This window comes from Erpetoichthys calabaricus, chromosome 2, assembly GCF_900747795.2.
Source record: "Erpetoichthys calabaricus chromosome 2, fErpCal1.3, whole genome shotgun sequence".
Lineage (NCBI taxonomy): Eukaryota > Metazoa > Chordata > Cladistia > Polypteriformes > Polypteridae > Erpetoichthys > Erpetoichthys calabaricus.
In genome coordinates, this window is record NC_041395.2 from 301,571,242 (window position 1) to 301,715,420 (window position 144,179).

Genomic DNA, 144,179 nt, shown 5'->3' on the forward strand with positions numbered 1-144,179 from the left:
ACTTTCTATTCAGTTTGCAATTCAGCATCTGATATCACTGAATTGTAGGCAGTAACAATGGCCGAAAGCCTAATGCTTCAGCTGAGGTAATTCTAGGGGCACTAGGGTCAAGGGGTCCTCTATTCTCCCCCATGCCCTGACACGGTAAAATGTATTACTTTATTTAGCACAAAGTCAAAATTAATAAGATCTACAGGAAGAACTTAATAAACAAATGTTTTGTTTTCATTTTGTGAAAAAAAATACAAAACAGCACAAAAAAATTCAACATTTTGTATAGAAAATAGAAAAGAAAAACAATAGAATAAAGTAAATTTAAAATCAAAATAAGTGAAAAGTAAATAAAAGGCAACGTAAATGTATATGTTAATAAAAAATAAATACAAATTACACAATGAAATATTTAAAAAAATAAATTAAAAAGAACACACAATATTAACACAATATTAACACTAGAATCCCTGAAACCTACGAAAAAAGTTGTTTATGCCCAGCCACCTTAAATTCTTTCGCACCTCTCTATTAGCATCTTTTGTTTTGTAAATGTGTCAATCAGCACTGGTAGCAAACAGCTTGCTATCCCATCCTCCCACCGACGCAGCTGAAGTTCTCCCAGCTCAAGTCTGTTTATCTGGGAGTGAGGTACCTGAAGCTGTATAGGGTAAATAATATATCATTGTTTGGAACACATACATTTCATTGGTGTTCCGTGTCTACAAAGATCTGTGTAAATGTAGGATGACAGGAAATCCAAGGCATGAAACATTGAACACAACTAAAACAGCAACTTTTTTCATGTTATAGTACAGTAATAATGACATGAAATGTATAATGTGTGAAGACTGAAGTCCAAATATCAAATAAACACTTTCAAAAAAGGTGTAACAAAACAAGTGTGCTTTTATTTAAGAATATTTGTGTAATATATGTGTAAAACCTGAAGTCCAACTATCAGTCAACAGAGTCAATACGTCTTCTTGGCTGGCGCAGAGGTAAGAACTGCTGCCTCATAATGAAGAGGTTAGCTGTTGTGAAGAAATAAGCACACAGAAGCTCAGGTTAAGGGTTGGGAATCCTCCCCGTATACTAGGTGTAGAGTCCAGTACAAAACTCAGGTCAAAAGTAAAGTAAAACATCTGACAACATAAAGTTCCTTCTTGACTCTTTTATATGAAACAAAAGGGAAGTGCAATTAGCGGGGAGGAAATGCAGTGGATAGTGGAGCTGATGTCAAATGCAGTGGCTGGAGATCACATCAGGAGCAGAGTTGAGGAACTGGAGACATCGGGAAAGTGCAGAAGTGTGGTGACTTCACGGAGCCAGCCGAGGACTCTTTTGTATGAATGGGATGTGATGACCGGTAGGACCGTTTTATTCTGTTGTTTTTCTGTGGAATGAAGGAAAGAAAATCATTAGTGCATCATCTCAGCCCCCTGTCCTTGGTCCTTTCACGCACGATCGAGCCTTTTGACTGTCCCCTAAGCGTGCGTGTGTGACACTGTTTAAACCTGGGTTCTTCCCGTTTTGAGTAGTGATCTGCTGTTATTATTGCTATTACATAATAAATACATACATTTGATTTGAATCTGTAACACCTGGTGTACATTTTTTGCTAACTATAAAAGATATCGCTGAAGAGATATAAGCAGACACACAAACTCTGGTGAATCATGTCTTCTTGGTATCTTGCTGTCAAATTAATTTTTTGTTATTCAGTTTTATTCTTGAATAAAAGCACACTTGTTTCATTATACCCTTGCAAAAGTGTTTATTTTATATTCCAGTAACCACTTGAATGCCATTAAATCTGTCTCTGCCTCTCACAGATATATCCATGTATGAAAACGCCATTATTTGAAAATGCTATGTCTTTTGAACATGAGTTGTCATTTGGACATGTTTTTTTTCCGATCTTGCCTGTACTCTGCATTATGGTGCATGGTACTGAAAATGCAGACAAACTTCTTCTTTTTGGGTGCATACACCATCAGCATGGTACTGCCAGATCTAAACACTAGCGTGGTGAATTTCTCGCATACTAAAGTGACTTTAGCTGTAGGTGGAAGTCCCATTTTACTTATGGTGCCAAGAAGAGTTGTGTTGCGGTGCAGCAGTCTATTAGCCAGCGAAAGCAACGGGAAGAAGTTGTCTGTTGCTATGATTCTGCCTTTGTCCAGAAACGACTCCATTAACTTTATGACCACAGTCTTGGAAAGTCTCCCGTTAGACGACTGTGATTTTTTCTTAAATAAGGAGTGGCATTGCACATGTACTTTGTCTCCAAATCTGCCGCAATCCAAAACGTTATGCCAAATTTGTCAGGCTTGGTTGAGATGTAATGCTGGAGAGGACAACGGACCTTGATTGGAAACAATGTTGTATTTTTGAATGGGCGTTTAAGTCAGGGTCTGATTTTATGATTGATTTTTTGGGTTTCAAGACCCGACTTATACATGAGTATATATGGTAATTGAATAAACACTACAGATTCACTGTTACTTATCACTGTCCTGCTTCTTCTTTTCTTCCTGTTCTTGTTTTATTTTCCACTTTTTGTTTCTAGACATAAAATTCCTCTTCATGATTTAAGAAAGTGGTGCTGATTATATTTAACTTTACTAAAAAAGTAACATTCTTTTCAAATAATCTCACAACGGAGTTTGAGGACTGTGTCCTTGTAGTGTATTGATGCTATGTTTCAAAGAGGGGTTCCCATAGATTTGCCGTTGCATTGAGCACTTATGTAAGCGGACATGTTCAGGGGCCTCAGTCAATTGCCTGCATTGCCTGTCTACACCTCTGTGGTCCAATCAGCATTATACCCTTGCTGCTTATTCCATCATTTCTTCTTGAGTCCATTTATTGTCCATAGTGACACAAATCAAGAGGTAACTTTGTAAAGTATGCAAGGCCTTATTTTAGCTGATGAGATTAAATAATTTTTGGAGCTTCTGGCACTGCAATGCATAATAATGTCCCTAAAAAAAGGTCAATCAGGCTACACTGAGCTAAAAGGCAGAGTTAATAGGTTTTCTTGGATGGTGACAGTTCTTTCATCGTCTTAGCTCAGTTTTAAGGTGGAAATGGACTTTTTAACAATTCATCTAATTTGAAATGAATGTTTGAGTTCATCAAAGTGTGTCACATAGGGGACAGCTGGATAAGAGCGCACATAGTTTAAATCCCTGCTCTGAATCTGAGAGACTGGTAATGTCTTTTAACAGTCAGTGTTTAAACTTGCTGAAGACCCTCTCACAAAAGATGGCCCAATGACCTAGTGAGGTCCTGGTTCTGTGAGATGAATGCATACACTCCTTCATTTATTGTGGTTCTAGCCTCAGTGCTTTTTGAGTTCCATATCACTGGTAACAGAATCCATATTACTAACCGAGAATAAACCAGATATGGACGCAGGGACACGGCGATGGGACCATGAGACGTGCTGCGCAGGCGCGCGTCTCATAAACCGCAAGCGAAGTCGTATCCACTGCGAACGAAGGAGTCACGGCCCAAGAATGAAAGAGCTCAACTAACGTGAATGAGAAATGAAGCAACAACGCGCCCATAGCTACCACTAACGACACAACCACACAAAAAAGAGGATTCTGCGCTGCACCCCAGAGTCAAACGTGAGAGGCTATGGAGGCCCCACAGGTCCACAAAGACAGTACGAAAGGCGCAGGCGTCACCGCCATATTGTGAGTGGCACTACTGTGGAGTGAAGGCGCAGGCGTCACCGCCATATTGTGAGTGGCACTACTGCGGAGTGAAGTTAGGAATAATGTGCTGCTTGGGATTGCACAAACCGCTGAACGCTTTACACCAAATTCAAACACAATACAGCTCAATGATACAAACACAAGCCCACCTGGATAAGATCAATGAACGCAGGTGCCTACAACGAGCGTCTGAAACTTCAGAAGCAAAGCAGGCACGGGTTCAAAACGAAAGACCACAACTGACGGAGATAAATAATCTCTTTCAAATCTATTTCGGGTTACCCAGGACCAGGGGTTGGCGAGCGAAGCGAGCTGGGGGCAGAGCCCCCTAGTAACAAAACAACATGCATTGAGAACCCTTAACTCCTCAAATGGCCTTAGCACATTCCTTCCTGTCTGTTTCCTGCTACACTCCTGTGAAACCCAGGGAATGAATCATGCATAAAACCAACAGTTAATGTCCTCTTCTGGGTACACGGTTAATATAAGGATTATGATTTGCTTTCTTCTTTTACAAGTAATATTTTAATAAAACATGTAATAAGAAAAACAAATATCAGTAACACTTCCACTTAGAGGTAGATAACATCCTGTTAACCAGAAACAATTCTGTTTTAATTCTGCTCAGAGAATACCACATAAGAAACAGTATAAATTAAAAATGCAAAGACAAAAAAAAACTATAAGGGCTACAGTGGAAAACTGAGTAGGTAGACATTTCAAGGACATTGGTCATGCCTAAAGAGGACTGATCACAGATCACAAGGCCTGAACATGACAGGGGAGACAGCCGAGTACTATAACATCGCATTGGCCTAGTAGGTACATCAAGGAAGCACAAGACAAACATAAATTCAGGCAATAGACAAGCAAAGGAGTCTCGTCCTCTTTCCATTGATCTAGTGACCATGTTGGATTAAAGAACAAACAGCTGACGAAGATAAAGTGCCACCTGGTTATCTGGGCAAAATAGATACCTAAACTCCTTGCAAGAGCAGCTGCTATCTATCCAGGGTGTATTTGATATAATTTGCCACACTCATTACTTTGCTTCTGTTTTGGACTCATTTAGGAACCTTGAGCTGAAAAATGTTAATACAAAGTATAATGCATGGATGAAGGTGTAGTCTTTTGTTCTGCTTGTTTTGGTTTGCGACAAAGGGCTATAGTGGGGATTTGGGACACTCTGTTCAGGACTATGTAATAAAGAGTCAGAAAGTGAGAATAGGGACAGCCTAGGATCCTTCCTCAATAAAGCAGCATTGTTCATACCTGGCCACTCTTTTTGCCTGCATCTTGCCCTGTTCCTTTCTGTCAGTGTCTGTTGCTGGGTGACATTAATCATTCTGCAGTCATGTGATGGGAAGGGCACTGGCAATAAAAGGAGGAGCCTAACTACAGGACTTTGCTATAGCATTGTGCTTCCCGCCCTTGCAAAGGCCTCCATTCTAATGCTATCTCTTATGGTACAGCCTGGGTTGCTGCCCTCACTTCTTGATGTTTAAATATTATTTTTCATACTCTGTTATAAATTCTGTTTTTGGCTTTGTTCTGTATGTATTTTATTTATTTAATATGATGTTGTTTATTAGTTTTTATTTTCAATGTTATAATATTTTTTTATGTCTTTCTCATTGTCTGCCCAGCTTAATGTATGTGAAACCTAAAGAGGCGGAGCCACCTATTTTGGCAGATGGGTTCCTAGCCCTGCAATATTTAATCCAATGCTGAAGAGCATTAGGTTTGTGGTGTAGCAAAGACTCCATGAGAGTAATTTTTATTTGGACGTTCTGGCCTTGACCCCTGCATCATCTTTTGGTTAGCAGTTTATTGGAAATGTTTGTCTTTAGGTTTTCCATTAAACAAACCTATTTTTATTTCCTTTTTCCTCCTGGAATTGTTTTTGCAATATTTTTTGAATCTCTTCAATAATATCCAAATCTTAAAGGAGCTTTGTTTTTAGGGTCAGAGGTTCTTTAATGGTTTTCCTTTTATAAATATTTTGGTGTTTTAATATTTGCAGTCTTTGCCCCAGTTTGCCTGTTTAGCTTGGGGTTTGGCTGCCAATGGAGAGCCCCAGATAAAATTCTTGCCTGGCTGGTCATTTGGAAGCCAGCATTCTGCTTTTTTTGTGCTTTGTGGTGTAAGGATTCACTACATTCCCAAGCTTTTCCTTTTTTCTTTTTTGACCTTTGTTTGCCTCTCTTTATTATGATATTTTAGCTTTTTTGTATAGGCTGTCTGCAAATTTGTTCAACCCCTGCCATTCTTCTTGGTTATTGTTGAATTAGAGGCTTAATAAACTAGTATTTATTGTACATTTCATCATGCCTGTCATTCTTTGATCTGTATGCCACTTAGGGTGGCTACAGCTCGTCATGCTTCACAGAATGATATTCCGTGGTGTAGCCAGACAGCTGAGCTTTTAATTCCAGGGGTCCAGTGCTGTACTGCAGGTACTGTTGTTTCTAGAAGCATGTCCAGCCAGCGGTTAACTCTCACATGGAGTCTTTGCTGCACTACTCATTTTAAAAAACCAAATCTGACCCAAACCTGCAACAATAAAACCACACCAGAATCATGGCCAAAAATAAACATTGACTACTTCCACAAGCCTCCTGATTTAAGAGCTGTTAAAATACCAGCATTCCTCCCAGTGGAGAAACATTCACTTTCAAAACAACCTGCACTTGTTTATTAGTAAGAAGGAGTACAAAAGACATTTGTAAATTTGTATTTATGTAAGTTAAAAATAGTATAACATTTCCATATGTAACATGTTTAAAAGGTGTGCAGCAGCAGATGTTGTGAGGTTAGCAGTACAAATGCTGCTATAAAAATCTAACTTTCCTCTCTATCTGTATTAGGATGGAAATGGAGGTGGCTTGCCAAGTTCTATGAATCTTATAAGTCAAAAACATATATATTATGCTGCTCATTAATATTTCACCTCAGAAGTGCCTAAAAACCTTTATATGAATTATTCATATATACATACTGTATTAAGTACAACACCATAAACTGCCACATTGATCTTAAAATGCAGATATGTGACACTTTACTCCCTTATGACATATTGCATCTCCAGTACTCACGACATGGCATCAGTGGCGTAGCTGGAGTTCGCGCCACTTGGGGCGGGGAACGTATCTGAATATGTTAACCTATTTAAATAGAAAATTAAAATGACGTATGGAGAAAAATTAAGATACATTTTTCATATAATTATTTATATATAGAGAAACAGTAATATTTTTTCACATATAATTATTTATAAGCATCAGCTAGACAAGAAAAAGTATAGACGCACTGATAAGCCGTGTTCTGATTATTAGTTTAATATAATTACGCTGTGAAAACCAGAACCGGTGTAGTGTACAAGCGATAGGTGGGGATGAGCAAGAACACATTCAGATTGTTAAGAAACGAAATTATACATTGTGAATTAGTTGTTTATCTTCCTAGAAATTATTATTGGTGTAATGTTTCTGTTTATTTTTGTTATTGCCTCATAAATATCAACTGCCGTATCTGATGCTGTCACAGAATGACTGTCTGAAAATGATTTTTGAAGCATTTGTGGATGAAAATCAGAGAATTTGACTTTTTTCATTCATGAGTGATATTTTTCCGAACCCTGCTGCTTACACGTGAAGGGTTCTGAGCCTTTTGGCCAATAATGCCGCCCCCAAAAATGTGCCGCCTGCCCCTAGCTACGCCACTGCATGGCATCTTGAACTCATTCTCTATACTCTCTTCAACATCAACTAAACATTATTGACTATATCATGAGACACAGACACCCCGGTGCACTATTTAAACTTGAAATTGAATTTCTTGCCTATGCTTGTTGTATGCTCTTCCAATCACTTTGATTTAATAATAATAATAATTCTTTGCATTTATATAGCACTTTTCTAACTACTCAAAGCACTCAGCAATTGCAGGTTAAGGGCCTTGTTCAAGGGCCCAACAGAGCAGAGTCCCCTTTTGGCATTTACGGGATTCGAACCGGCAACAATCCAATTGCCAGTGCAGTTCCCTAGCCTTATTTAGACCGTGTAAGAGAACAGACAGGCCCACGATAAAGAGTTGGTGACCCTATATAACTGAAGTGAAAATAAGCACAAAAGAAACACAATAATTGCGGAAATGTCTTTTCTGACACAAGATCCCAATTGAACTGTCAATATGGCAGACCTTCCAGTCTTAAGTCTTTCTGGCAGGCCCAGGGGGATGAACACCAGAAATGACATCGGAGGTGTTACAGCAGTCTGTCTTCTGTCTGTAGAAGGAGGAAGAGAAAAGGCATTTGGACACAGCACCAACCCCTGGATTGGCAGAGAATTACAATCACCAGAGCCCTTAAGCTGTCCCCTTGGCGCAGAGAAGTGCATGACAACAGTTTTCCCAATTTCAAACTGTCATCTCACAAAAGCGATTTATTAAAAATGATCAACCTCAGTTTTCTGACTGTCTTTCTGATTTTCTCTGTGTTTTGTCTCTTTATAAACAGTTTTTTAAGAAAAACACTGCACATCCTCTCTCTGACACACCAACACTGAGGCCTTTCAGCCAATGAATTATTCAGCAAAAATATGTCAAGAAGCGTGATTGAGGCTCCTTTATATCAATTGCAACACACCTTTATAATGCCTCACTGGGACTGTAAATGCCCTTTTTGTCAGACATTTTTTTTTAGTTTTTCTTTATTTTTTGTCTTTCTGGTATGTATCTAAGAAGGTTTTTTTGCTGTCGAATATCATAATAATATTTACTTATTTATGGAGCTTATGAGAAAAGCCAAATTTCCCCTTGGGAACAAATACAATGCTATCTATTGTGGACACTAGGGGACACTGTTGCCACTAAAACCAAACAGACAGACACGTAGGACACTAGGTTAAAGCACTAGAAGTTGTTTTTATTCTTCTGCCTTCCTTAAACAATACCTCCCGGCACCACAGCCACAATAAACAGGCAAGTAATAATCACCAAGCACAATATTCTCTCTCTTTATCTCCTCCACACCTCCTGGCAAGCTTCATCCACCTCCACCCGACTCTGGCTTCTTGGTTCATGTTCCGCAGTCCTTTATATAGTTCTTGACCCAGAAGTGCTTCTACTCTTCCATCAATCTGACCTGCTAGCACTTCCAGGTCAGACAGAGAATTCAAGTTTTTGATTAGCCCGGGAGTACTTTGGAGTTTCCATTCCGGGCTAGGTGAGGACTTTGTCTCCCACCATCTTCCCACAGCATCCCCTGGTGGCACCCACGATACCTAGCAGGACTGTGTTGCCGAACTCCATGTCCCATAGTGTCCTGTGGGAATCCGGGGCACCACTGCAGTCCAGGGAAGCTGCCTATCTATCTATCTATCTATCTATCTATCTATCTATCTATCTATCTATCTATCTATCTATCTATCTATCTATCTATCTATCTATCTATCTATCTATCTATGGCTACTTTTCCTCCTTGCATTCACATATGCTCTTATGTCATAATCTACAGAGCGTTAATTATGAACAAATCCTTTCCTCTCTCTGTGGTAGTCATCTCTTTTTAAATATCTTCCAGGATACAAAAATTAGTTATTTTTTTTTTGTTTTCATTTGTTGTCTAATGTTATCTGCAGAAGATGTACTACATTACCTTTCTTGGATACATGCTTCTTTCTACAGTAATTTGTGAGGTGGAAGACCGGACAGTGTTAATGGTTGTAGATATTCTTTGGGATATTGTAAGTTGTTGTTTTCATCTTCCGGCTTGATCACCACCAACTGTTTTTGCATAGTATATTGATACGCATTTAACCGTTTTGCCGTGTTACCGATCAATATTTTTGGCCTTTGACTTCCTCGTTTCCCTGTGCTAGGATTGTCTGTGTACTCATTTTTTCTGTGGATAACCCTTTGTGATGAAATTCTTCAATAAGATTTGGACATAATACGTCTTCTTTAATTGGGAACTTAAAGTGAGGAAAACTTTAAAATTTATAACAGCTGAGAGTGCAGGGAGTGTCTGTCAAAAGCGATGAGAGTACTATGGTCTTGTTTGAAAATGGTTGATAGGGGGCATGACTTGAAAGAATCTCATGGCAATATTCTCATCTCACGGGACTTACCGGTATATTTTATATTTTTATAATTTGCAACTAAGGAACTTGACTATCTGGGAAAGTTCCACCAGTGTTTTGCTGATGCAAATGTTAGCATCACTTTATATTTACTGCTCTTGGGTTTAGTACTAGGGTGTTGTATCACGTTAGCCATTATGGATATAGTGAGAAGTCAAGCAAAATGACACCTTTTATTGGCTAACTAAAAAGATTACAATATGCAAGCTTTCGAGGCAACTCAGGAAGAAGGTGTCATTTTGCTTGATGTCTCACTGCTCTTGGGTTTGAAACAAATGAATAGACATTTTAAGTAAAAGCATGAACTGAACGTCTCTGTCCAGTTATTGATTAGTAGCATTGCTGAGAGGCAACAATTGTTCATTCCTCGTCTAACTTTAGAGGACACTATTTTGATGCCCTTAGTTGGTGGTAAACAGCATTAAAGTGAAGGAATGAAAGTAAAAACAGTCCCAGTTACTAAGTAGCCTGCCATCAGCTGTCCCCAGGGTTGAATATGCAGGGTACAATACAGACAGTGAGACAGGTGAAAGGTCACAGGTAGTTGTTGTATAGTTGCGTTTGTTTGACATTTCTTCTTATCCCCTATTAAGAAAAGAACCTAAGACATTAGTTGATCTCCTCCATGTTAGATGCACATCACATATGATCTGATAACATTACACAATATGTTAAAACATCACGTAACATATTTTTATAATGATGCTGAAAGTGCACGGCAAAATATTGTAGTGTGGTCCTTGCCCTCTTAGCTTTACTGGCACCTTTGGAAGCTTCTATTATTGATTAAAGGAAGGAAAGGGAGGAAAACAACCATTTGTTAAAACAAAATTCTTTCTCTGAATTATTTTATTGCCTTTACTTGGACCTAAACACCCATATTTTTAAAATGTGGACAAAATACAAAACCGCAAAAAGTAATATGTTCTAAAATTCTCCCAAAGAACCCATTTTGTGCTGGCAAACAACAGGCACTTATGAGCACCTGACCTAATAGAGTTCATAATGCTTTACACAAATATGCAAATCTGAAAGAGTCACTCAATAGACAAAAATAATAGCAGAGACTTCCACGGAAAATACCAAAATCTGTTAAAAACAAGTCATCTGGCAATATAGCTGGTGGCAAGAAAAACTACTGGGGCAGAAATATTTTGTTGAAAAGGAACCATTATCTCTACCAAAGTTTCACTTTCATTCTGAATAAACAGTAAAGTAACAACGGATACTCACAACTATTATTACTATAAAATCAGTGAGATTGTTTATTTAATGAATTGCTTTCTTATTAGGCTTTTAATAACCCGTACTCAAACAAAACATGATATGGTTGTACCTTTGACTTTTTTGTCCTTAACACATTCATCATGTTGGAAAAACCCAAGGTGTGGTGGAAGTAGGACTGATACGTAATATGTGCACAACCATCAGTTAGTGGCCTCTGGAAGCCAAAAGTTCATTAGCTCTTTTCTGTCAGCAAGCAAGACTAACTCCCACTTGCAGCTTTCTGGAGATGCCCAGCAAAGTACTTTAGAAGAATCACTGTTCATTTTCTTATTCTTCTCCAGTCCAGCCTACTCTACTCACTGGAATGTCCCTTCTCTTATCCTACTCCTTCTTCTCTGTGTATTCAGTCTGTGAGAGACTTGTGTGCCGTTTGGCACAGCTCCTTTTTGGCTGCTCCATTACCCATAGCTCTGCGCCCATGCATGTTTCCTCACAGGTCAGAGTCGCTACAACAACTACAACCCAGCATGGAAGAACAACATAGGTACACTTTCAGGGAACAGACATCACTGGTAAGTCTTAATTATGGTTTTATGACTGAGCGGAGCACATCTGACACACCAAGCCATGTGCTTTCACACGACATACTTCCCTCCCTAATGCCATGAGGGACACTTTTTCTTTTAAATAGCTCTCCAACCCATTGAAGTTCTCCACACAGTCTATCTTCTGCCTCAGTGTCACGGCCACGAAGCACACTGCTTCTTTGCTCTTTCCTGTTACTCATGCGTGCTGCTCCTCCACGTACTCTTGCATGGCACTTCTACATGCCAAGTTATTCTGCTTTCTCAGCTGTAAAACCCCTCACAGGTCTTAATCTGTATTCTCTTTTTTTGCCCACCATACTCCACCCCTCACAGAAGTTTCTCCCCGTTCCAGAACTTTTATCAACCACCAAAACCGCCTCTTCTTCTCTTTCCACTCTTCCACCCAGAACCTCCTCCTCTTTGTCCTCCCTGAACTCACCGACTTGTTTCATTAGCATGCCACACTGTTTCTTCACAAGGCGCAACGTTCAGTGGCATGACCCTCATAATCCTCAGCCCAATCATTAAACTATTTATAAGTGTTAATGCAAGAAAAAACATGTATGGAGTATCCACAACTTTTGTGAACTGAAGCTCAATTTACTTCCTAAACAAACCATATAGACTCAATGTGCAAATACAATCAACAGTAAGCACTGATATATAAATGGTGAAAAATTACTGCAAAAGATTGTTCCTGAACTATTAAAGTTGCTGCTTGTGTTCCTTCTTGCAATTTTGAAATGTGAAACAGAGTTGGTGTGAACTGGACCAAAGAGCACTTACACTGCTCTGAATTCAGTTAAATAAGTAAAAGTATTAAAAAATCCTTTTGTCCAAAATTCCCAGGTCAAGGCCATTCATTTGAGGGGGTGATGCCCTCAATGTCCCCTTTTGATTCCCTGAGTTGGCAGCTCACTTGATCACTGTCCTCCAGAATCAAGCTTCTCTTCATCTCTGCCTTTTACAGAATAAAGATTGACTAGGTCATATGGTCGGCTGCGTCACAAATCAATGACTCCTGTCACTTGGGTCAAAGGTCATAATATAAGGATTACAAAAAGTTGCTACCTCAATGTTACAGCACCATTGCCAATAAAAACAAAAAGGAACAGCACATGAACTCCTGCTTTGCTAGAGATTTGAGTTCCTGCTTTGCACTGAATGCTGCCAGTTTAGACTTTGACCCCCATAAACAGATTATTAGGGTTCAAAGATGAATGGATCAACATCTGTTTTGATTATATAAAGACAAGAAGAAACAGGCCCCATGCAGGACCACTCATATATTGTAATCAGTTCAGAGCTCCTCTTCATCTCGGCATGAAACCACCAAAGCCCCCACTAATACGAACAAGACTCCCTTTTGCTAGTTCCTGAAATCTGACAGGACTATCATCAATTCATTCAAATATGGCCCCCCCCTTGCAGACTTTGCCTGCCATCACCCCCATTTTTCTTGAGCTGGCCCAGAAGAGATACTTTTATTCTGTAATCCTGTTCTTAAAACACTTTGTAAAGACCTTTGAGATGGTGCTTATTTCGTAAGATACTGTACAGCTTACCGAGTGATTGACTGACTGAGGTGACTTCTTGTGTGAAAAATGTTTCCCCTTTTAATTTCATGGAGTCACAATTGCGTTGTCTTTCATAAAAGCCCTGAATCCATCACAGCTCTATTACCACGTACATGAAACGAATGACAAGGTACAGTCAAGGTGACGCACGCTATCTTTGCAGTATTTCAGTACCTGAAGGTAGACAGTAATTAATTCATGTTTTTCTAGTCATAAATGACAGCATGTGGGAGTTCTTGATTCTTCATGAGAGGCCACCAAGAGATAGAAATATGCGAAATAAAACACATGACAGTGATAAAAGTCTTCAGGATGATCCTGGGCTCGAAACTTCACAAGTGACAGATTATAGCAAACTAGGAGAGCTCACCAAAGAATGTCTAATTCAAGCATTGATCTTTGTAACATTGAGTCTTATTAAATTATTACATTAATTATTGAGTTTTTCAAAGTGTAAAAAAAAAATCATCATAATCTTACTGCACATAATTTTGATTTTTGCCACAAGTCATATTTTGCTTCTGTTATGATAGTGAACACTTTTGGCATCATTGGGAAAAAAAATATTTTTAATCATGACATATTTCTGGTACTTTACCTGCATGAAATGCCTGGTAACAATTTATTTTAAGTGCCTTTAATCAAGAGGTTTTAGCAGGTTGTGCCACTGAACCTTAGCTGTTACAATAAGATAGTAAAACACCTTGTGTTGTAACTCCCAAGAGACCCTAGCAATGATTACTAAAAAAATAAGCTCATATACTAAGCAAATCGTTATGATGAAGTCGCATCTATGAGACATGTGTAATTTATTTTTTTACTTCATATATTTTTTCTGATGGTCTTATAATTCTTTTCTGGTCTTCTAAAACATAGAGATTACAGTTTTTACTCAGTTTACATTTTCAAATTGTTTTTATTGTATTTCATTTGTTTTTTCATGTTGTTTATTTCATTCCCAAAAATCACTGCCACAGGTGGGTCGTGTGATCGTCATAGCTCATGACCTCACTATCCCTTCCAGTATAAATATAATGGCAATTGGCATGTCCATTATCCCATGATGGATCAGCCTTTTCTAAAAAGAACTCTCAGTGGAAGTCAGAGCTGCTAAACCAATCTCTAATAGTTACATGCCAGTCTTCTTCAGTTTTGGCCCACTTTTTGTCAAAGGCTATTTGTTCTTTGGCTGCGTAGAGGAACTCAGATAGGGACTAGAAACAAAAACAAACCCAAGAAATAATTTTTCTCTTCAGCCAAAGCAAAACCCCATTTTGAAGTGCAAGCCAATGATTCTTTATATCAAGAAACCAAAAACAAAACACGCTCTCTATTATCATAATGTTTGTGTGTATATCAGGTATTTGGTAATTCACTTTTTTAGACATTTCTATGGTGATATCACGCTCAACACATCACCAGTTACCTGCCTTGTAACATGATGGCAACCACCACACAGCAAAATGGCCCCCTACAAGAATCAATATGGCAATAAGGAAAGACACAAGTAATTTTAACTACGGGGAAATTAATTCAAAAAAGGAAACTAACAACAGAAATACATTCATCAGCCCAGCAATTCATAATATCCAACTTAGAACCTGTTGTATTCCTTCCAATTCCAGCAAATAACGACTGCTGAGATGGAAAACAAACTCAACACGCTTTCACTCAACTGGGATCTCAGATGCAGCACAATACATTTCCTTGATCCCACAAGGCAATGAACAAAAACATTTCTTAATGTAAATTGGTACTAACATTAACAGAAAGACAAAATACAGAACAGAACCTTGTTCCAATAACAAGGAAGACATTTAAGACGAGCTACAATCACAGCATTTGTCTTTCTGAGATGTTTGATGGTTTACTCTTTGTGGTTTTGGCCCTTGCATTCCTCTGCCTATTCTTTTACCGTGTCTATCGGCTATCGCCTCCTATTCAATTTTTTTTGTTAGTGCTCACAACAATCCTTAGGCATATTCAACGTGCTCTTAACAAAGGCTAAAACTGAGAAACCTTACTCTACTGAAAAAGGCACTAAATGCATCTTTAAGTTTTATTTTGTTAGAAATCAGATCCAAAATAAATAAACTTAAACACATCAAATAAAAATTACATCAGGATTAACCAATAAACTCAATTAAGTGAAAAAGAATAAAAGAACTCCAAAGAATTAAACAAAGAAACAATGAAACGATATAATAAGCAAAGAAAAGACAAGTGAAACAGAACTAAATAGTTAAATAATTTAGTTTAACAAATAAGAGTAGAGACCAAAACCAAAAAGGCAACTAAGAAAGACTAAGAGGCAAACAAAGGTCCAAGAAGACCAAAACATTATTAATGATCAGTCTTTATGAGACATTCTAATAATGATAATGCTTCAAAAAAGGGCCAAGAAGACAGCAGCCTAAGAAAACTAATGACCCAACAGGTTGCTGAGTCACGTTAGGATATTAAAAAATAACTACAGGTCTGAGATCTGCACTGTCAAAAAAGGCCAATGCCTATGAGCGTAAATGGAGGAAGACTAAACTAACTATTGACTATGAGATATTAAAAGTTAAAATAACAGAATACAATAACACAGTCCGTCTTGAGAGGCGCTGCTATTTCTCTAAGATTATAAATAACAATGCTAGTAATCCCAGAGTCTTATTTTCGACAATTGATCATCTGTTAAACCCAGGTAACTCAAAGGAATGCCTCCTAAGTACTTCCAGTAAAACCTGTGAGGCTATCGCTGTATTTTTCAATAAAAAAATTAATGATATTAGAAATAACATAGTATATCTCCCCAACACTAAGGATCCCCCAAAACCCCAGTACTCCATAATAAATAAATTAGAGTCTTTCACTAGGATAGATTTACCTGATTTACATAAAATAATTTCTCAAATGAAACCCTCCACCTGTGCCCTTGACCCAATACCAACAAATTTTTTCAAAGAAGTATCGGGCGTGCTTAGTGATAATGTTCTTGACATAGTAAATTCGTCATTAGATACGGGGGTCTTCCCAGACTGTCTTAAGACTGCGGTAGTTAAACCCCTACTTAAGAAAAATAATCTCGACCCCTCTGCTCTTGAAAATTATAGACCCATCTCTAACCTGCCTTTCTTAAGTAAAATTCTAGAGAAGGCAGTCATTATGCAGTTAAATGAGCACCTCAATAAACATGCTATTCTTGATAAATTTCAGTCAGGTTTTAGAACAAATCACAGCACAGAAACTGCACTCGTTAAAGTAGTAAATGACTTGCGGGTAAATGCAGACAGAGGCCATTTATCTGTTCTCATCCTCTTAGATTTGAGTGCCGCATTTGACACCATTGATCATAATATTCTTAAGAATCGCCTTAGTCAATGGGTGGGCCTCTCTGGCAGTGTCTTAAACTGGTTTGAATCCTACCTGGCAGGGAGAAAATTCTTTGTTAGTTGTGGTAATTATAACTCAAAGACACATGATATTCTATATGGTGTTCCACGAGGCTCTATCCTGGGTCCGCTGCTCTTCTCAATCTACATGCTTCCATTAGGTCAGATTATCTCGGGACATAACGTGAGCTATCACAGCTATGCTGATGACACACAGCTGTATTTATCAATAGCACCTGATGACCCCAAATCTCTTGATTCGCTAACACAATGTCTAACCTGTATCTCAGAATGGATGAATAGTAACTTTCTCAAATTAAATAAAGAAAAAACCGAAATCTTAGTGATTGGCAATAATGGATACAATGAGGCTATTAGAAATAAACTGGATGCATTAGGATTAAAAGTCAAATCGGAGGTAAAAAGCTTAGGGGTAACCGTTGATTGTAATCTGAATTTTAAATCGCATATTAATAAGATCACTAGGACAGCATTTTTTCACTTAAGGAACATAGCAAAAGTTAGACCTCTTATATCATCGAAAGATGCAGAGAAATTAGTTCATGCGTTTGTCTTTAGTCGGCTAGATTACTGTAATGCACTCCTCTCAGGACTACCCAAAAAAGACATCAATCGTTTGCAGTTAGTGCAGAATGCAGCTGCTAGAATCCTTACCAGGAAAAGAAAATCCGAACACATTTCTCCAGTTTTGATGTCACTACACTGGTTACCTGTGTCATTCAGAATTGACTTTAAAATTCTGCTTATGGTTTATAAAGCTTTAAATAATCTTGCCCCGTCTTATATATCGGAATGTCTGACACCTTATATTCCAAATCGCAACCTCAGATCCTCAACTGAGTGTCTCCTTAGAATTCCAAGAGCAAAACTTAAAAGAAGTGGTGAGGCGGCCTTCTGCTGTTATGCACCTAAAATCTGGAATAGCCTGCCAGTAGGAATTCGCCAGGCTAATACAGTGGAGCACTTTAAAAAACTACTGAAAACACATTATTTTAACATGGCCTTCTCATAACTTCACTGTAATTTAATCCTGACACTCTGTATATCCAATTCAGTATAATAACTATTCATTCAAAATTTGTACTAACCCCTACTCTCTCTTCTGTTTCCTTTTCCGGTGTCCTATTGGTGGTGGCTTGTGCCACCACCATCTACCCAAAGCACCATGATGTTCCAACAATGATGGATGGATTAAAAGCCAGAAGTCTGTATAACCATCAGCATCAAGTGACTCCGTGAGAACCCTAACTACAAAGAGGACTATTTCATTTATGTTAGGTAGAATGCCCAAAGGGGACTGGGCGGTCTCGTGGCCTGGAACCCCTACAGATTTTATTTTTTTCTCCAGCCTTCTGGAGTTTTTTTTTGTTTTTTCTGTCCACCCTGGCCATCGGACCTTACTCCTTTTTATGTTAACTAAGGTTGTCTTATTTTAATTTCTTATTTGTCTTTTATTCTTCTTTTCTTCATTATGTAAAGCACTTTGAGCTACTTTTTGTATGAAAATGTGCTATATAAATAAATGTTGTTGTTGTTGTTGTTGTATGAATCTCAAATGGGAGAGGAGAACTATATAGGTTTGCTTAGAATGTTAACTGTTATATGTCTGCCAGATTTGTGCTCCATTATTCCTGTTTTTGTTTCTTTTTTTAGTTTAAGCATTTTATATGCTTATTGTAATTATTTATTTTCTATTCATAGTGACCCATTATGTATTATGTTTCTGTATGTTATGTACTGTTTTCCTGTGTCCCTTGTGGGTGGCACCCCAAGAGGCGGGGCCACCCTGACATCACAACCCCTGAGCTCGCCCTCTGGCTATTTAGGTCAGAACAGAAAGAGAGCTAAGACCTGGTGCATTGAAGTCTGTTGAAGTTACAGTGGAGTATTGTTCTCTTAATGGATTTACTGGCATTAATATATTTTCCTGCTTTGTTTTTGGTTTATGATACGTGGATCTCATATTGGGACTTGTTAGCTGAGGATTGCCTTTTAGGCAAGTCTTTTTTGTTCAGTTTTTGATTTTTGTTATTTTTTTTTTCCTTTGGCTAAATCAATACCTTCTTTATAAAGATCCTTTCTGTAGCTTGTCTCCCCAAGCAAAGGTTTTTATAGTTTCTCTTTCTCTATGAACTCACTGGGTTATTTTTGGGACATTTGTGTTTAACTTTGAAGCTTTAGTCCTGTTTAGGCTGAAGTAGGCCTGTAGGGTTATGAGTCAAGTCTATTGGGGTGAGGCCTAATCCAGGAAGGCATAGGAAGCTAGTCCTGGTTTGTGATGACTTCTGGAAACCTTCAAGAAACCAATAATCCCACAAAAACTTTGAAAATCTTCAAAGGGGAAAATAATAACATAAACAGGACCCTATATGGGCATCAAGCAGCCATCCCCTTGGGCTCATCATACAAAGAATAAGGAAAAATAACGGAATTAATATAAGAATAGAGAAAAAAGAAATATGCAAAATGATTAATAAACAAGAAAATACTATGCAGGATTTTTTTGTGGTGCTGGATCAGAATATTTAAGTTTTTTTTCAAATAAAGAGGTTTTGTGAGGGTGATTGTGCTGACCTCTGTTGTGGATGGACTTGTGATTTGGCAGCTCTCGGGCACTATCCGTTTTCTGTCTTACTTACTCACTATTAATTCCCCTTACGTAATACTGCATGATTTGTTAAATACTACACACTTACTCCACAATTTAAAGATATCATCTTCTTCTAAGAAAGTGCAGCATGAATCCTTCAGCTGTGCAAAGAAGTTTCCATGCTAGAAGTCTAGAGTATCGATTAAAGTTGGAGTAGGAGTAATGGATGGTCTCTTTGAAAATGTAACATCCTTTGTTATTCAACAGAGTTTTAAGACTCAGCTCTATGTCACAGTGACCTGGTGGCGTTAACAGATGAAGAGACCAAACTCTCACATGACTTCAATTAGCTAAGGAAGTCCTTGGACCAGCAAGATGAGAAGATTTGCTCTTTAGAGGGATGTGTTGCAAAATTAAACACAAGACTAATTGAAGTGGAAGACAGAAACCATTGCGATAATGTACATATAATCAGGATCAACAACAATGTGGAGAGCAGCAGTACATGCAAATTTTGTAAAAGCTGTGGTCAACAGTATTCTCCTTGTTACATGGGTTCAATGAATCCATTGAAAAATGTCACAGGCTTTACATGCCCTGTCAAAACTTTTCGCCTAAGCCTGCTAATAGTTCAAATCCTAAGATTTTAATTAAAGTTGTTATAAAACAGACAAGCAAGGTGATTATACGAACAGTAAAGGGAGCAAACGTAGAGAGAGATTGTTAGCAAATGAAAGTAATAGAGAATGTCTTTTTAAAAAGTTCTATTTCATGTGTATTAATAAATCAAAAGCCTTTTGTGAGTTATTCGCATTGAATTCTTTACTGAAGCTTTCAGAGTGAACAAAGAATACTACAACAATGACTGTCAGAATGTTTTAAATCAGGCAAAGAAATATCCTAATCTTTTTTATGGTGGTTAGCATTATTTGTTCCCAGACTCTAGCCCAACTCCTGCAGCTGCCAGGAAGGTGATGCAACCCACCATAGGTGTTGCAGGCTTACATCCTTTCTTTCTATATGCCACTTGTCTTAAGCCGTCTAACACTTTTGGAAGCTTCATTTTTGATGACCTGAAAAAGGCCAGTGAAACCATTGTCAGCTTTCACCTCATTGGTACTTTTCCAATTATGAACTCCATCATGGCTGCCCACATTTCAGGGGCTTTCTACTCTAATACGTTTAATTTTGAAGACATTGGAATGCTCCTGTGCTTTGAACTTTTATATTCCACTTAAATTCCAACTGTTCCGAGGTCAATTTGAACATCCTGCTTTCTCTTTCTTGTTCCTGTTATCCTTTGTGTGCAGAGCTACAGTCTCTGGGTTTGTGCCAGTATCTGGTGCACCCTTGGTATTACAGTGGTGCTCTGGTTTGTGAGCATAATTCGTTCTGGAAACGTTCTTGTAATCAAAAGTGAATATCCCCTTCAGAAATAATGGATGATTCGTTCCACAACCCAAAAGTGATTAATACAAAATATAAAGTAAAAATACATAAAACAAATTAACCTGCACTTTACCTTTGTAAAGAATCGTAGCTGGTGTGAGGAAGATGAGAGAGAGGAGAGGAGGAGGAGAGTTATTGTGTAGGACAACTATCACTATAACTAACAGAATCACTGCTATCTGTTGGCTTACTGGAATCTTTTTCTTTTTTTCTGACTCTAACAAGGAGCCTCTCCAATGACAGTTGCTTTTGCCTCCTTTTGAGGATTTCACAGATTCATCACTCGCACACAAAATAAAAAAATGCTTTACACACACACACGTGGTGACAATGCTATAGTAAACAGTACACACTCGTACGGATGTTAACTATACGAGTGAGGTACGCCGACTGAGACTGAGCATGAGAGACAATTACCCATAATCCTGCAGCGAGAGGGAGAGAAGAACCATGGACTCAGTTGTGATCATATGACGCTCGGCAGACAAAGTGTATATGTACTACTCGTATTGCAAGACCTCGTTTATTAAAAAATTTTCCTTGTCTTGCAAAACACTTGCGGACCAAGTTACTCGCAATCCAAGGTTTTACTGTACCCATTTTTCTTTTAATCCCATTGTTTAGTGCAGTATTCTTTTTATGATTATTATTATTATTGCTAGCAAAATACCCGCGTTTCGCAATAGAGAAGTAGTGTGTTAAAGAAGTTATGAAAAAGAAAAGGAAACATGTATATAGGCAGGGAGCCAACCACGTGGTATGTGCACAGACAGCGGCCGTGCGGAAAAAGGAAGGGGGACCGGGGGCGGACCTTGTGCGTCTCTGCCGTGAAATAAATCATCTGTTAATCGAAATAAGGAATTAAACCGCCAAAAGGAGAGGTCAGTTCCAAAAGTTCCTTACAGCATAATGGTGAGAACCGCCAAAAAGAAGATGTTATTTTCGAAAGTTTGTTACGGGGCACGGCGCAAAATGAAACATACTTAACGTTTGTAAGTAAAGTGTAAAGGATGAGCATGGGAAATTTGGGCTTCCTATATTGGAAGTTGCAGAAATAGTGAGGAGGGGTTTCCCCTATTTATATACAGTATACAGTTTAGGGGGTACACCCATTTCCCCCCTTCGGTGTTGCAATAGGACATAGAAAGAATAGATAGATAGATAGATAGATAGATAGATAGATAGATAGATAGATAGATAGATAGATAGATAGATAGATAGATAGATAGATACTTTATTAATCCCAAGGGGAACTTCACATTCACATTCACATACCTAACTTTTGTAAGTACACTGCAAGGAATGAGCACACGACATTTCAGCTTCCCACCTATATGGAAAGTGGGAGAATTAGTGATGAGTCAGCCTTTTATATGTATAGATTATTGGATATTTTCTAGAGAAAACCCACATAGAAACAGAGAGAACATTTAAACTCCAGAGAGAGAATTTGAATGCAGGTCTCTGGAATTGTGAGACAGTGACCTTAATCACTCTGTCACCTCTCGGTAAATTTCCCATAGAGAAACATTTTGAGAAAAGTGATTACAGATGATGGACGTGAGCTTCTCCATTTGCTTCCTGTGTTTTACTTTGTATTTGTATGCTTGACATTTACAGTCATGGCCATTTATGTACATTATAAGTAATTTGCTTCCAATTTTAGAAACTCAATTGGCAGTCTATTCTGGGAAATATTTTGTCCGGTGTTGTAATATCAGACTAGCAAATTAACCCGAATGCTATCTATTTATGCAGGTCATTAATGCATTATTATTTAAAGCACCAAAATACTTAGAAAAGAACCTGAAATAAGAATCAAGATTAGCCTTTTGAAGCCCCTGCAGCAGCTTTAGCTGTCAAAATTTGATTTTTTCCTGCCTTCTAGGTAAATACAGCACATTTAGGCAGAGGTGTCCGATTATACCTCTGTGCATCAGTGTAAATGGGATGTTTTGCAACTGATTTGTCTGTTTTTTTCCCCCCTCAGGTAAAATGATGAAGGGTCCTCATTTTTGGGTGTTATCATTGAGCCAGAATTAGTGCAAGGATTGAGGGATATTGTGACTTCCGTCCTCCCAGTGCTGACAGCAGCCAGCTTATTTAGAACAACTTTGAAGGGGTGCAAGAAAAGCAGTCATTCTGTGAATGTATAAGAAACACCAATTAATTCCCCTTGGCCACTTTTGTGGCTCTGGGCTGCCTGCAGTCCCTCTTCATTCCCCTTAATAACTTTGGGACTTACCTGATTAAAGGATCCATTAGATCCTGTGGCTAATGGAGTGGCTTCAAACATTGGAAGACAGAGAACCTCCTACACTAAGAAAAGCACAACTCCCGGATGAGGGGCCTTGTAGCTACTGAACTTGACTCTCCATTTTGTTCCATCCTCTCACCTTTCCATCAAACTCCCAAGCAGACACATTTACCCTTTAAGATGGTCTAAATCGTGCATGTCCATATTCAATTCCTCTTTATTTTGCCTAGAAAACATGGAGGGGCATGGGATCTTAAAATCTTTACTTTTATTTTTTTATCCTTCAATTCTGCCTTCATATTAGACGACTCAGCTCAAACTCTACTGTAGAATCGCCAGGATGGGGTGGGCAGCCAGTTTTGTCTTTTATAACTGACCATGGATCCCCCAAAGGTTTATTTTCTCCAGGGATGCTGTTGATTGGAGTTTTTGGTTTCCTTTCCTATGCTGTTCAACAATTAATGGACAGATAATGCTGGGCTCTACTTAAGTTAACTAGTTTTCCTGTCTGTTTAAACACATATCTGTTTTAATCTGTATTCATTATTATTTAGTAATGTCATTTGACGTGTGAACTTGATATAGCATTGTGAGCCTGCACTCAGTGAAGAGTGCTATACTATAATAAACTGAAATGAACTGGAATTATCTACTGCACCACTGCCCATCTCCCTTCCCTTACCCATGACTGAGAACTGCACTTTCATGCCTTGAATGAGGATTTTTCTTTTTACATTTAATAAAGTTAATTAGGTGCCAGAACAGTAGAAGTGGTGACAACAGCAGTTTTCACCCTCAGACTCTAGGTTTAGGTCCACCTACTTGTTAATACATATGGCATACTTTTCCCAATATCCTGTTAGATGGCTGCAACTCAATACTTAGAGCATTTACACTTGCTAATTATGTCTAGTTGGTAGTGGAACCAAATAGTAAGTAAAATGGACAAGTAGCGTGATTTAAGGGACTACAAGCTTAAGCTTTATAATGCACTGGTGAGGCCTCATCTGGAGTCCTGTGTGCAGTTTTGGTCTCCATGCTACAAGAAGGACATAGCAGCGTTAGAAAAAGTCCAGAGAAGAACAACTTGGCTGATTCCTGGGCTACAGGGGATAAATTATGAAGAAAGATTAAAAGAGCTGAGCCTTTACAATTTAAGCAAAAGAATGATTGACATGATTGAAGTGTTTAAAATTATGATGGGAATTAGTACAGTGGATTAAGACTGTTATTTAAAAATGGATCCATCAAGAGCACAGAGACAGTTGTAAACTTGTTAGAGGTAAATTTCGCACAAATGTTAGGAATTGTTTCTTTACACAGAGAACTGCAGACACATGGAATAAGTTGCCAAGTAGTGTGGTAGACAGTAGTAATTTAGGGACTTTCCAAACAAGACTTGATTTTAGAAGTAAGTAGATAGGATTGGTGAGCTTGTTGGGCTGAATGACCTGTTCTCATCCAGATTGTTCTAATGTTCTAAGGTGAGACTCCTTTTATGGCCAGTCTACCCATTTTTTCAAAAGGATACTGCACTATGTCACAAAGCAGGCATCATCTCAAGGCAGTTCCACTAAAATAACAGCAACTTTTAAACTGTGTGACAAGTGTAGAGGGTGTAGCAGCCACTCAACCGACACAGACAGATTATTATATTATATTTTTTAATTTTTTCTCCACCTCGTAGGAAATGGAAATCCATTTCCAACAGGCACATCACAATCCCACTAAGCACAATCACAGCACAATACTCTTTTTCTCTATTATTTTCTTTTCTTTCTCTTTTCGTTCTCTTCCATTCCTCCTCAGCAAGCTTCGTCTCCCTCCTCCTGACTCTGGCTCACTGAGTTCTGTCTGCTGGCTCCTTTTATATCCATCCATCCATCCATTTTCCAATCCGAACACAGGGTCACGGGGGTCTGCTGGAGCCAATCCCAGCCAACACAGGGCACAAGTCAGGAAACAATCCTGGGCAGGGTGCCAACCCACCGCAGGCTCCTTTTATATGTTACCCAGAAATGCTCAAGGTTCTTGATGACCAACTTCCAGCACTTCCACCACTTCTGGGTGTGATGAAAAGATCGCCCATACAGGATCTGGAGCAGCTTCAGTGCCCCATGGCAGCGAACCCAGATCCCAACAGGGCTGTAGACAAGTCCATTTCCCATGAAGCCCTGCAGGAGACCGAGGCACCGCTGCAACCCATGGGGGCTGCCATCTAGCGTCCTGGGGGAGGTAATGTTCTGCCCATGCTTGCTCTCCTGGTCCTCTCGGAGAAAGGACCCCAGCCGTCTGTGACAACTGCAATAACCAGCACAGTTTCTTGATATCAAGCTAACAGATCACGTTTTAAATGAGATGGACTGGAGTTTTGCAGCATCAATGTGGGACCAGAAAATTTGCACAAATTGTGTAATTGACCAAAAATTCCTAAAAAATATTTGTAGAACCTTTCTGAATCCATAACATGGTGCAGTAAGAATTATGTTTCTGGACTTTTCTAGTGCCTTCAACACCATCCAACCTCTGCTCCTTAGGGACAAGCTGACAGAGATGGGAGTAGATTCATACCTGGTGGCATGGATCGTGGACAATCTTAAAGACAGACCTCAGTATATGCGTCTCAGGAACTGCAGGTCTGACATTGTGGTCAGCAGCACAGGAGCACCGCAGGGGACTGTACTTTCTCCGGTCCTGTTCAGCCTATATACATTGGACTTCCAATACAATTCAGTGTCCTGCCACATGCAAAAGTTCGCTGACGACACTTCTATCGTGGGCTGCATCAGGAGTGGGCAGGAGGAGGAGTATAGGAACCTAATCAAGGACTTTGTTAAATGATGCGACTCAAACGACTTACAACTGAACACCAGCAAAACCAAGGAGCTGGTGGTGGATTTTAGGAGGCCCAGGCCCCTCATGGACCCCATAATCATCAAAGGTGACTGTGTGCAGAGGATGCAGACCTATAAATACCTGGGAGTGCAACTGGATGATAAACTGGACTGGACTGCCAATACTGATGCTCTGTGCAATAGAGGACAGAGCCGACTATACTTCCTTAGAAGGCTGCTGTCCTTCAACATCTGCAATAAGATGCTGCAGATGTTCTATCAGATGGTTGTGGCGCGCGCCCTCTTCTACACAGTGGTGTGCTGGGGAGGCAGCATAAAGAAGAGGGACACCTCACGCCAGAACAAACTGGTGAGGAAGGCAGGCTCTATTGTAGGCATGGAGCTGGACAGTTTGACATCCATGGCAGAGCGACGGGCACTGAGCAGGCTCCTGTCAATCATGGAGAATCCACTGCATCCACTAAACAGTGTCATCTCCAGACAGAGGAGCAGCTTCAGCGACAGACTGCTGTCAATGTCCTGCTCCACTGACAGACTGAGGAGATCGTTCCTCCCCCACACTATGTGACTCTTCAGTTCCACTCGGGGGAGGGGGTAAATGTTAACATTATACAAAGTTGTTGTCTGTCTGTATACCTGCATTTTTATCACTCTTTAATTTATTGTTTTTTATCAGTATGCTGCTGCTGCTGGAGTATGTGAACTTCCCCTTGGGATTAATAACGTATCTATCTATCTATCTATCTATCTATCTATCTATCTATCTATCTATCTATCTATCTATCTATCTATCTATCTATCTATCTATCTATCTATCTATCTATCTATCTATCTATCTATCTATCTATCTATCTTGAAGACATCAGGCTGTTCTAAGGGCAAGGGGAGTATGGCTGAATGGGAAAGGCTATCAGTAATAGGAATACCATATGAATGACACAAGTCACAGGAAATTACCTGGGAAAAGAGAGTGCCATTCAGGCAGATGGTGTGGAAAACCATATGCCAGTGCTGGAAGCACACAGGCAAGGGAGCGGTGGACTATTTTAGGAGTGGTGTGCCAGAAGCTGACTAGATGTATGTACCAGTGCAAAGATGTAATCTTCCGCAAGGACTTTAGAGGGATTGATGTTCCAACACTTGCTGCACTCTCTATTTAGAGTTAGAGAGAGAACAATGAAGGCTGGCATGATATACAAAGAATGGCAGCGAAGCATTCCTTGTTGTAAAAAGAGAACCCAAATTATCATCTTAAAGAAACCATAGAGCTCTGTTTGAGAAAAAGAGAACATCTAGGCTACTACAGGACACACATTCCTTGGTGGAAACAGACAGAAATGTACAAAAATGGTCTGATGTAGACCTACCAGGTAAATCTGTCTATTTAAGGGCTAGTAAAGGCCCAGGGGTGCAGGGATACCAGACTCTACTAAAGAGTACTCTAGAGTGGTGTCTAAGTAGTCAAAGAAAGGCCACCCTGACCAAAGAAGTTTAAATCCACTTTCAACCAGATGCAAAATTGAGCTTAAAGTCGGTAAGTGAGATGGATTAAGGGGTCATTGATGAAAAGAAGAGGCCAGGGTTACGGAAAAGTAAGGAAAATGCGAAGGTTATTTCAAATCACTGGAAACATGAACAAGTGTAGGGTCCACCTCACTGAGTAGACTAGGGCTTAGAAAGCTGTGTAGAGAAGTGGAGTGGGGCATGTGGCGGGTACCAGTTGAAACTTTAAAATGAGTTTTTCAGCAAGAACATGGGGACCAAGATAGAAGCTGGTTAACGGTAAGTTTTGTGCAAAGTTTTTCTTCATACAGAGAACAACAGATACATTGAGTAAGTTATCAAGAAGTACGGGAGACAATGACAATGTCCGAACCTTGACTCAACAATATTTTAAAAAATAAATAAATAAGCACATGAGTATTGATAAGCTACTATATGTCAGCCGGAATGGCCTATTCTTGTCAAAACCTTTATTTATTAGTTTGCTTAAACTGAAAAGACTTAACTCCTTCAAGCTTTACTTTAACGGGAAGGTGCAAATAATATTCAGCTTTGCACATGGTTAGGAGACTCGATCTGGTATTAGGAACAGCAGAGTTAAATTGTGAAACCTTCACTGTGTATTTGACGATTTGTGGTGCAAGGTTGTCTTTTTATCCACATGTAAACCAATGGGGCAAAACACCAAAAAGGAGTTGGGGTGCCAAAAAGATAACTCCATTTAATGGTCACTGGGTATTGGAAGGAAATTAAACAAAGAAAGTGCTTGTATATTGCTATAATAGCAGTCTCAGTTACCCAGCTGTGCTGTTTTCAGTTGTTGGTCATAGAGTTTGACTCCATATAGTGGAGTCTGGTAGGCTATGAATGCTAGAGACTGGAAGCTGAGATGCTGGAGTGGTTTTGTAAGACCTCTTCAGAGCCATTTTGTCTTTGGCTGCTGGGAAAACCAACACGCAACTTTGGCGTTACCCTGAAAGGCTCATGACATTCTCTTTGGCGTGACATGTGATTCTGAGATGTTTCTGGGGTTGGAGTTAACAGCATTTTTATTTTTCTTGGCCTGATTTTAAAGAGACATGGTCTGTTACCTGTGCCGCCATACCACACTAACATTTGAACACCACTGCAGGGATGATGCCTTCCTCAGGATAAGAAATAGGAACACTTTGCTAAAATGGCTACCTGGTGACACTCCCATCTCCTCCTTTAGAACCTTGGAGTTCTTAATTGGCTAACTGTAGTGTATATCTACTGTATATTAAAATAGTCTGCTATCAAAACCAAAAACTTTGTTAAGTAGGCCTATGGGAAGTTAAGTTGTGAATTCTACTCACCATTTTAACAAATTACTACTGTGATGCCAGATAACTATGTGGCACATATTCTTTTTAGGACCTTGCCTGGGGAGCTCAATCACCTTGCCCTGGCTCTGCCTCCACCACGTGTTGCACATTATATATTACACAGCCAGGGCATGAAGCAATTTTTATGTTATGACAAGAACATTGAAGAGAGCACAATGAATCTCCAGCCGTCAGCATCTCAAGATAAATCAGCGCCTTTGCAATGACCTTTGGCAAAGGGATGTGTGACTTTACACAGCAACAAAACCTCTACTTCTTAGTGAGTAGTGTTTCTAATTGTACATGACGCAATGGAGGCAGGTTTTAAAAATTAGGCTCGGATTAAAGGGGCTGGAATGATGAAGGAATTCACCCATCTTTCTACTCTTTACAGCTTTTGAAACAGCAAATGTGACAACAACTGGCAGAAAAGAGGAAATCTCTTGATATGGGACACCTGAGTGTTTTATGACGTGCTGCACAAACACTTCAACTGGCATAACCATTGACACTGGGATGATAAAGCATCACTGGCCAGTCTGACTCGAATGGGTAAAAAGAAAAGTGGAGTCTACAAGAGAAATACACACAGGGACAAATTGGCCACAAAATGAACCCCAGCTTGGATAAAATTTGAAAAATCTGGTGTTGTGTGGTTTTGTCACCAACACTGTCCAGTAAACATTTCAATTGACAGTATGTGTGGCTGCTGAATAGCCTTATGATCGGATGATGTAAACTGTCTCCAAATCTAGTAGTGCAAGTGCTTATCATCTTGTTCCATTTGCAAGAACAAAGAAGGGGCAATATTGACTAGATAGCTGAGGCCATTAATAATACTCTTTGTTTTTGTAAGGCAGCATGAAAAAACCTGAAACTGTTCCAGTGTGGTGGTGAGGTGTCACTCGCTGCACTCAGATCCCAATCCAGATGGGTGTGGCAATGCGCTATCAGCACATACTCTCAACCTGGACAGAAGGAAGCTGTGAGCCATTAATCTACTGTGCCGTCTCCACCGCCCTCTCAGCTGAGCAGGTGCCATACCAGGATATCGTACATTCAGTGGCGATGAGCTTCACTGTGCACCTGCAGAAGTTGATTCGCATATTTGCCAACATCCAGACTTTTATGAAACACTGGAGCAAGTAAAGGCATTGGTGAGGGTTTCTGATAGTAGACAAGATGTATCATCCCCTCTTCAGATCATCAGTCATGGTGACTTCCAGAAATCTGAAACCTTCTGACTCCACATCATCTCCTTTGATGCGGATGGAAGTGTGGTCTGCCTCCTATTTCTTGAAGTCCTTCAGCAGTTCTTTGGGCTTGCTGACAGAATGGGTGAGATTGTTGTCCTTCCACCAGTGTGTCAGAAGGAAAACATTTTCTCTACAAGCTGTCTCATCATGGTTGGATTAAATTTAATAGGTCTCAGCACCTGTCTCTGAAAGAATTTCATAGCGATGGAAGGTACTATGAAGGTGCTGTTACATTAGATGAGTTCACCAGACATTTCCTGTTGTAGAGGCAGAGGCAGTCATGTCACACTTCTGTGGTTGCTATCTGTATAGTCTAACATACCTAGTCTATGACTTGCCCTAGGTGGGCTCTGTGTGTGCAAGAGTTGAGGACCAATGAACTGTCAGTCAGAAGTACAATGCCTATAATGCACCTACAAGAAATAAGGAAATGTGCATATTTTTGACTTTGCAAACAGAAGAAAGGCTTATCTGTCTGATGTCTTGTGTTTTACATACCACCACAGAATGAGAAGTAAAGGGGCTTAGATGCAGCTGAGCTCATAGTACACCAGTACACCATTCTTACAGCACCGGTTCTGTCAAGCAGCACGTTGTTGGCTGTCAGATGAAGGAATGAGCTTGTGATGTTTTGAAAATGTGAAAATGTGCCGTAATGTCATCATGAAATCATCTGTTATGATTTATAGCAATTTGACATACTCAGGTGACAAGATTAGTTGTCAAGTTTACCATCCCCTCCTACTAGGATTTGTCTTATGAGACGCTGGCTTTAGTCTGTACTCATTGAGACTGTCCATGTTTGTTTTCTTTAACGCTTGAATAAATGTTATCTTTTTGAAACATGCACTGTTATGCCAGCCAGTCACAATAAAACATGAAACAGTTCAAAAGCCCATGCTGCCCACACATGCAACTGCCTACCTTCTTTCCAAAATCAAGTGCCCCAATTTTCCCAATGGCATGATTCTTAAAAAATTGACTGGCAGGTATGGGTTTGCCTCAGAAACAAAATAAAAATAATTCTTTTTCACAAAGGCTGAGAAGTAAACTTTAAAACAAAAGATAAGCTCTTCAGAATAAATAACAAGGGGTTAGTTGTAACCGTAGTCAGAAGTGAGATCCAAAAGGTCCTTCACCAAAACATTTTATGCAATAACATGAGCCAAGACACTTAGATGTAAAGTGGGTCAATGTCAAGAGAAGAATACTGAACACTAAACTTCCTAGAAGCAATAGTTTATTGGTTGAATTGGAATATTGGACCAAGCAGCTCATGCCACCGCACTGCAATTTATCAACTGTCACACACGAACGATTAGGGGGCAGCTAAAGGACCCAGCGAGCTGTGCAAAACCACAAGACAGGGGACTAAGACAATGTGATAATGCCTCTCTTTTTATTTTAACAGCTGAGACAAACAACAAAAACCACTACACCTTGAATTCATCTCAAAAACCTCGTCCAGACATCCGAGCCACTTCTGTGTTGTGAATTCACCTCCGGTCCCGTCCAGATGATATCACCACCATCCCAAGATCCTCCACATCATCCTCCCAGCATTCCTACTTCCGTTCCCACCTCATAAATACGTCCATGTTACCACCATTCTCTGTCAATTGTAATTTGCAAGCCTGACCATTATTCAGTATACGCTCTACTTTTGCTGTGATTTACAGTATACGGGGACAGAATCCCCAACCCTTAATCTGTTTGTCTGTGTTTTCCTTCACACAACTTATATCAGGAAAGCAGACCCCAGCGGCTAGGTGTAGTGACTGTCAACGTGGTGATGTGATGCAGTTAAAATATAAGTGAAAAAAAGTTTTTAAACTTCCCGAAACAAAGAAACAAAATTTTAACTTGTGTAAGAAAATAAAGTTCCAAATTTCAACCATAAAATATAAAATGTTCATCCACTTGTAAAAATCATTCAAAGCACAAAACAAAATTAACTGGCAAAACAGACCTTAAAATTAGGATTATGGGGACACACTCTGCAGTGTGGAAAAATCAAAATATTATAAGTAATAAATAAAGAAAGAAAAGAAGGAATGGGAGAGAAGTCATAGAACACAGAAAATGGAAGAAAAGCACAGAATTAATGGAAGTGAGTGAAATGCACAGACACATTCTGATCCTGGTCTTATATTGAGGCTGTTGTGCTGAAGTTTTTATTTTTGTTGCAGTTTTCGTCAGGAACTTTAAGGTCATCAGAAATAGCTGTATACTGTAAAATAAATGTCCTACACGTCAGTCACTGGTGTTTTCTCTATTATAGCCATGTTCAAGCAAATATCAGGATGTCACATTGAGTGAGGGCAGATGTTTGAGTCACAACACTGAGAGTGAAAGATTTTTAGAGCAACAAAAAATCCCTCCCATGACTGTAAGTGGGTCGTTTCTGGAGGATACTCTATAGCAGAACAGCCTAGCAGACCGGCACTGCTCATTAACACGATGTACACAGCAGTTGTGACTCATACGCAGGGAGAGATTTGCCATGAGGCAGGATTTGTCAGCAGTTTGTCAGAAAAATTATATGTTTGAAAAATTAAACTTCCGAGTTTAAAAATAAGTAACTTAGAAACATCCGTCATTAAACAGAATGAAATAAATGTAAGCTACAGAATATTTAATTCTGGGAGTTAAGGTGGCACAGTGGTTATCAATGTTCCATTGTAGCTTCAGGAATCATTGTTGTTATTTAGTAACATTTGAGTGAAATTTACATTGATCCAGCTTACATCTATGATCTAATAGCTGCCATCATCATTACCTATTCTTTTCATAACTTTTAAACCTTTTGTCACCTGACCCCTGATAAGTCTAATGCCCCTCTCTAGTACCATGTTCACCTAACAAGATCTAAAATGAATATGATATTTTAGATGAGTCCTTTTAGATGAGAACCTCACATGAATTGCTCATCAAATACAGTGAGCACTATATAACAAAACATTGTGTTACTTTTTTAATAGCATCTCTATACTGTTTGGTTGTTTAGAGAGATTATCCACTTGCACTCCAAAGTCCTCTTATGACATAAAGACCATAGGAATGGAGAGAGGCAAACGAAGTCGTAGAAAGTGGATAGTTAGAAGTGTAAGTGCAGGCATCAGGCCTCACAAGGCCTAAGAGAGATGTTGATCATGACCAACAGTAATCCCTATGACAATAATGTCATTCCTCCACAGGATGATAAGTGATTTCCTGGAGGTAAATACTTCAACAATAATAAATAATTCTTCAACGTAAGAGTTTGCAACAGTGTTTTGGGGGCCATAGCAGTCCCTCAGTCCAACTGGTGGTAGCATGGAAGCACATTACATTATATATGGGATTCACTTCACTTTTTTCACTTCTTGCTATGCTGCAGCCTTATTCTGTTTTTCCCTATATCAAACAACATTCAATACTCCAGAATGATAATGAAAAACAGGATTTTAGAAAAAAAAAAAAAATATTTAAAAATAAAAGAATGTAAATATCATATGGACACAATTATTCAGACCATGTGAAGCTCTCCTCTCCCTCTGAGCTTAGTTGCTCTCCCGAATTTTGTCTTAACATTTCTTTTCATTTAGCATGTATTTTTGATCAAATATTGTTTTATTGGATAATTGTCTTTCTCTTTCTTTTCTCTGTCTTTCAGGCTTTGAAGCCACGACCAACATGGTGGATCATGAACTTCAGCATGTCAAAGAAGAACTCCGGGTCCTAGATAAACAGATTTGGCAGATCCTCACACACCAGTTCGTGCTTCAGAAACAAAAAGCCAGACTACGAGGACTACAAGAAGACTCCCTCGGAAGCACTCCAGAAATTTTGGCATCATCGACTCTGCGACACTCCGCCAGTACACTGTGACGAGTCAGCTTCACCCCTGCTCCACTGATGTCCACCAACCGCTTTGGATCTCTTCACTCCCCTGACTTGCCTACACCTCATAAAGAACTTTTAATTATTTGAGATTCGATTGTTTGCAATTTAAACTTTCCATCATCTGACCACAAAACTTTTGTATCCTGCTGCCCCGGAGCCTATATCTCGAATATCGAAAAGAAAGCACCACCGATCTTTGAGAAGCACAAGCACAGACAATTTTGAAGTTTTGTTCTTCATGTGGGTGTAAATGACATTCAGCAACACTGAAGAAGGACTTCTAATCACTTGTTCATGACATCATGGAGAGGACCCTGGCTGTGGGGATCATTATCTCAGGACCACTTCCGATAATGAGAAGATCAGATGAAGCGTTCAGCACACTTTACTCCCTGAACAACTGGCTGAAGACTTTCTGTGACAAGAACCATTTTGGCTTATTAGATTACCGGGATCTCTTCTGGGAGGGACCGCGGTTCTTCAGGTGGGATGGCATACATCTAAATAGACTCGGAGCACAGGTCCTTTCTGTAAACACCACTAGAGTAATTCAATGCTCTTGACTATCGAATAATTTGTTTAATGATAGACATGAATATGTACAGTATTAGAATATAATGAATGTATAGGGGCTTTATCTAAAGAAATACATTGCATTAAACATATTTTAATGAAATGTAAATCTGCTAGAAAGTACAGGCAGCCTGGTGTATATACAAACAATTTAATATGTATCTCTAGTCAACCCAAAGTTTCTGTAAAGCCATGCACTAACACAACCTTTAATATGGCTTAATTAATATTAGGGCTTTAACTAGCAAAACACTTTATGTAAATAACTTTATCACGGATAGGAAAATTCTAATTCTATGTGAAACCTGGTTAAATGTAAATGGTGCTTGTGCCCCTTTAGAAGCTGCTCCTCCTGGTTATAATTTCTTTCATTCTGTTCGCTAAGGGAAGCCAGCTAAATTGTAATGTTATCAGTCTTCATAATTTCACATCTTTTGAGTATTTTGCCTGAGCTGTTCAAGGTGTTTCACAATCTCTACTACTTACTGTTTATCATCTGCCAAAATATAACGTGTCCTTTATAGATTAATTTTCAAATCTATTATCTATAATAATAATGGCTTATGATAGGTTTGAAATACTGGGCAATTTTAATCTTCATAGAGATGAACTAGGTGATGCCAAGGCAAAAGTATTTATGAACCTTCTGATCGTTTGATCTTAGTCAGCATATCACCCAGCCAACACTTAAAGGGGACCACACTCTAGATTTAGTCATATGAAAGGGGCTTAATATTAATTATCGTTATAGCTGGTTACTATATTTAATTTTACAGTAGCACTATCTATGACTAGAACTAAAGAGGAGAATGTTGTTAAGTGGCTTTATTTTGACACCACAGCTGCTGCCAGATTTTCTAATATAATTAACAGCCTGAATTCTTACTGGCTTTTCCAATGTAGGCAGCAATGTAAATGATACTGTAGAGCATTTTAATGGTAGCACCCGAAAAACATGTTAAGAAGTTATTTACAGTTGTAGTACCGTGGAAAACTGAGACAGTCCATAAACCTAAAAGGCAGTGCCGTAAGGCAGAACGTCAATGGAGAAAGACTAAACTAACGGTCCATTGTGAAATCCTACAGGCTCATGTAACTAATCTAGAGAGAGCGTCTTACTCTTCTAACATTATTAATAACAGAGCAGGAAATCCAAAAGTCTTATTTTCAACCGTTGGTTGCTTTATAAATCCAGCTCCGTTAGCACTGGAAGCATGAGAAGCAAAAAGTGAAGATTTTGCAAGTATATTTTAGAGGAAAGATAGATAATATTAGACTATACTAACTTTAAAGAAAAATATTGCTGAGCTTAAACAAACTCAGAATTGTGACTTAGCTCCTTCACTAAAATTAGTTTATCTGAGCTTCATATAATAATTACTCATTTAATACAGTCCACTTGGGTATTAGACCCCATTCCTACAGGCTTCATTAAAGAATTTTCTGATTTCCCAGATTCATTCAGAACTACTGTAGTTAAACCTCTGCTCAAGAAAAATAACCTTGATTGTTCTACCTTAGACAATTACAGGCCACTCCCCAATTTGCCTTTTCTCAGTAAAATTCTAGAAAAAGTAGTTTTTCAGCAGTTAAGTGATTATTTGAATTAAATTTTCTTCAAGGTAAGAATCAGTCAGGTTTCAGATCATATCAGAATACGGAAACGGTTCTAGTTAAATTAGTAAATGATTTGCAAGTGAATGCAGATGCCCATAAAATATCTGTATTTGTTTTGCTAGACATGAGTGCAGCATTCAATGCTATCGATCATGATATTCTCATAAACTCCTTTAGCCAGTGGGTAGGGCTTTCAGGTACTGCCTCAGGCTTGTTTAAATGTCATATAACCAGAAGGAAATTCTGTGTCAGTTATGGAAGTTGTGCATCAAAGATACATGATATTCTACAGTATATGGTATACCTGAGGGATCAATTTTGAGACCATTATTATTTTCACACTACATGCTTCCGATAGGCGAAACTATTTCAAAATACAACGAAAATTACCATAGGTATACTGATGACACGCAACTCTATTTATCCATTGTGCCTGATGACCAAGAGACTCTAAAACCTTTAATCCAGTGCCTTTCTAGTATAACAGAATGGATGAATATGAATTTCCTGAAACTAAACAAGGAAAAAACAGAATTGTTAGTTATTGACAGCAATAAACAAAGTGAGATTCTTAGAAACAAAATGAATCATCTGACCCTGCAAATCAAAGCAGAGGTTAAGACTTTAGGTGTTAATATTGACTCTGACCTTAACTTCAGATGTTGAAAAATGAATACATGTGTTTGTATTTAGCCAACTGGCTTACTGCAATGCCCTCCTATCAGGACTACCCAAGACAGAGCCCAAAATAGAAAGAAAATATGAGTATGTATCCCCAATATTAATATTTTTATATTTCCTGCCAGTGTCCTTTAGAATTGATTTTAAAATACTTCTACTTGTATATAAGGCTCTTAACAATTTTTCCCCTCCCTACATTTCAGAATGCCTGTTCCTTTATATACCAAATTGTAGTCTTAGATCTGCAAAAACTGGTTTGTTCGTTATTCCAAGAATTAAGCCTAAAAGAACTGGTGAAACTTCGTTCTGTTCTTATGCACTTAAAATTTGGAATAATCTACCAACCGAAATACACCAGGCTGAATCTGTGGAACATTTCAAAAATCTCAGTTTTTAAATGTGGCTTTTCAGTACTTAAAACATAACATAGCATGGCAGGATAATAAGTTTAGCTCTCTGTTGTATAAATAAGTACCTAGCATTAATCCTTTGTTTGTTTGTTATATTTTGTCTCCTGTCCTGTGTGGTGGCCACACCTGCTCAAAGCACTCTATTCTGTAGTCACCTTTGGGTACTGGAGGAAACAAAGAGGACTTGGAAACCTTTATAGATGACTGTAACAACCGTGCCCATTGGAGGATGGGTGACCAGCTGGCCTAGAACCTGATTACCGTCAGTCTTAATTATTTGAGTGCTCACTTTTGTCTTCTGATCGTGGCCCTCCAGAGGTTTATTTTACTCTGATGGCCCCAGTTTTTTTTTCCCCTTCTCCGTGTCAGCTGGTCAGCTAATCACATTCAGGAATCAAGAGCTCCATCTACATCCTCAATCGACCAAAACTGCTATGAACTGTTTTATTTGCTTTTGTATCTGTTCACTAAATTTAATAACATCTGTCTCCACTTAAAGTGTTGCTATGTACACATGCCTAAGTCAAATATAGATATGTACTGTATACTTTTATATATATGCAAATTAGTTCTGGTTGTTCTCTTGCCATCTTTATGTATAAAGCTTTTAATTAAAGTACAATAAGAACCTGTGTCTGATAAGATTGAAGGTTTGTTTTGCTGTTTAGTATTTAAATTTAGTTTAACAATACCCATGTTGATTTTCTGTTTAGTATACATACATTTATTAGAAATTATTGTAATATTAGTCAATAATAATATCCACATAACTGTGGCATTTCTTTATTGTTTTTGTTGAATACTCTTTGGAAGGCACTCTGATTTACATGTAAATATATGATAAAGTGCTATATAAATAAAGTTATTATTATTATTATTTGCTATGATACTTGAAGGCGGCACGGTGGCGCAGTGGATAGCGCTGCTGCCTCACAGTTGGGAGACCTGGGGACCTGGGTTCGCTTCCCGGGTCCTCCCTGCGTGGAGTTTGCATGTTCTCCCCGTGTCTGCGTGGGTTTCCTCCGGGCGCTCCGGTTTCCTCCCACAGTCCAAAGACATGCAGGTTAGGTGGATTGGTGATTCTAAATTGGCCCTGGTGTGTGGGTGTGTTTGTGTGTGTCCTGCGGTGGGTTGGCACCCTGCCCGGGATTGGTTCCCTGCCTTGTGCCCTGTGTTGGCTGGGATTGGCTCCAGCAGGCCCCCGTGACCCTGTGTTCGGATTCAGCGGGTTGGGAAATGGATGGATGATACTTGAAATTTAGCTCAGGTGCATCCCATTCTATTGATCATCACTGGGATGTTTCTACACCTGGTTTGGAGTCCACCAGTGGTCAATTCAATTGATCGACCATGATTAGAAAAGGCACACACCTGTCTATGGAAGGCGCCATATATATGTAAAATTCAAAGTTGACTGACCGACAGACTCATTCACTCATCAGCAAAAATACTATTTGCCATTTAATTAAAATTTGGCAGGATGATACAGTGTATCTAGGCCAGTAGGTATCCACTAAAAAAGGATATTTTGATATAGCAATAATTAGGGGTAAACTTCCATCCCTAGAAAAGCTAAATACAGGTAGTTGTCAACTTACAATCTATGCATCTTAGAACAATTTGACTTATGACCGTTACCATATCTCATGGGCAAACGACACTTTTCACCATGCCAACTTCACATGCCGTGACTCATTCATCTCTATCTCAGTTTATTACCTGCAGTGGTTTCAGCTATGTTCAGTTACATTTTTCTTACACTTACAGGAAAACAGGCAATTGATCTCGACACAAAAATTAAGGTGATCAAGCAGTATGAGGGAGGAAAGAAAGCGAATGTGATCACTTTGTAACTGGTGTTCACCGCATTCTCTCTGGGTTGGAATCCGGTTAACCTCCGAAGCTTCTCTGTTGTGACTCACAATGTTCTGCTTTGTGCAAACCGCCACAAAGGGGAAATGAAACCACACTGAACTCCTTTATTGATTGATTTTCCTCATCTTGATGACTTCCAGTTTGAGTGAACGCTGGCGGGACTGGTCGCCGCTGCTCGCTGGTAACTAGACTATGTGATTTTGTGGGTATTTTTTTTTTTTTTTTGCCATTTTGTTGACATCTCTGCGTGGCTGTATATGCTGTGTATGCATTTAGCTTCAGCCTAACCTCCGTTTCGTTTGAAACTTACCGGCTTATTCTCTGGACGTCTGAGCTGCCTCTGGCCTCCTCACCTACAATGTGGACTGGTAGGATAATCGCCTGGTTAATGCTTGTTTGGAGTCTTCTGTCGCTCGTTATCCAACCTGCAACTGGCCTCCTCCAGTATCCAGCTGCTGAGCTTCTTCGACTGCATCTTCTCCAGTCTGTGCCTCTGCTGTCGGTGCTGTATTTCGACCCGGACGTCATACTTCTCCCTCGTCGGAGATACATCCACCGTGGGTCTCGCTGGAGATTCCGAACGGACGTCTCGAAAGGAATTAACTCTTTTTGGTCTGATTTTCGGCACCGTCCACACAACACAGATAGGAACGCTGACCATAGCGTGTTGGCCAGTTTAGCTCGGTCGACTAACACCACTGTCAAATGCGACAGCAACATTGTCAGCTTTGGTCTACTGAACATCCGCTCACTCACGAGCAAGGGATATCTCATTCAGGATCTCCTCATTGACCGTAAGTTTGACTTTCTCTGTTTAACTGAGACTTGGCAGCAACCTCAAGACTTTTCACAACTTAATGAATGCACCCCCCCGGGGTTTGTTTACACTTGTCAATCCCGTGCCTCTGGCCGTGGAGGAGGTGTCGCGATTATTTATCGCGAGAAGTGGAAAGTCCTGCCGTTGTCTGCTCCTGCTGTTAGCTCTTTTGAATCGACTGTGTGTCAATTGTCTGGCCCAGTTCCTACCATCATTGCAACTGTCTACCGTCCTCCTAAGTCAAACAATTTTTTGAACGATCTTGTTACCTTCCTTACTCATTTATCTGTAATTACCCCAAATATAATTCTGCTGGGGGATTTTAATGTACATCTGGACAATATCAATATCCCTCTCACTAGAGACTTTTTATCTTGCCTGGAGAGTTTTGGATACCAGCAGCACACTGATGTTCCTACTCATTGTAAAGGACATATCTTGGACCTGATCTGCTGCTCTGGTGTTGTTCCTTTTGATCTCACAGCAGATGAACTCACTATAACCGACCATTTTCTTCTTTCATTTAATGCCAAACTTACCTTTTCTGTTCCTAAGCTTCCACGTCTCATAGCCTTTCGCAACATTAAGAATATTAACTTGAATTTGCTGTTTTCTAGAATCGATTCCCAAATGGACTTTTATAATTTATCCACTCCCATAGAACTGATCTCATATTATAGCACCTTGTCTTAATGGTATTCTTAATTTTCTGGCTCCGCTAAAAACCCATTCTGTTTCTTTTTCTTTTTCTGCCCCTTGGTTTACGCCTGAACTTCGGCTTCTGAAAGCTAAGGGCAGGCAACTTGAAAGGTTGTTTAAAAAATCCAGACTCTTTGTCCACAAAGAGATGTATAAAAATCATCTTCTCTATTATAAGGATTGTATAGCTCAAACCAAGTCTAATTATTACACTCAGTTAATTACTCGTAATACAGGTAACACCAAGACTTTGTTTTCTTTACTTAATAATGTTACACAACCTCCAGACTCTTTACCATCTCACCTTTACTCAACTGCTTTCTGTAATTCTCTTATGTCTTTTTTCAACGAGAAAATCCAAAAGATACATCAGCACCTTGGTCCAGATCTGCCTCCCCTCTCTAGTTCCTCTCATTTCTGCCATCATTCACTCTTCTCTCACTACTGGTATTATTCCCTCATCTTTTAAAACTGCTGCTATAACCCCAATACTAAAAAAACCTGGTGCTGATCCTACTAATTTCAATAATTTTCGCCCCATTTCTAACTTGCCCTTTATCTCCAAAATTCTTGAAAAAATAGTAGCTATCCAACTTCACACCCATTTATCTCACAATAATCTATATGAAAAGTTCCAGTCTGGTTTTCGCCCCCTTCATAGTACAGAAACGGCACTTGTTAAAATTACTAATGACCTCCTTATGGCTGCTGATTCTGGTCTAATCACTATTCTCATCCTCCTTGATCTGAGTGCGGCCTTTGATACTATTTGTCATACCACTCTCCTTAATAGATTATCTCTGATTGGCATTACCCACACTCCACTTGATTGGTTTAGATCCTACCTCTTAGGCCGCACTCAGTTCATACAACTTAAAACCTTCACATCCCAACCCACCGCTGTTACTTCTGGTGTGCCCCAGGGCTCTGTCCTGGGGCCTCTTCTTTTTATTATTTACCTTCTTCCCCTTGGCAATATTTTTCGCAAATATAACATTAATTTTCACTGTTATGCTGATGACACCCAGCTCTACCTTGCTGGTAATCCCACCTCCTCTTTTCCACCACCCTCGCTTATTGACTGCATTGCTGAAATAAAATCCTGGTTTTCTTCAAATTTTCTTAAATTAAACAGTGACAAAACTGAGGTTCTCCTCATTGGTTCTAAATCATCATTATCCAAAACCAATAATCTTTCTCTTATTATTGATAACTCTGTTGTTTCCCCATCATCTCAGGTCAAGAGTCTGGGTGTCATCCTCGACAGTACTCTATCCTTCCAATCTCACATTAATAACATCACCCGGTCTGCTTACTTCCACCTCTGTAATATTAATCGCATTCGCCCCTCCCTCACTCCTCACACCACTGCCATTCTTGTTCATAGTCTTGTCACTTCTCGGCTGGACTACTGCAATTCACTCCTCTTTGGTCTCCCGAATAAATCTCTTCATAAGCTTCAGTTAGTCCAGAATTCTGCAGCACGTATCATCACTCAAATCCCATCTATTCACCATATTACTCCGGTCTTGCAGCAGCTTCATTGGCTCCCGATTAAGTTTCATATTGATTTTAAGATTCTACTATTAACATTTAAGGCCATCCATAACCTCGCCCCTCCATATCTGTCTGACGTTCTTCATGTTGCCATTCCATCCCGTAACCTTAGATCCTCTTCCTCCACCCATCTGACTGTCCCTCCCACTCGTCTAACCACCATGGGGAGCAGAGCTTTCAGCCGTTCTGCTCCCAAGCTCTGGAATTCATTGCCTGCGGATCTCCGAAATATCAAATCTTATTCATCCTTCAAATGTAAACTTAAAACGCATCTGTTTAAAATGGCTTTTTCTTTTTCCTCCTGATTATAATGGTTTTGTTTGGTTTTAATTTCTAGATTTTCTGATGTTTTAAGTTTTTATAATTGTGTCTTTTATTTAATTATTTATTTATTTATTTATTTATTGTTGTTCGGTGTCCTTGAGTTCCCTGAAAGGCGCCTTGTATAAATAAAATGTATTATTATTATTATTATTTATTTGTTAATGTTTATTATTAACAGGCTGAAATGTTAAAGCAGAAACCATTAATGCTCAAATTCTGCTAGTAAAATTTCTCCTCTCACAGTTAATACAATGAACACTGGGAGAGGATCACATTGATGACATGACATAACACAGGCAAAGAAAGGATTAGTGAAGCTGTTAAAGGTTCGGCACCCATGCGAGCAACAGTAATAGCAAAATAAAATAATAAAATTGAAAAATAATTTACACAGAAAACAAAAAAGATAGAAAATCTATACAATCTGCTACGAATGCTGATTAAAAAGGGATATAAAATAAACAATAGGACTTAAGGGATTACTGTTCAGTACAGTACAGTACCATACACATGGTCAGTTTTGAATACATATACTGGTCAGTCTTACATCCAGATCTACTTACTACCAGTCCATTGAAACTGAACATGGTCTTAAGTCAACAACTACCTGTACTCCAATACATAAAAAAGACTTTGAGTGATTTGATTAAAATTTGATTTGGGGGCATTGAAAAAATAAAATTAGCTGATCCTTGTTTTTTTTTTAGTTTGTCAATATTTGTCAGGAATAATGCTGTAGCAAATGGGGTATTTTTAGGAATCACATCCTTTTTGGTTCAGTGTTAAGAAGTGATTGTACAGAGAAAAAGGGTTGCAGCTCATGCAAATGACTACCATCTAGAGGAAAGAGACGGGGTAGTGAACATCATGGGAAACTGTAGCTGTTCATTTCTGTGCAATTCATAAAACTTTCAATTCATCACATAGGGTGAGTAAATGTGTAACCTGTAAAAGTCTTTGCTGTTTAAAATAAGTTAAAGTAAACCACAATTCAATGTTACAACATTGAAAGTGTTTTGATCCCTCGGTGGTTTCTGTAGTTGAGAGGGGATGTGTCTCTTCTCTTCTTATGGGGTTCTTGAAGAGAGACTTGTGCAAGGAAAAGGGTGTTTGTCCTTGGACTAAATCTAAATAAAGTCAAAATACTCTTCACATCAACCTTCTCTGCTTTTTAATTTTATTAACGAGCAGCCTTCAAGCAAAAATGGAAGCTTGGTTATACTGGTGGTAGAGGCTAAAGGTAGATTAAAATAGAGAGACAGAACTTTTTCTATATTTCTTGCTATCTGTTCTTGTGTGAAATTTTGTACATAAGTTGATAAATATTTTGTAAGCTTCAACTCAAGAAATGGTCTTGGGGGCAGGTGTGAAAAAGCAGTGTGTGCACCCATTCATCTGCTGTTTGGGGCTGGTTTTGAATTAGAGGCCATTCTGTACCACGATGCCCTATTAATGAAAGGATTTGGAGAAAGAATCTATAAATTTGGTCACTTTACACCCCCCCCCTTTATCTCTCACACACATCATGGCCATAAAGACAACACACTGAGGAGCACAGCTCAGCAGCCATCTTGAGACAGGCATGCGGTCTTTCCTGAAGAAAGCTGACTAGAAGTGATGACTTAACTGGAGACATTTAAATAACTACAAGTCTGTCTGCCACCTGAAACTACATTTATCAGGTGGCATTGTTGGCAATATTCACATGTATTTTTGCTTATTGTCATTATTTTATGAATTTTGTCAATAATACGTTATTTAAAGTTGTACCTTAACTCCTGCATGTCCTTTTACTCTGTGTAATTGCCTGAGGTTAAAGAGGTAGAAGTGAAGGTGGGGAGAAGTTGTAAAGTACAATACCTTAGATTTAGAAACAGTGGTGAGTCTATGAGATTTCAGGCATTCTGATAAAGTCTACATAATACAAAATACAAAAGAGAGAAAGTAGAGTAATATAGAATTCTACCAAGATAAAACACATCCATCCATCCATCCATCCATTGTCTCCCGCTTATCCGAGGTCGGGTCGCGGGGGCAGCAGCTTGAGCAGAGATGCCCAGACTTCCCTCTCCCCAGCCACTTCTTCTAGCTCTTCCGGGAGAATCCCAAGGCGTTCCCAGGCCAGTCGAGAGACATAGTCCCTCCAGCATGTCCTGGGTCTTCCCCGGGGCCTCCTCCCGGTTGGACATGCTTGGAACACCTCACCAGGGAGGCGTCCAGGAGGCATCCTGATCAGATGCCCGAGCCACCTCATCTGACTCCTCTCGATGCGGAGGAGCAGCGGCTCTACTCTGAGCCCCTCCCGGGTGACTGAGCTTCTCACCCTATCTTTAAGGGAAAGCCCAGACACCCTGCGGAGGAAACTCATTTCAGCCGCTTGTATTCGCAATCTCGTTCTTTCGGTCACTACCCATAGCTCATGACCATAGGTGAGGGTAGGAACATAGATCGACTGGTAAATTGAGAGCTTCGCCTTGCGGCTCAGCTCCTTTTTCACCACGACAGACCGATGCAACGCCCGCATTACTGCGGATGCCGCACCGATCCGCCTGTCGATCTCACGCTCCATTCTTCCCTCACTCGTGAACAAGACCCCGAGATACTTGAACTCCTCCACTTGGGGCAGGATCTCGCTACCAACCCTGAGAGGGCACTCCACCCTTTTCCGGTTGAGGACCATGGTCTCAGATTTGGAGGTGCTGATTCTCATCCCAGCCGCTTCACACTCGGCTGCGAACCGATCCAGAGAGAGCTGAAGATCACGGCCTGATGAAGCAAACAGGACAACATCATCTGCAAAAAGCAGTGACCCAATCCTGAGCCCACCAAACCGGACCCCCTCAACACCCTGGCTGCGCCTAGAAATTCTGTCCATAAAAGTTATGAACAGAATTGGTGACAAAGGGCAGCCCTGGCGGAGTCCAACTCTCACTGGAAACGGGTTCGACTTACTGCCGGCAATGCGGACCAAGCTCTGGCACTGATCGTACAGGGACTGAACAGCCCTTATCAGGGGGGCCGGTACCCCATACTCTCGGAGTACCCCCCACAGGATTCCCCGAGGGACACGGTCGAATGCCTTTTCTAAGTCCACAAAACACATGTAGACTGGTTGGGCAAACTCCCATGCACCCTCCAGGACCCTGCTAAGGGTATAGAGCTGGTCCACTGTTCCGCGACCAGGATGAAAACCACACTGTTCCTCCTGAATCCGAGGCTCGACTATCCGACGGACCCTCCTCTCCAGGACCCCTGAATAGACTTTTCCAGGGAGGCTGAGGAGTGTGATCCCTCTGTAGTTGGAACACACCCTCCGATCCCCCTTCTTAAAGAGGGGGACCACCACCCCGGTCTGCCAATCCAAAGGCACTGTCCCTGATGTCCATGCGATGTTGCAGAGGCGTGTCAGCCAAGACAGTCCTACAACATCCAGAGCCTTGAGGAACTCCGGGCGTATCTCATCCTCGATGGCGAGCGCCTGGTGGCCGGGCCTGCACCCATGGGGCTCGGCCGGGCACAGCCCGAAGAGGCAACGTGGGTCCCCCTTCCCATGGGCTCACCACCTATGGGAGGGGCCAAGGAGGTCGGGTGCAGTGTGAGTTGGGTGGTGGCCGAAGGCGGGGACCTTGGTGGTCCGATCCTCGGCTACAGAAACTGGCTCTTGGGACGTGGAATGTCACCTCTCTGAAGGGGAAGGAGCCTGAGCTAGTGCGCGAAGTTGAGAGGTTCCGGCTAGATATAGTCGGGCTCACCTCGACGCACAGCTTGGACTCTGGAACCAATCTCCTTGAGAGGGGCTGGACTCTCTACCACTCTGGAGTTGCCCCCGGTGAGAGGCGCCGAGCAGGTGTGGGTATACTTATTGCCCCCCAACTTGGAGCCTGTACATTGGGGTTTACCCCGGTGGACGAGAGGGTAGCCTCCCTTCGCCTTCGGGTGGGGGGACGGGTCCTAACTGTTGTTTGTGCGTATGCACCGAACAGCAGTTCGGTGTACCCACCCTTTTTGGAGTCCCTGGAGGGGGTGCTAGAGGGCATACCTTCTGGGGACTCCCTCGTTCTGCTGGGAGACTTCAATGCTCACGTGGGCAATGACAGTGAGACCTGGAAGGGCGTGATTGGGAGGAATGGCCCCCCTGATCTGAACCCGAGCGGTGTTTTGTTATTGGACTTCTGTGCTCGTCACGGATTGTCCATAACGAACACCATGTTCAAGCATAGGGGTGTTCATATGTGCACTTGGCACCAGGACACCCTAGGCCTCAGTTCGATGATCGACTTTGTGGTCGTGTCGTCGGACTTGCGGCCACATGTCTTGGACACTCGGGTGAAGAGAGGGGCGGAGCTGTCAACTGATCACCACCTGGTGGTGAGTTGGCTTCGATGGTGGGGGAGGATGCCGGTCAGGCGTGGTAGGCCCAAACGTGTTGTGAGGGTCTGCTGGGAACGTCTGGCAGAGCCCCCTGTCAGAAGTAGCTTCAACTCCCACCTCCGGCAGAACTTCGACCACATCCCGAGGGAGGTGGGGGACATTGAGTCCGAATGGGCCATGTTCCGTGCCTCTATTGTTGAGGCAGCTGACCGGAGCTGTGGCCGTAAGGTGGTCGGTGCCTGTCGTGGCGGCAATCCCCGAACCCGCTGGTGGACACCGGCGGTGAAGGATGCCGTCAAGCTGAAGAAGGAGTCCTACAGGACCCTTTTGTCCTGTGGGACCCCGGAGGCAGCTGATAGGTACCGGCAGGCCAAGCGGAATGCGGCTTTGGTGGTTGCTGAGGCAAAAACTCGGGCGTGGGAGGAGTTTGGGGAGGCCATGGAGAATGACTTTCGGACGGCTTCGAGGAGATTCTGGTCCACCATCCGGCGTCTCAGGAAGGGGAAGCAGTGCAGTGTCAACACTGTATAAGGTGGGGATGGTGCGCTGCTGACCTCGACTCGGGACGTTGTGGGTCGGTGGGGGGAATACTTCGAAGACCTCCTCAATCCCATTAACATGCCTTCCAATGAGGAAGCAGAGCCTGGGGACTCAGAGGTGGGCTCCCCCATCTCTGGGACTGAGGTCACCGAGGTGGTCAAAAAAAAAAAAAGATAAAACACTATCTATCTAAATATTATAAATATGTGTTATAACAGCAAACCACCTTTTTGGTTCAATTTTCATTGTGACCATGACTATACACACAGTAAGATGAGGACTGAGGTACTTTCTCCATTTTCGGTTTTCTGTGTTGGGCAAGGCAGGTCTGTTACAAAGTGACGATAATGCAATAAAATAAAAAAGTAAGAATACTAAAGTAGTGTATTCTGCATCACCCCAATGTTAACATACAACTGGCAATAAACTCGACAACAAATTTTTGAGTGATCAAAGTAAAAACCCAAAATTGCAGAAATAATCACACCAGACTTGTAAGCCTCTGAAAAATATAAAATGGAGTCTTTAGAATAAGAATGATGGCAAAACTAAAATTAAAAAGTACAAAAACCCAGAGGCAATATCAACAAATACTCTGTGACAACTGTGTTACTGAACATACAGTAAAGTACTGTACTACAGAGAGGGGTGAAGTCAGTACAGAATATTGATGACTTCTGTCCAGCACACATATAACAATCACTGCTATAGGAAGACAAATAATATGATTAAAGGCCTCAGCCATCATGTATTTTTCATCATTTAAGTTGTTCTTTTCACTTCTTTCTTTTCCATTCTGATAAATGGTACAACACCATTAGCACTCACATCTCTAGTTTCAGGGATAGTTTTTATCTATGGATCACAAGGTTACTGCTTGAGTATACTCGATGTGTTTTCATTTGTATTCATTGACTGCTGTTTGTATTACACTACTGTCACTTGTTTGGGGGGACATCCAAGGAGGAGTCTTGTTATGTTCACATGAGAATGAACTTGAATGTGTACTAGGCTGACACTCTCTGTGAAGCTCTAAATGAACCCATGGTGCAATATACAGATAAGAGATAAGAGGTTATACACACATATAATAGGCACACAAACACATGGGGGTCACAAATTGTGAAAAACAAGATAATCCATAACTAAATCCAAACTTTACAAGTGAAATTAGGCACGCACTGACACATATTAATGAAAAGACACACATAGGTACAAAGTAAACATTTTGGTGTTGAGAAGCCTGTGGCAAGAAGCTGTTGCCCTGTCTTGTGTAACTGACTAAAATACTCTGATGCCTTTGACCAGTCAGGAGTGTGGACAAAATGTCTACGATAGGGATGAGAGGCATCCTCAACAATTTTGGAGGCCTTCTGGATACAGCATTTCTGAAAGATGTCTTCGAAGGAGTTTAAAGAGGATCCAGGGATTTTTTTTCAGTTGTGAGCATTATCTGTAGCAGGATGTTGAAAGGTGATACATTTCAACATCCATACCAGAGAATGATAAAGTTCTTCAGGACACTCTCTTTGATACTCCTATGGAACGTGCTTAGGAAGTGAGGAGAATTGTTCCCCTCAGCTGTCGTAGGAACTGGAGCCGCTGCTGTGCCTTCTTAGGTTAAAAAATGGTGTTCGTAAACCAGGTGAGGTCATCCTACAGGTGCACACTGGAGAATTTAGTTCTCATGACCAGCTCGATTACCACCAGAGCTCTGTCGATATGTAATGGGGAGTGAACAGCAAGGACCTTCCTAAAATCAGCAATCATCTCTTTTGTCTTTCTATATCGAGTAGCAGCTGGTGTTGTCCTTGCATCACTTCACTAGCTCTTCCACTTCTAGTGTGTATGCTGATTTATCTCAGTTTTACTGTTGTGTCATCAGCAAACCTGATGTTGCTGTTTGAGCTGCAATTTGCAGTAGATTAGATTAGATACACTTTATTAATCCCAGGGGGGAAATCAGATGCATACAGCAGCAGAACAATAAAACACAAGGATATAGAACCACAGAACCAATAATACAGACAATCAATCAATCTATTGATAATAAATAAATAAATAAATAAAGATAGATAGATAGATAGATAGATAGATAGATAGATAGATAGATAGATAGATAGATAGATAGATAGATAGATAGATGTAACAAGCACAGCTGGTGGAAGCATTGAGTTGCCTGATAGCAGTGGACAGAAAAGACCCCCAGTGGTGCTTCTTGGCACACCATGGTCGAATGTACTTGTGGCTAAAAGTGCTCCTAGAGTGGATGGAGGGAATTCTTTTATGATGGCATCCAATTTTACCACCATTCTTCTTTCCACAAATACAGTTTGTCCAGGATTCATCCTGTGATGGAGCAGACCTTGAAAAGATTGTTCAGGCATTCTGCTTTTTTTGTGCTCAGGTTGCTTCCCCAGAAGACTGCAATGTAGAGCAACATACTGGCTACTATGGACTGACGAACATTTCCAACAGCCTGCACATCAAAAGACCTGAGTCTCCTTAGGAAGTACAGTTTGCTCTGGCCGTTCTTGTACAGCACCACTGTGTTGTCAGACCATCTCAGAGTGCTGTGTATGTGAACCCCTAGATATTTGTATCTCTGCATCACTATCATGTCCATGTCCTCACCCCAATCCACCAAACCTGTATGTTTTTGGATTATGTGAGGAATGCAGAGCACTCTGAGGAAACCAATGAGGTAATGGGGTAAAAATTAATTCATTTTTAATGGGAAGAACATGCAAACTCCACGCAGGGAGCACCCAGGATGTGAAACCCAATAGGCTCCAATGTTTAAAAACAAACTCCTGCCCCTGATAAGTGGGATAAGAAAATGGATGTATGGATAAATAGCTTTTTGAGATTCTTTCCTTTGAAACTTCGTCTGTGCTTAAAGCAACAAAACAGTGACTGGTGACTGTTATAGTAGGTTTTGTTATTAAGTTTAATGTCACTGTTCTCTGTGCCCACTGCTATGGACTCATTCATACAGGCAGACCAAGTATGGTACACAGGGGCTCAGCATCTTCATTTAGAATTGCAGTGCCAAGCACAGGACTAGAGAGCCAAAGACAACTGGAGAATTGAATAGTCAGCCTAAAGACAGACTAGTATATTTCTGTCTTTTGTCAGCACACTATCCTTGTTGGGAGAATGAGAACTGTATGTAGGCATTGTGCTATTCCTGTATTTTTGAAGGTGGTGTTTGAGTCCTTTCCTGTCCTTGTTTGGATCCAGAGAAGAACCTGCACATGGAGCAACCAGAATATAAGGATGGACCTACGGCCAACACTTTGAAGCTGCCGGGCGGAACATTATGTCTTCCATCCGGTGAAAATCCTTTCAGCGTGGTAAACGAAAGATGGCAGACTGCGTTGATCAAGACACCCACATGCTTGAGAGTCTGTCATAAAGCTTCCCGTTTGTGATATCCGCGTGAAACCGTCACTAAAGAGCTAAATTATCCCTACTTCTCATGTAATCTTGTAACCGTCATATTGCATGTTGGGGGGATAATACCCTTTTAATTTATAATAATTTAAATTCAGGTTAATTAAAACGCCGCAATTGAAAAGACCACATTTCCAGAGAGCTAAGGAAACAGTGACTGATCTCAGAAGCTACTTTTTCTTGTGGATGTTGAGTTGCAGGTTGTTGTCCCTGCACCACAAGACCATGTCCTCTATAACTTTCCTGTACTCTGATTCATCTCCATTATTAATGCCACCTATGATGGATGAGTCATCTAAAAATTTCTGTAGATGGCAAGTGCTGATATTGTGCTGGAAATCTGTTTTGTAACGGGTAAACAGGAGGTGAGACAGGACACTTCCCTGAAGTGCTCCAGTATTACACACCACCATTTCTGGCACAGTCCCTCAGCCTCACAAACTGTTGTCTGTTGGTCAGGTAGTCCATGATTCAGCAGATTGTAGGGGCATTAAAATTCAAAGCCTTGAGTTTTTTCTCCAGTCAATGAGGCAGAATGGTGTTAAAGGTGCTGGAAAAATCAAAGAACATTATCCTGACTGTGGTGACGGCTTTAGCCAAGTGGGAGAAGGCTCTGCGGGACATGCTAATGAGAGCAGATAGTGACCAGTACAGTAATAAGTCATCAGGGCTGGCAACACTAGGTTGAGCACACCGCCTTTGGGGGGATGATGGCGCTTGATGTGGTGTTGCTGGAGATGTTATTGCCAAAGCAGACTGCTTGAGGTCTCTCAGTCAGAAAGTCCAGTGATTTAACTTTAGTGAGATGTATTACAGCCTAGCAGTCTCAGCCTCTTTATCAGCTTCTGAGGGATGATAGTGTTAAATGCTGAAATGAAATCAATAAACAGCATACAAGGGTTATACATTGTTTTCCCATAAAAGACATAATTATTGCATTGATTCTAATAATTCTGATAATATCCACTATAGTTAACCAGGAGGTGGAAAAATGGATGACAAACTTAATCAGAGCAATTGGCCGGTAGGAGCCAGGGCCGTCTCAACATATGGCCACAATCGTCACTGGCTGGGGACCTCAGGTGTATAGGGACCCACAATGTTTCAGATGCCTGTGTATGTTTCTGTTTTGCTATAAAACAAGGGCCCCAGAGCACTACTTTCCCTAAGATGCTGTTAAGACGGCCCTGGGCAGGACCTAGTCCGAAATCCTAAAAAAAATAACAATTTAGAGATGCCAAAAAGGGAAATGTGGCTGACTGGAAGCAACTACATTAACCCATTCTTAGATTAAAAAAAAAAAATCTGCTAAAGACGAAGCCCATTTAAATGTCATTTCAATGTATAAAAAGTAGAAAAGCACAATAACAAAAGTTTTGTTTTACTTTTGCAAATGTATTTTCTCTTAAATATTAATGTCTATAACACAAAGCATAAATTTAGAAATTAGCCTGCAGCATCAACAAATTAATAATGTGCTCCTGACAAGTAGAGAATACATTTATGGGCAAATTCAGGAAAACTGGTCAGACAGCGGCAGTCAAACAGATGCTGGTCGATACATGAGATCAGACATTGGCAAATTAATTGAAGGGCAAAATAAAACTCAGCATCACAGAAGTAGTGCTGGCTGAAGACAAAATGTAATACTCTTTGATTGATTTTTTTCTGTTAGATTGCAGATGAACTGAATTGTTTTCATTGGGTGCAAGGCAGGAACAATCCCTGGACAGCATGCTACTCCATTATGGGGCGAACACATACACATACTCACCAGGGGCCATACACTCCACCTCAATCCACCTAACCTGTATGTCTTTGGATTATGGCAGGAATGCAGAACACCCTGAGGAAACCCATGGGGTTATGGGGAGAAAATGCAAACTCCATGCAGAGAGCACCCAGGATGTGAAACCCAGTCTCTGAGTATCTACGAAACCCTGCCCTTGATAAGTGGGATAAGAAAATGGATGGATGGATAGATAGACAGAATTGTTTTGTGAGATCCTTCCTTTGACACTTTGTCTGTGCTTAAAGAGCTGACTTGAACATGCAGCATCAAAGCAACAACACAATGACACTCATGGAAAAACAAAACAATAAAATGGTACCAGTTTAGTTCTCACTCATTAGAGAAAATGCCCGCTAGTTATAATGACTGACAGCATTTTGAAGAGAGAAAACTATTCAATAGCTGCTTTACATTTTGTTTGGTGAAGAGTAACCGAGGGTCTCTGTATGCTGAATTGCATGGCTTTTTCCACTAAAGCCCTTAGCAGAGAAAACTTCATATGATAAACTTTTTAAAAAAGGAAAATTTTTAATTTTGTTAGAAAGCTGACATTTCTGCATTAAGTGCCAGTACTAATAAAAACAATACTTTTTATTGAAAAGCATCTTTCACGGTATCCAAGGACATTAATACTAAATATTAAAACGTATCATTAAACAGTCCAACATATATATACAGGCTTTGATATACAGTATGCTTCAAAGGAGAGTGTGGGATCTAAAATAAAACCCATTTTTAACCTGTGCAGATCGAGATGTAATAAAACCTGAGATTTTTTATGAAAAATGGTCAGTTTTCCTTGAAGTACCTGGAGATGAAATAATTAAAACCTCAGTTTTTGTCACTATTTAGTCTGGGAAAGTTTTCAGACAACCAATGTATTACATCAGCCAAACAGGCAATCAATGCAGGAATAGGTCATGTTTGTGTCAGTCGGGTATGCAAATGTGGTATAGCGGGTCCACAGCTCTCAGCAAAGGCCAGTTTTAAATAAATAATCACTGTGCTCGTGGCTTAGCGAGGGGGCGTGGTGGTTGTGTGGCTGCAGCAGTTCTCAGGGCGATTTGCGGTGTCGGCATTTCTCACCCAAGTGCACAGGTGAGAGACCACCTGCACCTGTGATTGTTCCTGGGGCTGCTAATTTGCCGCAGCTGCTATGCCCTCTCGATATATAGAAGCGCGAATTGGCTAGTGGAGAAAATGGAAAAAGAAAATGAAAAAGTAAGGAAAGAAAGAAAGAAAGACGGAGGTTGCTGGAGAGTACGAAGCAGGGGAGTGAAAAAGCCGGTGCGGGAAAGCGAGCAAGCAAGTGCAGGCTCGCATTGCAGCTGTACGGGAAGCCTGGGAGTTGGGCCGACACCCGGGAGTAGTAGTAGTGGTCGCTCCCGCTGAGTGATCATGTAGTGGGAGTGACCAGTGAAGTAGGACGACTGGCCACTGTAAGGCCGGGAAGGCAGCGGGAGTCGGGAGGCTTGGTGTGAAGTCCTTGATGTGAGCATCCTGGTCATCAAGGAAACCAAGTCTCGGGCCTGGGATGAGTGCGCGACCGAAGCCAGGATCAGGAGGCCTCCAGACCGGTCAAGAGGAGTGAAGGTCAGCTGCAGAGAGAGCGTCTTGCCTGCTGCAGGGCCCAAGCGGGAGATACAGGAGAGACACTAGGACAGACACTGGGCTCTGTAATTGTTGTAAAGTACTGCTTCCTGCGTTGTTTTAACCTCATTTTTAAAGGATTGTGTTTTCTAATTGTTTTTTTAACCTTCACGTATTTCACTCGCTTTTAATGGATTATTTATTTATTGAAGACTATTTTGGAGACACTGCACTTTATTTATTTGAACAGTGTTTTGTTGTTCTGTTTAATAAAAGCACTTGACACTTTTTCACCATCCCCTTGCTATGTTGTTGCCTCACTGCTAAGCTCATCGGTAACATTACCGACGGTGTCGGGTTAAGGGCTCCCGTACAGAAGATGGGAGCATGCAGAAAACCCACATCTTCACAGCAAATAAATCTGTATATCATCTGCTTTTTCTGGATACATAGCCTCAACTAATACATCATGTCATCTGACTCTTAATATGCAGAACATTATCACCTCTTGCAATCAACTAATGACACCAGTAATTTCTTACTCGTATCGATTCTCCTCTTATTCTGAACTCCGCTTTGTTAAGAGGGGTGTTTGCAGATTGTCCTATTGATCTTAGGACCGCTTCATAGAAGGGGAGTATGGGCTTTTCTGGAGGGGTGTTTGTTATTTGTTTACTTCAACTACCTGGCATTGGTATTTTCTCTAAGATGGGGCAAAGATCTCTTGCGTTTTCAGCTTTAAGTTACATTTAGTTAATCCTTGAGTTACATTCATTCCTTTTCCTTGTGTTTAATGATTCCTGCTGTTATAGCTTCATATATATTTGAAATTGTCTTGCTCTGCATGCTTAAAATCTGTTTCTGGCTGATGAGGGTAACTCTGTTGTCCCTTAGGTTAGGTTAGGTAGACTTTATTATCCCAGAGGGAAATTTGTTTGCACAGATGCAAGAAAACAAGCCAAGGCACAAAAACTGAGTTCAAAGAAGAACAATTACCCTTAATAATAATAACTGAGAATTCAGCAGCATTCCTACAATCAAAGAATTCAAAATACTTATAGCTCTAGGATTAAAACAGTTCATAAATCTGTTACTCTTTGCCCTTGGGAATCTAAATCTGCAAAATAATGGCAACAGCTGAAATTTAGGAAAATACAGCTCAGTGACAGAGGTCTGCTGCAAACCAATAATTTTACTGCTAATTTATACATTGTTGTTAAAATGGTTCATATTCTTCATCATGAGGTTACCTAACCAACATATAAAAGCAAATTTAACCACAGATTCAAGAGAGACTTATAAAAAAGTGACATTTTGGTTTTGTCCACTTTAAAACAATTGAGTTTCCTTAGAATGCTTACAATTGGGTTAGGAAGTTTAAATGTGGTTGGATAAGTGTTAAGAATGAAGAAATGGTGGTTTGCTTGTCCATACCCACTACAACATGATTAATGATTCTGACGATCAATGAAGTTGCATATAATATGCAAATTAGTCATGGTTCTGCATATGATCTCATCAACAAGAGTGTTGGCTTTCATAAAGTTCTGAAACAGCTTACAGAGCAGCATACACACAAACTCCTAACCACCTGTCAATGCTTATTGGACCACTATGGTAATGACGGTGATGTGGTTTTTCATCCAGAGAGTAAATGTTAGGTTATGGAATGAAAATACCAGGGAAAAATAAATTCAGAACTCAACCCACAGCAGGAAAAGAGATGCTCACAGTGTTTTGAGATTCACAAGGGACAATACTGGAACATTATCAGGAGAGAAGCAAATGCCAAGGCTTATTGTCAAAAGGGGTTTTGTATTTGTGCACACACATACTATTGCTAATACTGTTGAAATGTCTTAAAATCTTGGATTTGAGGTCTTGCACCGTCCTCTGTATAGCACTGACCTCATTCCATCTGTTTAGTCCATTAAAGATGCATAAGAGGTCATTGATATCCCACCAATTAACATGTGAAGGAAGCAGTGCATATGTGGCTGTGAGACACAACTAAATTTTGTTTTTTCTGCCTTCATAACAAAACTTGTGGAATGCTGAACCAAGTGCAGTGAAAAGCAAGGAGAGTATGTTGAAAGTGTGTCTATATGTTCTCTACTGTAATTCTGATACATTTTAGAAATAGAGTGTGGATATTTACTGGCTTACTGTTGTATATTGCTTAATTTTTTCAGAATGTGACGAAGTCGGAGAGCACCAGAATAAGCAGATGCTAGTCAAGACAGAAGGGAGGATCCCTTTGTTTGATTAATTCGTTTGGGGAAACAATTGTGCTCGAACCTGTGTGACTTGCTAGTGATTAGGATGGAAAAATGTTACTGTTTAGTTAAGTCAAGATTAATGTTAGAGATGTCTGTACACATTAAAGAAAATCCTGCTATGGCCACAACTAGAATGTTCATGCAAAAACAGCACTAGAAGAAAAATGTGATAATTTGAGCAGAAAGCAGTAACGGAAAAACAAGGGTAGTGGGAATCTAACAGAAACTGCTTATTTATGTAATGTGTAGCAGATAGTCTGCCAGCTTCTAAACAATAACTGAATGCTATAATTAGATTAATTAGCAATTAGCTGGAACAGTCTGGTGATGCATTGCTGTGGGAAGTCTGCACATTCACCTCCTGACTATGTAGGATTTCTCTGAGAATCCTCTTTCTTCCAAAATCACAAGGACATGCAAGATACAGTAGGTGGACTGGCAGCTCTAAGCTGCATTGCTATGAGTGAATGTGGGTGCCATGGAGGAGCGGCCTATCCTTGTTTATTTTGGGCCTCATGCCCATTCTTGCTCCAATACTGAAAGCAGGCAAGAAAATAAAAGGCTTGATGACAATATTAGCATTTGAAAGTCAACCCAAAGGACTTGGATAATTGTTAATTTTGAGACTGACCCCTACGGTTTAAGAGGGCACCATATCGTTCTTGGCACACGGCTGACCCATTTCTTTAACTTGCTTAACACGATGCTGAAGAGATTTTGAGGTTTTCAATCTGTGTTGAACTGTAGTTATTAATAAAGATAACCAAAATGAGTAAAGCAGTTGGAAAACATTTTAAAGGCTGATTGCACAATTGAAATGCAATTACACATATTACCATGGAAGCAATTTGAAAGAACAAATAAGAGCCTCAAAATCAATTTCACACCCTCGGAGGTTCAACAAAACACCTGACTTCACAACATAATTTTTGTTTACTAAACACGATGCATAAATTAGTCATATGTTTGCTCTTGTCGTTTTGATAACTGTACAGTAATTTCATCCTTATGGAGTGTTAGAAATACATATGCAATGCAGATGTTATTCGAGTTTTCTACTGGAGAGGCAATTACATTGTTAGCAATTACTTTTCAAGTTTTTTCCTATTTATTTCCTGGACTCTTTTCATATTCATTGCCAGCATGATCATTTATTTTATTTACTTTTAATTTCTTTAACAAAGCATTGCAAAGCTTTTATACTCATCTATGACCTGTTTTATGCACACTAATCTGGAAATAATCTGCATCTGAGAATGGACATTTTTTTCAAGGTAGTGCTTACTTTACTTCCCACTGTTTTTGTAAATTCTTTTTATTTAGATATTTAAAAATAAACCACTGTAAAAGCACACAATTCAACCAAACAAATTAAATAGCATAGTAAGTACAATAGCATGCTGTGAAAACAATTCATTAAACTTCCGAATAGTTTAAAATATGAAGATGTGTGATAAGTCTGCTTGGTTGTGGACTGGCACCCTGGTTGCTGCCTGATGCTGCTGGGATAGCCTGGGGATCCCTGTGACCCCATACAGGAATACATGAGTTTGAAAAATGGATGTATGGAAGACTACAGGGAAGGTTAAACACTGATAATATGACTATCAATGGTCAAGTTTAAATGGTATATTGTAAATGTTATTAAAAAACATAAAGTTGGCACTCTGCCCAGTTTTGACTTCCCGTATGCCACCCAACTATTACCCCCCCTCCTTCTTAAGCAATCCCTTATATGTTATCAACATAAGAACACACTCTTATACCAGTATAGCATACAAATTATAAGTACCGGGATTGCATAGTTCAATGCCCTATACTGTTTTTGCTTATGACTGTGTTGCCCACCAGGGAAACACCAGTATTTTCATGTTTGCTGATGATACCACAATCATTGGTCTGATTATTGTAGGAAAGTCTGTATCTGATTGTTTGCTCAGAGACATTCACACCAGTGGCCTGCTGGAGGTCATTTTGTAGGGCTCTGGCAGTGCTCATCCTGTTCCTCCTTGCCCAAAGGACCAGATGCTGGTCCTGCTGATGGGTTAAGGACCTTCTACGGCCCTGTTCAGCTCTCCTAGAGTAACTGCCTGTCTTCTGGAATCTCCTCCATGCCCTTGAGACTGTGCTGGGAGACACAGCAAACCTTCTGGCAATGGCACGTATTGATGTGCCATCCTGGAGAAGTTGGACTACCTGTGCAACTCTGTAGGGTCCAGGTATCGCCTCATGCTACCAGTAGTGACACTGACCATAGCCAAATGCAAAACGAGAGAAAAAACAGTCAGAAAAGATGAGGAGGGAAAAACGTCAGTGGCCTCCACCTGTTAAAGCATTCCTGTTTTGGGGGTCTTCTCATTGTTGCACCTCTAGTGCACCTGTTGTTAATTTCATTAACACCAAAGCAGTTGAAACTGATTAACAAGCCCTTCTGCTACTTAACTGACCAGATCAATAGCCCAGAAGTTTAATTGATTTGATGCTATACTTGGATTAAAAAGTGTTCCTTTAATTTTTTTGAACAGTTTATTATAAAAGCACTTTGGTTTAAAAAAGGATTCTTATATGCTGTCTAAATAGTTAAAGTATAAGGTGAACACTTCTATAGGTGTATGTAAATGCATTCAGAATCTGTGTGTTAATATTTATATATAGAAAAAATAAAGAATATTCATCTGTAAAGGAATTTTAAAACAGTGTTTCTCAACCACTTGTCATTACCCACTTTGGGTGTTGGGTGGTTTGAGATATTTAAAGGATAAGTTCAGTATTTTACAAGTCAAAGTTAATTTCTTCACAAACATGGTATGTATTCATTTGCACTGCAAAACTGTGTTTCAATGTCCAGTGTTTTCTCTAAACTTTATATTGGAATTAACGAAGCACAAATTGCCATTGGAAAACAAAATCCTTAAAACTTACCGAATAAGTCCGTTTAACAAGCAAAGACATTTGTCAACTATTAATCCGTATCTTGTGATCACACACACATTGTAAAATAGCTAATAAATGTCATTCTTAAACAAAAAAAAAACAACAATATTGTCTGATTCAGCCATTTTAAAAGAAAACCAGCTGTGGAAGATACATCAGCACTTTATAGTCCTCTGCAAAAACCTTAGAACACTGATTTGTGGTTTTCTCTATCGAATGACAAAATATGTCAGAATTTCACACAAGCAAATAGCAAATAGAAAATGTTTCCTTACCATGAGAAAAATAGTACCAGGAATAGTCAATAAAATTATTATTTCCAGATTGCTTTTGTTCACACAAACATGCAACGAAAACATGGAAGGCATGTTTCCTTTTATCGAAACTCAAAGAGTACATATTTAGAAAGTTTTAGGCTTTATTTTTTGGTGGTGCTTCATGCTCTGTTGCCTCCATTGTAAAGTTTTTATTTTTAAAAATGTATAGAAATTGCTTGACTTTGGAAGACAATTTTCTGTGGCAAATGTGTAGAAAAAACTTTGCCTTTAAAAAGACCAAACTTATCATTTAATTCTATTTATATCTGTGGATGTTTCATGAATGGAGCTCCCACTCCCACTCCCTGCTCTTTCATGGGAAACCCACTGCTTGTGGGTCAATAATAAACTTAAAAGGGCAAAACTGGTTCATTATATGTTAAACACAGAGAAACACTGATTTAAATCATTGCCACTGTTTAAAATATTTATTATGTGAAATGCACCCTACAGGCTATCTATTGGATTGACAGTTTTGGTTAACAAGCCCAACAAATATAGAATCATCATGAACACTCTACAATATTAATTCTTTCACACTTTACATACAAAACGTATATAGTGAGTTAAAAGCAAAACACTTTCATAGCATTTCAAGGTATAGTTTGCTAAATGAGTTTTGCTGGCAAGGAAGAGTAACATTTGGCACATTTTGTAAACTTCCATCCATCCATCCATTATCCACTGCTTATCCGAGGTTGGGCCGCCGGGGCAGCAGCCTAAGCAGGGAAGCCCAGACCTCCCTCTCCTCAGCCACCTCCTCCAGCTCCTCTGGGAGGACCCGAGGCGTTTCCAGGCTAGCCGGGAGATATAATCCCTCCAGCGTGTCCTGGGTCTGCCCCGTGCCCTTCTCCCAGTGGGACATGCCTGGAATACCCTCCTAGGGAGGCGTCCAGGGGGCATCATGACCAGATGCCCGAACCACCTCAACTGACTCCTCTCAATGCGGAGGAGCAGCAATTCTACTCTGAGTCTCTCCCAGATAACTGAACTCCTCACCCTATCTGTAAGGGAAAGTCCAGCCACCCTGCGGAGAAAACTCATTTCGGCCGCTTGTATCTGCTATCTTGCTCTTTCGGTCACTACCCAAAGCTCATGGCCATAGGTGAGGGTAGGAACGTAGATCGACTGGTAAATCGACAGCCTCGCCTTTTGGCTCAGCTCTCTCTTCACCATGACGGACCGTTGCAGAGCCCGCATTACTGCGGATGCCTCACCGATCCGTCTGTCGACCTCCCGCTCCATTCTTCCCTCACTTGTGAACAAGACCCCGAGATACTTGAACTCCTCCACTTGAGGCAGTAATGTGTTCCCAAGCCAGAAAGAGCATTCCACCCTTTTCCAGCTGAGAACCATGGCCTCAGATTTAGAGGAGCTGACTCTCATCTCCGCCGCTTCACACTCGGCTGCGAACCGCTCCAGTGAGAGCTGGAGGTCACTGTCCGATGAACCAACAGAACCACGTCATCCACAAATAGCAGAGACAAGATTCTGAGGTCACCGAATCATACCCCCTCCATTTTGTTAACTTTCTTTTTTTTTAGGCTGATCATACTTAGTTACAAGAGAGTTTGACAGTCACAACTCAAGATCTTCTTCAAAAATTACCTGACGTTAAAAATGAGAACAGAAACCTGTTTTCTTACTATGGAGAAATGCTGTTACTAGTGACAAGCTCACCAAAACGGGGTAAATTCATCTTTCCGTTGAAAGTGTGTTGTTTGATTTGAAGTCAACAGAGAAGTGCAGATGACTGACAGTTGTCTCGATGAACCACGATTTAGGACACACCTGATGAAAGATCACAGATTAAATGTTTCTAACCTTCTTTTTACTTTTCCAGTTTGGAAAGAAGTTCACAAACTGTGGGAAACATTTCAACAAGAAATAGCCATTCTACGCAAAATAGCTTATCTCTGTGCACTTAAGGCTGTGTCTCATTAGACAATTTTTCCAGCGATTTTCAGTCTTGAGTCTTCATTTATGTAATCTTAGCCATTCGGAGGCAGTCAGCATTTTGTTCCTGTGTCTAAGTGACATACCCAATGATTGAGACCAATGTGGACGCTGAAGTCGAGAACAATGGAAGACAAACACAAATTTAAAGTAAAAAGCAATTTCTTTATTCTTAGCGAGTCAAAGAGACTGCCGCCCCCCAGCTCAGTGCCACTGACTGGTCAGAACAGACAGTCTGTCTAAAAGAAAGAAATCCTCTCTTTTTATTACCTAGCTTATTCATTAACCAAAGAGAAAAAACATGGCAGTTCATTTTGAGGTCATACATAGATTGCTGTAAGTTACGGTTACATCCTGATTTATTACATGCAGGAGTGCACAGAGTTTCTTACCAAAATAAAGAGTTATCAGGGCACTCACATTCCTAAGAAATACGCCTTTATCAGCACACACACACAAGACCAGTTTAAAGCAGTTTCTTACAGTTCAGTATATTAGTTATAAAGAAATTACATCCTTATAGCTTTAATATCTTCATTAGATTTTGTTTGGTTAGATTAATAAATCCTTATTTATTAATTCATAAGTGACATGTTTCTTATAGTTTTAAGCAAGAATTCAGAAAACGATCACAACTGGTTTATAATATCACAGGGTGTGCTATTAGTATCAAGAGATCAGCATTTTTTCATAAAGAATGCAAATTAGTCCCTTAAACTATGCAAAAGCTTAATTCTTTTTCTACATAAATGAAAAACAAATCATATAGAAGTAATAAATCATTTAGCTCTCTGCAGCATGATTAATACAAAATACAGTCCTTGGTATTGTGAAGTAACTGCTTAATCATTACAGTTAATAATGTTTTTTCTTTCTCACCAACTAGTCTGCTACTGGCTATGATGAAATCAAACAGGTTTGATTTTCTTTGTGTTCGGGGGGTGAGCTCTTTGTGTGTGTGTGAGCTGAGAACCAGCCATCAGTAAAATGCATAGAACAGAAAAAAAGCTTGTCTGTCTGATGTCTCATGTTTTACTTACCGTAACAAAATGGAAATAGGAAATAAAGGGCTGAGATTTCCAACGAAACCGCTGCTGCTGTTAACACCTCATGCAACACCGGCTCCATCAGGCAGCACATTAGCTATCAAAAAAAGTGGGGAGCAAGACTGTGCAGCAAGATTGGGGGTCATAAGCTGCAGTTTTCAATCATGTAATTTGACATGGTGCAGCAGCTGTGATTGGCAAATCTGACATTCTCCACGACAAAAAGTCATGCAATTTGGCATCGGCTTTATCTGTTTCAAAATATCATCAAGATGAGATTCAAAGGTCCCTATAGGTACTGCTGATTTTTGCAGTGCTTGGTAACTTATTATAGATGCAATATTAATGACTCTTCTTGTTAAAGTAAAACTTTGTAAAGTTTGCGCAAAAACATACCCTGAATCAATTTCCATCTTTGCCTTTCTTGTTGAATAATTGATTTTAAGGTAACAGGAAGAATCTACACCAGGAGTTCTTAAATAGACCTGGCCCAGGCACTTGAGCTCCCGTGGCACCCTTTACAGGCACACTTCTTCATTCACCAGAACACTCTGAGCTCCCCCAACTGTTCACATCACACACACATATTCAGTTCAATTCAAACCTGTCAAATTTCTATCTAGGTAGGATGAGGAATTATCAAACATATTGTAGCACTGGAGCCAAGTACCGCAATGGGTGGATTCGCTGCTCTTTACATGGCTCTTTGAGGCGGATCGCTATCTTTAAAAAGACTGCTTACCTTTTGCCACACTAGTTGGAAAAGCATGTAACTTTATGGCATGCTATTTATATACAGTAGGTGCCCCTATCTCTGTTGTAATGCCAGCTCATACGTGGGGGACTCATCACTGGCTGTTGCACTGACATAATTCTGATGCTATTATCATTCCAAATGAGCAAGCTCAACAATTTTCAATTCATTTTTTTCTCATGAAAATCCAATCATGTATCCAGTCATGTAACTTATCAAAGCATATTGGCATAGCTGGGATGTTTCAGGTTTGAACTAACCTGAAATATATGTTATGATGGTTTCAACTGATTGATCAAAGGAGAATTATGATGTATGCACTTTCACATCAACTGAAATTAATTCCCTGCTACTCCTCTGGCATGTGGAGTGGTGACTGTCTGGCTTAAGGATTTATGCTGGTAACTCGAAGGTTGCCGGTTCAAATCCCAGCAGTGACAGATGGAATGCTACTATGTTGGGCCCTTGAGCAAGTGCCTTAACCTGCAATTGCTGCAGAGGCACTGTCCAAATAGCTGACTGTTTTGTCTTGGTAGAGTAATATATTGCTCTACTTTCCCCTATTGTATTATTAATAAGTAGCCTTTGTCAGAATGCCTAATCCCGCATACTTATCACTGTGTATAAGGTATTACACTATATAACTGATCCACACCTTCCCTTCTATATCTATAACCTCAGGCAATTAGGTGTAGTAAAAAGACAAGCAGGAGTTAGGTTACACATAAAACAATGTATTATTGATAATATTTATAAATAATAACAATATGCAAAGTACATTTGAATATTGACAACCATACAACCTGATTAAATGGTGATGTGTAGTTTCAGGCGGCACACAGACTTGTAGTTATTTTAAAATATCTCTAGTTAAAGCATCATTCAGCTTTCTTTAGAAAAGGCTGCATTGCCTGCCTCAATATGGCTGCCAAGTTGTGCTCTCCATGCTCTCCATTGTGTTGTCTTCTTCAGTTCATGGTGTGATGGTCTTCATCCATTTGGTAAGAGAGATACTTCTTCATGATCAGAGGTTAGTAAGAGAGAAAGAATGTGGTTGAACAAGCAGATTTATAGATTCTCTGTCCAACCCCTACAGCCAATAGGACATCATGGTACTTAAAAGCTTCTGATAGAAGCCAATTCCAAACAGCCATGCTTCAGACCAAAGGGGGAATACAACATCTTAAAACCTACCATAAGCCTTTATGGCTTTCTTGCGGGGGTTGAAAGACTTTAGCAGAGAAACACTTGCCAAACTGGTTTAAGGCACATCCTCCCCCAACTCTGTCATAAATTCAAACAGACCCATTCCTAAAGGGGGGTAAACATGAATACTTCTCACTAATGTAACACTAAATTACATTGCTTTGCCTAAATTACAAATAAAGACATACAAAATATCAAGTTATATGCAGAATCTTACATCACAACACTGACCCTGTGCTCTGACACCAAAAACTCTCTGGAGAGTAAGTTGGGATATGTGAAAAATGACAAATTCCTAATACGAGAAATTGTATATATAAAGGATTAAAAGAATTCAAAGAAAAGAAGTAACATATCTGGGGGTGGGTGATATATTATTTTATAATAAGCCATTGCAACGACCCATGTAGAACTTTAATATACACTTTCAGCACACTGTGATAACACCAAAATTCAGCAGTAAAATTTTGTATAAGTCAGATTCTTTATTTAATTATTTGACATTTCATTATGCTATTAATAACCTTGGATGAAACAAAATGGAAGTTGATTGAATCTTTGACTTTTCATCATTCACAGTTTTAACAGATTCAGCATACAAGAACAACCTGTGGTGTGTTGGAGTTAAGGATTTTTCTCCTACCCCATCCCACTGCACACTTCCTCATCCATCTCTTTGACAGACATCTTATGAACGTGACCATCATCATCAAGTCCTTCCACGAGAACCCTGAATACAATGAGGGCTGATTGAGATCATTTATGTTAGGTAGAATGCCTAGAGGGGCTGGGTGGTCTCATGGCCTGGAACCCCTGCAGATTTTATTTTTTCTCCAGCCGTCTGGAATTTTTTTGTTTTTTCTGTCCTCCCTGGCCATCGGACCTTACTTTTATTCTAAGTTAATTAGTGTTCTCTTATTTTAATTCTTATTTTGTCTTTTTTTTTTCCTCTTTCTTCATCATGTAAAGCAATTTGAGCTACATTATTTGTATGAAAATGTGCTATATAAATAAATGTTGTTGTTTTTGTTGTTATGAACCACCCAGAATAAACGAGGTTATGAGCAAAGAGGAGATATTCTGCTTGCTTATCCCATTAGACTTGGCAACTTGGTAGCTTAATAACCTGAGTGATGAGGAAATAATTCAGTCCGGGAGGCATGCAATTGTTTTTGTCTGAAGAAATATTATGTTGTCCCTGTCACTGCTTCCTGCTAACTAAGTAGCAACAATAAAGTATGTGTGTTTGATGAAGCTACATGCTTTAGACAATGAAAAAGCCTTTGGGCCACGTTGTGCATTTTTCACAAGCTGACTATGAGAAGTCTTTTCTTGCTTTTCTGTAACATTTCTCCTTGGTTCTGACCTGAAGGAGGTGTGCCAGGTGCAGCCGGGGGATGCAATGAAATGCTGCTGCAAGTGTTTGCATTGAACAGATTTGACTTTTTCTCCACTGTTGGCTTTTTAAATATAAAAGCAATCTGCATAAATTGGTGGCAGGTGCAATTTGCTGGAGATATTAACCCAGATAGGTAACCAGAGCTTTTCATTTTTCTTTAAATGCTGACATCTTGACATTAGAACATGCTATGTCCACTTTTCAGTGAACTGATCATAAAGTATGTCATAATTATTACATACTTGGCTGATAACTTTTTCCATGGTGACTTAAAGTACAATTTTAGAATATGTTACTGTACAAATGTCACATAGATTCATAGATATGGCTGAGGCACAATGAAGTTAAGTGACTTTCTCAAGGTGAGAACTGAATTAGCAGCCTTGGAGTTTAAAGTCCAGTGCCTTATCAAGAACACCACACAAGTGAGCTGCAGTTTCTCATTCTTAGCAATTAGTTATGGAGAAACCTTGAAGGCATCCTCTTTGGTTACAAAGGCATATGTTCTGTCAAGCGCTAAATTGTCTAATTTGCAAACCAAACACGTTTGTGTCTTTTCCTTTATGAAAGATGTTACCCTCCCTATACGTTTAAGTACCGGTATCATAAAATGGACTAAGATGCTAAAAAAAGCAAAAATCAATGTCGAGAAACATATTTAAATGTTTATACAGAGAGAGAGACAACCACCACATGACAAACCAACTCAGGAGCCCAGATTAGGACCCAAGTGCAGCCATGCAACGGGTGACACCTCAGCACTACATTAGTTCAGATGGAATGGAACCAATGTGAGGTTTTTTATGGTGGCTGGAGAGCCAATTCTGCCACCAACCCCCAGGTTTTTCCCTGCAGGTTGGATGGCTTACGTGCAGGGCTGGATGCAGATTAATGTCATACCCCACAGATTAAGAGCCTTGCTCAAGGGCCCAACAAAGTAGAAATGTTTATACAGCTGAGATGAAATTCAAATTTTTATTTTTTAGCAATATCATATACAATACAGAAGTGCTTATTATCCACTGCTTGTATAGTGGTCTGGCTGTCCTTTTCACGTTACTCACTGTCTCCCGATGTAGTAACTTTTCACCCCCTGTGGCAAAATTGCTGTTAGCGAGCTTCATGAATGTTGCAGTTCTTATTGTACTAAATAGTGATTCAAGCACTCAGGATGTAAGTTTTTCAAGTGAAATTGTCATTTTTCTATGTATTTAGACAAAGAAGTTCTCATTTTAAACCATCAATATTTATGACTATGAAGAAGAGTCAATGTTTAGCCTCGTTAGTGAGCCTAATCTGTATGAGCTACAGTACACTGTTGAGGAAATGAAGACTGAAGATGAAACAAAAAAAACAGAAGCTATACCGAGGCTCGGGACACCTGGCGATCAGTCAGGTACACATGGAAAATGTGAAATGATACCAATCGATGATGAATATCTTTGCTGAAATGAGTGGGATTATGTATAGTGATGAGCGCACTTTATTCTGTACGGCTGCGGTTTGTGTTATTGATGAGGACTATTCCCCGGCCATCATTAATCATAATATTTTTCATTTGCTGAAACTAAAACTAGATAAAGTAATCAAAGCCGGAAGCAGTAAATGGGCAGCTTTGGTTTGTTCTACAAAGAATTGGAAATTGGTGGGGCACACAGCCCAAGGAAGTAGAACCAGGAGATGAAATCCTGAACAAGAAGAGAAGTACAAGTTAAAACCAGAAAAGACTAATGACTTGTGCAGCAAATTCCAATATGTAACCAAAATGCAAAACAATCAGAAAACCAGTATATCTATTAATATAGCACCCATAAAAATGTTTGTTGTTTTTATCCACAATCTTAGATAATGTCTAACCCACAATGGCAGCTCAAGTACCATTGGGTTGATAAAATTGCACAACATGAAGATCTCTGGAGATGGACTTGTAGCCTTGAGATTGTTGATATTTTTCCACAATTTTTGTTCTCAAGTCCTCAGACAATTCTCTGCTCTTCTTTCTGTTCTCCATGCTTAGTGTGGCACACTCAGACACATAACAGAAAGGTTGAGTCAACTTTTCTCCATTTTAACTGTCTTCAGGTGTGAATGCTATATTGCCAGCACCTGTTTCTTGCCACAGGTGAGTTCAAACGAGCATCATATGCTTGAAATAAAACGATTTACCCACAATTTTGAAAGGGTGCCAATAATTTTGTCCAGCCCGGTTTTTGAGTTTTGTGTGAAATGAGGTCAGATTTGGCTTTTTTTCTCTGTTTTTTTGTGTTGTTCCAATGCACATAAAGGAAATAAACATGTGTATACCAAAACATTTGTAATTGCAACAATTTTCTGGGAGAAATGGTGCATTTTCCAGGAAAATTCCAGGGGTGCCGATAATTTCGGCCATGACTGTACATATCCCAATTAGACTCCCTGGAATTAAGGGTTGGGTTGCTCTATTGGTGCTGGGAAAGTCTGATTCTGAGTCGGCTTCTTTGGCAACTGATAGTACCACAGAATCACTGAGATATATTACTTCAGAGCGTCTACAGGTCCCCAGGATTTGTCCAGTTTGGCGTCACAAAGACTCTTCAGCGACTCCGCCAGCAGTTCCACCAGGCAGGTTACCGTTACGATCTTGAGCTATATGTCCATTGCTGCGACGTGTGCACCATACGCAAAGGTCCTACTCACACATCACAAGCCCCTCTTCAACAGTTACAGGGAGGATCCTGGATAGAACTGGACATTCCTGAAGTCAACGAAAAAACTCGTAATCCCCACTCACCTTAAATCCCTTCGCACCTCTCCATCAGTGTCTTTTGTTTTGTAAATCTGTCGATCAGCACAAGCAGCAAGCAGCCTGCTGTCCCATCCCCCGCCTTGACAGAGCTCAACTCTCCCAGCTCAAGGCAAGGCTCCTTATCTGCGTGTGGGGTGTCTGGAGTTGTACAGGGTAAATAATACAGTATATCGTTATTTGGAATACATGCATTTCATGTGTGTTCCGTGTCTACAAAGATCTGGGTAAGTGTAGGAGGAAAGGAAATGCAAGAAATGCAAGAAATGCAGAACACATACCTAAAGCAGAAACTTTTTCCATGTTATAATAATAATGACAAGAAGTGTACAATGAGTGAAGACTTTTGACCAAATATCAAATAAACACATGTGCTTTTATTCAAGAACATAACAAAAGAAAAAAAAAACATTTGATTTACATGCAATAACATTGGTTTTCAAACATTGTCTCTTTGATTATCTATTGGATCTCTGTCATAATGTTTTCTGTTTTTGTTACTTTCCTGCTGCAAAGAAATTTCCCTTTGGGATAATAAAGTAATAATTAAAAAACGTAATAGTGGAAGAGCCCATATGAAGGTATTCTGTTAATAAAAGTATTTATTTAAAGCAGCGACTTGTGTCTAGGAAGTCATATTTAGAATTGTTTTGTCAACTGGAAGTCCTAAATTTCCCATAAATACTTCCAAAACTGCCCACTAGGGGTCAAAACTCCAAATAGAAATGAAAAAGGCCTCAAAGAATCTTTATAAAATAAAAGATTTATTTTTTAACAAAAATGCTTTGAAGCATAAGAATCTCATTGGATCACAAACAAGTCCCAATACAGAATTCAAAGTCAAAAACAGATTAAAAAATTCAGGAAATCACAATAAGTGCAATAGAAATAGAAGTAAACACTCCACTCCTTATCCCGTTTGAAGTGAACTGCCAGGAAGCATGGAAAGCCCTCCAATTTATAGGATAGAGGGCAGCTCCTGGCAGTTATTTGCAGGTGGCCTCGCCTCCTGGGGAACCAGCAGTAAAAAACAGTGCACATAATACAGGTTACATATACATATAGGCAAAACCAAAAATAAAGAATGAACTTTATGAACATAAATTAAAGAATTAAACATGAACTAAAGGGACATTAAACATGAAGTTGAATCCTAGCCAGAGGAAAAAACCTGGTTGAGATATGAGAGGTTTGGGGTTTTGATATTCCCCCCTTCAGATCACACTGGGCAAAGTAACAAATACTTGGGTTGAGGGAACAAGCCAGATTATAGAAACCTAAAACTATTTACTCATTGGAAGAATGTTCAAACTCCACAAAGATAAGTGTGACTCTAAATTCACTGCACCACCATACAACCAGTTGACCCTCATATTAATAGCCAATGTTTGACTACAGAAGGAAGTCTGTCTGTCTCTTTTATAAGTGGGAGTCTCAAACATGGCAAGAAAAGGAAGTTAGACCTCTAAAAGTCCCATAAAGCACGTCAAGAACTTCACTGGCCTGCCCAGAAGAGGATCACCCCAAATCAGCCATTCTCTAACTGCTACCTGCAGGCTTCAGCCAAAACATACCAATTAAAGGGGAGCTGCTTTAAAACTTCATAAATACAAATTTATGTAAGTTTTTACAAGTTTAAAATTTTACAAAAATGCCTTACAAGGGAGAGAACCTGTCAAACTCTGGGTTGTAGAGACAAGTCCCATAAAGAATCTTTATAAATAAAGATGTCTTAACAAAAAATAGAAAATAAGACAAAATGGATATGCCTATTAGGAAATCCAGTGAATAACTCCCAATACACTATCCAAAATCAGAACTCGATTAACACAAGCACAAAAAAGTCCACAGAAAGCAGGAAAGTTAAGAAATAACAATACTCACTTTAAACTCCAATACAAAGTCAATTTTTCACTGTCAAGTTTTGTGTCTGACTGAAAATATAAATCCAGAAGGAGGACCCACCAGCAGCAGTGACATCAAGGTGGCCCCGCCTCCTTAGGCTCCACTCACAAAGAACATGGAGTGGCAGCATGTTTAAAGTTACAATACATCTCTAACTAATAATTAACAAAACTAACAGAAATAACATAAAGACATGAAAAATAATAATTTAAACATAACAAAAGCAACCATAAAACAGAAAATCAATACAAAACAACATTCTTGGAGAAACCCACATGCAGAAATGGACAAAGATTCAAATCAGATCCAGGACACGAAAGGTGTCAGACAGCAGTGCTAATTCTAATTCAGGAATGCTGCTATAAAGCAAATGTTATATTGAATTCCAAATTGTGGAACTATTAAAGGGACAATTACTGGTTTTAAATTGGAGCGCAGGCTTTTACCGGTGACTTGACAGTGATTGGCACTTCAAATAGATTCCATGGCAGGTGCCAAGTCTTTTGCAAGTCACAACTGGAGTTGAACTCTTTCCAGCAGTTGCCTTTGTGCCTGTTTTCATCAAAACAAAGATCATTTATCCCTACTCTTTGCATACATTCACGTATGCTAAACCGTTTATGTTCTAGCTGATTAGAGACTATGTCGAAATTTTAGCATTTATGGTTCACTTTATTTGAAATAGCTTACAACTCAGCAATTGTGTCTGAAATTGTTCCAGGCTAGATGATTATAGTTCTTCAGCAAAAGAACTGATTGGATTTTCATTTGGCACTGGGAATCTGTGGCAGCTTAAATATAAGTCACAAAATAATGCAGTCATGGTATTTTCATGTATTTATTTGAAAGGACAGTGGCTAATTATTTTTAAAGAAGTATGTTTACATATTATTAGTTTCACTCCATATCCTAAAGATTTTATATTGACTTAATTTGTGACTTACAATTGGCTCCTTAAGAGGGGGTGTGAACTGCAGAGGTTCGACACAATCATAAGCGATTCCTGCCTAGTGCCTGATACAGCCTCTATAGCCTCTGGTCCCTTGATTACCTCAAAATCAATTAATTACGTTTGATAATGAATGGATGGATGGACAAATTATTCCCAATACAGAATGTTTTTGAAAAAAGCTATTCTTTTTCTCAACTGGAAAAGAAAAGCTAAGCTAAGAGTGAGATGACACTCTTGGAGTTCACGGGTGACTCTTGCTAATAGAAGTACGTTAATCAAAAGATAGAGAAATAAAATGTATATTGTCTTATTAGTCCTTAGTTATTGTAAACTTCCATGAATGCTAGGGGGCATCTTAGACTCCCAACCCCAGACACAGATGCACTGTCTGGGGTTTACAAAGATTTGTTGTTATTTTCATTTATTACCTTACAAAAGTGAGTTTCTTCTTTCACAGATTTCTTCCTTTCCTTCTTTTCTCTTCTTCAGCTTCCAACTGAGCTTTGACCTCCTCCTCTCCCAACTCCAACTCTCTGGATGAGCCCTCTGCCTAACATGGCCGACAATATGGCCCCTGAGAAGAACTTCTAGATCAGAAAGAACCTCACTAACAGTGGAGAAACCTCCTGACAGCCCTACCTTAATAATAATAATTCTTTACATATATACAGCACTTTTCTCACTACTCAAAGCAATCTCCACGCAGGGAGGACCTGGGACACAAATACATGAGCTCCTTACTGTGAGGTAGCAGCACTACCACTATACCATCTGCATGAATAACCTTGGCCCCTGCAAACTCCAAAAGGGTTTACCAACTGCTACACTTCCCTGTGGTTGTCCAAATGGGAGTCTGGCGAGAAGAATGCTGTTACCAAGTTTACTGGGGAAACACTGTTCCTAGTGGAGGATTCCAAATGGAACCTGGAAATGGAACATTAACTATGCTGTTTGGAGTATCCATCCATCCATAGTATCCATCCCTGATACCCTTCTGGTTGGAAAATGGAACATTGAGCATAATGGTTAGGATGCCTAACCATCCCTTCTGACCATCTCCTGGCTTCATACTAGATAGACAGATAGATAGATAGATAGATAGATAGATAGATAGATAGATAGATAGATAGATAGATAAGGGCATAAGGTCCATCCCAGCCATGAGGCCAGAATATCAGTGACACTATAGCGACTCACATGTTCCTCTACGTCACTTTCAGTATCACAATATTTATACATATATTTAATATTTTTATATTGGGGGGCACCTCATTGTATGTCTTCTTTCCTGGAACAATGCCAGTAGAGTTCAACAATATATAAAAACAGGATGCTTAATCACTAAAGCACATGGAAATGGAGGAGAGGCAAATGTATCAAACAAATTGCACCCATGTGCCTCAGAGGGTCACCTTTCAGGTTCTTTCAGACTCTTCTGTTTCCTCTCATGGCTCCAAGACACCTATTGAGGGGAATTGGTCCCACCCCTCCCATTCCACGAGCAATAAAAGCAAGTCGCTCCCAGAAGGAGGCATTTCATTCAGGTGGTGAGCCACTCATGCTACAAAGCTCCAACCCTAACTGCTCTCCAGAGCCTTTACGCTACTACACTACTGCCTAAGGTTTCAATTTGCTTTTATTTATTTACCATGGCATCAAGCACTTGTTAATTTGAGCCAGCTTATTATTTTGAGTAAACAGGGTGGCTTGGTTTTTACCACCTTGACTTCTGTCTTACCCTCTACCGATGACAATATACAGTTAGGTCCATAAATATTTGGACAGAGACAACTTTTTTTCTAATTTTGGTTCTGTACATTACCACAATGAATTTTAAATGAAACAACTCAGATGCAGTTGAAGTGCAGACTTTCAGCTTTAATTCAGTGTGGTGAACAAAACGATTGCATAAAAATGTGAGGCAACTAAAGCATTTATTTAACACAATCCCTTCATTTCAGGGGCTCAAAAGTAATTGGACAAATTAAATAACTGGAAATAAAATGTTCATTTCTAATACTTAGTTGAAAACCCTTTGCTGGCAATGACAGCCTGAAGTCTTGAACTCATGGACATCACCAGATGCTGGGTTTCCTCCTTTTTAATGCTCTGCCAGGCCTTTACTGCAGCTTTCAGTTGCTGTTTGTTTGTGGGCCTTTCTGTCTGAAGTTTAGTCTTCAACAAGTGAAATGCATGCTCAATTGGGTTAAGATCAGGTGACTGACTTTGCCATTCAAGAATTTTCCACTTCTTTGCTTTAATAAACTCCTGGGTTGCTTTGGCTGTATGTTTTGGGTCATTGTCCATCTGTATCATGAAACGCCGCCCAATCAATTTAACTGCATTTAGCTGGATTTGAGCAGAAAGTACGTCTCTGAACACCTCAGAATTCATTCGGCTGCTTCTGTCCTGTGTCACATCATCAATAAACACTAGTGTCCCAGAGCCACTGGCAGCCATGCACGCCCAAGCCATCACACTACCTCCACTGTGTTTTACAGATGATGTGGTATGCTTTGGATAATGAGCTGTTCCACTCTTTCTCCATACTTTTTTCTTGCCATCATTCTGGTAGAGGTTGATCTTGGTTTCATCTGTCCAAAGAATGTTTTTCCAGAACTGTGCTGGCTTTTTTAGATGTTCTTTAGCAATGTCCAATCTAGCCTTTCTATTCTTGAGGTTTATGAGTGGTTTGCACCTTGCAGTGCACCCTCTGTATTTACTTTCATGCAGTCTTCTCTTTATGGTAGACTTGGATATCGATACGCCTACCCCCTGGAGAGTGTTGTTCACTTGGTTGGCTGTTGTGAAGGGGTTTCCCTTCACCATGAAAATTATTCTGCGATCATCCACCACTGTTGTCTTCCGTGGACGTCCAGGTCTTTTTGCGTTGCTGAGTTCACCAGTGCTTGCTTTCTTTCTCAGGATGTACCAAACTGTAGATTTTGCCACTCGTAATATTGTAGCAGTTTCTCGGATGAGTTTTTTCTGTTTTCGCAGCTTATGGATGGCTTCTTTCACCTGCATGGAGAGCTCCTTTGACCGCATGTTGTCTGTTCACAGCAAAATCTTCCACATGCAAGCACCACACTTCAAATCAACTCCAGGCCTTTTATCTGTTTAATTGATAATGACATAACGACGGACTTGCCCACACCTGCCCATGAAATAGCCTTTTTTGTCAATTGTCCAATTACTTTTGAGCCCCTGAAATGAAGGGATTGTGTTAAAAAAATGCTTTAGTTGCCTCACATTTTTATGCAATCGTTTTGTTCACCCCACTGAATTAAAGCTGAAAGTCTGCACTTCAACTGCATCTGAGTTGTTTCATTTAAAATTCATTGTGGTAATGTACAGAACCAAAATTAGAAAAAAGTTGTCTCTGTCCAAATATTTATGGACCTAACTGTATGTGTGGTGCCAGCAATGTATGCTTTTATTTATCTGTTTATTTGTATTTTTGTCAATTGTTGTGAGGAGACATTCAAGTAAGAATTTCATTGTACTGTTAATACAAGACAATAAACTTGACCTTGCACTATATGTCCAAAATATTTATTTAGTGAGGAGATTCTACAAGGAAGGTGCTTCCAACAAGGTGCAAGTTTGGTTAATTGGTAACTGTAAATGTGTTAGTAAGTGTGAGATTGTGTGTGTTCTTGTGGTCTGTGATGGACTGGTGTCTTTTATAGCATTGGTCCAGCCAGGATTGGAAGATGGATAGACAGGTGTGATCCTGTGTGGATGATGCTGGAGGTGTGGGACACTGTCTTTACGACCTCAGGACTCTGCTGCTTTTCACTTTTTAATTTGAGCTAAATTTTTCAGAGGTGTTGATTACTCTTGCCTTTCAGAAACAGCTCTTTGTGATTATGATAAACAGAGAATGTTGAATGCAAACTCTGTTCACATTACAGTAACTTGTTAAGTCCATGCCTCCTACATTAAAGGATGTATTACCAATGCAGGTCCATCTTCAGACATAATCAGTTTATATGCCATCGTACACTTTTTCATTATGAAGACTGCGTGCCTTTGATCTTTCCCAAGACAGCAAACCTCATAACTTTTGCAACTGAAGAACGCATTAAGTGTTTCAATGAATTTTTAATTTGTACTAGCTATGTATTCATAACCTATTTTGATACCATCTGTGAGCTATGGGGCCACCAGGATATTCAGAGTGCTAATCTGATCCTGTGCCAGTTTTTTTTTTTTTGTTAAAATAAAAACAATTAAAATCTTTTTATGACCCCAACCCACAAATTAAAGAAGCTTTAAATAAAAAAGAGTAAAGTCTTTCTGTTGTTGGGTTTATCATGCCACTTAACTGGTAGCACAAATCCAATCAAGAATGGTGCTAGCAAAGGGAGCTGGGAGTTTAATATTGCATTGGTATAATACCTGCGTTAACATTTTTATCGATAAACAAGATTAATGATTTAGATTCTTGGCACAATAAATCAACTTTATGATAGCACTCAAAAAGCACATCCACAGGGGCTCATTTAAAAAGATAAAGAAGGACGGCCTTATTAATAACAGAAAGGCAGCTGAGTATCAAATCAATGGGAATGTCCCTTTGCATTAAAGGAAGAAAATGAACTATAGGCACTAAAACTTTAGTGCTCTGAAATTCAACCACAAAATTCAAAAAATTTCAGTATGCAATGATGTATAACCCAAAGGATGTAAACTGAAATGAAAATCAGGGAAAAATGTGATTAAATATATATACAGTAGATAGTATATATATTAAAACTTACAACAGAGCCTTATGTTCAGCATCTCTAAAAATCAGATCTCGGATCAGAGCGCTAAGCTTCTTAGAGCCTGTCTATCTGATGCTGATAAATGTCACATGTGTCACTGCCAGATTTCTTTTTTTTACCCTAGCAGCGGGATAACAATCTCCTTTTCTAGTCAACTGTAGAACAGATGCATAAACATTGGAAAAGATTTTGTATGGTATGTTAGATCAAAGGAGATTTTGGATTCCTGTTCATTCACTGTATGCTCTTTACCAGGCACTGCACTAAGCCAATTTGCACTTTGGCAAATCCCAGTTATAAAACTTTATTAATGCATGCATTTTTATTTCTTATGATGTTACATTGAATTTATCTGAATATAAACGTTCTTAATACTCAAACTAATATAATATTCTTTGTCTATGACTTTCATATAATCTGATCTTTACTCTTAGACATCCATTTTTGCAGTATCAAATTATTCTTTCCTCAGTATGCTGGACATTTGAATTCCAATCCAGCCTTTGGAAAAATGACTCCTCACAGGCGGGAGCAGATGGGAGAAATGACTCCAGTGCCAGACTAAATATAGGAGAGCAGCTCTTCAGTGATGCTAATTTCTCTGAATGTAGCATTTCCGATTGACCACAAAGGAGTTGGGTGACCATCTGGTGTAGGTCCACCAGGCCTGAACTTTGAAAGAAGGCTTCCAGGGCTTTGCATTTTCTCAAACTGTGATCAATATGTGGTATTGAGATAGATAGATAGATAGATAGATAGATAGATAGATAGATAGATAGATAGATAGATAGATAGATAGATAGATAGATAGATAGATACTTTATTAATCCCAAGGGGAAATTCACATTCTCCAGCAGCACCTTACTGATACAATTGGTTTCCCTTCTACATTATCATTTGGCATTATTAAGCTGGCAGTGTGGTGTAGGCCATACATGAAATGGATGCTAGTTCAACTATGGCATATGTCTACCTACTGAGCAAATCATTGCATCAATCTTTCATTCAATTTACATTGCAGTACAATGAAAGCTTTATGTTGATGCATGGCCAGTGTGTTAAATAAACTTATAACCCTCAAGTTTACTTACTAGGCACGAGTGGATACACGTAATCCATGTAAAACATGTACTGCAATACTCCTATGATACAGTATGTCCTTGGAACAACAGATAATGTAACAGCCACTAATTGTCTTGTCTTTTTCTTCCTCCACAGTACAGAGAAACCGTCCTGAAAGGGCAACTGACTCCACCCCTTCTTGTCCCTGGGCTATAAAAACACGACCGACTGGAAGGAGACATCACTTCTTTCCAGGACAACCAGAGCAAAGGAACTCCACAACCTATAGATGGCAGACGAAACAGCCATAATTATACCAGCCATGTTATTCTGGTGGCCACAGTTTTTCTTTTCTTTTTACGTTGTTGAATGCTGGTTTTGTTCAGAATGTTAAATAAACCTAGACAACTGGGTTGGCACCCCAAAATTTATTTTTGTTTGAACCTGTCATGCCTTCAGACCTCCACTATATACAGTATATACCTTTTTGGAAAAAATGTAAAAAAATTTAAAAGATTAGCATAAAATCAATAAAACACACAAACTAGGCATTAAAAACAATATAAATGAATAAACTCCTCACTGCTTCTGTTTAACCTAATGTTTTGTCTTTGTATTATTAATATGTAGCCTTTGTCAGAATGCCTCAAATCTCCCAGACTTACCACTGTTTATAACGTATTATAGTATACAACTTCTGCCCACTTTCCTTTCTACATTTATAACCTCAGGCAATTAGGTGTAGTAAAAGACAAGCAGGAGTTAAACTACAATTTAAACAATACATTATTAGTAATATTCATAAATAATAACAATATGCAAAGTACATTTGAATATTGGCAACCATACAACCTGATAAATGGTGATGTGTAGTTTAGGTGGCACACAGACTTGTCAGTTACTTAAAATGTCTCTAGTTAAGGCATCATTTGTGGTCAGCTTTCTTCAGAACAGGCTGCATGCCTGTACCAGTATGGCTGCCGAGCTGTGCTCTTCATTGTGTTGTCCTTTTCAGCTCATTCATCAGTTGGAGGTAAGAGAGAGAGTTAGTTTAAGCAAGCAAATTTATAGGTTTTTCTGTTCAACCCTTAGAGCCAATAGGACGTCATGGAACTTAAAGGTTTCTGATACAAGACAGTTCCAAACAGCCATACTTCAGACCAATGGGGGAATCGAACATCTTCACACCTGCCCCCGAAACCATATGTTAAGGTAAAGCTTGGCAGTCAGGCAGCCTGGCTTTGTGTGGGGGTTGACAGAGAGACTTTAGCAGAGAAACACTTACCAAACTTGTTTGAGGCACTTCCCCCCCCAACCCTGTCGTAAAATTCAAAGAGACCCATCCCTAAAAGGGGGGAAGGGGTTCTTAAACCATCAAACCGTTACTGTTATTATCAATAATGTAACACTAATATTACATTGCTTTGCCTAAATTACAAATAAAGACATACAAAATATTTATCAACTTGTATGCAAAATTTCACATCACAACACCTAAACATATATTTTTATTCACTTTTGCAATTGCAAAATTGACTGTAATATGAAACTTGTTTGTTTGCACACATCCTGAAAACTTCTGTAAATACCTTGAAAATTGCAAATTGCAAGCTATAGTGTCGATGTAGTAAAATAATGCTTTTTGTCCACAACAATAACCTTGGTGATGAGGATAGGATTTGAATTATGGACAGGTGGAGTATAGTGGCAGTGTGTGTAGATATGGTGGGGCTGAGTGAGAGAGCCCAGCAGATGTCACTAGAAAGTGCTATGTTCACAATTTCCAGAAGCAATATCTGTGAGGCTTGCAGCTCTTCTATTAGCTCAAGCCGTAAGTAGACTATAAATAGACTGCTCCTCAGCTGAATGTCACAGGTCCACAGCTGATCACTGGCAGTTCACCACATTGCAAATATAGTATGTCATCTGAGATGCTTCGTGATGTGAGTCCAAGCAATACATTTGAAGAAAATGGAGGAACTTACACTGTGGAAAGGTAGAGTGTAGTGGTGGAGGTGCCCAGAAAACAGTGATGGGCTGAGAAAGCACTCATCTGACGTCATCAGGGAGAGCTCTGCTCACGGCATTCAGGAGCACTCTCTTGCGTCTGAAGCAAGGAATTCTCCTATTAGTTCATACTGTAAGAAAAACACTTCTGAGCTGCGGGAATACAGCTGACCACTGGCAGTACATTACAGTGAAAATATGTAAACTAAAATGCTATGTGGTGCAAGTCACCCTCACCAAAGTGCCACCAAAGACAATGACCTTGTCGACTCACCCCACGTGCTGGCTCTGTGTTGATGGACCCACACCTTCAGCTTGGCCGAACAGCACATCCATGAAACCAGAATTGAAAAATAATTGATAACTGTGATTTGTGAGCCTAATTATGTTAGCATACACGCAGCTGATTTAAGGGCAGTTTATTCAGGCAGAGGCCATGAGTGATTAGAGCAGATGCACTGTGCACAGACAGCAAAGATGCTATTTGGGTCTTAAAAGAGCATGGTCCATATACAGTATAACATAGCTCAGATGGTAGTTATCAATACCTGGCAAGTTTGATAAAAAGATCACTGAATATGCAAAATATGTAAGTATTTATATTGGCGAGGGACTGTCTAGAAGCAAGTGGTCTTCTCCTGCACTTCATCAAACTGCTCGTGCAATCATCAGCATTCAACCACTGAAGAACAGGACAATGACTGTACTGCTGCAATGGCTTCTCTTTGGCCAAATGATTATACTACATTGTTGAGAGCGAAAGCTCATGGCTACTTGAGCTGGGTACATTTCCGTCATGGGTACTGAATGAGTATATAGGTATACAGGTTCATGTATGTCCTGCATTTCTAAAAAGAACAATCCCAGGGGAGCAAGCGTTCACTGCTGGAGACAATAAGACAACAACTTCCTAAACTACAAATTAATAAATATGTAGCCATTTCTTATTACATGAAATATCTAAAATAATAAGCAACAGATATAAACGCACAACCTATGCTTCAATTTCAAAAACACAATAGGCAAACAAAACTAATTTGAATTTGATTTGGATAAAGATATCAGTCAGATATTCAATTATAATATTAAGCTTTAACTTTGTGGTTTATTATTTATGTGATCATGGATTCACATTCTTCCTGTATCTGCCTCCCATATTTTGAAAAGATGTGCTTTTTAGGTTGATTGGTGATTCTAACTCTAACACAGCATTATAATTCTAACATGACGTTTTTCCAGTATGGGTGTACAAGTGATTGCAATGCATTCTGCGAATGGTTCATTATAGCCTTTACCCCATGAATATCCTTAAGGAATAAATGGTGTTAGAAAAAAATGATTTAATAGATGACAATTTTAGGGGTACCACATGACTCAGAGGTTAATGTTGCACCCTCACAGATCCAGAAAATTGTGTTCTATTTTCAGACTCTCAGCAAACATGATAAATGGCATTGGTGTCAGAATGAATATCCAGTAGAATCGTAGTCACTGCCTGTTATTTGCACATTCTGCCCATGTCTAGGATCTCTCAAGATAGATGGGTTTACACTTACATTCAAATGATCACCATGTTAAGTTAAATGTTAAGTCAAAATTGACCTGTTATATGTTTATGTGTGTTCCACCATTGTAGGCAAGACAAGCCCACCAGGAAGGCTGCAAGGAGAACCCTAGTCAGAGGGTTTGATAACTTCTGTCAAAGCAATACCGAGACTGCACAATTACTCAATGTGAATGCACACTTCAGGATGGCCTCAAACAGGGGTCGAGAGCCATTAGTTAAGTCAAAGCAAGACAGCTTTGTCATCCCACCATATCTCTCTATTATAATAAAAAAAACCTTGGGAGACGAGACTTTTTATCCTGTGACGAGACATGATCTTTTGAAGAGAGACACTTTCACTTCCCGAGACACGAGACTTTGTTGCTATTGATTTAACCACACCTGGGGCCGGAAATAAAAGAGAAAGAGTAGATCACAAAGTAGAACATAGTAAAGAATTAAAAAATGATGGCTCGATACACATGCAGAGCAGGTTAGAGATAATGGAAGTACGAAAATTCGAAAGTCTCAAAAAATGATAGTAAAGATCACATTAGCACAAACAAACAGAAATTATTTCTCGGTGAAATAATGGAACAGCGAAAAAAGAGATCGAATATATTGTTTGGATTTAAACTTTAAGACTTGTAGATCATCTAATTTGTGTTGCCATCAGGGAAAAGTAGTGTTTCTTCCCAAAGAAGAGGCGTATCTGTGAGAATTAAAAGATTTGTTGTTTGGTGAAAATGAAATCCATATACGCTGTCACACTTATGTCACACAGATTGAGAGTTGCACAGATACACAGGAGATTTTAGAGACAGAAACATTATTCAAACACTTCAAATAAGTCTCTTTCAGGAGTGGATCAAGCTCCATGTGTAATTGGAGGGGACAGTACCGATTCTCAATTAAAGGAATAGAAAATCTTCCTCTTCATAGGGGCACGCCTTGGGAGCAGAGGATGTCTGGGGAAGAAGAGAGACAAGGCAATGAGACAAAAGGACAGCTGCTGTACAGGCATTTAAATGTTTGAAGCGCCGCACAAGATGCAGATCAAGTGACACAGCAGCAGCAGCAAGGCAGCAGCTGTTTGAGCAAAGAGGAGGTAAAAAAAACTGTATTTGTTTCCCATTGTATCACCATTTAAGAGGAGGTTTTGGAGGAGCAACCGCGTTCCCTTGGGGTGCGTTCAGCCCCCCTCTTCACACCGCGAAGTGGCTGGTGCGTAGCGCCGAGGGGCAGGTGTGGTGTCTGGCAAGCAAAGCGAGCAGGGGGCGCAGCCCCCTAGTACAGAATATAAAGAAAAATAAAATGGTGTGTCTCTCGGACCATAGTGCAACAATACAAACAGAACAAGAAAAATCAGGTAAAATATTCAATGTGGATATACAGTATTCAAAATGTACAAAACCTGTAGCAGCAAGAAACAGCATAGACAGAAGTAACAGGAGCAGCATGAAGTTAACAGCTTGTTGGCTAGTAAAAAATATCTATGCATGTATTATAAAGCAGGTTCTAACGGAAAGACTATTGATTGCTATTAGTGGCATAACAGACTTCAATCAAACACAAATGATAGTTGCAAACAAGGGGGAATTTATAGCGGGCGGACAGGAAATGACATATACAGCAAATTATGAAACGGAGGGAAGGCAGAAGTTTTCATTGGGAGTGGATGGGATGTCATCTTGGGGCATTTGATCACTTGAACCCAGAAGAGGCTTGTTATTTATGTGGATATAGAGCTGAGTTCCAAAAGGTAAGTGTCTTTTTTCCTGCTGAATAAGAGAGAATGGCATTAGCGTTCTGTGTCAAATCCCCTCGGTTGTGGTATTCATGCTGTGTTGAGCCTGTTGGCTGCCCTCTATTCGCGTGTGTGGCACACTATACAGCAGCGTTTCTCAACCCTTCTGTTGTTGCAACCTATTTTTTTCTTTGGCAGCATCTTTGTGACCCAAGCACAATCATCAGAGACATCCCTCTTGGTAAATCAAGCAAAATCAGAAGGGTTGGAGGGATACCCCTTGAAGAATCAACGCAGTTGTTCAAAACTGGGGTGGGGCTGATCGAGATTGTCAAAGTGGCCACGACATCACCCACTTTGTGATCCAGCACAACCCACTACCATTATAAACAATAGCAACTCACGTCCCGCAGACAGCAGCCCGTGACACACTTCTAGTGGTTGAGAAACTCTACTATACAGTTTCCGGAGACAGTTTGCAACAGTACATATATATGTACAGATAATGTGGGTGAGCCCTGTGATGGTCTGGTGTCCCATTTGAGTTGCTACTAGTCTTCCAGTAAATTCTTCCAGTATGGTTTCTAGTACTGTTATTTGACGGATGGATAGATGGACGAATACCAGATACTGTACCCTTTACCAGAGAGCACAAAGCAGTAACAGATACAGCCACTACTGATACTATTGACTTATTCATTTGTGCATGGCAGTTTGTTAGACCTACAAAGTAACTAATGGCCAGCCAGGTTCAAACATGACAGGGGCTCAGAGCTTGATCCATTGTAGCTGATATGTAAACAGAAAAGGCTGGCTATAAGGCAGTTCAAGAATGGATCAAAAACAAAATAACAAGAGAGTCCTGGCAAACTAGTCAAAAGAAATCAAGACACAGTGACGAAGGAATTACAACAACAACATTTATTTATATAGCACATTTTCATACAAAAAGTAGCTCAAAGTGCTTAATTACATACAAAACTGAGACACACTGGAGAAGTAAAGAGCAAAAATGGAAGCGAAGCTACTGTTGAGTCCATCTAGTCATTCATTCATTAGCCAACCTGCTTAAATCACTTCAGGGTTGCAGATGCAAAATCAACTGAATGGGGCACCAGTTTTTCACAGGGCACATTCATGCCCACCAATAAATATAACCTGCACATCTTTGTGATGTGGAAGGAAAATCCACACAAGCATAGGGAGAGAAATTTCACCTAGTGTTGTGGACCTGTGGGATAGCCATACTGTAGTAAATTTCAACCTTTAATAATGTTTCTAACCATCAAGTATGGTGGAATAGCTTGTTATCCTAGGGGTCCCTTTATTTCTCCAGGCCCTCTTGATACCAAGAACAAGGTTTCACCAGAGATAACGGTTTCTTTCTGATGATGGGCACTATATAAAAATAAACCAACTAAATTGAATTAACTCACTCAAGAATGATATATAGAAAGTCTCTATAGGTTATGTCAATATATGCATGCAATTCAATTTACTTTGATTCAGTTTTACTGAATATATAGCCTTGACACACTAAAAAAAGTTTGGGGCAGCCACCCGTATACTCGAATCCTGGATGCAAAAGACAAAATAGGTTGCACAGATGTGTACAGAGTTGAGTCCAAAACAGAACTGTCTACAAAGTGGAGGATGCCGTATCAGGAAAGCCTGCTCCATCACAAGGCAAATCCGGGACACACTGGAAGCTGTTGTGGAGAAGAGGATGGTGGTAAAATTGGTTGCCATCTTGAAAAATCATCTCTATACCCTCCTGGAGGCGCCCTCTTGGAGCACATTTTGCCACAGGCTTTTTCCACCAAGGTATGCTAAGAAACACGTCTGTCCACTGCTATCAGGCAATTCAATGCTTCTACCTGATGTACTCGTTTACATTATTTTTATTTATTTATTTGCTTATTGATTGATTGATTGGCTGTATTATTTGTCCTGTGAGTCTATATCCTTGTTTTTTTATGCATTTGCTGTACGCATTTGAATTTGTGCCCGAGATTAATAAAGTTTATCTAATCTAATTGAATCTAATCGAAATGACAACAACAGGAATTGTAAATGCACTTGGTGAGTCCTGTCTGACAGAATACTCTCCGCTGTCTGTAATACTTGCTTATTAAACCGGATTGTCCGATTTCACTGTTGAGCTCTTGGCATTTTACTTCTCCATTTTACAATTTAATTTTTTTCTGTTTTTCTTACTAATATTAAAGATTTTCAAACCAGGCCAACAGAACATAAGTAAACACAGACTCAGTACAGGATTTATAAAAAATTGATATAATGGTAGGATTCACCCTAGAAAAGTCTCATGTTTTTATCCATCCTGAAGGGCCCCGTATAAAACAGGGAATATCGTTTCATCTTAGAGCTCCGACTTATTTTGCTGGCAAATGTGAACCCTAAGTTTCATCATATGGTAAAGTGGAGTTTTGATCCAGCAAATTATTTGAGTGTTATGTGAAATGAATCTGTCTGCCCTAGTAGTGTAGTGAAACCAATCACCTAACAGAAAGGGTCAATAAAGCTTGCATCTCCGCCTCGGAAATCAATCATTTCTTTCACAGCTGGAGCGGACACAGTGTTCGTTACTTGTCTTCAATTTTGCTCCCTTCCAACCAGGCTAAGTAATCGGAAAATCTTTTAATGGCATGTGTTGGACACTTCCTTGATATAACTTTCAGACTCCATTAATTTCTAATCTCTTCTTGATCTCTTCCCTTTTTAACGTCTGGCTTAGCTATAAGTGCACCCCACCTTAGACGTCGCATCCATACAGCTTCTTAAAGGATAACATAGTATGATACAACATGACACAACATAGTGTAGCATTTTCAGCCCTGCTTAATGCCATTCAGGACCACAGATCTCATGAGTCTTTCCCAGCACCATCAAGCACAAACCAAATAAGGCTGATTTAGAATTGCCAATTGACCAATCATGCAGTTCACGGTGATGATGAAGCCTAGTACCACAAGGACATGAGGAGAACAAGTAAACTGTATGTTTGCTTCATGTCTGTAGGGATTTTTCTTTGGGTATTCTGGTCCACCCCCCAACACTACAAAGATGTGTTATATATTGCTTTTCTCTTCCATTTTTTTCCCTACAAGGTATTTTTGGGAGTTTTTTCTTGTCTTCTTAGGCAGTGAAAGCTGGGGGGCTATCAGAAACAGGGCCTATTAAAGCCCACTGAGGCATTCTTTATGTGATGTTGTGCTATACAAAAATACATTGTTTTTATATTAACAGGGCTGTATGAGTGGGTTGTCACTATGATGAACTGGGGTCACTGTGGTGGGTTGCTGCTAACCCTTTGACCCTGAAGTGGATAAATGATAGACATTACACTCAGGAATGCAATTTGTCACAGTAACTTGAGATGAATTCATAACTGGACTCCCCTCATCAGCATCAAAACAATCACATTAAGATGTTAAAAAGTGAGCACAAGTTAAAAAATTGTAGAAATAAAGCGACTCATTGGAAAATGTGGGAAAGGTGAATGTCAAGCCGAAAATGTGGAGGAGGGAACTAAACGCAGATGATCTGAAGGTGAAACAGAGCCACAGTGCTAGCACGACTTGGCCATGTATGGTTACCCCCCGGACTGGCCCACTCATCTTTATTAAAGATGTAGGTAATGTTTGGGCAGCAGAATGATGTCAGTGGTGCACAGAAGCATTGTGCTCCTAGATGTACAAGAAATGGTTTCAAGGCTGAGCTTTTCATTATAACCCAGCCCACACTGTAACTCAATTAAGGAATTATTCAACAACAAGAGGGAAGTCTCACTAAGCTGTGCCTGCTGTGGCTCCCATCTTAGTCGAGTTACCCGGACCTTTAAAGTTCAGGACTGCGAGGATGCCAGGGGCCAACATGGAAAATTTCACAAGGCAATCTTGTGCATGGAAATGGCTTGGAAAATTTGGAAAGTTGCTTCCAGTTTAAGTGGTGAGCTTGCAGTTGGGAGTGTAGGTGATGTCAAGAGTTCATCATTCAGGAAGAAGAGCATCCAGAATTGATGAAAGAGCATCCAGAATTGATGAAAAAGTGTTGGGTGATGTTTCAAGAAATGCTTTGTATGATGTACACTTGGCACGCCATTTTAAGTCAGTGACGATGAAGCTGCTTCTTTGTTTTCCCTTTATTTATTGTTTATTATATTTTTCTTATATTTTGTTTTGTCTTTCTAAAAAATATCTTTTTGTGGGGTTTTTTGATCATAATTTGGGCTCATGGTCAGCTCAAACGTGCCCTCCACTGGCTGCAAGTGGTTGAAGGAGAACATAGAAAATCTTAAAATGGCCAAGTTATATCTCCTGAAATAAACCCAGTTGAGCATAGTGTGTATTTAACGTCAAGTAAGAAATGTCCCCAAGCAAAAAAACAACTGAAAAGTGGCTGCAGGAGAAGTTGTTGGCAAGGTCGGTGGGTCAAAGGCATGATGTGCTTATTACGCCCTAATGCTTTAAAACCCAACACTGTTTACTCTCTGCTACTTGCTGTTCAGATGAATAGTCCTAATACACCAGGAAAAAGAGAATGAAACATAAAAATGGAAATATTTTTTAAAAATTTAAATCTTGTTATATGGAAATATCCAGAAATGAAATGTGTGTTTCTGCACTTTTATTATATGAAATTCAAATTTTTTGACTTTACAATCCCAGTACTTATGGAGGGCACTGAACGTTCTTAAGCAAATGAAAAAGGAGAGTTTTACTTTTCTCCTGATGATAGCAGGAGGCAGTGAGAGGACTGACATTTTGTGAATAATATGGAAATCTTCTGTCAATATTGGTAAAAGGTTACATCGTGGGAGAACAAAGAATTCTGGATATATCTAAGAGGGCATCAGATATCCTTATGTCATATGTGCCCTGTGATGATGATGTCCTTGGTGAGAGAAAATGCAAAAAAAAAAAAAAAAAAAAAAATATATATATATATATATATATATATATATATATATATATATATATATATATATATGAAATGTGCAAAAGGTTAATTTCTAATGAAATCCAGTATGCATATCAGAAAACTCTTAGTGGTGCCGCTGAAAATATGCCCCATTACTAGGCGACATGGTGGGGCAGTGGTTAACACCGGTGCCTGTCAGCTCAAGGGTCTCAAATTGAACCCCACGCCAGGTCATTCTCCCTGTGTTCATGTAGGTGTATACACGAGTGTACTGGTACCTTGTCCTTGAAACCATATAATGCAATACATGGCTTAACAAAAAAAGATGGACATTGCAAATCGCATTCTTCCAAATGATGCCAAATACGTTTAACATAATCAGCTATTTAATATATCAAACTGTGTTTTTGGGGAAAGTTTGTCTTTGTGATCTTTACATTTTCCAACTAAATGTCACTTGGAAATTCCTTGATTCCAGAGAAACCTACAGGTAGTCTTACCAGAAATGGGGTGTTTATTCCACTTTGTGATATGCAAAATGGACAGCAATGGAGTCAACGTCCAGATGACATACTTGTCTAAACCAACAAGAATGCCTTAGGGGGGCCTTGTTTCAAGCATTCAGGAAGCATTCACAAAAGATCTGCTGTCACTGGGGCGGTGATGGTGGTGACTGAGGTGACGTAACATACAAGAAGGAGGAGAGAAGTTCAGTCAGGAAGAGAGTGCAAATAGAGACTGCTGGTACTGATGCCTACATAGCAAAACAGAAGGCAAGATGGCAAAAGAATACTGGAGCAGCAAAGATTTATACCCTTAAATTTGAATGACAGTTACAGTAACTAATTTGTTGAACTTTTCATTCAACTTGGAGTTCTTATGATATATAGTTTCAACTAGTAAAGCACCAAGACACAAATTCACATCAACATTATTTATACCAACGTATAAATATATATGTGTGTATACACATATAGACAAGGGGTGTTGCAAAAGTCTTCAGCCTTTCCTGAAAGAAATAACATATACAGTATGGTAAAAACTTCAACACACCAGTCAATACACTTTTTCATGCACTTTACCCATTTGTCAGAGCAATCAGCACCTTGAATTAAATTCTCATGTTTCTTATTCATCAAATTAATCAGTTGTTCACGTGTCTCAAAAAGTTTTTCATGCAAAGGTTCCTTAATTCTTGGGAACAACCAGAAATCTCAAGGAGATAAATTGGGTAAATAAGGAGGGGGTTCAAACAGCTGGACACCAGTTCTCCATAGCTTTAATGGTCAGCAGTGTTTTGGGGGTTTAAAAAAATGACTTGTTTAGAATCAGGCATGCCAGCCTAGCAATCGTCTCCCACTTAACCCTCATATGACTTTCTGTGGAAAAAACTTGATCTCCAATTAATGGGAACACTGTGGCAGCTCATTAATAACTGAATGATAAGGACTTTTCCAACTCCCCTTATGTGTATATATATATATATATATATATGGTTGAAATAGTTTACTGTCAAATAAATGCAAAGAGTACACGACACGTGTTTCGCCCTCATTCTGGGCTCATCAGGCGTACACACTCCACTGCACTCCCTCTCGGGAATCGAACCTCGGACGTCAGTGCCAGAGGCGATGCTCCTAACGTTGCGCCACGGCGTGTGGTTCATTTATTTGACAGCATGTAGATCGGGGTAATTACATTCACGGCATTCGTAGTCTGTGTCACAATCTGATTGTATGGGTGGTTACCTACAAACTGAGGGCACCGTGGCGGATGTTAGCAGATTGCTGGCCAACCACAAGCGTTACCTGGTAGGTAACCACCCATACAATCAGATTGTGACACAGACTACGAATGCTGTGAATATATATATATATATATATATATATATATATACAGTGTACACACACGCACGTGCGAGTAGGAGGCAGCTAACAAACCCTATGGTGAGTGAATACTTGTGAGATAAGAGGTTGCGAAGGAGTGATAATGTGTCTCTCTCTCTTTCTTCAGAAACAAAGAAGGAAATAAAAGCACTCTACCCCATGTTCCAGAACCCATCATGGCCGATCCACACCGTCACTTCTGTCTCTATATATATAGTCACACACGCACACATAGGAGGCAGTCTAAGGGCTTAACTGAGCGTGAGCTACGTAGTCAGAGGTTGTCAAATCACACTAATGCTTTTTCTCCCACCTCTGCAGACTTCCAGAAGGGAAGACCAAGTAAACTTTCACCTACTTCTTGGTCCATACCCCACCTCTTCCTGCCGAGCATATATAAAGCCCAAGACCTCCACTTACCAAATTAGTTACAATATGACTCAGTCTTTGTTTTTGTTATATAAATTTGTCTATTTATATATGTGTGTGTGTGTAGTGGTGGATGGCCAGAGCCCTTACCTGGCCAGGACACCTGTATAATGTAAGGACCGGGGGAGAGAGCTTGTATGAGGCATTATCTCCCCCAGAACAGAAGATGGCAGCTCCTCTGGCCTGTTAGGAGTCCATGGCCACTGCCTGTGGACGGATGGACTACTGTTGAGTCCTTTACTGAAGGACTTCCTGCTGTTAGAAGAAAATTACAGGACACCTGGTGAAAGAAGAGAAGGCAAAGTGCTTGGTGCTTTTTTTGTGCTTATTGTGCGCTGTGCTGAGAGGTTGGGAAACGATGGAAAAGCATTTCTCACAGCCAAAATAAAAAACGTGTTGTGCTGAACTTGTGTCGTGAATCTGTTTGTGTTGAGTTTGGGAATATATAATATAATGGTATATTATAATGATATAATATATAATGGTAATGGTATATTCATTTAATATACATATACAGTATATTACATGAATATACCATTTTGTGTGCTGTTATCTCAAAGCTCCATTTGCAGGGGATCAGCAAGTCTGCATAATTTCCCTGTGTGTTAGGTGATGCTAACAATGTGACCTTGAGGAATCAGGGCTAAGGCACTACCCTTTTAATATAGCTATCTCAATATCAATATAATTGACATACCTGTTAAGTTTGCAGATAATACCAAATTAGATGAAAGATCAGATAATGCAGAATCAGCTACATTGTTGCAGAAGGATCTGGACAGCATACAAACAAAGGAAAAAACAAAAGGAATATAACCGATTGTATCTCAGATGTTGCTTGTTGCCTTGGATAAAGGCATTAGCCAAATGATTAAATAATAGTAATACAGGCTTGAGCAGATTTGTCACAGATAACATACAAAGGTAATATATTACTATAGATAGATAGATAGATAGATAGATAGATAGATAGATAGATAGATAGATAGATAGATAGATAGATAGATAGATAGATAGATAGATAGATAGATAGATTTGAATGCACAATGGGAGGGTATAAACTTAAAAGTGCAACTTAAGAGAAGGATTTACTAGTAACAGTGAAGTCATCACTATCTACACCCAGACAGCATACAGAAGCAATCATGAAAGCTATGCTGTATAGCATGATGTGTGGAGTGCAAGTGCAAGGGGGCTTTGCTTAGGCTTTACGGTGCACTGGTAAGGCATCATCTGGACTACTGTGTGCAGTTTTGTTATCCATATTACAGAAAAGACATAGCTGTGTTAGAGAATTCCAGAGAAGAGCAACCAGGCTAATTCCACGACTGAGAGGTATGAGCTATGAAAAGAGACTGAAGAAGTTGAGCTTTTTAGCAAACAGAGATTAACATGTAAAATGATTGAATAATTTTAAATTATGTAGAAAATTAATTACTTTAAAATGAACATAGACATAGATTAAAACTTATTAAGGGTAATTTTCACACAGCCATTACAAAATTTTTCTTCACACAGACATAAGGAAAAACATCACATTCAGTTCCTATCATGGTAGGTTCTGGGTACCTATAATATTTTAATGAAAAAGCAGTTTAAAAAAGTTGTTGGCTGTATACAAATGTAGCACAAATAAGAAGGTCCCAGGTATCCTAACAAATAATAGCAATATGCTGGTTATAATGGCAAAGTACTTTATGACTGTGTTCTTTGTAAATAAAAACAACCGGCCTAACCAACTGATTAACCGAGGTGATGGCCATGTAGTTTAAAGCCACGGAAAAGTCCAAGCAGAACTTTAACTGTACATTTATTGACTCTGCCCATTTCCAAAATTGTAAGGTTAATTGTGTTTAGTACCTTTAATAGCAAGCACCATGCCTAATGTGTTACAGGTACAGTTTAATCTAAAATGTCGAATGCAATTCATAATAGAACTCAGTTGGGATCATATAGTGAGTGACCATCTGCTCATGCTGCTTAAAAGAAGGAATGTGTACCAAAAATAATCAATACTTAGTACATCAGTGTGATATATCTTTCATTTTTGCTATAAGTGCCTAAGAAAATATCATCTGTGAAAGAAAGCTCTTGTGAAATATAAACTTCCCAAGAGTAACTAAAAAACAACATTTGAAAGAAATGCCTAAGAATTGCTAAAGAAATGTGTCATTCAAATTGTATCACTTATTGTAAATAATATTTGAAAGTATTACAGACTGCTCCTGCTGTTTACTCTGACTTTATGCTTACTTGACAGATGTCATCATGCCATTCAGCCAGTGCAGTCCTACAGTGGAGCGCACATGTTCATTGGACATTGGCTTCAACTATACTAACACCAGAGTGCTGTACTGTGTATGGTCAATTTACCCATAAGCCATTGCAAACATGTTTCTATTCATTGTGATTAACATTTAATTTTCCAATTGTCTTTATGTTTTGATTTACCCCTCATACACAGGGAACATAACATATAAATAAAATATTTTTGGATATTTTATAGCTTACAACAATTCTTAAGTATTACAAACTTATTTTTTTTACCCCTTGACCTTGAATTGAATTAAGCAGATTTGAGACTGGTATGGTATGTTGTATTTATTATTAAACTACTACCAGATATTGACCTCATTATAGATTTTCTTTGTTTGTAGGAGTCAAGAAATATTCGCATTGCTGATGTTAAGCAACTACCTGCACACAGAAATGTAATTATTTAACACTCGATTCTTGGTGTAGCCTCCTTTTTTAAATAAAAGAATAGCTCTTCATATTTTTGCTACTTTCCACCCTTGCAAACAGTAAATTTTAGTAATTAGTTATTTTCATAGTTTCTCTGAGAGCTCTTTTGTTTTTCTTTTTAATGCCATAAATAGACCATTCAAGGATAATTCTTGCATATACATTTTCCATGAAAAGTAATACAGACAAACAAAAACAAAATGAACTTTTAATTAGCATTTGCTATTTTTTTTATTTGTTTAAGCACCAATTAGCACAGCCAGCTGCAATAAATCATTTGTGAATGAAAGTCTGAAGTTTTTGTCTTCAACCTGTCTGTATTATTTATTCACTAAAAAGACTTTACATGTATAATATGTAAAAGACAGACAACTATTAACAGCAAACTTACATTTTCTAAGTAGGAAAATAAAAAAAATGAATATATAGCTTTTTAATGAATTTAGAACTTTTGTTACTGTATCTGTCAGCAAAAGCTTCCTATGTTCCTTGATGGACAAGATCCTACTGACTAGATAGATAGATAGATAGATAGATAGATAGATAGATAGATAGATAGATAGATAGATAGATAGATACTTTATTAACAGTCACATAATGTGGGGGAGGAACGATCTCCTCAGTCTGTCAGTGGAGCAGGACAGTGACAGATGTCTGTCGCTGAAGCTGCTCTTCTGTCTGGAGATGACAATGTTCAGTAGATGCAGTGGATTCTCCATGATTGACAGGAGCCTGCTCAGTGCCCGTCGCTCTGCCACAGATGTCAAACTGTCCAGCTCCGTACCTACAATAGAGCCTACCTTCCTCACCAGTTTGTCCAGGCGTGAGGTGTCTCTTCTTTATGCTGCCTCCCCAGCACACCACCACGTAGAAGAAGGCGCTCGCCACAACCGTCTGGTAGAACATCTGCAGCATCTTCCTTCTAAGGAAGTATAGCCAGCTCTGTCCTTTCTTACACAGAGCATCAGTATTGGCAGCCCAGTCCAATTTATCATCCAGCTGCACTCCCATGTATTTATAGGTCTGCACCCTCTGCACACAGTCACCTCTGATGATTATGGGGTCCATGAGGGGCCTGGGCCTCCTAAAATCCACCACCAGCTCCTTGGTTTTGCTGGTGTTCAGTTGTAGGTGGTTTGAGTCACACCATTTAACAAAGTCCTTGATTAGGCTCCTGTACTACTCCTCCTCCTGCCCACTCCTGATGCAGCCCATGATAGCAGTGTCATCAGCGAACTTTTGCACATATTGGAAGTCCGATGTATGTAGGCTGAATAGGACCAGAGAAAGTACTGTCCCCTGCGGTGCTCCTGTATTGCTGATCACAATGTCAGACCTGCAGTTCCCGAGACACACATACTGAGGTCTACCAGGTATGAATCTACTCCCTTCTCTGTCAGCTTGACCCTAAGGAGCAGAGGTTGGATGATGTTGAAGGCGCTAGAGAAGTCCAGAAACATAATTCTTACAGCACCACTGCCTCTGTCCAAGTGGGAGAGGGATCAATATAGCATATAGATGATGGCATCCTCCGCTCCCACCTTCTCCTGGTATGCGAACTGCAGAGGGTCGAGGGTGTGGCGGACCTGTGGCCTCAGGTGGTGAAGCAACAGCTGCTCCATGGTCTTCATCACATGTGACATCAGAGCAACAGGCCGGAAGTCATTCAGCTCACCTGGACGTGAAACCTTTGGGACTGGTGTGATTCAAGATGTTTTCCAAAGCCTCGGGACTCTCCCCTGTTCCAGGCTCAGGTTGAGGATGTGCTGTAGAGGACTCCCCAGCTCCAACGCACAGGCCTTTGGCAGTCGTGGCGATACTCCATCTGGACCCACTGGACTGCTGTAATTGTGGGTGGGTGGAAACTCTCTCCTATGCTGGTATCAGCAGAAGGATGGGTGGAGGGTGCAGTACTCCGAGGTGAGAGTGGGTTAGGGTGGTCAAACCTGTTAAAAAAGTTGTTCATCTGGTTTGCTCTCTCCACGTCTCTCTCGATGGTGGCACCCCGCTTCGAGTTGCAGCCAGTGATGATCTTCATCCCATCCCACACTTCCTTCATGCTGTTATTCTGCAACTTCTGCTCCAGCTTTCTCCTGTACTGCTCCTTCGCCGCTCTGAGCTGGACTCGGAGTTCCTTCTGCACGCATTTGAGCATACCACTGTGACAGCCATACCATCAGAGAATATACGATTTGACTTTTTAAATGTAGGCCAAAATATGTATTTTAGCTCAAAGCCTAGAAACCTGATTTGTACTCTGGGGATCTCATTGCCACAACTCAGTTAGTAAGGAAAATAAATGTAAAAAATGTTGGTGCATAAAATATTTTGCTCAGTCACCAGAATTAATAGTATTGTGGAGGTCAAATAATAAGCAGTAATTGCACTCTAAAATGTGTGTCTATGAAAGGAGCTAACATGAAAAAACTTATTATCAAGACTGCAAGGGCTTGCTTTACTCATTAGAGCAGAGAAATTAATTGGATTAAAGGGAAGCATTAAGAGTACTGTACATACTCAGTCGGGACTTGGTTTTACTGTATAATGTCCGGAATTTTTTAATGTCGGTCATATAAGTTGAATGTGGAAAACTCAAGTTATTGGTCAAAGAGATTATGATATGCTAACGCCCGCCTGAGAGAGTAACCATGGAACACACTGCCTTTTTTTTCGATGTGGGTGCGGTAATGCGCTGTATCAGCGTGTGCTCCTAACCCCTCTCTCTCTCTCTCTCTCTCTCTCTCTCTCTATTGTGCCTACGTGACCACACAGTAATACCCAAACTATTCTGAAGCAACTTTTGCACTGTTTCGTGTTTTTTGTATGTCACACCCTCATACACCTTCATCATAAGAGCATCCCTTATCTACGATGGAGTGTTAGATCAGAAGAAAATATGAAGCTGGTTTTAAATTAAAAGTCATTGAAGTAGCGAAAGAAATTGGTAACTGCGCTGCTGCAACAAAATTCGATGCATCTGAGAAACTGATGCGAGACTGGAGAAGGTAAGTAGATGTAAAAAAATTAAATAAATAAGTGTCGCATTTTTGAACTGCCGTAATTGATGGGGTCTGATTTTATGATCGATTTTTTGGGTTTAAAGACCCGACTTATACGTGAGTACTGTATATACGGTAGTCAAAAAGCAAACTACACCTTAACACTTACTGGACTGTGTTCAGTAAGTACATTCTAGAACCTTCTCAATCCATTTCAGGGTTGTGGGGCCAGAGGCTATTTTACCAGGACTGGGCAAAAGGGTGAAAGCAGGGGTGGACAGGTCTCCAGTTCATCAGAGGGACCATTCTCACTCACACACACACGCCCTATTTGTATATTTGCAATTGACAAGTAACAAAACCTTTAGTAATTAATTCCTTCTGTAAATGTCTGGTCATAGAAATTTCTTGAAATGGGATTTGCAATGCTATTCAGTTATGACAAATGTTAGGGAATAACAAAAGTGAAAGGCAAACTTTATTACAGCGAGTGACCATTATGGATATCAGGTGAATGTGACACTGTTATGGTGACCTGAACTTCAAAGACCCAAACCGAGACCCTCATGTAACATGTACGCCCACGCATTAAAGCCCACCCTCCTTTGTTTAATGCCTGCTTTAGCTAGTCATCATCAGAGAGGGATCAGAGCACGGGAAAAAAGGCGCTTTCACAAATAAACACATTGGAGCCCACACAGTACTTGAAGTGGAAATAAATAAATGCTCTGTTTTTGTGTGCTTCTTGTTCCTCTTTACAATGCTGTTCAAATTTAGCACAGGTTGTTAATCAAGAGGCATTCCCCCATGGAGTTTCTCGTAAATATATTGTGACAATGTTTATTTCAGTGAAGTAATGCTTGCAGCATTGAAAAACGTTATTAGATGGGCAGCCTGTTAAAATGGGACATCTTGATATTCTTCAGTTATTTATAAGTGTGCATAAACTGAAATGGGGACTGTCACTGTCACTGGGACATCTGATTATCCTAGTAAATTATAGTGTCAGTGAAATTGTGAGTCATTATAAACTGCATATAATGGAGCTGTGAAGTTGGTCTAGTGTCTGGTTAATTCTGAGTAAATGTTTATTTACTTTTTGCACAATGGCTTAAATGCCAAAAGGTACTTCATTCATATGTAGATAACCTTTTGTTTTCCTTGCTTGCATTTTATTCTTTTATGGTTAGGAAGATCATTTAAGTTACATTTTATGACCTAAAGCATCTGGTGGCAGGAAATACAGGTGCACTGGTTGCCTTCCATTTGCACTCAAACAGCTGGGAAGACTTCATAAAGCTGGAACATTTTGGTGAGGTGGAGGTTTCTTTGCACACCCAGCTGGAATTACTGATTGAGGATTGCCCACCTGTTCTCTGCCCATCTGCGCACATGCAAGCAGCTTGTGACAGCAACTCCCTACCCGCACGTGCAAGTCTGCTTGTGTTTCATTAATTTGTATTAGGGATCTGTTTGCCGTCTGTAGAGGTGAAAAACAGGACAATATACAAAATATTGTAATGATCTGGGAAAGAATTTGCCACTGAGGCAGTGGGTTCTAAAAAGTTAAAAAAAAGGGGGCTGCACAGAGTGCTGTGGAGAGGGGCGGGCAGAGGAGACACAACTACCACTGGGGCTGGGGAGTAGAGTGTGTTTAACTTGTGGTGTGGGGTGGTTTTTAGTTCATTGCTTGTTTGTTTGTCCTGACTACGTTGTTTTTCGGCCTGCGAAGTCAAAAGAAAAGAGATAAACCATTGTTTAGTTTTTTCGGACAATTACTACCACTTGCGAGATTTATTTATTTTTGTTCTTTATTTCGCCTTATACAATTTCTTGTATTAGGAATTTGTTAGTTTTCCCATACCCTTTGTGGTCAGAACACAGGGTCAGCCATTGTACAGTGCCCCTGGAGCAATTACAGGTTAAGGGTCTTGCTCAAGGGCCCAGCAGATTAGGATCTCTTTGGCAGTGACGGGGACTCAAACCGGCAACCTTCTGGATACCAGCACAGATCCTTATCCGCAGAGCCACCTGGGAAGGGATACTACAGTATACAAGTTGATGTAACCACTCTTGAGGTAAAATTAAAACAGTAAACTAATTCATAGTTGTAGTGGCACTAGACGTTTCTTTGTTTTAAGGTAGGCGAGATAGAAGATTTGCCAATGCTTTTCAGTTTGATATTTTGAAAGTTCAAAACTTTGTACAGCTCAATCCATTTGAGATATCTCAGCAAAAATTAAACTGTCTGAAATAAATTTCTTTGAAGAATAAGTATTCCGCATTTCAACAAAATTGATATACTGGGGACCGAGTTGTTTCATGCAGACAACAACAACAACAACAACATTTATTTATATAGCACATTTTCATACAAAAAGTAGCTCAAAGTGCTTTACATAATGAAGAAAAGAAGAATAAAAGACAAATAAGAAATTAAAATAAGACAACATTAGTTAACATAGAAAGGAGTAAGGTCCGATGGCCAGGGTGGACAGAAAAAACAAAAAAAAACTCCAGAAGGCTGGAGAAAAAAATAAAATCTGTAGGGGTTCCAGGCCACGAGACCGCCCAGTCCCCTTTGGGCATTCTACCTAACATAAATGAAATAGTCCTCTTTGTAGTTAGGGTTCTCACGGAGTCACTTGATGCTGATGGTTATACAGACTTCTGGCTTTTAATCCATCCATCATTGTTGGAACATCATGGTGCTTTGGGTAGATGGTGGTGGCACAAGCCACCACCAATAGGACACCGGAAAAGAAAACAGAAGAGAGAGTAGGGGTTAGTACAAATTTTGAATGAATAGTTATTATAATGAATTGGATATACAGAGTGTCAGGATTAAATTACAGTGAAGTTATGAGAAGGCCATGTTAAAGTAATGTGTTTTCAGTAGTTTTTTAAAGTGCTCCACTGTATTAGCCTGGCGAATTCCTACTGGCAGGCTATTCCAGATTTTAGGTGCATAACAGCAGAAGGCCGCCTCACCACTTCTTTTAAGTTTTGCTCTTGGAAGACAGATGGACCAACAGATAGACACAGGCTATCGCAATTGGAGCTTCACGCATTATACAGTATGTGAACATATCTACAAAGCTTAAATAAAAGAAAGCAATTAAAGGAATAAAAAAAAAAATCAAACTAGGAAAATGAAAAGAGCAGAATTATAAGATGTGCTACCAGGTCAAATCTAAGTACTACCACACTCTAAGCCTAAAATTGAAAAAGCCAAAAATGTTAAACCTAAAATCATAAAAGCTAAATTAAAAGTTTTAAATCTGAAACCAACATTAGAAATCTAAAAGCCTAAATTCACCACTAAATATGCAACAGATGTTTAACTTAACTAGGGGAACAAGACAATGTCTGGGCCCTGTATTGTCGCAGTCTTGTCTTCTTTATTTGCTCATTCAAGTGACTAAGCAGTGATTAGTAAAGGCACCTGAAACTGACACAATGGCTATAGGCCACATCCCTTAGGCCCTGGACTCAGGAGTCAAGTCATAAAATAATCAGCTGAGGAAACAATTAAAGAAAACATAAATGAGCAATGAGTGGATCCAGCCCAGGTTACATTATAACTTTTATGATACCTACAGGATGTTTTTCAGAAATGAAATCAGCAAAATATTGTATTGACATAATGATGGAAGGATTGAGGCACACACTGAGTGACGGATCAGCTGTTTATTGAACAGTTTTAAACAAAACACTTCATGATTCTGACTACTTAATTTTCTCATTATTTTTGGACTCCAAAACTACAAATTCAAATTGGTAACACGACATCACTCCTCTCACACTGTTTCAGTGCAAGGTGAATACTGACATTATAAGCAATTGGCATCATTTCTGTCATTTATTGTGACATTCTTCAGCATCACTCAGGCCAAGGCAAGCATTACTGCCTGTGTGGGACTCCCATTTATTAATTTCCCACAAACGTCTCCATACTCTGTTGTATTTAAGCCAGGGTTTCTCCCCTGCTGGGGTTAAATTCCTTTTCCATGTCTTTTTTGTTATTTTTCTACTGTTTTGTTGATGTTAATATTGTGGATCATGTAGTTTCTTTGTTTCTATTTGTCTTCTGCTATGTTCCATGTGCTTTGTGGGTGGATCCCTAAGAGATGGGGGTCACCTGCTTATCACAGTCAGAGGGCTGCCCTCAGCCCTATAAAGGCTGGGAAAACAAGCAGTCCTTTGTGGTTCATTAGAAAGTTCTTGGTGTTTTTGGTCTTGGTGAGTTCTAGTCATTATTGCTATTATGCTTTTTTTGGATTTTAGGATGTGGTATTAACCCTTACTCTGTTTTGTTCAATCTCTGTTGTGGATTTTTATTTTTGGGACTTGTTGACTTTGGGCTGCCTATTTCTGGTAACTCCTCCTGTGCCTTTTGTGTCTCCACAGAGCTTTTATTAAGAAGAGTATTTTTGTGCAATAGATATTTTTATTTATAAAGACTCTTTGTCGTCCTTTTTATATTCACAAGCCAAATGTTGATGGAGCCTTCTCCTTGTGTGACTTTTGGTTACTGATTTCGGGACTTTATGCAAAAGTTTGCTTCAAGTTCATGACATCCTGTTTCTTGAATGCTCCTGAGGCTTGTCAGAGTAAGCCCTCTCCCCTCTCGCCGTACTGTATGTGTAGCAGCCTTTTCAACCTTGTGGAGCACTTGCAGATAATAGCAGAGCGGGGTAATTTAAAATAAGCACAAGTAATTGCAAAAGATCAGGAACAAATTGCACTGCACTATCTGTTGAATCGAACACTAGATAACACAAATGGATTGTCTCAGGCATAGAATTAAGATTAACATTAAAATGTGTCATTTTTCAGTACAGTGCCACGTGGACCTGAAGAGTATTCTGAAGACACCAAGTGTGGCTTTCTACGCGGACATCTTCATGCATTCTGTGGTTCATGTTTATTTCTTTGCTACACACAAAGCATTACATTATATTTACTGAGTTAATATTCTACTGTCAGTTTTGTTGGTATTTAAGTCAGTTTTTCAAATACAGTCAATTGTTTTTATCTGTGGGAGTTACGTTCCTAAAAAACCCTGTGTATATGGAAACCGCAGATACTGAAGCATTGATCTGAAGTATTTCTGCACAGGAGCATGGGAATGAGCGTGGGGAAATGTGGTCGGGCAGACATACCAGCCCTTAAAGCTTGGTAATGATCCTTCAGCAAGTTCATCTAGAGAAAACCTTGTTATGACTTTTACTTCCTCTGTAGTCAAGCTGATGGTCTTCGAGGTGCTCCACTAGAAACTATGATCAACCACAGCATGGGGACAATCCAAGGACTTCACTAAACCATCCAATCTGTAGTAGCGATGGGCAGAGTGTAAAAAGGGCAGGGACTTAACCAGTGTGAGCTTATGACCTGCACTTACAAGGAATTTCTCATTTGTGGGGAACAATTTCCTAGTTCACATCAAAAATGGGGATTAAGTGCTTACCCATGTCTGCAGACACTCAATGATCAATTCAGTTTAGTGTGTGTACAGCCCTGGATGAGTAAAGGCATAACAGACCTGTTATTGCTCCATCTCAGGTGTTGCTGCTGCGGGATAGGCCTCTGAGAATTTTTTTTCTGCTGCGACTGACCAAAAACAGGTAAGAAATCGACTGCGGGTATCACAAAATAGGTTACACTTTTGTACTAGCAGAAACACTAATCCACATGAACAGAATCTGCAGGTAGCAAGAATTTACTCTATCAGGATAACATTAAGTGCAATCAAAAAAATTATTGCAACCCCTTCAATTTCTGCACACTTTATTTGGCATTTTGTCCATTAATCTACAATCAATAGTTGATAATGACAATGTGAAAACAAAATAATAACGATAATTATTTACATTTATATAGCGCTTTTCTCACTACTCAAAGTGCTCTCTATGCTGGGAGGACCCGGGAAGTGAACCCACAATCTCCTTACTGCAAATGTTTTAAGAAAAGTTATCATATTTATTAAAAATCAAAAAGTGAACTCTTTACTTCATATTAGAATTCAGACCCTTAATTCAGTACTGTTTGGCATTTGCCAGCAATTCCAGTTTTAAGTCTTCTTGGGTAAGTCTCTACAAGCTGGATTTGGGACATATATCTCATTCTTCCTTGTAGGTCTTCTTAAATTAGATTGGATGGGAAGCATCTGTAATCTGACATCTTCAGGTCTCTCCACAGAAGTTCAATGGGGTGTAAGTCTGGGTTTTGGCTGGGCTACTTAAAGGCAGTCAGAGGCTTGTCCTGAAACCACTTCAGCATTGTCTGGGCTGTACGATGCAGGTCATTGCTATGCTGAAAAATTAACCGTCACCAAAGTCTGACTTCACATGCACTCAAGCAGGTTTTCTTCAAAGGACCTCTCTGTATTTGGCTGCATTAATCCTTCCCTCTGTTCTGAGTAGTCTTCCAGTCCCTGCTGTTGAGAAGCTTGAAGCATGCTGCCACCAACATGCTTCATCGTAGGGATGGCATTAGGTAGGTGATGAGCAGGCCCTGATCTTCACTGGACATAGAGATTGAGGTTCTGCCGAGACAGTTCAATTTTTGTCTCAACTGACCAGAGAATCGTTTTCGGCCAGAGAAACAAAAACCAGCAGAAACTAATAATCAGCAGATACTGATAATAGGTGAGCGTTAAGACAAACGTTGTTCCTGTAGAAATGGAGAATTTCATGACCTGACACGGTGGCCAGTTACAGTCACCTATAATAGGCTTTATAGTCATCTATAAAGCAAGAGATTTTCCACTTTCAAGCTCCTAGAAAAGTTGTTACAGAACATTTCCAAGGAACTTCAATGACAGTGATAACAGCACAGCTTGCTGATACTAGGTGGGATCCTGGCACTAATACTAAAGGGAAGGAAATCATTGACAAGGAGTACGTTGTGGTTTTGACCAGCATGGAACGTTAGGTCCACAAACTGACCAGGTTCAATGTTGGGATATCACTATGGAATGGTTGTTGTGCTTATAGTACCACTTCAAAGCTGACAAAAATGACCACAACAACAAACAACAGAGCACAACTAAAATTTTATACTCTGCCTGTAATAAAGAATCTTTCAGCATGCAAATCCAGACTCCGGCCCTACTGGGAGACCTGCAGTCAACAGACATAAACCCAGCAAATAGCCGAGATGCTCTCAAGGCTCTGTCTGATACCTTGTCCAGATGTTGTCGGAGACTGCAGATGTTTGGAGGTGGAAGGTTATGGAGGATCACATTTCAAGTTCCAGGGTTGAGCAGGTTAGCAGCTGTGGTGCTCCAATATGTCTGGGGTCCAGCAGGTGTGGGGTCTCAAATGTCAGTGTATGGTAGCACTTTTTGTCACTTTAAGATAATTTTGTTTTGGCACAATAAACTAATCAGTGCCCCCTCCATCTTAGAAAAAAACAAACTAGAAACAAAGAATTATTATCATTTCTCCTGCCATAAATCAGGAAAACCTGTCCTCACAGTCGAATAGAGCATAACAATGAAAACAGAAAAAAGGGATGTAACTGAATAGTATAATATGTGGCTCAGAAAAGAATAATATTTCATTAGCAGGTTATACAAGGGTGTCCTCACAAATTCCCAAAATTGTTATAAATCCTTTACAATTAGTCATCTTTGAAATACTCTCCTTCAGACGCAATACACTTGGCCCAATGCTGGAAACATTTCCTGTACTCATCTTTTGTTACCATGTCTAGTGACTCCAATGTTTTCTTCCTAGATTTGTTTCATAGTAGCAAATCATTTTCCCTTCTGTCTCAGTCTTAATTGGGATCATTTTAAGGAGTGGGATCTATTGATTAATATTAATGAAATTAAGAAATTGTTAAGGAATTATTAAGGATAAGATTGAGCAACACATGGCAAGGAGTTTTACTGAACAGTCAGCATGGGTTCAGAAGAGGGAGGTCATGTTTTACAATCATGCTGGAATTCTATGAGGAAGCAACAAAAGGATACAATCAAAGTGGAGCATATGATATTATTTATCTGGACTTTCAGAAAGCATTTGATAAGGTGCCACATGAGAGGTTGGACGTCAAATTAAAAGAAGTGGGAGTTCAAGGTGATGTTTGTAGACGGGTGCAAAATTGGCTCAGACACAGGAAGCAGAGGATGATGGTGCGAGGAACCTCATCAGAATTGGATGACATTAAGAGTGGTGTTCCACAGAGGTCAGTATTAGAGCCACTGCTATTTTTAATACATATAAATGATTTAGATAGCAATATAAGTAACAGGCTCAATAGATTTTGCAGATGATACCAAGCTAGGTGGATTGGCAAACAATTTAGAATCCATCGAATCATTACAGAGGTTCTTGGACAGCATACAGGCTTGGGCAGATTTGTGGCAAATTAAAGTTAATGTTAATAAATGTAAAGTGTTACACGTAGGAAGTAAAAAAAGTTCGGTTTGATATAGATTGGGAGGTCTGAAAATTGAACGTACCTCTTATGAAAAGGATTTTGGAGTCATAGTGAACTCGACACGATCAAGTGTCAGACAGTGTTCAGAAGCTAACAGAATGTTAGAATGATAGTCCGCTGATGTTGGAGCACAAGTCCAAGGAGGTTATGCTCAAGTCACATAACATACTGGTGAGGCCTCATCTGGAGTACTGTGTGCAGTTTTGGTCTCCACGCTACAAAAAGGACATAGCAGGGCTGGAAAAAGTCCAGAGAAGAGCGACTAGGCTGATTCCTAGACTGCAATAGATGAGTTATGAGGAAAAACGAAAGTAGCTGAGCCTTTTTAGTTTAAGCAAATGGGGATCAAGAATTGACATGACTGAGGTTTTTAAAATTATGAAGAGAATTAGTACGGTGGATCAAGACTGTTATTTTAAAATGGGTTCTTCAAGAACATGGGGACCCAGTTGGAATCTTGTTAAGGGTAAATTTCGCACAAACATTAGGATGGTTTTCTTCACACAGAGAACCATAGACACTTGGAATAAGCTACCAAGTAGTGTGGTAGACAGTAAGACTTTAGGAACTTGAAAAGTAGCCATGATGTTATTTTAGAAGAATTAAGTGAATAGGCCTGGCAAGCTTTGTTGGGCCAAATAGCCTGTTCTTGCCTAGATTGTTCTAATGTTTTAATATGTGGGAGTGAAGCAACAACCACAATATTTTTGGTTAAAAGCTCGAGTGGCAAGGCAGTGTGCGCAGATGCATGGCCGTTATTCAATGCTCAGTTTTAGCTGTGCCACTGCTCAGGACATTTTTTTCCTGAAGCTTTCTCATAGACACCTCAGTAGTTCCATGTTATGTCACTGATGGATAAACTCTTTATGAACAAGTCTGTCAATGTTTAAAAACACAATCTTTATCATCTCTTGAAAATCTGCCATAGTGAATTGGAGGAAAAATATACATTTACCCAAGTTACCAGCACAATTATAGTATAAATGCCAGAAATACCCACTCGATCAATTCAACACAATACCATTCAGTGGACTTATTAACTAGACTGTAATCATATAATAACTAGTGGCACATTCAATAACTACACCCTATTCCATGCTATTGACCAATTCCGGGAACTTTTGGGTCCCCCTTGTATGAGTGCAAAGTTCACCCAACCCACAGAGCACTTTGATGTACTGAGTATCATCGATCTTCACGGCTGACTTCAGTCCTATATACACAAACTACTGAATTAGAATGTCTGTCCGTAAGTTCAAGGCAGTGGTGGAAAAAACGACAACATTTAATTCTATAGCACATTTTCATAAATGCGATTTAGATAAAAGTGCTTAAAAAGATGTCAAAGAAATAGCTATAAACATCCATCCATCCATTTCCCAACCCGCTGAATCCAAACAGGGTCACGGGGGTCTGCTGGAGCCAATCCCAGCCAACACAGGGCACAAGGCAGGGAACCAATCCCAGGCAGGGTGCCAACCCACCGCAGGACACACACAAACAAACCCACACACCAAGCACACACTAGGGCCAATTTAGAATCGCCAATCCACCTAATCTGCATGTCTTTGGACTGTGGGAGGAAACCGGAGCGCCCGGAGGAAACCCACGCAGACACGGGGAGAACATGCAAACTCCACGCAGAGAGGACCCGCGAATCGAACCCAGGTCTCCCAACTGCGAGGCAGCAGCACTACCCACTGCGCCACCGTGCAGCCTAGCTATAAACAAAGAAAAGAAAATTAAAATTAGATAAGAAAAATAATGAATAATTAACATATAAAAAGTCAATACTTACAGTACATAAATTAGATATACAGTATAATAAAGTCGGTAAAGGTGTCATAAAAGTACTTTTTAGTAACTTTAGAAAAAGAAAAATTGTACCTGGATTGTGCACATACAAACAAATCCTTAATTGTGCCTGGGGTGCATTGAAAAGCATGAGCAGAGTATACCTAGCCAGAGAAAAGACTTTCCTTTTGGTTATCACAAGGCACATTCCTTTGACAAAAAAAAACAAAACATATCTAGTATGTTGCAATTAAATTTCCTGAATCCTGGAGCGCACAACTGTTTATGAAATTACAGTGCAGTTAGGCTGAGAAGTGCAAAGGAGACTTTAAGAAGCGGGTAGCTCAGCCAAGGAGAATGGCTAGAGGCCTAGCAAGATGAAGTTGGCAGTTATCGGAGAGACATGTTTGACTGCTGTTACTGTCTTGCTGTCCCTAATCTTTGTAATTCACATTGTGTTTGTGTACAGAATGTAGATAACCTCTTGTTTTTTTCAAATTCATTTCTAGTCACTTTTTATTTTATGCAGATGCCTCTACTTTAAGAAATAAGATTCCTAACAGTTTATGCATATAATATATCAACATATTCAATTCACTTTTTCAGTGCATTGAAAAAACCTTGCAGATATTTGAATATAGGAAAATAGGAAATACCTCTGATGAAAAAATATAAGTTAAATATTTGTGCACAATGATACATGTATTTATAATTATTAGTTATAAACTCACATTTGAGACAAGTAAATGAAGAGTAACAGACTGTAACAGGCTCTAATATCCAAAGTATGAACTGTGTTAGCATTAGAAAAACACAATTCACACCCCACTTTGTCACAAAGTAAGTACACCATCTCAGTTTAACTTCTGAAGTTGCTAAAAATCACACAGTCTTCAGCAACCTTATATTAATGCTATCTTCTGGCGGTCAAGTTCCGGTTCCGGATGAGAGTATGCCATGTGCAATCTGGCTGCCATTTCTCACCAGTGTCTTTTTGCTCTGTTTTGCTTTGTTGCTGTTACTACGTCCTCTGCCTTGCTTGTGCTGTTTATGTTTTATGGACGGATTCTCACTGGATTGATGCTGGAGTTTTTGTAAAGTTTTATTCCGTTCGCTGAAAATTCCGTGAGCCAACTCCCCTGTACTGTCCCTGAGCCGGCATGATTGGTGAGTAAGTCCTTACTTTCTTAGTTGACTAGGATTAGGACTTTCTTAGCTGACTATGTTTATTGCTCAGTTGGAGTTAGATTATGGGTTCTGGCTAATGTAGTGGCAGCTGATATTGCTTTTTCAATTATGCGCTTATCGTATGCACTACAGACTGGATGTGGTGACATATGGCTTATGCATGGAGCTTGCCATTGCTCGCCCGCGGTATATACACTGCTTCTCTCTGCACCATTTTAATATTACCTCTGCATCCGCTGACACTATCTCCACAATTTGGTCTGTTAGACCTGGTTTTTCAAAAAGATTATCTGCAGGACAATGGAGTAGGCAGACAAATTGGCTGAGACACTTGCCACAGTTACTGGAGTGGAGTAATCTAGTATTAGAATCCGAATTAACTCTCCACTCTGCACTCCTGAACTGCAGATTGTTAAAAAATAAAACTACTTTCCTCAATTACTTATCAACTTCTAAAAAACTGGTCATGCTGTTCCTTGTAGAAATGTGGCAAAATCCAGGTGATTTACTTACAACTAAATCTGTTTACCCCCGCAGGTTATAGTTACTTGTCTAAAACCCGTCTGATGTGCAGATGTGGTGGATTGGCGGTGGTTCAGTGTGATTGTCTTAAAGACAGCATTATGTGTTTTGGATACCTGGTTGCTAAAATCACTGGAAAGCCTTCACTGCACATTATATTAATTTACAGGCCTCCTAAGCTTCAGCCTGATTTTTTCTCTCATCTTTATGAAATACTCGCTCTTGTCTGTGCCATGTCTACTGCTGTAATTTTGCTTGGTGACTTTAATATTCATGTGGATACTCACTGTCCATCTGCTTGTGAGCTGCATTCGGTACTGGAATGTTTTACTTTTGTGCAACATGTTGGTTTCTCAACCAATGCTAAGGGCCATATTCTGGATCTTGTATGTTCCACTGGTCTGCAGAATATTTGTACATCTCGTTCTGTTATTGGTATCTCAGATCACAAGCTGATTGAATTTAGTTTCACTTATCCCCTGCCTAAAATTAGTCTAAAATCTAAAATAACCTATTGTAATAACAAGAATATAGATCAGTTATCTTTTTCTATGTCTGTCGGTGCTTCCTGTCTCCATGATGTTTCTGGGTTGTCTTGCCCTATGCAGATTTTGTCTCTATGTAATTCCACATTGTCACAAATTTTGGATCATTATGCACCTATTAAACCCTTGATTGTTCCTACTACCCTGACCTCACCATGGTTCACAGCAGAATTGCATACCATGAAACAAACTGGTTGACGCTTGGAAAGGTTCTGGAAGAAGACTGGTCTGGCTGTTCATGCCCTGGCTTACACCGCAAACCTGAAGGAATACAGATGTGCCTTATCGGCTGCACGTTCAAGGTAATATTCCACTTTTATTGACTTTGGTACTTGTCACCCTAGATCTTTTTTTAATACATTTAACAGACTTTGTCAACCTGCTGTTAAAAATCCTTATTTCTCTGTTGAGCACTGTAATCTATTTTTGGACTATTTTCAGTCAAAAATCATGACCATATATCAAGGTTTTTCCACTAACCATTCCTCTCTTCCAACGACCGATTCTACAGTACTTCTAAATCTTCAGTTTATTTATCTAAATTTAACCCCACTACACCAACTTATATTGCTGAAGTAATATCTAAATTAAATCAATCTACTTTCCACCTAGACCCTGCCCCTAGTCTACAGATTAAGGCTTGTACTGACAAACTTTCCGCTCCCATTTCTCACTTTATCAACTGCAGTTTCCGCACCTGTGTTGTTCCAAATGATTTAAAAATGACTGCTGTAACCCCTGTTTTAAAAAAACCTGGCTCAGATCTGTTACAACTAAAATTTTATCGCCCAATCTCTAATCTTCCATTTTTGGCTAAGATCTTAGAAAAGGTTGTCGCTGCTCAACTCAATGATTATTTACGCTTGCATGACTTGATTGAGCCTTTTCAATTTGGATTCAGAGCCCTACATAGCACTGAAACTGCTTTACTTAAAGTAACTAATGACTTACTTATAACCGCAGATTCTGGGATGGCCGCTATTCTAATTCTCCTTAACTTACGCACAGCATTGGATACAGTTAACCATGACATTTTACTGTCCCGACTTTCAGCTATTGGTATCTCTGGTGCTGTTCTTTCTTAGTTCACGTCATACCTCAGTGATCGCCAGTATTACGTCTTCATTAGGGAACACAAATCTGCCATTACTTCACTCACACAAGGTATCCCTCAAGGGTCAGTTCTCGGTCCAATCCTCTTTAACATCTATATGTTCCCATTAGGTGAGATTATTCGTCGGTATGGTCTAAGCTTCCACTGCTATATACAACTTTATGTAAGTGTTGATGTAACTGCAACATCTTTACCTGTTGCACTGACTGACTGCATTGAGGAAATCAATCATTGGATGACAGATAATTTTTTACGACTCAATCCTGATAAAACAGAAATTTTATTAGTTGGTATCAAATCTGTCCCCTCTACCCTTTGTGGTCTAAAAATTGACATTGATGGGATCCTGGTTGAACCCTCAGCATCAGTCCATAATTTGAGTGCCATCTTTGATCAGCTCCTTACTTTCCAACCACACATTAGCTCAATAGTACAGATGGCTTTTTTTCATCTTTGCAACATTGCTTATCTGTATTCTTTCCTCAGTGTGAAGGATACTGAAACACTCATTCATGCTTTCATCACTACCCGCCTGAACTATTGCAATGCTTTGTTTTATGGCCTCCCGACTAAATATATCAATAGATTACAATATGTTCAGAATTCTGCTGCTCGTCTACTTACACACACTAAAAAATCTGCTCACATCACTCCTGTCCTGTATGATTTGCATTGGTTACCAGTCTTTTCAAGAAACAAATATAAAATTATTCTTCTCACCTTTAAAGCCCTTCATGATTTAGCCCCTCATTATCTGTCTTAGCTGCTGCTTCCTTACACTCCTGCCCGTGCATTAAGATCATCGGAACTAACTTACTCACTGTACCTAAATACAGGTTAGTAACTATGGATGGCAGAGCTTTCAGTGTGATAGATAAAATGATAAAATTGGGAATGCTCTTCCTCTCAGCCTTCACGAGGAAAAATCTATTATTCATTTCAAACTCCTGTTAAAAACACATCTCTTCAATGAGTTTATTCATTTTCTTGTATGTAATTTCTATTGTCTTGTTAATGTGTTTATTGAATTGTAAAGTGTCCTTGAGTGTATGAAAGGTGCTACATAAATAAAACTTATTATTATTATTATTAACCTAACCTTAGGATACCAACAACATGTGACAGATTTTATTTTTTTCATTATTTACTCAACTAAAATTAAGTCGACGTGCAGAAGTTGTATGCTAAAAACTAAGTACACCATTCATGCCTTCATCAAGATCATGTAGGTAACTGGAGCTGGTGATCAATTATCTTTTATTGATCAGAATGTGCTAATACCTCGATATAAAGGCAGAACCCTGCCAGTTAAGTCTGGAGCAATCAAGTTTGTGGTAACAACATACCAAGGAAAAAGGACATTTGCAATGACCCCAGAGAAACAATTGTTTCTGCTCATCAGTCTGGAAGGGGTTTTAGGACCAGTTCCAAACAGTATAAAGTTATTTTTGTTTGAAAGTGACAAGAATTACTTTCAATTGGATAACATTCTAGACAGTTGGCAATCATCTGCGATGCAGACAACACAGAAAATTCCCCCAATAATCAGATCTCGTGGTGCTCAGAGAAATCACAAGAAAAAAAGGCTACATATGATCCATAGGCATCTGACAGTATGGTAAATGTTACAGGTTATAACTCTGCCATTAGACAAAGACTGAACAAGTTTGGGTTCCCAAGAATGTACACAGGTGGTGCAGTGGTAGTGCTGCTGCTTTGCAGTAAGGTGACTGTGGAAGATTGTGGGTTTGCTTCCTGGTTCCTCCCTCTGTGGATAGCGCTTTGAGTACTGAGAAAAGTGCTATATAAATGTAATGAATTATTATTATTATTAAAATGATAAAACAGGGTCAGAATGGTGATTCAAAGGATGCTCCACTTAATGGAGGAGTCCAAAGGTCCAAAGGTCAACAGCAAAAGCACACATGTGTAATGAATATTGTGGAAAAAGTAGCCATGTGAAAAGAAAGGTTTGCTGGTGTTTGACTTCAATCGCACAAAGAAGCAGGTCCACTAATGAATGCCTGCTTCTGGTTGGATGAGGACCGAAGGAGCAGGGCTCAAGTCATCACAGTAGAGGTGATGTTACAGCTCATCTGGGGATTTCTACTTCACTCTAGGGACAGAAAGACTTAAGACATTAAAGTGGAAGTGACGTTATGATTCATCTAGGTATTTCGTCTCCACTGTAAGGATGGAAACAGAGTATGTATTAATAATGGTGTCTGTTTTTTAAAAACCCACAAAATGCTCACCAAGCTTGCATGTCTGTCAGAAGGTAGGCAATTGAAAACTCCTCTGTCTAAAAAGACCATGGGAGCACAGTAAAGTTTGCAAAGATGTATGAGGTGCATTCAATATTTTATCTACCTCACTAGGAAAGAAAAGAGTTTTCAAAAAATTCTTATTTTTCAATACAGTCCCCCTGATAGCTCCATTCACTTCATCTACTTTTCCTGCAATGACTGTAACCCCTTAGGAAAAAAATCTTCTGTTTGACCTTCAAACCAGGACATCACAGCTGCCTTGACATCTTCATCACTTAAAAACTGCTGTCCACGGAGAGATTTCTTCAAAACACAGAACAGGAAATAATCTGAGGGAGCCAGGTCAGGACTGTGGGGTGGATAGTTCAGCTGCTGGAACCCACATTCTCGGATGGCAGCCTGTAATTGACATGACATGTGAACTGGCGCATTGTCATGAAGAAGCTTACCTGATTCACACGGGGACTCTACGGACATCCTGTCTTGTGGAATGTTAGACTCGCACTGAGCCACAACTGTGCATGAGTAACCTTGAGACGGGTCAAAACAGCCCCAAACTTGTTTCAACATACTTGATACTTTCTTTCATACTCAGGTAGATCAATCATTGAACACCCCTCGTATTTGAGTGAACCACAGGTCTTCTGAAACAATGGTTTCTGGACAGATGACTATGTTGTTACAGTACGTGAAACACTATGATTGGCAAAACCAAACCAACAACAAGAACTGTACAGGCACAAAAGGGGAAAAGTCAACTTCAAAATAATCTTTAATAACTTTCTCAAGCAAAAATTAACAAAGAAGGAATGGAAAAAAATAAATAGAACAACTCCGGCTCTTGGAAAATAATATGTTTTGATCAAAACAGTATTTTAAAGCATCAACAAGTGGAGAGGCTTTTCTGTATTTAGTGTTTTGTAACAATCAGCATAGAATTTAGGAGTCATCATATGATTAGGATCTATTGACCATAATATACATTGCAGTAGTGTCTTTGTGTGTCAGTGGGATCAGTCCAGCAGCACTGGACCAGGTTTAAAACTGTTACACATGTAATGATGGAAAAATTCATCCCAAAATTTACAAGAAGCAAGGAAATAAAGAGAAGACCACTGTGGACAGACAAGAAGTTAAAAAAGATGTTTCAAAGGAAGCACTTAAAAAATGCATACAAGACAAATAACACCGGTGCTTACCATAAGACTTTCGACAACAAGAAAGCAACACTTAAAACAGGATATTAGGAAAGCTAAAAGGTATTTGAAGAGGGATGTTGCAGAAAATGTAAAAGATGGCCCAAAGAGACTCTTGGTATTTTATTAGTACAAGAACAGTCAAGGAGGAGGTGAAGTGTATTAGGAATTGTAGGAGTGAAATAGTAAACGCTCTAAATTCTCAATTTTCTGAGGGTTTTTTTTTTTGTGTGAATAAGCTGATAATCCTTCCTGCAGTTTCATGAACTATCAGTGCAGTACTGAGTGATTTAGAAATTGTAGAGAGAGAAGTGCTGCTTAGATTAAAAGGCTGACATCTAACAAATTTCAAGATCTGATAGAATTTATCCTAAAGTGGTTTAGGAGCTTAGTAAGTACATATAAAAGCCCTTGATGTTTATTTTTTTTAAATCACAGCAACTTTCTACACACTGGAAGCTAGCACAACTTGATCCCATTAAATTAAAAGGCACTGCATTCCAAGTGAATTAAAGGAGGTCATTTTTAAGGAAAAAATTGAGCAGCTCCTGTAAGTTTGGAGAGGGCAGATTGTGTTTCACTAATTGTTGTGATTTTTTCACACACACAATGGTGAAAAAGGATGCAGGCCTCAACATATCCAAAACTAGGCCACTTTTCACCAGGTCTGGAACCCAAAAGCAGGCTTTACCACACCCAAACACAACAGGCAGGCTTCAGGGCCTGCACAGGCCCAAAATAAGGCAAAGACATTTACAGTTCAGAAAACACTTTCCTATGTTCCAAAATACACAAAAGGAGAAGGAATTGTCAAATTACTGTCAAAAGACAAAGGCAATCTAAAAACTTCATAAATGAAGAATTTATTTCTATAAACAAAGTGAGAACAAGAAAGAGAAAAAGCTTGACAGACAAAACCAAATAAAAAAAGGTAAGCCTAAAAGACAATCCATGGCCAAGTCTCAATACATATACCAAAGGCAAATTCAGTTAAAATAACGCATCAGATCAATGAAACCAGAAAAACTACAAAACCACTTACAACTCTTCAAAACTCAACTCTGACCTGGATGGTATGTCCATCTTCCTGGTCTTAAATAAGCAAAGGGCGGTCCTCCAACAGTAGACAATAGTGGTCCTGCTCACTAACTCTCTTTTCCACTTACAGGGCACATGACTAAACATATAAGCAATTGTAAGAGTCATTTCCTAGTTACATAAGAATCATAAATGTTTTACTAAATGATAATCTAAGCTAAGTTTAGAGAAGATATATTTTTCCTTTTTTTGCCTTTTATTCTACATGTGTAACAACTTTTTCTTTACTCTTGTGTGGATTATTTGCTCTGAATTTTCACTAAATATTTTAAAATGTACTTTTGGACTGAGAGATTTCTTTCAGCACACGTTTTATCCATGCTTGAACTCGCCTTATATTTCGGTGGCTACAGCAATACAAAAAAACATACCAATATTTTTTGAGGATATTTGCAAACTTAGATAATGACATGTATGATGCACCACTTTTTATATTTCTTGTGAATTGGTTTCTTAATTTTTTTTCATCTTATTACTTAATATTTTCCCTTTTTCAAAGACATTTAAGAGTTCCCGGACTTGCAGGATTATTATTCAGTAGTTAATTTATTTTTTGGGCTGCTGTTTAATGTTTTTGCAATTAATTTTACAATGCTCATTAATATCTACTGTTTATTTTGACAATATTTTGTGACTTTGTTGTTATAAAACTAGTCGGGTTGTTATGGGCGAGGTCACATGCGCCAATTATGAACTGAGGTTGAAAGGGCCACCTTGGTGACTATTTTCATTCTGAGTTTTATGAGAATTTTTCAAAGACAAAATCGCATTTACTGAAGAGTCTGATTCCTTTATGTATAACAAATTTATGCTGGTACTTTTTGACTTTGATTTTTGCTTGGCTGTGCTGGGTTTTGTTTCCTGCCTTGCACCCTGTGTTGGCTGGGATTGGCTCCAGCAGACCCCCATGACCCTGTAGATAGGATATAGCGGGTTGGATAATGGATGGATGGATGGATTTTTTCTTGGTGTTTTTTTCTTGAGGAAGAGCAGCTTCATTTTCTGGTTATGATCCTGGTGTGTTTATTGAGTGTGTCTTATTCTCCTGATCTTTTGTTTAAAAATTGTCTCTTTAACATCCAAAACAGCACAATAATCATTGTATTAATGACTATAGTTATGATATTTTTTGGAGACACACTCCATAGCAAACAACACCATGTTGTAACAATGGTGAGTCAACATGGAAGCACCATGAAAAAAACAAAACTGCAACAGAAATGGCACAATAGTGTTTATTACTTACTTTAAAAAAGTTGCAAGAGGCCCTCAGGTAATTTTAAAGATCACAGAATCATAACACTTTTTAGCTATCTGAACAACACATTAAAGTTTATTTTTTGAGTGACCAGATGCACTGCCAAACCTTTATGGTAGAGGTGAGGTTGCTTATAAAAAAACAGGTCCAGCACTGAGTGATTTTGGTGTAGTAGGCAGGATTATTCCCTTATGTGGTAGGACAGCAGTATATTTTTAAGGTTGAGTAATGTTTTTATTTTAGTACCTGGTGCAGTTTTAAATAAGAACATAGGCTGATTTTCCAAATTTAAAATGTTTTGTAGAAGAAAAATTGTGAATTATTCATGCAGTAGCAGTATGATAGTAAAACAGATATAATCCATATTGCTGCTTAGCAGGGGTCGACGATTTTTTGTCTTGCCAATTTTAACAGCAAAGCTTAATTTTTCCTCATCTGTTTTAATATTTTTAAACCAAGTTCTCTTCCCTTTCTCATCCTCCATCCTAATCTCAGTCTTTAAATTTTTCTTCAAGCCTTCTTCCCCTCTGTAATTAAAAGCTTACCTACCAGTCTCAAGAAACTTATTTTCAATTCACACTTTCAGCTGCTAGGAGACACAGAAAAGGGTCTCAGTTTATTTCCAGATCCATCCCAATACTTTGAAATGAAAAGTGAAATATATCTGGTGCAAAAATAAAAAATAAAATAAAATCTCCTGACACAGGAGGCAATGCATAGTGCCTGCCATTCCTCTTCTCTGTTGATGTTTGACTTATCTTTATTAATATTATGAAGCAGGCATTTGCATATCATGCATCATCCTTGGACCTCTGAATTTCAAAAAAAGGAAATACAACTATTTGGTTAATCTTTAACTTCAAAATGCATAAATGAGAAGAAAAAAGTTATTTGGTGCAGGTTTCGAGACAAGCGATAAGCACTTAAGCTGAAAACTGCCAGCATGCTGGAAGGCTAAGTGAGTGTAAGAGGGGGGCTTTTCAAGCTCTCTGGCAGGCAGGTGGAAAAGAGTTGCATTTGTCTCCTGCTACCTAATCTGCGGCAAACAGAAAGGCTGAGATAAACAGCAGGTTGGCCCCTTGACCTGAGGAGAGGCTCGGCACACTTCTGTGGAGGTCTGCTCCCTCTAGTGGGAATCGGGCTGCATTAATGGAGAATTATTTACATGCATGAATCGCCTGCAGCAAGTAGCCGAAAGAAACAACGAGCCACAAAGCGTGGAATAAACAAGTTTCTATAGCATTCAGAATGAGAAGGAAAAGTTCAAAATGTAAGTAAGAATCCATCGCCCAAAGACAGAAGTCACTGAAACTTTATTTTTTATGAGGTCTTTAATTCTGAACACAGGGAGAATAAATTTAACGAATCTACTGAGACTTAGTGGAGCAAACAGTCACTGAAAATCAGGAATAAGAGGTGAGAATCTTCAGGCAGATCTGTTTATGCATTTATCCAAAAAGCATGAGGTGAAAACAAAACACACAAAAAAATAAATAAGGAAAACATTCAGAATGCATCACTGCATAAAATATTGCTTTAAAAGTGTGATTCTGTATTAATGGTTACTTGCATCATAACATTATAATAACGGTTGATAGTATTTATAGTGGAATTCACTGTATAAAATGGGGAGTCCACCTTAATTATTTTAGGTAGAAAGTTAATAGTTTGCCATTTAACTTAGTGGGTCTTAATGAAAGGAATGAGAATTCCAGAGGGAAGGTGCACTAAGCTTGTTCAAGTTTCTAAATAACTGGTAGAAGACCTCAAAGGGAGCAAGAAAGTTTTATTTTTCCATTCATCCATTGATTCATTTATTTTCATAGATCATAATCATAGTTTTCCCATTACGGAGTCTCAGGTAGTGGAAGCCTACAACAGCATCACTAGGTTCAAGGTAAGGCAAAAGATGAAGGTTCATCACAGAGCACACTTCTATCCCACCTTCCATTCATTGTCCTGTTTTGATGTTTGCAGTGATTCCATTGCTTTGTCACAGGCAAACAAAACATATAATAGCAAGTTTTGATGAAAGGCAAAGACCTACACTTAAAGGAATGTTGGTCCATCACAACACACACTTGCATCTATTTACTGCAACTGTTTATTCATTTGTCATTCTTTTTTTCTCAGTTTACGGAGTCAAAGGCAGAAGAAGCATATTATAGACAAGTACTTATCCTGGAAGTGATGGCATTCCAACGGTGGGCACTCTCCCTAACACACTAACGATCAGCAGAGTTAGTCAGTGGGGTTTTGGATGAAGGTGGAAAGCAGAGTATTTGGAGAAAATCCACACTGCCCTCATTTATTATACTTTCATTTGTATCAGTTTACCGGAATACTAAAGCTGACAAGTCTGTGCTTATCAAAAACAGTTAATTCACAAGCAGAGGAGATTCCTTTGATTAGAGATTTATGGTGGGACAGTACTTGCTGAAGGCCGTGGTATTCCAAATCTCATGAGGTTAAACTCATCACCAGTGGTTTAATATGCTAGTTGTTCAAAGCAGTGTTGTATAGTAACAAAGCAGAAATACATTCTTAACTGAACATAAGAAATTTGACAATTGAGAGGAGACCATTCAGTCCATCAAGCCCATTTGTTTAGCTAATGACTGAGCTGTCCGAATATCTATTCCAGATACTTCTTAATGGTTCCTACTTCAACACTTGGTAGTTTGCTCTTGTTGCACTTTCCTAAATGCACATTTCCCTTTAATTCCCGCTGATGTCCTTGAGTATGTGATTCACCATTAAGCTGAAAGTATGTCGCTGGATCAACTTTACCAATGCCTTTGGAGATTTTAAATACCTCATTAAGTCCCCACCCAGTACTATTACAAGTACTATTGTATTTGAATATGTGTTTGGATATTTATGCTTTACTTGAGTATAAAATTTTCTGTCTACTTCGACTTTGACTTTGACTACATTTTCAAATCTAAATGACTACTTTTATTCCAATATATTTTACTAGATACATTTGCTACTGCAGTTTTAAACCAGAAGACAAACAGGCCATTCAAATATGCACAATGTTTTGCCCAGTCAATTATCTAAAATACGAGCTCCTCTGTATTAAATGATTTTAAAAAACTTTTGCAGGAGTGGCAAAATGGTGCCATGTACTATTAGACAGCTACTTTAAAATGATTCATTTGATAATGAACATGGCTTTAAGTATCCATTTCTACACTACCAAATAAGCAACATAAGAATGCTCACATCAAGCCATTAAATCTTGTGTCCTTATTGTAAGATTCAATGACTTACCAAGAAATTTGTATTTAAGATTATTTAGCTTATTTGAAGAAATCATTTCAAGTAAATTCTGGTTAACCCATTGACAGATTTTTAGAATCAACTATTTTATTTGGCATTCAAAAAATTGGCCAATGGTTTAAGCAGAATTTACATAAAATGATTTCTTAAACTAAGCTAATTAATTAAGTTTCTTGATAAGACAATAAATCTTACAATAAGGAAAACAAGATTTAAAGGATAAATTCGGTATTGTTCAAGTCGAAATGATTTCTTTACTAACATGGTATAAATGCATTTGCTACATGAAATTGTGTTCTCAAGTTAAGTGCGTTTATAAATTTACAAAATATCTTGCCCACTACGGTGCTTTACAATAGAGGGTATGGGGTTACAAATGAAAAGCTTACTAAGTACGTCGGTTTTTCAAACCATGATAGCCTTCTGTGTTTCCCGACCCATGTTTGTGACAAAAGGGATCTGGAAATGCTTGCTTTATGCTATATTCCTGGTACAAGTTTTAATCGTATCATAAGGATCCTTTTTTTATTCCAAAACCAACCACGTGGCATGAGAACTTTACTGTGATTCGGTGTGCTGGAGGAAAACCGGAAAGGCTGTTGCACAGGAAGTGCTGAGCTATCATGCACGGTTGGTCTTCTTTTAAAATGGCTGAATCTCATAATATTGGTGTTTTTCTTGTTCAAAAATGACATATGTAAACTTTTTAAGCTTTCCTTTCATGACCCATACACTTGTAATGTTAAACACATTTAAATTTATAGAAAGTGATTAAATTTATAACACCGTTTGCATCAGTAATTACTGTAGCATGTTTGTGAAGAAATAACTTGGACTTGAAAAATACAGAATGTATCCTTTAATGGCTTGATGTAAAAACTTTTAAATTGCTTTGGTTTCATTTTTGCAGCCTAACTCAAGTAACATCATTTTCAGTTTGCATGATTAAACACTGCAGGCTTAAGCATTGCCCCATTTACACATTATTTCTTTGAGGGCAAGATTAGAACTCCTGTAGACACAGCAGTAGACACTAACTGACTGGTGTTTTTACTGATTGGATTTGATGTGGAAATATGCAGGTAACTCCTTCATTAAAGCGTGGTTTTCTGGTTGTCAATGCAAATGTAATTACGTTTTTTTAATTTAGATTTTCAGAAGACTTCTGATAAGGTTCCACACAAAATCAAGCTAGTAGTAGCAGGAATTCAGGGCATGGACTTTAGGTGGGTACAAAATCGTCTCAAACACAGGAAGTAGAGGGTTATGGTGATAGGAGCTTTTTCAGAATTAGGTGACGTTAAAAGTGGTGTCCCTCATTGATGAAGGCTGGGCTGTTTCTGTTGTTAATATACATGAATGATCTGAACAGGAATTTAATCAACAGGCTGGTTAAGTTTGTAGATGATACCAAACTAGGTGGAAGGGCAGATAATCTTGAATCAGCTAAATTGTTACAGAGGTCCTTGGACAGCAGACAGGCTTGGAAAGATTTGTGGCAGGTCATACTATTTAATATAAGTAAATGTAAAGTATTAAATATATGGAGGCAAAAATGATAGATTTGAATACACAATGGGAGTATCTGAAATTTAAACTGATGAGTAGGACCTAAGAGTCATAGCAGACTCATCACTATCTACATCCAATGTACTCTACATAAGAAAAAAAAAAGCCATTAGGATGTTAGATTAATCAGTATATCAATATGTATGGAGTACAAGTCAAGGGAGGTTATCTTTATGTTTTATAGCACACTAATAGGTTCATACCTGGAGTACTGCAAACAGTTTCAGTCTCCATATTACAAAAATGCGTAGCAGAGCTAGAAAAACTCAAGAGCAACTAGGCTGTTTCCGGGACTAAGAGGTACAAGCTACGCGGAGAGATTGAATGAGTTGAACCTCTACAATATAAGCAAGGAAAGGGATCAGTAAAGTAGATCCTAGTTGTTACTTTAAAACAAATTCTGCAGCAAGAACGTGGAGACACAGTTGGAAACTTAAGGGCAGATTTCACATTAATGTTAGAAAGTTCATCTTTAATAATAATAATAACTCATTACATTTGTATAGCGCTTTTCTCAGTACTCAAAGCGCTATCCACACAGAGAGGAACCGGGAACTGAACCCACAATCTCCTTACTGCAAAGCAGCAGCACTACCACTGCACCACCTTTTTACAAAAAGAACCATTGACACATGGAATAAATTACCAAGTAGTGTGGTGGAGTGTAGGACTTACGGAAAGTTCAAATCAATTGAGGGTAGATTAGCTTGTATACTTACATTATTTACTGTTTCTTGAAGTTTCTTTCAACTGCTATTTTTTGTGAAATAGCCAAGGTTTCTGGTTCAGAGGTGTTTTCTTTTCATTTTATCTTTTGGTAGTCCTTTACATATTGATTTTATTATTGTTTTTCTTTATAAATTACTTTTACATCCTTTATGTATTATTTTATTTCCAGCCTTGGCTTCATTTTGGCCTGTGTAATCAGTAAAGCTTACACCTCAAGTTTCAGGGCACGTTGATGTATTTTTATAGGCCTCATCTGGAGCCTTAAGGCCTTGCTTTGTTAAAAGCCTGATTTTGAGTGTCGAAGGCCAGGCAAAATTTTAACACAATTTTTGTCTAACATGTGCTGGACATGTGGTTGTTTTGTCATGGGAGGGTCCTTGGGTGAGCCTGCTTCCACCTTTTATACTTTTTTTGTTTCATTAAAATGATGGATATATTTCAAGAAGGCAAAGGCCCAAGGTGGCAATAAATTAGTCCTTCATACCAATAGTCATGACTATTTTTTTTCATTTCTGTGTTACATTTTCTGGATGGGCAGAAGTGCCTATACAAGTATAGTGAATTTCAAATTGTTCTTTATGCAACCTCCAGTTAATCCAAAATGCTACTGCAAGAATTATTACAAGAACAAGAAGATACAAACACATAACCCCAGTTCATAAATCCTTACACTGGCTCCCGGTTAAGTTTAGGGCAGATTTCAAAATCCTCCTCCTTTAAACATATAAAGCCTTAAATGGCCAAGGTCCGGCTTACTTGTCTGAACTTATGATGACTTACAAACCAGAGTGCACATTAAGATCTCAAGGTGCCGGTCTACTTATGATTCCAAGAATTAATAAAATAACAGTGGGAGGTTGAGCTTTTAGATACAGAGCCCCTAAACTGTTACTATTATACCGTATTGAAGATTACTTGTGTTCTATTATGTGTATTGTATTGTTTTGACCCCCTTCTCTTTGACACCCACTGCATGCCCAACCTACCTGGAAAGGGGTCTCTCTTTGAACTGCCTTTCCCAAGGTTTCTTCCATTTTTTTTCCCTACTAGGATTTTTTTTGGGAGGTTTTGAAGACCAAGCCATGAAGTCCAAGGTACTCTCTGTAGGCCTCCATGATCAACTTGTGGTGAAGCACAGATCAGGGCAAGGGGAGAAAACCCATTTCAAAAGCTTTGAGGGTTCCCTGGAGCACAATGGCCTCAATACTTTCTGTAGTTGTAATACTTTCTTAACACTAGAATTACCAGAGTCTGCGAAAAAACTCGTAGATCCGGCCCACCTTAAAACCGTTCTCACCTCTCAGCCAGGGTCTTTTGTCTTTTAAATGTGCCGATTAAGACGAGCAGCAAGCAGCCGGCTATTCCATCCCCCACTGTCGCAGAACGTTCACTAAGTTTTCCCAGCTCATGCCTTGTTTGATTATCTGGGAGTGACTGAACTGCTGGAGTTTTAGAGTGGAAATAATAGATCGTTATTTGGAACACACGCATTTCATGTGTATTCCGTTTCTACAGTAATCTGTGTAAACACATTGTTAAAACAGAAACTTTTTCATATTTTAGTAATAAATGTTACAAAATGTAGGCCTAAACTATAGAATTTGTGAAGCCTGAAGTTCAAAGATCAAATAAACACTTTCACAAAAGGTTCAAGAACAATACAACACCCTCTTTGGCGTAATGCTAAAATTTGATGACTCTCGCCGCTGGGGAGAAAGTGCTATTTTTTTTTTCTTTTTAACCTCAAACGGACATAAAGTTTATAAATTGGTATGCACTGCAAATCGTTAAGTTTAAAATGTCAATCGAGGTTATTTCTGTTGATTAATTCATGCTTTTTACTTAGAGTCAGAACAGGAGCTTATTCAGCTTATTCAGTTTCTGATCTGACTCTAACAACGGCAGTATAAATTCACACCCGATCTGATGCTGTTCGTTTTCAAATAATATTGCATTACTTAGACGATGTTTTCTGCATGGAACAGAAATCAGCAGTTCTTAGCATTGCACCACACAAGCTGTGGTATCAACCGCCTACTGTAACTTGCTTTCTTTTTTCTTTGGTTATAATCTTGAATTGAAGTGCACTTGTTTTGTTATACTTGTACATCAACATAAGTTCCTGTGTTTGAGCGACATGGGCATGCTCAAAAAATACATGTGTAATGCCACGAAAAGTGCATGCAGGCACTTCAGTTCACAAGCACTGGTGTGAGAATGCAGACACAAGTACACTGCAAAGCTATAGCGCGTCTTTATGTGAAAACAGCAGTGTCAGATGGGGAGTGTCTGATGATTGCATATAGCGCTGAAGTTACTGCTCTTTACTATGCTTTCCTCTGTATGTCCTGGAGTACAAAAGAAACAGCATACAGCAACATGTGGGGACTGGCAAGATCGGGGGAAAAAAAAACACGCGGTCACTGATTACAAACCACAAGATGTTATGCGAATGAATATGAATAATATGAATAATGTTGCATCCGTGCCACAAAGTTTTTTGAAATGTACTATACAGGTCATAAAATGAATAATTCCAAATATCATATATACCTATGTACAGTATCTTGTTTTTTTTTTGTTTTTTTTGACATCATAGACCATAAGGTGCATACTAATTCAGCATGAGCAGGAACACTCAATAAAACTGAATAAAAAGAAAATCAAGTGACGGTGAGATACGAAAAAGGCAGATTCACCAGTGTTTGTGTGTCATATCCCTAGGTGTGGTGGGGGGGGGGCACTAGTATGTATCGTGATACACTGCAGAGCTATAGCGTGTCTTTATGTGAAAACAGCAGTATCAGATGGGGTGGGGGGTTAGGGAAGGATCCTGAATGCAAATGAGAGAATTAAAAGTGAATAAATAAAAACCAAAGCTAACCTTTACAAGTATCATAAATTACACCGGCTGTTACAGACTGAAATCAAATGTATCTTTTTATTCTACAATAGTAAGAATAAGAGCAGTTCACTTCTCAAAAGGAAGTCATGCAGGATTGAACTTGTGACCTTTTGATTACCAGTCAGCAACTGATACTGTTGTGCCACAGCAGCAGTCATAGTGAATGTGTGTCAATGTCGCATACTAAGGTGGCTTTTTTTCTGCAGTTATATTTTTGAATAAAAGCATACTTGTTCTGTTATATCTGTACCTTTTGTGAAAGTGTTTCTTTGATATTTGGACATCAGGCTTCATACATTATATAGTTTATGCCTACATTTTGTCATTTACTACTAGAAAATAAAAAAAACATTTGTTTTAAAAATGTGTTTACACAGATTACTGTAGAAATGGAACACACATGAAATGTGTGTGTTCCAAATCGCGATCTATTATTTCCAGTCTAAAACTTCACTTCACACTCCCAGATAATCAATCAAGGCATGAGCTGGGAGAAGTTTGTGCACGTTCTAAGTCGGTGGGGGGATGGAATAGCTGGCTGCTTGCAGCTTGTCTTTATCTGCACATTTAGAAGACAAAAGACGCTGGTGGAGAGGTGCGAACGGATTTAAGAAGCGATTTAAGGTGGAACAGATCTACAAGTTTTTTCGTAGGCTCTGGTAATTCTAATGTTAATCTAAAGTAAATAGTGAATTTCTAAAAATCATTCAGTCTATGCTTCTCCATTTTGTAAAACCATACTGGGAAGGTTTTCTTAGAATATGTTCATTTTATGTAGAGCAGGATCAAAATTCAATAAAGCCATATATTAATAGTGCAGTTAATGTGTGATAATTTCTTTTTTGATATTTATATACTGTATATTTTATTTTATTAAAATCAAAAAACATTCCATACATGCTAGTCAAGTTTAACAAAACAGGTTTGAAACAATTCGACCCCCATCCATGAGAAAGAGAGCTAGGTCAGCATAGTAGCACTTTAATAATAGTAAAAGTATGTAAATAAGTAAATTAAAATGCAATAGAAAAAGAGGGGAAAGAATCCACTTCCTCAATTTAAATGAATATTCTAAAATGTTATTTATTAGATCCTGCCAGGTTTTGAAAAAGTTTTGAACAGATCCTCTAAGCGAGAATTAGATTTTTCTCAATTTCAAATAGTATACAGTGATCTCTCCTCTATCGCGGGGGTTGCGTTCCAGAACCCCCCGTGAAAGATGAAAATCTGCAAAGTAAAAAGCATTTGTTTATATGGTTATTTTTATATTGTCATGCTTGGGTCACAGATTTGCACAGAAACAGGAGGTTGTAGAGAGACAGGAACTTTATTCAAACACTGCAAACAAACATTTGTCTCTTTTTCAAAAGTTGAAACTGTGCTCCATGACAAGACAGAGATGACAGTTCCACCTAACAATTAAAAGAATGCAGACATATCTTCCTCTTCAAAGAACTGCACGTCAGGAGCAGAGAATGTCAGAGAGAGTGAGAGAGAGAGAAAAGCAAACAATCAAAAATCAACAGAGTGCTGTTTGGGCTTTTAAGTATGAATGTCAGAGAGAGAGAGAGAGAAAAGCAAACAATCAAAAACCGATTGGTGCTGTTCGAGCTTTTAAGTATGCAAAGCACCTTGCAGGAAGCATATCGCTTGACATCGCAGCCGCAATTAAGCCCAGCAAGAAAGGGAGCAATGTGAAGGTAGTCTTTCAGCATTTTTAGACGAGCGTCTGTATCCTCTAGGGGTGTGAACAGCCCCCCTGCTCACAATATATTAGGGGAGTTTTATTTAATATGTAATACATGCTCTGATTGGGTAGCTTCTCAACCATCTGCCAATGGCATTCCTTGTATGAAATCAACTGGGCAAACCAACTGAGGAAGCATGTACCAGAAATTAAAAGACCCATTGCCCACTGAATGCCACGAACCAGTGAAAAATCTGCGATATATATTTAAATATGCTTGCATATAAAATCCGCGATAGAGTGAAGCGCGATATAGCGAGGGATTACTGTATAACATCAGTTATCCACTGACTTAACACTAGAATTACCAGAACCTACAAAAAAACTCATAGATCTGTCCCACCATAAATCGCTTCGCACCTCTCCATTAGTGTCTTTTGTCCTGTAAATGTGTCGATAAGCAGCAAGCAGCCTACTATCACATCCCCCCACCGCCGCACAGTTTTCTCAGCTCAAATCTATTTACCTGAGTGTCAGTTGCCTAGAGTTGTATAGAGTGAGAAGTCAAGCAAAATGACACCTTGTATCGTTATTTGGATCACATGCATTTCATGTGTGTTCCATGGCTACAACAATCTATATAAACACATTGTTAAAACAGAAACATTTTTCATGTTTTAGTAATAAATGACAAAACGTAGACATGACGTGTTTAATGTGTGAAGCCTGAAGTCCAAATATCAAATAAACACTTTTCACAAAAGGTACAAATATAACAGAACAAGTGCACTTCTATTCAAGAATATAACTGCAGAAAAAGAACCCGCGTTAGGGTGTGATCATTCACACCCCTTTGATACAATCGCTTAGGTGGCACAACGGTAACAACTGTTGATTGGTAATCCAAACTTCACAGGTTCGACTCCGTTTTGAGAAGTGAGCTGCTCTTATTCTTATTATCTTAGAATAAAAACATACATTTGATTTGAGTTTGTAACAGCCAGTGTAAATTTATGATACTTGTAAAGGTTAGCTTTGGGGTTTTTTTTATTCAGTTCGGTTCTACATCGAAGAAAGAATGCATGTCGCACCTTTGCCGTCGCTGTACTTTGTATATGTACACGGGAAGCTCTGCAGTCTACTTATGACTTAATGCTGTAGGAAGTAAGTAAAAAACTTACGGAAAAACAGCGACGGAAAAAGTGCAACATGCATTCTTTCTCCAATGTACAGTAGAATCGTTGTCATCATCTGAGTTCACTTCTGTTATAGCGCGTCTTTATGTGAAAACAGCAGTGTCAGATGGAGAGAGGGGGGTGGGATTGTGAACGCGACTGAGAGAATAAAACTGAATAAAAAAAACCCCAAAGCTAACCTTTACAAGTATTAAAATTTACACTGGCTGTTACAGACTCAAATCAAATGTATGTTTTTATTCTAAGATAGTAAGAATAAGAGCAGCTCACTTCTCAAAACAGACTTGAGCCCGTGAAGTTTGGATTACCAATCAACAGTTGTTACCGTTGCACCACCAAAGTGATCGTATCAAAGGAGTGTGAATGTCGCACCCTTACGCAGGTTCTTTATCTGCAGTTATATTCTTGAATAGAAGCGCACTTGTTCTGTTATATTTGTACCTTTTGTGAAAAGTGTTTATTTGATATTTGGACTTCAGGCTTCACACATTAAACATGTCATGTCTACATTTTGTCAATTATTACTAAAATATGAAAAACATTTCTGTTTTAACGATGTGTTTATATAGGTTGATGTAGACATGGAACATACAGTACATGAAATGCATGTGTTTGAAATAACCATACAGTATTTATAAAAGGTGTCATTTTGCTTGTATTCTCATTCTATACAACTCTAAGCAACTGACACGCAGGTAAACAGACTTGAGCTGAGAAAACTGTGTGGCGGTGGGGGGTTGTGATAGTAGGCTGCTTGCACTTATCGACACATTTACAGGACAAAAGACGCTGATGGAGAGGTGTGAAGCGATTTAAGGTGGGATGGATCTACAAACTTTTTCGTAGGCTTTGGTAATTCTAGTGTTAAAAGAGGTGAGTTAGGATTCTCTCAGTTGAGCAAGATAAGTCTACGGGCCAATAGTGTAGTAAAGGCAATTACAGTTTTTTTGTTCTTCTGTGATATGTGTGATAGTAAATGTGTGATAATTTCTAAACCTCACTTAATTGTTTAATTTTAACAGAATTCGACAAATGATCAAAATTTGTAAATTTACTCCTGTGTATTTCAGACCTTGTGGCCACATCAAGTTTTTGCAAGATGGACTATTTGTATAGCATTGGCTTTTCTTGGCAAAATCATCAAACGGATAAAAGTTTTTTAACATTAATATTTTTACATACTTGGTTTCCTTCATTCATTTTGTCCATCTGGCTGAAAGTTGTAATTTTCTAAACGGCCCATTTGTGTCCCACACCTTTCCATTTTTATTGTTGTGGTCCTTTCTTTAGGATCATTCGCCTACAAGTCACCTCTGTTGTAAATTCCCCTTACTAGTTACTCTTCTTACTAACAAACTTTGTTTTATTTCTAGAACCTTCACCATTGTTTTCTTCTTCTTTTTGTGTTTTTATTAATTTATTTGTATTCAATGCTTTTAATGGAATGTTGGGTTAGAGAACTGCAAATGCAAAGCAGAAATGGTGATGTCATTTATGTTTGAAGTAAAAAAGAGATATTTGTTGAGTGATATGACAAAAGCCTGTTAACCACACTTAACCTCAAAATAATATTCTAATTGTCATTTGATATTTGGCTGACATAAGCATGTGTCTCTGGGGATTTTGAAGCCGAGGTTTTCTTTTGAACTTTAATTCAATTAAATGTGCTTTAGTGAGCAGTATGGCAGGACAGGTGAGCTTTGTCCGAGGAGGGTCGGTATTTATTGCAATTGATCTCTTAATTAGAAGCTGATTTGCACTTCTGACCATAGCATTTCTAATGGAGAAGTAGGGTCTCGCGTATGTGGAAATTGTTCATTAGTGACAGCATTGCCTTCATAATGTATAACTTACAAAATTAATAAAAATTATTTGAGAACGATTACAGCAATGCAAACATTTATTTCCACATTTTACTTTTCTCAGCAGCTGAGGTTTGTGCTTAGAACTTCTCGGCTAGTGGACATGGGACAGCTGAATTATGACTTTGAATTTGAGTTTTTGGTTTAGAGGAATGTTAGACGAGACATTTGGTTAGTGAGTATGTAGCTAGGTTACTCTTCTGGGCCCTCGTATATAACCACCTGGCTTAAGCTGGAAACCTGTGTAAGCCATTTCTTACACAAAATGCCAGCATTTATAAAGCACAAACTTGGTCTAGAAATTGGCTTACAGTTATGGAAAGTTTTGATCATCTGTGAGACCTACACAAACTTTTCTGGTTGTTGGCGTTTTAGCAACTCCAGACAGCAAGACAAAGAAGTGAACAGAAAATCTTGTTTCATTGCGTTTTTCAATTACACGTTAGATTCTTATGTTTGTCCATCCATCCAGTTTTTAAACCTGGTTGTTTGAAACCTGTAATGGAACGGGATCTCATGATTTCTTCTTAATGGTCACTGTAATGTAGGCTCCAGTTCAGCACACAGCTCCAAGAGGACGGTTCTAGGACATCAAAATTGGCTCTCAGTTATCATCTGAAAAAGAACACAAATATCATTAATGATGTTTAAATGACAGAAAGCGTTGCTTTATTTAAAGTTTGTCTGTGTATTTTAATTATTGCAAAACAGACACGTTCTTATTTTAAGAAGTCATAAAATGTTGACATAGTTTAACATTTGGGTGTGACTTAGTTGAACTGTGTTGGAACATTTTCTGTTATTTATTTGCTTCATCAAAAAAAGAGAGATCAATTTAAATTTTTTTAATATTTTACAACATGGGAATTTGTGACATGTGATGAAGATTTGCTCATACCACCACTCTGCTGGTTGTACAGGCAGACATAAGCCTCTGCCAAGTCCACCACCATTTCAATCACTTGTCCTGAGTAATAATAATGACGATATGATTGTTAAAAGGAGTGCATTTACTGTAATTCGTGCCACACACGTGGGCATAGGATGAAGGTGAATGGACCAAATGAAGGTAATTCCACACCAGGCCAGGTGGTGGTGGGATGCACTAAACCTTCCTCTATTGTTTCTGTAGACCAAATATGGGAAATTCTGCCTGAGGCAACCCTGATGACACTACTTCTGGTTTAGCCCCAAGAATGACGTCAATTACGGTTTTTGGTGCCAAAAGATGACGTAATTTCTGGTTCCGGGCCCAAGAATGACATCACTTCCGCAGTTCTGGACCTCAATAACATCACTTCCCATTCCCTGCTTTAAAAGACTCGACAACATCAGTATACCTCAGTTCAATCTTGGACTCCAATCTGTACACTTCAGTGTGACTTTTCATACCTTTTTGCAGCCAGGGATAATATACGGGCAGCTGCCCCAAACCTTTTTGTGTGTGTCAAGGCTGATTATTTCACAAAGGGAAAATATTGTTGACAAAATATGCAAGTTGAAATAACTAATCTCAAGCTAAATCTGAAACTGTGAACTAACCTGTAATTGAAATTGTGCAGAGTATTCCTCTGTCTTTTTTTAAAGATTGGTGACATGCAAATAAAAGTTGCTTTGGTCAGGACAGATTATGATATCTGTTGATCCATCCATCCAGCCTTCCATCCATCCATCCATCCATCCATCCATCCATCCATCCATCCATCCATCTATCCTCTTAACTTGCTTATCCAGGGCAGGGGGGAACTGGAGGATATCCTAGCAAGCAACAGGTGTAGGAAGATAACCCCTGAACATTGCAGGAGCCCCTCACAGGCTGAACACTCACACACAGCTACACTTTGGGACAATTTAGCATCACCAGTTCACTTAACCTGCATTTTTATTGGGCTGTGGGAGGAAACTGGAGCAAACCCATGCAGAGCACGTGCAAAGTCCACACAGGGAGCAACCAATGTGTGACCCCCAGGCTACTTGTTACGAGGCAGCAGTGCTAACGCTTTGTGACCATGCAGCTAATTCATTGATTAACATATTTATATTAACTGTGGCCATAATAATTGAGGAAAAAATACACTTTGAGTCTTATTTTTGTAACAGTGCATCTGTTTAGTAGAAGCAGCCTGCCCTACATAAACTACCAAATGTCAGTAATTTCAAGTCCACGTTCACTAAAGCTTAATTTTCTCTGTTCATAGTTTGAAAGTGAAGACGTCACTGAGGAACATGGCCAAATTTATATGATGATTAGGTCATGAATATTCAAAAGGGCTGTTTTTTTTTTAAGCCATACATAGTTACTGGCAGGAAGTGATGGGGAGTGGATAAAAGCGTGTGTACAAGCTCATAGTTTTAAGTTCATTTATAAAAGAACTTGGCATGGGACCTGCCTTGCGTACAGTTTTATAAATCCATTTTTGTGTGAGTTTGCTATTTTTGCATGTCTAGCATAAGCATAATTTTAGTGTGGAATCTAAGCCAGGTTGTATACATGAGACCCCTGATCACCTCAGTTCCCTCTGTTAGACTGTCTTTGTTTGAGGCATAATGCTGGTCATCCATAAACCCAAAATTGATTAGTCAAGTTTAAAAATGTTATGACATACAGTAATCCCTCACTTATCGCGGGAGATAGGGTCCAAGGCCGACCGCGATAACTGAATTTCTGCGAAGTAGGGACACCATATTTATTTAACTATTTAACGTGTATTTGGACATTTTTAAACCCTACCTGTATTGTTTACAACCCACCCTTTACTCTATTAATAACAGGGACAACTGCTAAGCAATATGAAATCGGTAGATAAGTTTATACTTACTGTATAGCGAAGTACACGTAGCTATATATGACGTGGTGATGGTGATGAATATTCTGCGCAGTAAAAATGATGACGATGAAGGTGATAATCCCCTGAATGCAGTAGCAAGAGCACGTTAATGCTGAATGAGTGAGATGAGATTTCCTGGTTAATGCAGCACTCCGTCGCTGAGCCAATCAGCAGCACACAGGAACTTAACTGCGTGCTCTGATTGGGTAGCTTCTCAGCCATCCGCCAATAGCATCTCTTGTATGAAATCAACTGGGCAAACCAACTGAGGAAGCAAATACCAGAAGTAAAAAGACCCATTGTCCGCAGAAACCCGCGAAGCAGCGAAAAATCCGCGTTATATATTTAGATATGCTTACATATAAAATCCGCGAAGTCGTGAATCCGCGAAAAGTGAACTGCGAAGTAGCGAGGGATTACTATATAGCTACAAGAACCTTCATGCTTAGAACAGATTTTCTTGTAAATTCAAAAGTAAACATTGTAATGGTTTTTGGCTAACATCCTGGTATGAACCTACAATAAGCTTCATTTAAAGCATAATTTGTGGAGCAAAAAGAAAGTGGCATCACTCCTGAGCTAATGAGGCATGGAAACAGCACAGCCATGGAGGCTTGTATTGGAGTTGTCCCGATGTGGTGACGCTAACAAAGGGATTGTATGCCGACTCACATTACAAGGGCAAGAAACAAGTTTGTCCTTAGCAAAACATTCAAATCTGGTATTCTGCTGTTAATTCTGAGACTGTGGAAGATTGTGGGTTCGCTTCCCGGTTCCTCCCTGTGTGGATAGCGCTTTGAGTACTGAGAAAAGCGCTATATAAATGTAATGAATTATTATTATTATAATGAGAAGTGTATTTCATTTAATAGATGGAGATCTTCTTTAAATTATAATGTAATGCTGCAAGTAATATTAAAAATGTAATTCTTTACTTTTTTTCATATGGGGTGGCACCATGGCACAGTGTTAGTACTGCTGCCTCACAGTAAGGAGACCAAGGTTTGTGTCCCGCTTCCTCCTCCCTGCATGGAGTTTACATGTTCTCCCTGTCTCTCTGTGTGGGTTTCCTCCCAGTGCTCCAGTTTCCTCTTACTGTTCAGAGACATGCAAGTTAGGTAGAGAGATGATACTGAATTAGCCTTTGTGTATGATAAGGGTGAGTGCGTGTGTGTTCACCCTGCAATGGACTGGTGCCTTGTCCAGGGTTTGTTCCTGCCTTGTATCGTATGCTAGATGGGTTAGGCTCCAGCAACCCCTTGTGACCCTGGTCTAGATTAAGTGGGTTAGAAAATGACATCACTTTTTCATATGACCTACAGAAAATAAAACATATTTCAGCTTGCATAGTTCTTTGCTGGCAGCCCAGTGGCACAGTGGGTACAATACAATTACAATACAATTTTTTGTAAAATCACACAAGCAGTGCCGCAGTGGGCTTTAACAGGCCCTGTTTTTTGACAGCCACCCAGAAGACAAGAAAAAACTCCCCAAAAAAAAACACTGGTAGGGAAAAAAATGGAAGGAACCTTGGAAAGGCAGTTCAGAGAGAGACCCCTTTCCAGGTAGGTTGGGTGTGCAGTGGGTGTCAAAAAATGGGGTCGATACAATACAATACACAGAACAAAACACAAGTAATCCACAATACAGTACAATAGTGCAATAGTAACAGTACAAGTACAGAGCAAAATGCAAGAGTTGATATCACATAATAGGATTCTGATTTCCACAGAGTCCTGGAGACCTCAGCCATCAAGCTGCCTTCCCCCTATTGGCCATCCCACAGCTGAGTCAGTGCTGGGCCAGCCAATCTGATGAAAGGACCCTTCTTCCGGATGACTCCAGTGCTCCTCTATCAGAGATGACTTTTTCTTAGGCAGGCAAACAACCTGGGATTGGGGCAAAGGTAGGCTGCCACCTGACAGATTCAGCATTCTGAACTGCAGGTCCGTGCCCAGATGGTGTCCACGTGGAGTCTGCATGTTCTTCCTGTGACTATGTAGATTTTCCTCGAATGTCCCCAAAGATGTGCCGAGTGTGTGTGTGTGTGTGTGTGTGAATGAGTGGATCCTATGGTGGACTGGCTCTTTCTTGCCTTGTGCCCAGTGCTGCTATGATGGGCTCTAAGTGACCCTGACTTGAATTAAGTGGATCAGAGAATGACAGTAGACATTTTTTGACAGTTTTCTCTGGCACATTCCAGTTCTTGCGGAGCAGATGTGCTGCTCATTAATATGTTTATATATTTGCCAGTTTTCACAGGCAGACACAATATTAACATGTACAAGTCATCCATAATAGAATGTTAATTTTATTGCAAGATGAAACCCGGCTGTCATCTTCGCAGGCACATAGCCCTGTATGCTTCTGCGTACTGCGTGGAACACCATACTGAACAGGGCTGGCATCGCATTTTAAAGAAGAAGCTTGTCGGGTCTAAATACCACTTTTAGCATTTGCATTTTGCTCCATTACTATCATAAGCAACACTAAAATAATTCTAAAGTGTGAATATTGTAATTTGTAAGTTAAAGACCTCTTTATGTTTCGAAAAATAAGGAACATAATCATTCATCCATCCATCCATCCATTTTCAAACGTTGTGAGGGATTGTGGGTTAAGAAATTTCCTTTATAAAATCTTTCTGTTTCTTTTTATTTAGCTAACATTTTAACCAAAGAAACTTTAAAAATTTACAAGTGTATACAACAATTTTCTCATTTTTTTCCATGTGTGAAGCAAGGATAGATGAAGTGACTAATCTGAGGTGAAACAGATATGATCACCTTGACTTTTGTAGTTTAATGCCTAAATCACAAAGAATGAAGTGAGAGATGTGGAATCCAATATAGGAATATAAAATGAATATTCAGATATGTGGAAATAGAAATAAATCCAAATAGTCCACAACTTCTGTTGTGGCAGCTTAAATCAAGAAAAAGATGTTGAAATAATTACAAAGTACTTGTGATAGCCAGTCCTGTCATAGCAGCTCAGATAGCTGGAGGCAAACATATTGTCGCTCTGCTCAAGTGATATAAAAAATCCTGGCTATGGAGGGCTGCAGTTGCTGCAGGTTTTTATTCCAACCCTCCTTAATTAGAAAGCAGCTCTTTTGGTTTATGAAACTTGTCCACTAATTAGATATTCTGCTCCTTCTACTGTGTCACATCTTCCATCTTATAAATTTTCCTTTCTGAGAAAATCAACAGAATGGACTGAGAATATTTGGAACACCTTAACCTACTTTTTTTTTTCTGTTGTTGAAATAATACGTTAAAATCAGCTACTTCATTATTAATAGTTTGCTGACATATAGTTGTTGTTATGTGAGATGCATGGTTAATTGCCACAAAGCAATAAAGTATATTAGAACGATCTAGATGAAAACAGGCCATTCAGCCCAACAAAGCTCGCCAGTCCTATCCACTTATTTCTTCCAAAAAAACATCAAGTCAAATTTTGAAAGTCCCTAAAGTTTTACTGTCTACCACACTACTTGGTAGTTTATTCCAAGTGTTTATTGTTCTTTGTGTAAAGAAAAACTTCCTAATGTTTGTGCGAAATTTATCCTTAACAAGTTTTCAGATATCTTGATGAACTCATTTTAAAATAACAGTCTCGATCCACTGGACTAATTCCCTTCATAATTTTAAACACTTCAATCATGTCTCCTCTTAATCTTCTTTTGCTTAAACTAAAAAGGCTCAGCTCTTTTAAAATTTCCTCATAATTCATTCTTTGTAGCCCTGGAATCAGCCTGGTCGCTCTTCTCTGGACCTTTTCTAGTGCTGCTATGTCCTTTTTGTAGTCTGGAGACCAAAACTGCACACAGGACTCAAGATGAGGCCTCACCAGTCTGTTATAAAGGTTGAGCAGAACCTCCTTGGACTTGTGCTCCACACATCAAGGCGCTATATAACCTGACATTCTGTTAGCCTTCTTAATGGCTTCTGAACACCGTCTGGAAGTCGATAGCTTAGAGTCCACTATGACTCCTAAATCCTTCTCATAAGGTGTACTCTCGATTTTCCGACCGCCCATTGTGTATTCAAATCCAACATTTTTACTTTCTATGTGTAATACTTTACTGACATTAAAAATGTAAACATTTAAAACATTTAAAATTCACAAGCAGAATGTAGCAAAGAAATAAACAATTAAGAAAATCTTGTACTCATAAAGGAAAACCCCACACAAAATTTATATTTTCAAATTTGTTACTTACTCAGTGTGGTTTCCAATGACAGGTGAGAAAAAAATGTTATTCTCATATTTTCACAGTCAACAGAGATAACAAACTTTCTCTTGTAATGTTCATCTATGGGGACTAATGCTGGACCACTGAAAATAATATACAAACATTCATGAAAAATGGTCACATTACTCGTGTCACACCCAGAAGTGTTCCCACAATAAGCAAAATGCATGTATCTAAAAAAAATACTTTACAATAAATACTACTGGATCAAGCTTTTGAACACCCACATCTCTCCCCCTCGTTCATTGGTCAAGAGTTCTGTCTTTGATTTAAATGCTCATGCGTGTCTGAATGTGTTTCCCTCTGCCTGCACTTCTCCGATTTTCCAAATGTATATGGTTATTTTAGCCAAAAATGTACGCATTGTACCCATTGTAAACATACAACTGGGTGACTTGACATGTGGATTTTGAAACAAATAACTTAATTTTCTCTCTGATGACAGTTTGCATATACAGTAAGAAGTCTTATTTCTTTTAACCAGACATCACCCATAACTCTTAATTATGAACTATTTTGCGATATTCATTGATATTAAATGTTTCCTCGAGTTGTCACCAACCAAAAATAGATAAAACTTGGTGAGTTGAGAACCACTTTTTTAGATTGTTCACATTTTTATGCTGACATTTTTCTTTCAGTAAATATCGTTTTTCCTTATTTTAACATGTATTATTATTGCCTCACAGAGAGCAGAGAATGTACAAATTCCAAACGGTCATGATTGAGCTAGAAGACCTGGGAGTGGCGGAAACTCCCACCCAAAGCTTGTTCCTACCAACCACTAACTTCTACCACATCGTGTATTTGGAAAATAGATGGATAAAATGATTTAGTTAGTGCTTCTGCCTTACAATCTCAAAGGCCTGGGATTAAAAGTGGATGCTGAATGATGCATTAAAGGTGCAACCTGATGGTGAGGTGGGTAGCACTGCTACCACACAACCTAGAAGTTTCTGTCATTTTCTTCTTATATATTCCTTTAAAATTTCAAACTATGACAAATCACTACACTTAAGATTTTATTATATACAATAAATTAGCCATCCATCCATCCATCCATTATCCAACCCTAAATCATATTAAATATTATCTATTGATCATTTACTGGAATGGAGCCAATCCTATCAACGTAAATCCAACTACAGGAGCCACACTGGGGCCAAATGCTTTTCCATAATCAGGCACACATTCATGTTCACTGGGCCGATTAGGAGTCACCAGTTCACCTAATCTGTAAATCTTTGGGATGTTCAGGAGTACGATGGGCAGCCTACAAACTACACCCAGGTCCTTGTGCCATAATGCATGGCATTGTGTCACACAAAAAGAAACATTAAAATAATAATGCTATACTACTGGCACTGTCAAGAATAAAAATGGGGATTCTCTTGCATCCTGCGCTCTACAATAATATAATGTAATGTTTGAGTTTAAAAAATGAATGAATGATTAAAATATGGAATAAAACTTGTTTACCAAGTTTGTTCACATTACACTTAAGCTGGCCAGAGGGCAAAATGATGCAGCTATCATGTGCTTTTGGTTCTTCAGATTTGCCAGTTCACGCACAGTTTCTTCCTTCAGTGCACTCTTTGAACTTACAGATTAGCTTCTCCAAATGCCAAATTTGTCATTTTGTGGTGTTGTCAGAAGCTCACCGGTTTTACAGAATTTTTTTTAGGTTTTATTAGTTTTTTTCATTTTTCATGTGGTAGATATTTTCTCTTGCAGAAAACTCATTTTCTTTTGTGCTTTGGAGTGCTAGGCAGAGCAGAGACATTCCCTTGTTCATTCTAAGAATCTGTTTACTGTAGATGATACTGTGGGATTTGTAATTGCAGCTTATGTGTGGTGTTCTTTAAAGACCCCCTGCTCACATTGTGGTAATTCTCATTATAAAATTGATAACCATATATAAAATGTTATACATTGGATTTATCAAGTTTTCAGACTCCTTCATTTTCAGCAAACTTTGTTGTGTTGTAGGTGTAATTTTAAATGGATACATTTTCCATTTTTCAATCTACACCTTCAATAATCCACAATAACAAAGTGGAACATGCTTTCAAAAAGCTTTGCAAATTTTTTAAACCAAAAAAAAAAAATGCTGAAATCTCTCATTCATATAAGTATTCAGACTGTCAATTTAGTTCTTTGTAGAAGACCCTTTGGCAGCATTCACATCCTCATATCTTGTTGGGCAGGTCTCTACAAGCTTTGCACACTTGCATTTAAGCAGTTTATCACATTCTTAAGTGCTGTTAGAGTGGATGGGAAGTGTCTGTAAACTGCCATCTTCAGGTCTCTCCACAGATGTTCTATGGAGTTTAAGTCTGGGCTTTGGTTGGGCCACTCAGTGACAGTTAGGGACTTGTCCCATAGATAGATAGATAGATAGATAGATAGATAGATAGATAGATAGATAGATAGATAGATAGATAGATAGATAGATAGATAGATACTTTATTAATCCCAATGGGAAATTCACATTCTCCAGCAGCAGCATACTGATACAATAAACAATATTAAATTAAAGATTGATAATAATGCAGGTAAAAAACAGACAATAACTTTGTATAATGGTAGATGTTAACGTTTACCCCCCCCCCCCCACCCCGGGTGGAATTGAAGAGTCGCATAGTGTGGGGGAGGAACGATCTCCTCAGTCTGTCAGTGGAGCAGGACAGAGACAGCAGTCTGTCGCTGAAGCTGCTCTTCTGTCTGGAGATGATACTATTAAGTGGATGCAGTGGATTCTCCATAATTGATAGGAGCCCTGAGCACCCGTCGCTCTGCCACAGATGTCACGCTGTCCAGCTCCATGCCAACAATAGAGCCTGCCTTCCTCACCAGTTTGTCCAGGCGTGAGGCGTCTTTCTTCTTAATGCTGTCTCCCCAGCACACCACCTCAGTTGTAGGTGGTTTGAGTCGCACCATTTAACAAAGTCATTGATTAGGTCCCTATACTCCTCCTCCAGCCCATTCCTGGTGCAGCCCACGATAGCAGTGTCATTAGCGAACTTTTGCACGTGGCAGGACTCCGAGTTGTATTGGAAGTCCGATGTATATAGGCTAAACAGGACCGGAGAAAGTACAGTCCCCTGCGGCGCTCCTATGTTGCTGACCACAATGTCAGACGTGCAGTTCCCATCATCATCATCCCGGTGAAAGGTGAACTGTTATCCCAGTCTGTGGTTGTGCTCTCTGGAGCAGTTTTTCTTCATTATATTTGGATACATTCATCCTTCCCTCAGTTCTGACCAGTTGCCTTGTCCCTGATGCTGAGAAGCACACCCACAGCCCTGGATTTTTTTCCTTTCCTTTCTCCACTGACCATCGGACCCTTAGTAAATCTTTCATTTTAATGTATTTATTGTTATTATTGTTTTTCTTTTTTTCTACTTGCTACTATTTTGTAAAGCACACCTTGAACTATACTCTGTATTGGAAGGCTCTATATAACAAAATGTTGTTGATTTTTTATAGCAATACCGCCATGCTTCAATGTAGGGATGGCATTAGACAGGGGATGCGCAGTGCCTGGTCTTCATCAGACATAGTGCTTGGGGTTCTGCCCAAAGTGTTCACTGTGTGTTCCATCAGACCAAAGACGCTTTTTCCTCTTGCTCTCAGAGTCCTGGCTTATGCCTTTACACTAGTAACTCTACCATAAACTTCTGCTTGATGGAGTGCTGCTGAGATGGTCATCTGTCCAACAGGTTCTTCGGTCTCAGTAGAGAACTTCTGAAGCTCTGTTAGAGTGACTGTTGTCATCTTGGTTATCTTCCTGACCAAGGCCCTTCTTGTCTGGTTACATAGTTTGGCTGGATGGCCAACTCTAGGAAGAGTCCCGGTGGTCCCAGACTTCTTCCATTTCATAGTTTTTGAGGGAACTGTGCTCCTGGGAACCCTCACAGCTTTATTAATGGTGTTATTGCCTTGTTCTCTGCCTCATCACAGTTTGATTGCCAAGGCCTATGGACACTGTTTGGACTTCACTGCTTGGTTTTTGTCCTGACATGCTGTGCACATTTATAGGACCTTATTTACACAAATGTGTGCCTTTCCAAACAATGTCAAATCAGTTCAGATTGATCACAGGAGTACTCCAATCAACTTCTGGACACATCTCATTGAGAATTAAAGCAAACAGGACTCTCATGTCCACAATCTGAAGTGCAACAGCAAGTGTCGGAATGCTTAAATAAATGAGAAATTTCAGTTGTTGAATTTTTTTAACATTTGCAAACCTTTCTGAAAACTTTGTCAAAATTTGTTATTGAGTCTAGATCGATGGGCAAAATATATATCTAGATATATAAAATCCAACATCTGTCTGTCTGTATGTCTTTCTGCTTTTCACAAGAGAGCTACTTAACAGATTTAGATCAGGTTTTTATTCTATAATTTGCTTGAACATTCTGGTTGATTTTGCGACTTCTCTAATCGCACTAATTATCATAGTTCGCTTGTGGTACCAATTTATTTGGCCCTCCTCACTCACGTGCTAGCCTCGGGGTGTTTACCTTACCTCTGCTTAGCTAGCAAACGAGAGAACTACTTCACGGATTTAGATCGAGCTTTTTTCTGTAATTTGCTTGAACATTCCGGTTGATTTCGTGACTTCTCTCATCTCACTAAGAATCATAGTTCACTTGCAGCAGTGATATATCCGTGCTAATCCGAAACAGAGGCTGCGGGCCAAGGGGAGGGGGAAGCGTGACGTCAGGAGTAGGGAGCCGGACAGGACCCTCCTCGCTGTCCTGTTTCACTTCTACGTGGTCGTAGCCATGGGGGACAGCTAGTCCATAATAAATTAAACCTACGGCAAAAAATATACATAAAGTGAAGAGTCAGAATCCACTGTAAATATCAACTAGTTGATTACTGATGTAAAACTTACACACAAGTTAACAATTAATCCATTTGTCTATTATAAAACCTGCCTAAACTGGTTCAGGATAATGATGGTTGCCAACAGCATCGATTACAAGGCCTTGGAATGTTGTGCTAGGCCTGGCTTAGAAAGATTTGTAATTCAGCTGTTACAGATTGTTAATCACAAATTCTCTATTTACTTGATCCTAAGATGCGCATTTTTCAGAATACTGCATATGTTTGATCGTATCTTCCAATCAATGTAAACAGAATGTTGATATTCAGCAAAAGGTTGTGACTGTCTTGGTCGTTTGTGTTCATCATGTTGTCATTTTGGTAAGTACAGGCATAAGGATTAGGTTAGCTTGTTAAGTTTAATGAATATGTGAAACCATCTATATAAACTGGAAGATGTCATTAAGATGCAGCTTAGAGATGAAAAGATGTCCATTAAATATGGAAACAAAATTGCAGTGCTGCAGTTCTATTGGAAACAGAGAAACGTAATTGATCAGAGGCTGTGTGGTTGCACAGCTCACGCCTGAGCTAATGGCCGTGTTAGCTGGATAGTTTGCTTTTGCCTTGTCCACCCCTGTTCTGTGCACATCAACGCTGATGTTCTCTCTCATCTGGCCGAGCCTGGCTTAGACTGTCGCTTCATCCACACCGGTGTGAACAAAGCTGAGGGGAGGGGTCTGAAACCTTTTGAGAGCTGTGCTGCATGCCGAAACACGGTTGATGTGTCTGTCAAGGATTGCTTGTCTTTTAATGAGGAAACCGCAGGTTCACAGCACCACCAAGACAATTGTACATTCGCAATTGTACCACCAAGACAATTGCACATTTGCACCCTCGCAACGTAATGCATCTGTTGCCCAATGTTTGATGCAGGGAATATTCTAACCCGGCCACTGACCTGTCCCCGTGACTGCTTGTTTGCTGTGTCTGTGTGTATTAAAGTGGTAGCACCCACTTGAGTAAATACCCTGACTGTTCCTATTTTGATGGGAATAAATTTGTTTTTCTTGAGGACTTTGGACTCTGCGTCTTCTCTCAGGTACAAGACAGTGAGTCACGCGTCACAACCTGTAAATGTTGCATCATATACAGCCTTCACAGAGAACAAGCAGCCCAGTACTTCAAGTTAAGAAAATGGCATGTTAAAATTCTACTTTTGTAAATTGTAGGCCAGCTGTGAGTGGCATTGGTGGTAATATTGCTGATTGGATTTGTTATAATAGATTTTGTGGTTGTTAATGGTCATCCTAATAGTGTTATGATCCTACCCAGCCCATAATGCTCAAGACTCAGGCTTTAATCTTAAAGTAGACGCCAAGACTTGAAATTGTTCTAATGGATAGATAAGAAAAGGACCAGAAGATGTGCACAAAACAGAAAATGAAAAGTCAGGCTGAAATTCTTAAACCAGAAAGACAGAAGATCTAACATCATTAAAATCGAATCACTAAATAAACTCAAAAATTGTTGTTTTGTATTAATTGAAGCACAATATTTCTTTTTGTCTTCACCACATTGACATTTTGGATGTTGTTTTTGATAACAAGCACTGCACGTTTGTGTGTATTTGAATAGCTGTGGCCATATTGCTGTTCATTACAGGCCCCTTCGCTAACATTTGATGGCTGGATGTGTGATGTGTTTAGTTAATCCCGTCTAGGTACTCCAAAGACAGTCTGAATTTGATTTAGGACCAGAAGGTGAAACGTAGTAAAACAAGAAGCCAAAGTCGAAAACAGAAAGTCAAATTAAACCAGAACAACCAAGCCTAAAACACAAAAAAAAAACAACAAAAAAAAGAGAGAAATTATCTGGACTCTTTTGATTTGAGACAGCTCGTTAATCAGCCTACACATAAAGCAGGTCATACGTTAGACTTAGTAATTACTAAAGGACTAAAAGTTGATATAAAGCAGGTCATTGATACGGGTCTTTCAGACCATTTTCTTCTACTTTTTAATATAGAAATAATGATAGAAAACACTCATGAGAAGCATATTGTTAAAAAACGCTTCTTTGACTCATCAGCAACTTTAAAACTTACAAACATTCTAACCAATCAGTCCGTTTATAGTGCCAACTATAATAGCGAGGAGAATGTAAATAGTAAGGTGGAAAGATTTAATACTAAAGTGAGGGCTGCTGTTGACATAGTTGCACCTGAAAAGACAGTTAAAAAATCTTCTAGCATTGTTATACCTTGGAAGACCCAAAGAGTGTCTGATTTAAAGAGAACATGCCGTAGAGCTGAGCGTAAATGGAGGAAGACTAAACTAACTATTGACTATGAAATATTAAAAGTTAAAATAACAGAATACAATAACACAGTCCGTCTTGAGAGGCGCTGCTATTTCTCTAAGATTATAAATAACAATGCTAGTAATCCCAGAGTGTTATTTTCGACAATTGATCATCTGTTAAACCCAGGTAACTCAAAGGAATGCCTCCTAAGTACTTCCAGTAAAACCTGTGAGGCTATCGCTGTATTTTTCAATCAAAAAATTAATGATATTAGAAATAACATAGTATATCTCCCCAACACTAAGGATCCCCCGAAACCCCAGTACTCCATAATAAATAAATTAGAGTCTTTCACTAGGATAGATTTACCTGATTTACATAAAATAATTTCTCAAATGAAACCATCCACCTGTGCCCTTGACCCAATACCAACAAATTTTTTCAAAGAAGTATCGGGTGTGCTTATTGATAATGTTCTTGACATAGTAAATTCGTCATTAGATACGGGGGTCTTCCCAGACTGTCTTAAGACTGCGGTAGTTAAACCCCTACTTAAGAAAAATAATCTCGACCCCTCTTCTCTTGAAAATTATAGACCCATCTCTAACCTGCCTTTCTTAAGTAAAATTCTAGAGAAGGCAGTCATTATGCAGTTAAATGAGCACCTCAATAAACATGCTATTCTTGATAAATTTCAGTCAGGTTTTAGAACAAATCACAGCACAGAAACTGCACTCGTTAAAGTAGTAAATGACTTGCGGGTAAATGCAGACAGAGGCCATTTATCTGTTCTCATCCTCTTAGATTTGAGTGCCGCATTTGACACTATTGATCATAATATTCTTAAGAATCGCCTTAGTCAATGGGTGGGCCTCTCTGGCAGTGTCTTAAACTGGTTTGAATCCTACCTGGCAGGGAGAAAATTCTTTGTTAGTTGTGGTAATTATAACTCAAAGACACATGATATTCTATATGGTGTTCCACAAGGCTCTATCCTGGGTCCGCTGCTCTTCTCAATCTACATGCTTCCATTAGGTCAGATTATCTCGGGACATAACGTGAGCTACCACAGCTATGCTGATGACACACAGCTGTATTTATCAATAGCACCTGATGACCCCAAATCTCTTGATTCGCTAACACAATGTCTAACCTGTATCTCAGAATGGATGAATAGTAACTTTCTCAAATTAAATAAAGAAAAAACCGAAATCTTAGTGATTGGCAATAATGGATACAATGAGGCTATTAGAAATAAACTGGATGCATTAGGATTAAAAGTCAAATCGGAGGTAAAAAGCTTAGGGGTAACCGTTGATTGTAATCTGAATTTTAAATCGCATATTAATAAAATCACTAGGACAGCATTTTTTCACCTAAGGAACATAGCAAAAGTTAGACCTCTTATATCATCGAAAGATGCAGAGAAATTAGTTCATGCGTTTGTCTTTAGTCGGCTAGATTACTGTAATGCACTCCTCTCAGGACTACCCAAAAAAGACATCAATCGTTTGCAGTTAGTGCAG